Here is a 144,179-nt window from a genome sequence, read left to right as displayed (position 1 = left end):
TCTTTATTTAAATCCCCTATTGTTGATAGATAATTTAAGGAGCTTGTACATATGTTCCCACCTGTCCCATTCATCATGGCTCAGTGGGACCTTAACTTTCCTGATGTGTGCTCCATTCGAACCTCTGCACAGCTGCCACCTATGGCTGCTTACCTTCAAAACAGCCTTGTTAGTGCAATAACGTCTGCCAGGAGGGTGAGCGAATTGCAGGTTCTGTCATCTAAACCTCCTTACCTGACTATCTTCCCTGATAAGTTGGTGCTTCACACTAGGGCCTCTTTCTTACCAAAAGTGGTAACACTATTCTGTATGGGGCATTCAGTCACCATACCCACTTTCTATGCTGCTCCACATCCCTCTAAAGAGGAGGAGCATCTCCACTGTCTAGACCTAAAAAGAGTGTTTCTGTTCTACCTTGACCGCACAAAAGAGTACCGGGTGGACGAGAAGTGGATTATCTTGCAATGAGTCCTCCCTTGTATCAAAATTTGCTATGCCCTGGCCAAAAAACAGCCCCTTGAAGGCTTAAAGGCTCATTCCACCAGAGCGAAAGCTGCCACCATGGCATTGCAATGTGGCGGTCCAGTCCTCAACATTTGCCAGACAGCAACTTGGGCATCCCTGCACACATTTACCAAACACTTCTGCCTGGACAGTCGAGTCCGAAGGGACTGCAATTTTTGGCCGCTCTGTCCTGCAGAACTTGCTAGTCTAACCTTGTCCACTGTCCCTCCTCCGGGGATGGTATTGCGTGGGTATCTATTAAAAGGTAAGGAATCTGCGGCTAGATGTCTCTATCAGATCGACAAGTTACTTACCTTTGGTAACGCCTTATCTGGTAGAGACATAATCTAGCCGCAGATTCCTTACAGGTTTTTAGGGTCAGAGCTGATCTCTTTCACGGCCCTAGTTGTTCTAAACACACCACTGTCAGTGCACTTTATGGGTCCGGGCTCCTGAAAAGTTCCTGAAGTCGGGTCACCAAGGGCTCTGTGGCCAAAACAAACTAAAGGAGAGAGAGAGTGGACATCCCTGCCTTGTGCCCCTACTTCTGTGGATTGGATCAGATAGGCAGATGTTAATGCGTATTCAGGCAGTTGGCCTACTGTAAAGTAGCTTGATAAGGTTTAAGATTTCAAAAGGGAGGCCAATTTTAAGGAGAATTGCAAACAGCAACGGCCATTTAAGAGAACTGAATGCCTTCTCACCATCTAGTAGGTCTGCTGCAATGTTTAATTCTGGTCTAATTTGCAGCATAACTATGAAGAAAGTGCAAAGAGTAATAGATGTAGCCCTGCCTAGGATAAATCTCTATTGCTCAAGTAGTATAAGCCCGGACATCAGGGGAGCCAGCCTGTTCGCCATGACACGTGCCAATATCTTATCTGTAATGAGGAGAGAGTTAACAGTCTGTAGGATTGGCATCGCTGACTATCTTTGTTTGGTTTCAAGAGGGCCATAATGATCGCCTCCCTGGTGGTCAGAGTGAGTTCTCTGCTCTCAATGACTTGCTGATAAAGAGTAGCCAAGTGGGGTGCCAATGGTTGTTTGAACATTTTATAAAATTACGCCATAAGACCATCACCTAGGGATGGCTTACCCGTGGCGGTGGTTTCTGGAAGACCCATGATGGGTATCTTGTTTCTGCGTGATCTGGATTCCAAATCTTCATTTTTTACCATGACCTTCAGGAGGTTGCGTTCAAGTTGCTGCATCCTCTTTGATGATGGGATTTTCATCTTCTAGAGTTGAGATCCTAGATTCTGCTATTGCTTATCCAGCCTGTCTTTCATAAGGTCCATCCTTGTGTTTAGTTAGTCTATTTTAGTATCACTTCACTTAAGACTGGATTGCATATCCAGAAGGATCACCTTTATATCGCCATATCTGGCGGCACAGGAGAGGCCTGTCTGGACCGTGTCCCAGCCTGTTGTCTCTGCTCAGAAGGCAACTTGCCCTTTTCCAAGTCTGATTTTATGGCAAGACCAGAGGCTAACATTATTGCAATCTCCTTTATTGCCACTACTCACAGCAGCCCTTTAAAGAGTAGAGAACTTTAACAAAATTCTAAAACTCAACAAAAGGCCATAATCCTCAGCCTTCTTGCCTCTTTTTATATGCTGCTCGCAGAGATAAGTATTTTCTTTTCAAGCTTTGAAAATGTTTTGATTGAGAGTAAGAATAACTTTGATGGGTGAAGATTTATGTAGCTTTGGGATGAGAAGTACCTATGGAGTGCTTGGAATGCTGCCAATGAGGTAGTTATAGATTGAAGGCGCTATTTTGAAGGCACTTGTGTGTGACGAGATACTGTGGTTTAATATGTTGGATCAGGAAGGATGTTCATTTTATCCAGCATTCAAGTGTTTAAAAACAATATTAACACGACTAGGAAATATTGGGGAAGCGCTTTAAATTACCGCTGTGGTGGAGTCCGTTGGTTGCTTGCAGCTCTGTTTTCATTGTGGCCCGAATGGGCATGTCGTCTGCTGAGGTTTCACAGAAGTGCTCCGATAGATTTCCAGAGTCTCGAGTGGGGAGCGTGAGTATGTTCAAAGTGGGAAACTGCTTACCGGTCTGGTTAATGAATCGGGTTCGCAGATTGCGACCCATGTCCCAAAATAATTTTTGCAGGTTTTTTATTTCCTCGCATGATTATTGCGCTACCACAAAAGAAGTCCTGAATTATGGGGAAACCTCAGTGTGATTCACTCATGGAGAGTGAAGAGGGACTTCAGTTTTGGCACTCATTACATGCACATCGGCCATTTTAGGTTGTTGAGATCGGCACTGTTAATACAACTGAGAGTTTTTAATGGATTGGGAAGGCTTACTGTTATTTAGGGAACAGCTGTTACAGAGATATTTTCTTCAGAGCGAGCAATGAGGAGACTATGAATTTGTTGGACGTGGATACTATTTGGTGTTAATAAATGTTAGCACTAGTTCTGATGTTGGCTTTAGTTGTTAAAGTACAGTTGAGGTTTTATGGTATATTAAAAAGTTTTATTACTGCTTTTGGATGCGGACTCAAGTGTCCACATTGATTTTATTAAATTCTCTTTTTATTAAACAGTGGTGATGGTACAGTGGTCGGCCACAGAGCCACAAAGCAAGAACAAACAGTGGTAAAGGTTCATAAGCATGCTCCCAAAATAAGCCCCATCTCAATACAGCATTAAACAGTGAGCAGGTCAATGTCCAATTCAGCCCTCTGCAGTTCAACTGAAGGAGATACACATCACCTCGTGATGTATTCCATTTAGTCCATTTGTAATCCCATTTCGTGGGGCAACCCCTGTGTTTAAATACATCTTTTTCAGCAATCATCGCGTTATCCATGTCTTTGGCCCATTTTGGGAATTTAGGCAAGTCTCCAGTCCCCCATACTTGCGCTATATTCCTCTTGGCAAGGGCAAAGCCCAGGGAAGCCCATGTGCGCTCAGTTTGAGTCAGATCCGTGGCCTCCCACACATTTAGTAAGCACAGTCGCAGGGAGTGAGTGTTGTTTTTCCCGCTTACCATTGCTAATTTAGAATTAATTTTCACCCAGTATGGCTGGATATTTGGGCACTCCCAGATGATGTGAAAAAAGGTACCCTCTGCTGTGCACCCTCTAAGACCCCCATGATCCAACCGACGAGCCATCTTGACCAGTGTGTTTGCGGACAGGTAGGATCTATGCAGGATTTTAAGCTGAATGAGTCGTAGCCTCATTGGGATGGCCACTTCCTTGGGGAGGAGAGGGCCTCCTTCCAGTCATCATCCTCCATGTATCCAAGGTCTGATTCCCATAGCTGTCGAAGACGTACTAAAGGTTCTGGTATGTTGTTTATCAATTTATGGTAGGTGAGTGAAATCGCTTTATGAGTCAGGGGGTCTGTCAGAAGCTGATCTTCCAGCGGGGAGGCCTCGGTTAAAGCCTCACCGCTAGCAACAACAGTGTTGAGTGCATGGCGGATTTGTAGGTAACGGAATGTCTCGGACCCCGCCAGTTGGTACTCTGTTTGCAGATCTTTGAGTGAAATCATCTTGTTTCGCTTCCACAGATGACCCACTGCGAAAATACCATGTAAGTCCCATTTATCAAAGCCCAGGCATCTACTCAGTGAACCGAGTTGCTCAGATTCCCACAGGGGAGTGAGCAGTGTCAATTTCTTGTGCCACCCCAGTTTTTTAGTCATGTGGTGCCAGAGTACGACTGTGTGGGCCGTGGGGCCTGTGAGGTGTTGTTGTTTGGGATTTGTATGACGTGCATGCTGATATCCCCCCTGGACCAGAACCCATCTGTCGGTGCGGTACGCTGGCTCAGAACCCACTGATTGACCACCACGAGCTGGGCAGTCCAGTAGTATTGTTTCAGGTCAGGCAACGCAATTCCTCTGTCATACCACCCCCTGGTCCGTTTGTGTGTCACAGTGCGCGGATGTTTCACTTCCCATAGGAGAGTCCTAATCTCTCCACACTAATAAAATAGGCGTCCGGGACTCTGTGGGGGGTGTTCTGCAGAACGTACAAAAATCGAGGCAGGGCCAGCATTTTAAACAATGCTGCTCTACCAAGCAAAGTGAGGGGCAGCGACTGCCAATGGAGCACATCCTTGCACAGTCTGGTCAGTGGGGTCTTAAAATTAACGTCATAGAATTGGGCCGGGTGTTTAGTGACATAAATGCCAAGTTAGCGGAATCCCTCAGTAGCCACTATAATATCCGGGGCACGGAACCCCGCTACATGAACAGGACGGACTTTGTCCAATTAATTGTATAACCCAAGTGGGCGCTGAAGATTGCAAAAATATACAGAATCATGTGAACCGAAGCCGATGGAGCTGCCACGTACAACAGGACATCGTCAGTGTAAAGGGAGATTCTGTCTTTGTGTTGATCTGTCCATTTCAGCCCCCTGATCATGGGGTCACCCCTGACCCAGGTCGCCAGAAGCTCCAGCAGTAAGGCAAATATGAGGGGTGACAAGGGATAACCCCCTCTCTAGACAAGCGACTGAATGTATGTTGGTTGATGTCTTCCTGAGCCATTGGGCCTGTGTACAATAGTTTTGACCCATTTTATGAAGAGTAGGCCGAATCCCAGATGTTCGAGGAGGGCAAATAGGTAAGGCCATTCAATAGTATCGAATGCCATTTTTGCGTCCAGTGACAGTAATGCTGCGTCTTCGAGAATAGTGTGAGCTCACCCCATCACTCCATGCAACCTTTGGAGATTAAAAGCCATGTTACGGCCGGGCATGAAACCCGATTGGTCAGGGTGTACAAGCTTACATATGACGGGGATTAAGCGATTGGCCAGTACTTTGGCCAATATTTTAACATCAAGTCTTGGTGCAGGCACCCTGTGTGGAAACTCTCTAAATACATTGCACGAAGAGCTGGCATAATCTTGGAAGCCACTGATTTAAACAGTTCTATTGGGAGTCCATTGGGGCCCATGGCTTTATCCGACTTTATACTGCTTAGGGCAGTCACAAGTTCCTCCTCGGTGAGGTCCCCCTCCAAGGAGTCCCTGTCATCCGGGACGAGGGTGGCGACCAGGATAGTGGCCAGGAGATCTCTTCAGTCTTGTAGGGTGCTACATGTGGTGTAGGAGTATGTGCAGGGGAAGTGGGAGGCAAAGGCCTCGGCAATGTGTTGGGGGTCTGTCACTAGTTCTCCCTCTTCCGTCTCAATAAGGGGTACCCATCTCTGTCTCTGTGCAGTCTCTCGCCTCTCTAGCCATGCAAGCATTTTCCCGGTGGTATCACCTAACTCATATATTTTATGGATAGTTGCTGTTTGTTTCAGCCTAGCCGTCTCCGTCGCTAACTGATGGTAGTCCAGCCTTTTAACACTTAAAGTGTGGGTAAGTTGCTCGTCGTCGCTAATTGCCACCCCGTCCTCCAACTCCTTAATCTCCTGCTCTAGGGTTTCTAATCTTGCCATCCGTTCCTTTTTACGTCCCGCCATCAATGAAAGTGCCTGACCTTTGATTACTGCCCCGAAGGCACCCCATAAGATTTGGTGGGATTGGACTGTATGTGTGTTCTCATTAAAATAGCCATCTACTCCCTTGAGCAGGGAGCTCCTAACCAGTGGGATCTTCAGACTCCATGGATTTATGGATAGGGTGAGGCAGTGATAACCATGGGGCAAAGTAAACTGAGTCAGAACAGGGGAGTGATCTGAGATACCACATGCCAGGAACTTGGATTCAGTATAATAGGAGAGATCCTCAGCGTGTGTGAGCAAATGATCAATTCTGGACTGACTGCCATGCATGTCGGAATGAAATATAAAAGTCCGCACCAAGGAATTAAAATGGCGCCAGAGATCCACCAAGCCGAAAGCCAGGACAAAGTCCATCAAGGGGGAGGTATCATGTGGATCCTGTCTAGGGGGACGCCGGTCATCCTGGCCGTCCCCTGCGAGGTTAAATTCACTGCCCAACACTAGGATGCTGACTGGGAGGTCAAGCAGAAGTTTACCCAGATCAGCCAGTGTGGTTGTTTTAAGTGCCGGGGAAATATAGATCGAGAGTACGTTGAGGGGCTTCCCCTCCCATGTCCCAGCTATCGCAGTAAATCTGCACTGGCTGTCAGTCCAAGTGTTGTTTATTATAAATGGGCAGTGCTTGCGAATAAGAATGCCATTTCCTCTGGAACTAGACGTAAAACCCGCGTGTGCCACCAACCTGTAGCCCCATCGATCAAGTGCCTTGCAGGCGTTACCGATTAGGTGCGTCTCTTGCAGTAAAGCAATGTCTGGGGCCTACCTCTTGGGATATTTGAGCACAACCCCTCTCTTCAATTTGTCCCCCAATCCATTGACATTCCATGTGATAATGCGAAGTGTTCTCTTCACATTACGATCCGACATGATGCATCAAGGCGAATTGGGGCGCTATGCGCCCATATCCAGGGTGTAAATAGCAAATATTGTTGCGTCAATTCCACCAACCCTGAGTGTGTCTGCATGGATGATAAGTCTTGCACCACTTCCATCACAGGAAAACTAATTAAACAAATCCCCCTACCCCCAAAATGCACCACACCCTCCCTGCCTCCCTGCATGATGGGCACTGAACCTCCCGCCACTCCAAACTTGCAGAGTGCCGATCACCCACCCTCAAAATAATCGGGAACGTGATCCAACCCCACTCCCTGGGGCATCAATTAGCTTTAGTGCATTTACCCCAATCATTAGCACATTAAACATTAGACAGAAGCATAACAGACAATGAATAGTAAGAAAACAACGACACCCCACAGCAAGTAGCAGTCACGGCCTAGATCTGTTGGCAATAGCACCAAGAGACCTCAAAGTCCTGATATAAACAGTTCTGCAGTGGGTAGGCTTGTGCCCGCAGAGGTCGAAAAGTTTTGGCCATATCTACTGGAAACCGCCATCTGACACCTTCAATCTGCCTGTGTCTTTTCCGCTGGACCCCTTGTCGTAGCTTCACCGTCCAGTGAGGACCCTGGCTAGCGAGCCAGCCTATTTTTATTACCAGTGTCACAGGTTGCTTTACGGTCCTGCTTGCCGACTGTGCGCCAGCTGTCGAACCAGTCCCATGCATCCTCAGGCCTGGTGAAGAACCATGCTTTCCCTTCAGATACAATGCGCAGTTTTGCCAGAAACAGCATAGCATATTTGAGTTCTTGGTCGCGCAATGCGCGTTTCACCTCCAGGAAGCTACGGCATTGTTTCTGCACTCACAACGTGAAATCTGGGAAGAAGGTGACTTTGCAGTTATCAATGGTGATCGGTGGGGCTGCTCTCGCCGTTTGGAGTATTATGTCCCTGTCTCGGAAGTTAAACACCCTTGCCAGGATCAGCCGAGGCGGAGCACCAGGCTTGGATCTTCCGCCCGGCACCCTGTGTGTCCTTTCAATGGAGAAGTATTTGGATAGACCCTTTGGCTGGGGATGCTGCAGTATTAGGTTTTCAACAAATAGGTCCGCCGCTTGCCCCTCCGCACGTTCCGGCACTCACAGTATTCGGACGTTATTGCGGTGCATTCGCCCTTCGTAGTCGTCGAGTTGCCGATTGAGCACATCTTGATTGACTTGAAGTTCAGCTATGCGACGTTTAAGGAGGTCAGTGTCAGATGTTAAATCCTTAGTTGTGGTTTCAATATTTTCATATTTTGCATGTCTGCCCTGATCAGGGAGACCTCAGAGGCGACGGTGTCAATGCGAGAGGTGCGTACAGGCGTGATGGCTGTTAGGGGTCTGGCGGATTTTAAGTTTGTTTGTGTCTCATCTTGGCCTTTTTGCCACGCATACTTATCCAACTTCGCCTGGAGCGTGACGCGACCACTGCGGCCGCTCGCCATGATGTAGCCGGTGCGTAGGGTGTGCTAGATGAAGGATCGGGCCATCCACATTGATTTTAGTGCATTAGCTATTATGACAGAGTAAGGTTGGAAAGTTTTTGGCAGATTTGGATGACAAAATGGAAAGAAAATGTGATAATTTATTATAAGTAGGTTTTCCTGTTCCCAGTTTCTATTTTTGGCAAATCCTGGTGGTGTTTTTTCAGTGTTTTCCAGTGATTTCAATACCTCAACAAAACAATGCTTTTCAGTGGTTACTCATTTTCGCACCATAAAAAGCAACTACAACCATGTTTTACTGGTGTTTATGGAGCACTTTGCTTTTATAATTGCTTTTTCCATTTTTCTTCAGAAATTGTATACTGCTGTACATTTCAGATTGACGAGGCGTCAAAGCGCTTTTTCGGCGAGTAGCACTCTACTCCGGAACCCATAAAGGATTAGTTTTGAATTAGTATAGTGAAATGTGTAAGTAATTTGGTGGTGGATATTATTCAGTTATTTTGATTGAGAAAGATAGCGGAGGAATAGAATAGGGAAAAAGGCTTGCATTTATATAGTGCTTGTTACCCCCAATGGGTTGTTGAAGCACTTTCTTGGCAAATAGCATGCTAATCCAGAACCCATTAAAGGATTAGTGTTGAATTAGTATAGTGAAATATGAAAGTAATTTGAGTGGTGGATATGTTAGTCAGTTATTATTATTATTAGTAGTAGTAGTAGTAGAAGAAGCAGTCGCGGCTCCTCGTGGGAGTGCTGCGGGGCAGGGTGGGGCAGGGGAGGGGCATGGTGGGGGGTAGTATACTCCGGCATAAGGCCGAACGGAGTTCAGTTAATAAATACATAAATAAAACAAATTTCATTGCGCGCGCTGCAATGCATCGATAGATTGCAGCACGCGCAATGAAATTCGTTTTATTTATTAACTGAACTCTGTTCGGCCTTATGCCGGAGTTTGCTACCCACCCACTCTGCCCCTCCCCTGCCCCACCGTCCCGCAGCAAATGTGGCACATTAAGCTGCATAAGTGGCATTTTTTTGCAGCTTAATGTAGTCAACAATGCCACATAATGTGACCCTCTACTGCCTCATAATACCAGTAGCCTTACTTTTCAATCACATACATGCAATTGTAGATGCGAAAATAGCACTTCGTCAAACCAACAGACGGGACGGCATTAGTTTAAGGCCACACGCACAAAGTGAGGGTGGGGTGGCCCAAGCAAACAAAAAACACCTCTTGCATGAAAAACCTTTGACATTCTCTGACACGCAGAGCAAATACAGTAACATAAGTCAAGGACTCACTGCCACTCTCAGTCACTTCTATTTATACTAGGCAGCGCACATACAACAACCAAACAACAGGCAGGCTTGTGCCTCGTCAGTCCTACAGTGCAATCTGACCCGTGCCTGACATCCCGTGCAAGGTAAGAGGTGTGAAGAAAACCCCTGCCTCCCAGCAAGCGTGTGGCGACAGGCCTGTTCTAAGCTAGTTCTCTGTGTACATATTCTTAGCGTGACTAAATGGTGAACGTGAGCACACTGATGGAAAGGCTGGGGAGGGACGACATTTTTGTTTACGAACTTCATGTCTTCTTTCAGAAAAAAGCTTGCATATACACACGACGGACACTATACTTCATGTGAGTTAGGCTTTCATGTGAAAGTAGACAACTTTCGCCCTGCATTTACCGCCACTGTCCGTGATTAATCGCAAGGTAGCACAATGAAATACAATAACAAAAAATGAACACACTTACCTTGCTGCTGGTCCCGCCGATGGTCTTTTTAAAGACCTTTGAAGTACTCGGGTGCGGCCGCAGTAATACAGGTGGCAGACCACAACAGATCCTCTCCCCACACGTGAGCCAGGCAGGGGGCCTGGTGTTCTGGCCCTTGGGCCATTCACACCTCGGCTCCCCATGTGCCGACCTATCTAGAAGCAGTGTTTTCCCCTGACACCTCCGCGCCAGGCCACCACAGCCAGGCCAATGGGGATGTGGAAACAAGGGATGTCGGGCCTTCAGAGCTGCTTCCTTCTCTGTAATGCTTTGATGGCATCAAGTGGCCAAGTGGTGCAACAACAATGAAAATCCGTGACACTCAGTTTAAACCGGGTCCGCTGATTTTCATTCGGTAGGGTACTGTCGGGCACAGTCGGTTTTAACCGATTTCCGGACAGCCTAATTATAAGCAAGAGGGTTTGCGAATCAGGAAGAAAGATTTTGGTCAGTTGGAGAGGGTCCAGCAGATAAGAGAGGTTTTAAAGTGAGTAGGAAACATCGGCATGAGGAGCCAGATCTAGTTAAGGCAAACAAATGTAAATCTGCTGTGGCAGTCGTTGGGTTTTGTGGACACACAATACAAGGTGGTGTCGAGGGCAGGCAAGGGGACCAGAAAAAGGGTCCAGGAAAGATTTACAAAAAAACAATAACACAATAGGACGTAAGCGATGAGGGCATTGACCCAGTGTGCACAAGTCACAATTAAAACTATTTAGTACAGTTTAATGTTGGCGCTCAACTCCCCGTGGTCCACCGCCTCAGGACACTATTAATGACACAATTAATAAGATTTACAAAAGGAGCGTCAATATCCACGATTATATCAGTCCATAGTTAACATGTATCCAAAGAACAAGCGACAGGCCAGGTTCCGATTATAATATGATGTTCCGTTTAATTCCAGTAATCTCAAAACGCAATATCATCTGTTCAGTTTCAAATGGTCTTGACAGCCTAGGCGTTTCGTCCTATGCTGGACGTCATCAGGGCTGCAAGAAAAAGTACATAAAAGCATTTATCAGTACCTCTGAATTCAAATGATGAAAACTTGAAATAATGAGAGCTTCAATACAATGTTCAATATCTATCCAATTTAAACACATTGTCTGCAATTCATTTCACAATATCCTGCCTATCTCCATTCTATATTCTTGGACCTTAACATCCAACAATCTATTATTCTTTAAAAAAGCAATGTATTGTGTATTTACACCAGTAAATTCAATTTTAGAAATGATATCCCAATCAAAAACATATAAATGTAATTTCACTTATTGCAATATTATGAATAACCCAACATTCGTGTTTGGGATTAAATCTTAAACAATCTTTTCAATTATTTATTCTCATTATACATACGTAAATTTATAATGTAATTGATCCTTTATGTGAAAGAATATCTTCCTATGGTTGTTCTTGACTAATGAGTTTAGATTTCTAAAAGTAAAAAATGCAGGCATTAGTTCTCTGCGTAATGATTCTAGGCAACTTAACCTCATCGCTGCTTATGACGGAGTGGTTCCGTCATGCACGTCGGTCGCGCTGTGCGCATGACGGAACCGCTCAGTCACGGCCCCGCCCGCGCAACGAACCTTCAGCACGGCGCGGTAATCCGCGCCGCGCTGAAGGGGTTAATTATTATCACTCTGATTATTGAAACCTACCTAATAAATTGCACAGTCTATATTCCCTGTGTTCTGTTCCAATAATTCAGTTTTATGTTTCCACACCGCGCATTCAAATCTTCTTATGACATTAATTCTAAAATAAAGAAATTCAATGTCATCACAACCCTATATTAATTTATTGATTCCCAATCCTGTGTACCTTAACATTTAAGTTTATTTACAGTACATACCTTTAGAAATAATCTATTATTCTAGATATGATCTCTTTTTGTTTCTCGATGGTTATTAATTCCGCACAATTATTTATCTGTCAGAAAAAAGAAAAAGAGCGAGTCTCAAAATTCGAACTTGCACTCCTGTTTTAAACGATGTTTAATTTCAAAAGAACGATAAAAAGCTACAATGCGATTAAAAACTCCTGCTCAGTAAGCCACAAGCTAGAGTAAGGTGTCACTAAAGCTGTTGCTCAATTAGCAAGCTAACACTCCGTTTCCGTTTCATGAGTATCGCTAGGGCGATACTCATGTTCTACCTCCCCCACCACACTGTCTCAAGGCCTCAAACCGCTTACCAACAGCTTCCTCGCAGTGCCTGTATCCATGTACAGCCGGTCCGACAAATTCCGCTGTCGTTGGTCTGTTCGCGCTCTGCTCCCTTTAAACATAGTATGAACCAATCCGATTTCCCGGTTCTGCCTGCACCAATCACCAGTCCTTATTCTCTGAACCACACAATTTGCATATCCAGATACCTGTTTCCTATCTGGTCCGGATCGGTTAGGACCGATCAATTTCCTTGTTAGTCCTACCTTTCCGCATGCCATTCACTAGCTTGTCTGCCTTCGTATTTGTAAGCGAGCTAATAACCGGTGTTTTGTAAGCCAATCAAAAGGCTCAAATTCATTCTTTCACCTATCAGAACCCTTTTAATATATGATGACAATGTGATCGTCAACACAATGTTTACCGATATACTGCACAATTTAAACCTATCAACACGCTATAATTATAATTAGCGCTTATGCTCGTATTTATTCAAACTCTCATTTCACGCTAAATCCACTTAGACTTTTCATCTGTTGTTGAAACCTTCACTTTTAACTCTAGGATTTAAATAACACAGTCATTATCAAATATTGCAGAATGTGTACATACATAGTAAGTATTGAAGCTAGTATAGGCTACAGTTATAACATTTGAAAGGACTAACGAGCTGACCAGTAGATGTGTTGAATGTGACAGTTGGTTCGAGATTTGTTGAGAACAGAAGTTTAATTATCGACATATTGGAATAAGCATTGGTGAGTCAGTTAATTGATGATCTGTTACCATAGGTAAAAGCGAATGGATAGTCTGTTATTGGTAGCTTTTTATATGTATATAGCGGGATATGGATTACTGATAATTTCGGTGTATTGAATTTCAATAATCATAGCGAGGATATAGCTATATTGAAATGTTAGTAGGTGTACTTAAGATATGTGAGAATAATTGAATATGGTACGATTGTATCACTTGGAGCTGCTAATAAGCTGACTAGCAAGTGTACAAGAACCGAGAGGGAGCTCTAGGATTTAAATAACACAGTCATCATCGAATATTGTAAATTGTGTACATATATAGTAAGTATTGAAGCTAGTATAGGCTATAGTTACAACATTTGAAAGGACTAACAAGTTGAACAGTAGATATGTTGAATGTGACAATTGGTTGGGGATTTGTTATTGTAAATTAATGAGAATAGAAGTTTCATTATCAACATATTGGAATAAACTTTGGTGAAGACCGTAATTTGTGGAGTGATTTGTAAGCGCAACAGGATAGATGCTGAAAGCGTTAGTTAATTGACGATCTGTTATTATTAGTGAAAGTGAATGGATAGTCTGTTATTGGTAGCTTGTTTTATGTATATAGCGTGATATGGATTACTGATAATTTCGGTATATTGAATTTTAATAATCATAGCGAGAATATAGCTATATTGCATACCTCGGGAGTGACTAATATGCCTTCCAGCGTGTCCGCAGAGTGTGAAATGTTGACTTGAAAGTAAAGGTTTTAACAACATAAAAAGTCTAGGTGGATTTAGCATGGAATGAGAGTTTGAATAAATACGAGTATATGCGCTAATTATGATTATAGCGTATTGATAGGTTTAAATTGTGCAGTATATCGGTAAACATTGTGTTGACGATCACAATGTCATCATATATTAAAAGGGTTCTAATACGTGAAAGAATGAATTTGAGCCTTTTGATTGGCTTACAAAACACTGGTTATTAGCTCGCTTACAAATACGAAGGCGGACAAGCTAGTGAACGGCATGCGGAAAAGTAGGACTAACAAGGAAATTAATTGTTCCTAACCGATCCGGACCAGATAGGAAACAGGTATCTGGATATGCAAATTGCATAGTTCAGAGAATAAGGACTGGTGATTGGTGCAGGCAGAACCGGGAAATCGGATTGGTTCATACTATGTTTAAAGGGAGCAGAGCGCGAACAGACCAACAACAGCGGGATTTATCGGACTGGCTGTACGTGGATACGGGCACTGCGAGGAAGTTGTTGGTAAGCGGTTTGAGGCCTTGAGACAATGTGGTGGGGGAGGTGGAACATGAGTATCTCCCTATCTGGGGTTAAATAAATGGAGTGTTAGCCTACTAATTGATCAACAGGTTTAGTGACACCTTACTCTGGCTTGTGGTTTACTGAGCAGGAGTTTGTAATCGCATAGTAGCTTTTTATCATTTTTTTTAAATTAAACATCGTGTAAAACAGCAGTGCCTGTTCGAATTTTGAGACTCGCTCTCTTTTTCTTTTTTCTGACATAGATAAATAATTTAGCAGAAATAATAACCATCGAGAAACAAAAAGAGATCATATCTAGGATAATAGATCATTTCTAAAAGTATGTACCGTAAATAAACTTAAATGTTAAGGTGCACAGGATTGGGAATCAATGGATTAATATAGGGTTGTGATGACATTGAATTTCTTTATTTTAGAATTAATTTCATAAGAAAATTTAAATGCGCGGTGCGTAAACATAAAACTGAATTATTGGAACAGAACACAGAAAATATAGACTGTGCAATTTATTAGGTAGGTTTCAATAACCAGAGTGATAATAATTAAGTTGCTTAGAATCATTATGCAGAGAACTAATGCCTGCATTTCTTACTTTTAGAAATGTAAACTCATTAGTCAAGAACAACCATAGGAAAATATTTTTCACATAAAGGATCAATTACATTATACATTTAGGTATGTCCCTTACAGTATAATGAGAATAAATAATTGAAAAGATTGTTTAAGATTTAATCCCAAACACGAATGTTGGGTTATTCATAATATTGCAATAAGTGAAATTACATTTATATGTTTTTGATTGGGATATAATTCAAAAATGTAATTTATTGGTGTAAATACACAATACATTGCTTTTATAAAGAATAATAGATTGTTGGATGTTAGGGTCCTGGGACAAAGAATCTAGAAGGGAGATAGGCAAGGTATTGCGAAATGAATTGCAGACAATGTGTTTAAAATGGATAGATACTGAACATTGTATTGAAGCTCTCATTATTTGAAGTTTTCATCATTTGAATTCAGAGGTACTGATGAATGCTTTTATGTACTGTTTCTTGCAGCCCTGATGACGTCCAGCATAGGACGAAATGCGTAGGCTGTCAAGACCATTTGATATTGAACTGATGACTTTGTGTTTTTGAGATTACTGGAATTAAACTGAACATCATATTATAATCGGAACCTGGCCTGTCGCTTGTTCTTTGGATGCATGTCAACTTTGGACTGATATAATTGTGGATATTGACGCTCCTTTTGTAAATCTTATTGTGTCATTCAAAAAAAAAAACAGGCTACGCAAGCATTCAACTGTCCTATGTGATGACTCGTCTGTGTGGAGGTAGAAATAATCTGTTCATCAGGGTTTGACTTTAATGAGGATGTTGGCAACGTAAAGCGGTTGGGGCAACCAGAAGGGGTTAAGATTGTTAATGAGGGGTCTCTGACCGATCCCCTGGGGGATTACAGGTTCGACCCATTGCTCTTGAAGCACCCACTTTCCCATGAGTGGACTCCGGGCACCTCATGTAGCTGAATGTGTGGAGACATAACTGCGTAAGCAAATACCTAAGGATGTCAGACTGAGGATGAGATCGGAGTGCCCTTGGTCAAACTTGTCCAATAAGGTTTCTATGACTCCGGATCTGGATTCTAAAATATTAGGTTTTATTAGTAAAGGGGGACAAGACCCTAGGAAGGGTTTAGACAAGGGTCTAAGAATGTGCCATGATAGGCTATTGGACCTCAAGGGACCACTAACTAAAGCTTTTAATATGGCAGAAGTGTCTTACATTAAATAGAAGCCCCTGGAGTTAAGAGAGTGGGGCCAGAGGGTGGTATGCGTTCTTGGAAATGCGAACACAGCCATGTATGTGGAGAGAAGGAACAGTATTGTTTTAAAAATAGGCCCAAAGTTGGTGGAACTAGCCAATAATGAGACAGGCCAGGGGGAAAATGGAATGCTTTTTGGAGACGCATTTATTAAGGAGATGTTCAAGTATGTTTGGACATTTAGTTCCTTGCAGAAGTCTCAGCGAGAATTTAAAAAGGTCTTTGACCGTCATGTTTTTGGAGGGGCCAGGTGAACAAGAGGTCAGTTCCAATGGCGGCCCGTACATTTTGGAGGGAGGGGGGCAGACGGGACACATTCTCACGCACACATACACTTAACACTTAAAGCAATGTATTCACACACACGCATGAATGCACACAAACACAACCATTCACAACACTCTTTACCAAACATTCATACATACATGCACGCACACAAACACATCCATACACAACACTCTTCACCAAACATTCATACATACACGCACGCACGCACACACACATCCATTCACAACACTCTTCACCAAACATTCATACATACATGCCCGCACCAAACAGTTTGAAAGAAAAACAAACACCTGTAGCCAGCTCTACCTCGGAGGTTCCAGAAGACTTGGGACTGCTACCTTCCTTTATTGGCTGACCTAAGGTCAGCCAATGAGGGAAGGCAGCAGTCCCAACAGCATCACAGAGTGGGATGGGGTCAGTGAGACTGCTGACCCCACCCCACTCTATGATGGTGTCACTGATTGACTCTCAACCCTGGGCGCTTCAGGGCTTAAAACTGAAGCACCCAGGTGCGAGGCAATTAGTGACGCTATCGCTCATCACTGAGGGGAGGGCCTCAGGGACCTTTGCTAAGCTGAGGATGTCATTCCCACAGGAGCTGTGACTTCCTCAGCCCAGCAAAGTTCAGTTCAGGCAGCCAGGAGCCTGCGCTAAATGTGCATGTCTGGCTCCTGGCTGCTTGAACTGGAAGTAACCAGTGTCTGTCAGACTGACCTTTGTGCAGCCTGACAGACACTGTTCATGAGGGGCGAAAGGTGTAGGGAAGTGGCCCCTCAGCCCCAATGGACGGCTGCTCCTGGTCAGTTCCCTGGCCGTGGAAAAGGCATTAGTAGAACTTTGTTTTCTCAGCATTACAGACCCTACCAATATCAGACCTTCTACCAACCGGGAAGCTTTTATCCCCAGAGAGAGAGCAAGTTCTAGAGGAGGCCGTGGTGATCATCTAACACGGGGATCAAGTAAGACAAGACCCTTCTGTTATCCAGTTAAAGTTGGGTGGCAGACTTGCTTAATTTTTTCACAGGTGGACACAGATCACAGGAGATCCATGGGTTCTAGGGTGTTAGGATACCATATAGATTTTGTGGAGGAGCCAGTTCAAAATCGACTTTCTAAAATGTTTCAGTTCAGAGCTCTCAGATTTGGTAATCAAGGAGGTTCAGTAGTGGGTGAGAAAGGGTGTGATTGTGGTAGTGAGGACTCATCAAGTGGGCTTTGTAAGCAATAGTTTTCTGGTAGAAATAAAAGACAAAGTCATGAGGTCTGTGATAAATCTGAGGTATCTGAACAATTAGGTGGAGTACCTTCATTTCAAGATGGAAGGTATGCATATGGTAGGAGATGTCTAACAGATGGGGTATTGGATGACACGGTTAGACTTGAAGGATGCTTATCTGACAGTTCCAATTTGGTGACCGCATCAGAGATTTTTTCAATTCAGGTGGGTAGGAAAGACATGGAATTTGTCTGCCTTCCATTCGGGCTTTCCTCTCCCCCTGTTGTTTTACGAAGTTGCTTCATCCCGTGGCCGCATTTTTACAAGAATTGGGAGTGCGTCTCATAATTTACTTGGACGACACATTAATAATGTATCAAGACAGGTTGAAGGTAGAGGATCACACAAGGATGGCGGTTTTGTTGTTGGAGAAGCTAAACTTTGTAGTCAACAGACAGAAGTCATGTTTAATTCCGAAACCGGAATCTCAATTCTTGGGGTCTTTGGTAGACACAGTACAAGGGCAGTTGAAATTGCCCAGGGAGAAGTTGGAAAGAATAAGGAATGAGATTCGGAAGGTGTTGAATTTGCAAAAGATATCTTTAAGAATGTTAGCGAGAGTGATAGATCTTTTATCTTCTACCTTTCAGTCTTTTTTCCCCATACCTTTAAATTATTGGGCGCTTAAGAGGTTGAAGGCGAGGCATTTGAAAGTGGTTTGAGGGGTTCAGAGCAGGTTGTGCTTACAGAGGAAGCGAAAGGAGGGCTTGTGTGGTGGCTAAGTAATATGGAGACTTGGAATGGGAAGGCTATCTTTGGTTAGAATCCGGGGATAATTATAGAGTTGGATGCAAGTTTTGTAGGTTGGGGAGCATGTTGTACGATTACGACTGAAAGTATATGGTTAGAGGAAGAAAGTAGACTTCATAAAAATTGTCTGGAACTTTTGGTAGGGTCCTTGGCTCTAAGGAGTCTCACAAAGGACAAGGCACAATGTTCAGTACTTCTTAGAATGGACAATGTATCAGAAGTACATTTTTGTGAACAAGATGGGGGATCCGCGATGAAAGAATTTGGCGGATTTAGCAAAGGTCTTCTGGGATTATTGTTTGAGTCAGAATGTTCTAGTGCAGGCAGAACACATTCCGGGGTTGAAGAATGAGTAGGCCGATTGCTGTTCTATGAATTACAGGGATTCCAGATACAGATACAGTTCTGTTTTAGATGTTAGTAAGGTGCTTACTTATTTGGAGGAAATGGAAAGAAATGCAGATTTGTGATTGATGGTTTTGTCTCAAATGTTGGCTATTTTACTGTGTTTACTCTCTTTTAGGAGAGTTCCAGATGTAAAGGCATTGGATGTTAGTAGTAGGATGTTTAGTCCTGAAGGGGTATGTTTTTATATGAGTAAAAGGACCAAGACAAATTCAGAAACTATTTTCTATCCTTATTTTGATGAGCACGAGAAGTTTTGTGGTTCTCTGTGTGAAAGAGTATGAGAGGAGAACATCTCAGTTAAGATCCACAATGGAACGCAATTGCTGATATCTTTTAGGTATCCGCATAAGGCTGTGTGTGCACCTACTCTTGGACATTGGGTGAAAGTAGTGATGGAAAAAATGCAGGAGTAGATGTAAACCTGTTTGGTGCACATTCTGCGAGGGATGTATCTGCTTTGAAAGCTTTTATGCTGGGTGTTGCTTGCCAGGATATATTGAGGTGTGCAGACTGGTCCAATGATGTAACTTTCAGGAGGTTTTATTTTAAATTGGTGGTGCATGCGGCTTCTCGTTTATTAGAGAAGCTTTAAATGTGCAATAATGTTAGCCTCCTGTCTTGCAATAAAAGGTAGATTTTCCCAGTTCTGATGGTCAGAATATCAGGATTTTATTTAAGTCATGTAGGCTAATATTATCCCCCCCGGTAACCAGTCTTGTATTTATTGCTGTTTTTTTCTTGCAGCTCATGCTCAGCAATAGGAAAAAGATGGAAGAAGCATGGAGCTGCTGCAGATGTATTCATCTTGGTTTTGCAGAAATATTTTTGGACTTTGGACTTGTTGATTTTAAATATATAAGAAGTGTAATATGATTGGCAGTAAGCTAAAAAATAAGGAAGAAGGCTGAGGGTTCTGGCCTTCTGTTGAGCTTTGGAATGTTGTTAAAGTTCTATATTTTTTAAAGGGCTACTGTCAGTACTTAGACCTAAAGATAGACAAGAAAGAACTTAGGAAAAGTTGTGCCCTCAGTACTTAGACCTAAAGATAGACAAGAAAGAACTTAGGACATTGGGAATAGAAGCGTCCCGAACCCATGATCAAGAATACCTCTTACGGAAAAGTTCAGTTGCTTTTATGGCCTCAGCATCGAAAAATGATTTACATTCCCCCTATATCGACAGGTTACCTAGCTGCATGTTAAGGCGCGAAGTGTTAAGATTGAGAATTGGGCTAAATCCCTGTTATGCGAACAATGGGGTAAAAATCTTAATGATAAATAGCCATGGAAAATGCACCTGCACCTTAGGCACTACCTGTGATATTTTACATATATTATTAGACTGTTATAAGATTTTAGATATACGAAGAGAGATTTCAGGCCCGATTTTTTAAAAATATGAAATTAAAAATAGGTTGCAAGCTGTAAACCTTTTAGTGGAAATGAAGAACCTAGATTTAGCCTGTGCTATTGGGAAATATATAAACAAAGTGAAAGAGTTTTTTAAATGTAAAGAGCACTGATGAAATTTAGATCTTTTTTAGATTCAGGGAGAATGGGTTATTAATGGATAGAAGTAATTTGTGAGACATACTAGAAGGTCAGTGTGACCCAATAATGGAATAGTTGATTTTTTTAATTTTAAGATGATTTTTTATCTTGCATTTTTATGGTTGTGAATTATAGGTTTAAGAAATGTATTGTATATTGTATGATTCTGACTTGCTTATCTATGGAATGTTATGCTGCTAAGTGTATACTTTTATGGTTGTAAATAACCGAATAAAGTTTCATTTCATTTCATTTCATTTTCAAAATAAAGCTGAACTAACTGTGAGTAGTAGCAATAAAGGAGATTGCAATAATATTAGCCTCTGTGTCGTTATAAAATCCACATTTTCTGACCATCAAAGCTGGGGAAAATCTACATTTGTCCATGCTGGTGGGGAAGTGAAACTCTTCGAGCATAGTAGGTGCGCCTCCAGGATATGCTCCCAGGTGTCACACCAATTGGCTCACCAGTGCATTAGCTCCACTGTCAGGCCACTGGGACACCACTTCTCTCTGGTATCACAGTCCAGGCCAAGGAGTCCTGTAGAGAGCACTAGCATGGGAAGCAAGAATGAAGCAGTCAGAGTGTAGACATAAGACAGCACAGGCCCGGGACAATGCCCCCCCCGCCACCTCCTCCTCATAGCATTCGGCTCAGTATACTCTGGAAGATTTTGGGCTATACGCTGCCTGAAATCTCAGACGGTCTCCAGGCCAGCATGAAGCGGGGGCTGCCGTGGGGATGAAGTGCTTCCAATTGTCCATCACCCTCAGGGTAGTTGCGGCTTCTTCGCCAGCATTGGGGTTTCTGTCAGACAGCCAGTGGAGTAGCTGTAGGCTGACCTTGTTTCTACCCCGCAGCAGGATCGTGGTGGCTGGGTAAATCAATGCGAACCTCAGGCCACACAGTGATCGCTTCTTTGAGGTGTGTGCCAACCGGGGTCACCCTTTAGAGAGTGTCCCGAGCGCAGTATGCAGGGTTTTATTCAGATTGGCGGAGCATGTAAGAGAGAGAGAGCTCTATGCAGCCATCTTGATCTGTGTGTAGCTAAGCTACCATGCGCACAGGTTTTTAGTCAGTAAAACATGACAGGAGATTATTGGCAAAAGGGGAGCAACAGCCATTGGGCTAAAAAGGCTTAACCAACCCCCCCCCCCATGCCCCACAGTCAGCCTCTGTGAGCTGGGTTGGGCTGCCAGGCTGGAGGTCAGCCTCACATGAAGTATTACTACAAGCCTCTTTAATCCCTAGTAGCTTTATTTTTTGTGCATTGCTTTGTGCTCCTCCTGCGCCCGCTCTCGTCTTGGTCAGTCTCTTTGCATGATAACAATGTACAAGGGAGATGAAAGGCAACAAACACCACAGGTGTGCCCTGCACGCTCTGTGTACACCCAAAACCAGACATTTAAGCTCACATCGGATTGTAAAAAGGTAATACATTGAGAACACATAAACAAACTAATGGAGAGCAAATTTGCCTTTGAAAGTAAATAATATATATGACATTAGAACTGAAATGTTAAGAGAAGTTTATTTTCTGTTGCTGTGAAGAGGTTCATATCACAAGTCATGGAAATGAGCTGTATTTAGCTCTAAAATGGGCAATAGGGGGCATGGCCAAGATGGCGGTGAGGTAGGATGCATCTCCGTGTCTCTCCTGCCAGCCGCCCGAGGAAGCACCGGTCCCTGGCCGTCTATAGTCCCGAAATGAGCTACAATTGATGCCTGAACGGAGCGCCTCTCGGGAGTACCCCAGGATTCCCCTGTTGGACGGAGGCAAGTGCTGGAACATATCGCGCATCGCGGCGCGGCTGGACCCTGCGGCCATGTGCGGAGCCGGGGCCTGCTGTGCCTAGCCCCGACGGTCCCGCGAGGATGCACGGCGGAGCACAGAAGGGACCGCGGTGAGTGAAGTTGGCCCGGGTGAGCAGCGCTGCTGTCCCCTTAACGGTGCCGAGGCGGGTGGAGGAGGGGAGCCGTCGCCCGCAGCCTTTCGCACTGCGACCTTCCACAGCACGGTCCGGAGCTATTGGAGGCCACAAGACAGCACCTGCCATCTTGCCCGACGTCCACACCACCAGACAGGGGACCCGGTGGACGCAAGCCGCACCACCGGGGAGCTGCCACAAGGGTGATGTACGCTGGTGCACACCCCTGGAGGGCCTTGGGTCGAGGGAGCCCGACCTGGTCGGCGATAGGCACACGGGAGACTGAGCCTCCACATCGGCGGGCCCCACAACGCGACCCCACAACATCTCCCCAGTGAAGGACACTAGTGAAAGCCGCATTTGTCGATGGCCCCCACGCGGTGCAGCATAATTGGGACATTCCTTATGGCGGCTTGCCTGCTGGCCTTTCCTGCTGCGGTGAAGGGGCGAGCCGTTCCAGCTTGAACTCAGTGATGGGGCTGGGGGTATCCGAGCATGGCTGCCGTTAGAGGCGGTCGCGAGGTTGGGGCCCGGTGTTCCGTGGAGGCAGCCCAGCTAGGTCCAGGTGCAGTTTGTGGCACGCTTAGGGGCCCTTCGCTCGACCCCGGCCCTAGCTTGATACCAGGAGAGCACACTTTGGAGGACTAGGGGCACAGACCGATCGTCGTGCAACGTGCTCTGTGGGCCTGCTGCGCACTGGCGTGGGGAGACTGAGCTCGCACTCCCCCAGCAACCGTGTAGCCTCGAATTGGCGGACCTGCACTAGAGGTGAGGACGTACTCTTCCACGCCGGGTGGTGCCCTGTCACCCATGCTGACAACAGCAAGGGAACCACACGAAGCTTGCCTGACAAGCCTCCCGAGGGACGCAGCTATGCGGAGCTTGCCGCCAGCGTATTAAAGGAGGAGACGCGGGTGACCCTCGTGTCGGAGTGCACTCCTCCCCACAGCATATTGAGGGTCGAGCTTTGGGCTGGGGCCTATACCTACTTGCACATATTCCTGCCCAGTGGAGCCGGCCACCTTTTTGCCGCAATTGAACTAGAGGGATCTCACGGAGCCCGGTCACGCTTGCTACGCAACTGGCAAAGTGCCAAAGAGAGACGCACAGCCTTAACTTTACACCGCTCACCTTGCCTGGCGAGATAGGACCAAGTCCTCCACCCGGGCCAAAAAGGACAAAACACTCAAGGAACTCTTTGCACGTGCCCAGGGCGGAGTGGCAACGGACTCTCCGCTGCCGGGTGACGACACCATGGCACAGATGGGTGCCCCTAAGGAGGAGCCAGTGACACAGGCCGTCCTGGAATCTTTGTTCTCGGTCCTAAGTAATGACCTACAAACAGTGAACAGCGACCTGATTGCAGAACTCAAGGATGTCCTCAAAGAAATGGACTGCATAGGGGAGCGAGTGGCAGCATTGGAGGATAAGAGCGACACACGGGACACCGAAGTGTCCGCCCTACAGCAGGAAGTTATCCGCATACACGATCAACAAGTGGACTTACAAACACATCTTGAAGACATGGAGAATCGCTCACGTCGCAATAACATCAGAATCCGAGGGGTGAGAACCAACTAAGAGGCTGGCGACATCTTCACCTATGTGAGAGAACTCTTTAATCATGTATTGGGTAAACCACTGGACACTAATCTTAAAATTGATAGGGCGCACAGGGTGGGACCTCCCTGCTCTGACACTGCTCCACCGGCAGACATACTAGTCTGCGTTCAAGACTTCTGCACCAAGGAAGAAATTCTTCGTAAGGCCAGAACACTACACCCGATCACATTCAGAGATCAGACCCCGGTTCTCTACTAAGATCTGGCTGCCCTTTCGCTCCAGAAGCGTAAGACCTTCCGGCCTATCACAGCGGCCTTACGCTAACGCAACATTGCGTACTCCTGGGGGCATTCATTCCGCCTCATCTTTTTTTTTGAGTTCAAAATGTTTTATTAGATTTTCCATAAGAATGAACAAATACAGACAATACAGTAAAAATTTATCACAAGCGAAAATACCTATATAAAATAAAACATTTCTAAAAGCAGTTCTAAATACAATAGTTAAAGATGTATATATAATCAATTAGAAGGAGGGGAGATAAACTAAAAAGAAGGGCAGGGAGGGAGCCATGAAAAATTGCATTGTCAACTTATTAGAAAAAGGAGCTACATTCATCATATAAGGCGTTAAATAGAATGATTGTAAAACGGTGAATCAAGTATACATATACAATTATAAAGATAAGTATACATCTATGGGTAACCAAAACGAGTGAAACAAATTAGAATTGTGATTGATCCCTTTCAGGGATAATTGAGCACCTCTTCTTGTAAAAATGACCCATGACCACCAAACATGAACCGATAAAGACGAAATATCCTTCCAGCAAAATGTAATGGACTTTAAAGCAGCTGATATTAGGAATTTAAACAGTTTACCTTCTAATTCAGTTAAGTTATGCGTAAGATCAACAGCTTTACATATTAATATTTTGTAAGAAATAACATCATGAATATGAAATATTTGTTGAATAATATCCCAAACATCAGACCAAAATTTAAAAATTAATGGACATTCAAAAAGCATATGTCGTAGTGAACCAGGGAGTAATTTACAATGCCAACAAATGTCGTCTTGCATCAGCTTAGCACGAAATAAACGCACTGGGGTCCATAAACAATTAAATAAAATATAAGAATTGGTTTGGTAAAGTGAAACAGGCAGCCATCCTGAAATACTATTAAGCCAAACAGTCGTCCATGTATCGTTGGACAAAGAAAGGGAAAGCTCATCATTCCAAAATGTTGAAATAATATTTAGATTGTTTCCTATAGAATTAGATAATTTTTTATATAAAATAGAGACAGTATGTGATGACGTAGAGATAGTTCGAATATATAGTGCTAAATCTGCTTTAACATTAAATGGAATACCATGAGGGAAGGAGTCTAAAATTGAATTACATAACGATTCATATTTAATAAAATCAGATTGAGGTAAATTAAATTTCATTTGTAAAGCTTCAAAAGAAATAAAAACATTGTCAAAATAGATATCTTTAAGATAAAAGATACCAGCTTTAATCCAAGCATTCCAAAAAGTAACATTTCTATTCAATTTAATCACATTACTATGCCACAATGACATATCTTCAGTATGAGTCATAGGGATCAAAAAGATTGAATCCAGGTCATTAAAAATGAGTTTAGTGGATTTAATAATGACCGATTTATGCACATATATTCACCTATTGGACATTGTTAGCAAGGTGGTCAATGGAAAAGGATCCACAAGAGACTGCTCTATATGAAACCATGTAGGTTGGTTCTTTAAAGAGGAAGGAGAAAACCATATGGAACTTTGTTTCAGTATAAATGCTTTGTGATATAGAAAAAAGTCAGGCAAACCAAATCCAGCATTGCATTTAGGTACTTTTAATTTTTTATAACCAATACGAGTTGATTTATTATTCCAGAGAAATTTGGAGAGAAGTCTATCAATGTTTTTATAGAATTGTAAAGGAAATTGAATAGGAATCATAGCAAGTGTATAAAAATTTTTAGGAGCAATAGTCATTTTGATGGAGTCCATTCTACCCCACCAAGAGAGGTGAAGTGAAGACCATTTAGACGTTTTATCTTTGATATAATTCAGAATAAAATTACTATTTAATGTTAATGTTGCTTTTACGGAGGACGCAAATAGAATCCCAAGATATTTTAATTTATCTTTTTGCCACACAATATCAGCCATGGGTAACATATCAGGAGTACAAAAAATTTTTAAAGGGAAGAATTCAGTTTTATTAATATTAAGTTTATAACCAGAGACCATGGAATATTTTGTAATAATTTCTAATAGGGCAGGCATTGAGGATAGAGGTTCACTAATAAATAACAGCACATCATCAGCATAGGCTAAAGCTTTGATATTAATCTCCTTAATCTTAATACCTTTGATATTAACACAATTTCTTATATGAGTAAGGAAAGGTTCAATTCCAATGAGAAATAAAAGTGGAGAGAGGGGACAACCTTGTCTTGTGCCTCTAAAAAGAGAAAACTGACTAGATACTTGACCATTAATAAATAAACGAGCAGTAGGGGCATAATACAGAGCAGAAATCATGCGTATAAACGAAGCACCAAAATTAAATGATAATAAGGTTTGAAATAAAAATTGCCAATGGATTTTGTCGAAAGCTTTCTCTGCATCTAAAGCCAAAATTCCTGCGGGGGAACTTAAAGTGGAACTCTGTTCAATAATGTGTAATAAGGTTCTTGTGTTATTTGTAGAATATCTATTCTTCATAAAACCAGATTGATCAAGATGTATAATAGAATCCAATATAGGGGACAGTCTAGAAGCAAGTATTTTAGCATACAATTTACAATCTTGATTAATTAAGGAAATAGGGCGATAATTTGAAACAAGAGTGGGGTCTTTATCTGGTTTAGGAAGTACAATAATTAAAGCATCAGTAAAGGAACCTGAGATCGTTCCTGAAGAACCAAAAAAAGTAAAAAGTTGAAATAAATAAGGCAAAAGTTGGGACTGGAACTCTTTATAAAACTCAGCTGGGATACCATCTGGGCCAGGGGATTTATTTTTTTTTATGGATTTAATAGCAGCTAAAATTTCCTCAGTAGTAATGGGTAAATCTAGCTTAAGCCTGTCCGAGTGTGAGATTTTGGGCAAATCACATGTATCTAAAAAAGAGTCCAGTATGGAAGGATCATGAGGATCAGGTTTATTATATAAAGTAGAGTAAAAATCTAAAAATTCCTTAACAATATCATTATGAGATATTGCAATGTTACCATTAGGGCCATGAATTGAGGTAATTTGTGTTCTATCTTTTTTTATACGTAAATAATTAGCTAAAAGCTTCCCAGATCTGTTGGCATTAAAACGGAACTTAGCCTTAGAATTAGAAATTTGGATGCCCGCTCTAGTACTAAGGATTGAGTTAAATTCATATCGAAGCTTTTGTAGCTTGACTTTAAATTGAGGATCATTTGATGAAATAAAAAGCCTTTCAAATTTCGCAATTTGTTTTTCCAAACACCTGATACGTGCGTTGAATGTTTTATTTTCATAGGCCATAATTGAAATAGTTACACCCCTAATGTAAGCTTTAAAGGCGTCCCATCTATTGACCATGGAAGTGGAACCTTCAGGATTGAGTAAAAAATAGTCCTGAATAGCATTTAAGATTTTATGCTTATTATGTTCATTAAGAACAATTCCAGTATTCATACGCCATCTAGTTTGGTTTGCAAAAGTTGAAGTTAAATTCAGAACAAAAGAAATCAAGGCATGATCTGAGATATCAATATTACCAATCTTAGGAGTCTTAACAGATTGGACTAATTGTGTGGAGACTAAAAAATAATCAATTCTAGAATGCGAATTATGTGGATTAGAGAAAAATGTAAAACATTTTTCTGTGGGAAAGTGCAAACGCCAAATGTCCACTAACTTGGTGTTATGAATAAATGACTTAAAAGCATGAAAAACCTTAGGAGGGCGAAATTTAGTACTAGATATTCTATTCAATAATGGGTCAGCAATAACATTAAAGTCACCTCCAACAATTAAAGGAACTTTACCCAACTTTAGAACCTCGGTGGTAATATTAGACCAAAAAAGAGGGTCATCCGCAGTAGGACCATAAACATTGAGCAAAAATATGACTGAATCATGAATTTTAATTTTAGCTATAATAAATCTTCCATCTGCATCCGAAATTTTGCTTAAGACTTGGCAATGCAATTTTTTCGCAACAAAAATAGCCACCCCATTTTTTTTACCAATTGCAGGTGATGAAACAATAGTATCTACCCATTTCTTTTTCATATAATTTAAGATGTTGTCATCTATATGAGTCTCTTGAAGAAAACAAATATCTGCCTTACAACTACCTAAATAATCTAAGATTTTTGTACGCTTAACTGGATGACGTAAACCTTTAACATTTAGTGAAACAACTTTAATATTGTGGATATTAGCCATAATGAAGAGAGAAGGAAGAAAAAGTCAAGAAGAGGAGAAAAAGAAAAGAAGGAGAACAATAATGAGAGAAAATAGTAGCTCCAGAACAAGTAAAAGGAGGTGAAAAAATTTAAAAAAGGAGAAAACGACAAACAGGGTACAAAAATATCAAAGATGAGACGCACATACGCTCAACAAGCATGACCTAACCGTTGGAGCCCAATGTAGTAATGGTTCATTAACCTGTCAGAAAACAAAAAGGAAGTTAGCTATAATCAGGTATTAGAGTCATGAGTATCCATGGATTGCTGTGAACGTTGATCCAAAAACTGACGCAAGTCCTCAGGACGTTGAAAAGATTTTGACAGATTGTCTTTCCAGATACGCATTGTTGAAGGGTCAAAAAGACCATATTTGAATCCAAGACTTCGCAGTTGAGGCCGAAGAGTAGAAAATTCCTTGCGGACTGAGACTGTTTCCTTGGCAAAGTCTTGATGAATAAAAATTTTATTCCCATTGACCATTAAGGAAGGAATCTCTCGTGCTGCCTTTCGAATCAAAACCAAATGATGATGTCTGAGGACTTTGAAAATCATTTGACGAGGTTTGGTATGTTGAGGATTGCGATGTGAAGGGATTCTATGGGCCTTGTCAATCTCAAATTTTTCTGGAAATTTAATTTGTAGAAGCCCAGGAATCAAATTTTCCAAATACAACCTACAGTTGCCACTCTCCACATCCTCTGGTAAATTAAAAATGCGTAAATTTTATTGTCTGTTACGATTTTCCATCTCTAGGAGCCGGGTAGACAAAGGAGATATTTTAGCTACAAGAGGAGTGAAAGTCTCAAGCTTAGCCTTATTATCGTGTATTTTAATTGCATTATCAGATATTTTCATTGACATACTCGCCATTTCCTTTCGAACATTTTTAATCTCTGAGGCAATAGCATCTGTGTTAACACGAAGCGCTTGAATTTCCTCCAAAATTAAGGATAATGAAGGTTCTGTTGATTCTACCGCCTTTGATTTAATTGGCGGAGGTGAAACCTGCTGCTTTCTTTTAGGATGAATATTTTTATTATCCATGTTGATTTGGTAGCAAAAGTAGGATAATAATAATAACAATAAAATAAAATTTCAAAATTGCAAAAATAGCAGCAACAACGCAGAAAAAATGAAGGAAAAGAATACTGCAGCAGTAAGAATATCCTTATTAAAGCTGGTGCAGCAGCTATAACAGGCTATGGGAGTGGCTAGGCCCAAGCCAGGCCCTTTCCTGAATGCTTGCTCCGCCCCCTGACAGACAAAGCTGGGAATACCTGAAGGGAGAGCTGGAGGCAGAGGCTGGATACTGGAAAACGCCTCAAACAGCGCCCAAATTCAAGGAAAAGCTCAGCAATCGACAGGTAAGATGCTCAGCACTCAAGCGACCTCATTTGCGGTAAAAACCTGACAGGAATCGTCGTTTTTAATGAAAAACGGGCGAAAAAACGCCGGAGCTCTCTACACGGCGGCCATCTTGTTTCGCGCGCTCGCGCGTCTCCTCCGCCTCATCTTTTGATGTGACGGCAAGCTCTATCAACTCTGTTCCTTGTCAGAACAAGAAGACTACTAGGTATTGACATTCCGGACGACGACGGAGGCAGCGACACTCCGGAACGTGGGTTGGGTGACACACGACCACGATGGAGACAGCAGAGGTGGAGACGCTGCACTAATCTACCGGATCCCGCCGACATCATGAGGGGACAGCAGGCAACCTTGGACGCTTTGCCAGAGGCCCTTACCAAGACACTGACCTCATGAATGGGCCTGGACCACATATCTCTTTATTTACTCTGTACCTCGAGCGGTCAGAGGGGGCTGGGGGGTGCACTCGGCCACACTATCCCCCTGCAGACTCTTATCCTGATCATCCATGGATGATGAACTGATATCGGAACTTCAGATTCCCTTAGGCACCTGTTGTGCCCCCTTTTTTTATGTGAGAGCTCCTTGCTTTCCCTTCATCCTCTTTTCTCTTCCTTTTGGGGTCCTCCTTTCACTGAGTCAAGCTTCTTACATGTGTGAAACAGATCTACTGGGCGCTCCCTGCCACTGCGCTTGACCATCACACTCAGCTCCCAGCTCAGTACGCCTCATAGTACGCCCGGTCCCTTGACCTAGATGCCACCTACCACTCTTGCAGTCCTCACACTTAACGTGAGAGGGCTCAATGACCCTATCAAGTGCCGGGCGATTCTCTCCTACTTACATAGGACGGGTGCCGACATCTGCCTCCTGCAGGAGACACACCTGCTCCCGAAAGACTGTCACAGGCTTAGGTCCTTGGTCTTTCCGACACAACTTTTGTCCTCAAGACCCTCCAAAACCGCAGGGGTGGCTATATTGATCTCCAGGACCTTTAAGGGGAAAGTGATACAGAAGGAGGCCGAAATAAAGGGCAGACTGCTTACCTACCAATTCATGATTGGGGTCACACAATAATCATAGGGTCTATCTATGCACCTAACAACGGCCAGGAACGCTTTTCACATGGTGCCCTCATCGAAGCCACGGCGACTCCAGAGCGCAAGATCTTGCTGCGGGGTGACCTCAATTTAGTTTTCGACAATGAGCTAGACAGATTGGCACAGCGCACAGGCCAGGTAGCCGCTCTTTCGTGCGCAGGGCTCTCCAGACTTCACGACCTAGGCTTAGTGTACCTATGGAGACACCACCATCCCCAGCTCCGGGACTTCTCTTACTATTTTAATGCCCATAAAACCTATGCCCGTTTGGATTATTTCCTAGGCTCTAAGACACTCCGGGACATCACAACGTCCACAGACATCCTAGTCGCAGCATTGTCTGATCACGCTCCAGTAGAAGCTACCATGGAACTTCCACCGACTCAACGGCTGTCACGGCAGTGGAGCCTGCGCGACACCCTCCTCCACTGTGCAGACATAGTCACCCAGATACAGCATACACTTGATGACTACTTACTACACAATGACAACCCTGATACACCCATGTCCACTAGGTGGGAAGCCCTAAAGGCGGTCGTCAGGGGACGAAATAATCGCCATATCCTATGCAGACAATGCAGAGCGCAAGCAAAAGAGAGAGGATCTTACACAGAAAGTGTGTGAATTGGAACAAATGCATCGAAGTACTGGGGCCCCACGTACCTGGCGTCAATTCACCGCGGTTCGGTCGCACCTGGCTGCCATCGATCACGATAAGGCAGAAAACGTGGTGTTGCGCTTGCGCCACTCCTTTTATGTAGGGGTGACAAATGCGGGCGACTGTTAGAACACAAACTCAGGGAGGATCGACAGCGCCAGGGAGTCCAGGAAATTAAGGATCAGATGGGGACAGTGCTCACGGACGATGCAGCTATTGCCGAGGCATTTTGCACTTTTTACGCTCATAATTACGATGAGCAGCACCTGGAGACGGAGGACATAGACGCATATCTGACTCAGGCTCACCTTCCCACATTGAACCCAGAACAGGCGAAACATATAGAGAGGGAGATATGACCAGAAGAAGTCATAGCAGCTATCTCCGACTTGAAACTAGCTAAATTCCCCTTCCCAGATGGCTGTACGGCAGCCGTTGACAAACAATTCTGCTCCACGCTTGCTCCTCTTCTTACTAGGCTTTTTAACTCTTTTGCGTCTCCATGGGCGATCCCTCCATCCATGTTAGAGGCTGCAATTGTAGTTATCCCTAAACCAGGGAAAGAGAAGATGAGCTGCGGGGCCTATAGGCCTATCTCCCTTTTGAACAGCGACCTGAAGCTGTACACCGGGGTTCTGGCAGCATGGCTAGCACCTTACATGCCGGGGATCATTGACCCCTATCAAGCCGGTTTGATCCCTCAAAGGCAGACTAGCGACAATACGAAGAGAGTTATGCACCTCATAGAGAAGGGGTCCCGTATCCCAGGGGATTATATGCTTCTTACTGTAGATGCCGAAAAGGCCTTTGATCGTGTCCACTGGCCCTACCTAGAGCAATCAATGATCCACATTGGTCTGGGGGAAAAGATGAGCACACACATCCTCTATTGTTATCGCTCCCCCTCAGCGACGGTGAGGGTAGACGGGCACACTTCAACCCCATTCCCCATTAGCAGAGGCACGCGGCAGGGGTGCCCTCTGTCGCCCCTGATCTTCGCCCTCTACATGGAACCAATGGCGCAGAGAGTCAGGGACCACCCCCATATCACAGGCATCCGCTTCGACAGAGATACTCGTACCATAAGCCTGGACGCGGATGATTTTCTGGTCACCTTGGTGGATCTGACGACTGCTCTGGGAGCCTTTTTGGGGGAGCTGGACTCCTCTCCTGTCGCCATAGATTCTGGTAGATCTCCAGGACCGGCACCCCCTGCAATGGTCTGACGAGACAGGCCCATACTTGGGAATCCAGCTGTTCCCTACCCTACAAGCCATGAGAACGGTCAACTACTCCAAGTTACATACTCTAATTCGCACGGATCTGCAGCGATGGAACATTACCCAATTTCATGGTTAGGGCGTATAGCGGCTATTAAAATGACGATCCTCCCTAAAATTCTTTACCTCTTACAGATGCTCCCTTTGTAGCCTCCTACCGGCTGGAAGCACCGGGTACAATCGGAGCTTTCTCTCTTCATCTGGCAGGGTTGCAAGCCGAGAATGAAAAGGACTGTTAGATTCCTTCCACCCAACGAAGGGGTCCTCGGGATTCCAGACCTCACTCTCTATTACAAAGTCGCACAGCTATGGCACTTAGTTGAGTGGAGCCGCGCTGAATCAGAGAAGCATTGGATCTTCCAGGATTGCGCTGTGGCGGGCACCTCTCTTATGAAGATCCCCTTCCTTAAGAAACCCCAGCGGCCGCTCAATCTCTATGCCACACAAGTGACACGCACCACTCTTTTGGTCTGGGACCAGACTAGCAGACGCCATGGGTTGACGACCTTCCCCTCCCCTTTCACACCACTCTTCAACAACACTGACTTTAGCCCCGGGATGGGTACGACACCCTTTCCGCTGTGGAGAGCCTCCAGTTGTCGCGCACTAGGCCTTCTATTCGATGCGGAGGGCATCACTCCCTTCCCTCAGCTCCGAGCTTACTATGGCCTTCCTGAATCTGAACGCTTGCATTACTTACAGCTGCAGCATTGGGCCATGCACCCTGACAACAAATACCAGGCGCACAGACATCTCACTATGTACAAAAGATGGCTAATCACACGGTCCTCCGACAAGAAACTGACCTCGGACCTGTACAAAATGCTTATGTCCCGCTACATACACACATATCATGCAGGCCGTGCGCGTGCGTTGGGAGAAAGACACTGGCCGTGATCTCAGTAGCAAAGAGTAGGAGGGAGCCTGCTAACTGATTTGACCTTTGCCACAGGGATTGGTGGGTCACCCATGGAATGAAGCAGTAAATATTTGCTCTAGCAAAGGTTCTCTACTGAGAAGTAAGATCTCTGGCTTGTTGTATTAAGGTTTCGAGAGCTGTGGTCCATCCATTGCTGGACAGTGTCCAAACAATCATTCAAGTTGGGTCTAAGATCTGGTGCCTTTTGGATCAGCAGAACCATGATCTATGTGTCATATGTATATGAAAATTCTTCCCATCCAAATGAGTAGCTAGGGTGTAGAAGAGGTTTAAAGCAGAGATTAAATTGTATCAGGGAAGAGGAGGAGCCTTGCAGCACACCACAGTTCTTAACGTCACATTACAACCTAAAAGGTAGCCAACTTCAACAATTGAGAGAGCCCCATCAGTAAGGATCCAAACCAACTGCAGATCATACTTTTAAAGCACGATTTCAAAGATAACAAGATCACCTCCATATACAGCATTTTCGACCCTCAACTACACCACAGCACTGTTGCATCTCAACTTCCCATCACGGTTGATGAACAAACTCTGACCATGTGGTCTGCCATCACCACCATCAAAATCGCTGGTACCATGCAGACCATTCACTTGGGTCCTCCTTCTGACCCTTGCCCTCACCACTCCTTCACCAAAGAACACCTACTGATCAGCGAAGCACTAACACCCATCTTCAATGCCTCTGTTGACTCAGCCACATTCCTGGACACCTGGAAACATGCCATCATCATGCCCTGCTTAAGAAACCATCCACTTACCCAGGCACGCTTTCAAACTACAGCCCGTTTTTCCTCCTACCATACACGTGAAAGATCTTTGATAAACTAATCAAACGACACCTCACCGACCACCTCAGCAATCACCATTTGATAGTTATCCAACAGGTTATCTTCTTCCAGAACCTTGCACAGTTGTTTATATCCGAGCTTTCCGGACTTTTTTTTTCCAAATCCTGGTAGAATGGATATCGGGATTGAACTGTTTTATGTCCAATGCATTCAAATTGGATTTTTGTCAGTAGTGTGGTGAATGCATCTTGCGAGTATGAGGCCTGAACCGTACCAGAAAGATGTAAAGTAAGTTCAGTGATCTTTACTGCCAGTGCAGGAGCAAGGGCTTGGAGCATAACAGGGGTAAGGGGGGGTTCATCAGGGGAACACAACCTAACAGACGATAAGAGTTGGCCACTTTTTCCTCTGCTGGCAACCTGAAGGTAGACCACTCTTAATGAGGGTCTTCCTGAGCACAGGCTACAGATTTTCTACTACTGCACGATCCTTTCACCATGACACAAAATCCTATTGAAATACACTCATCGTTCCATCAGTAAAACATGTGTAAACATTTCAAAGATTTAAGTTGTAGGTGAGTTATTTTTCATGCACAGTAACAACTATTTTCCCAGTTAATACTACTACTAGTTTATAATTTGCAGCTGCCACTATTCATGGGTACGTTGCATGTTTGAGTATCTATTCTTTGCTCTGGGGGAACCACATATACTCACACATTGAACTCGGTTTCTGTGCTTTTTGTTGTTTTACAGCCAACAACTTTCCAAACGGGAGTAGCATTTAAGACTTTTAGAGGGCCTAAGCAATTCAAAATCAAGAATTTTTAATGTTAACTGGAATTTTGGGTTAACATATAGTAGCACAATGTACACTTTCTGCATTGCCTGGGTTTGAGAGCCTGGTCATAAGGCACCTTGTCCCCGAAAACAAGACCATTATCCTTTGTACTAACATCCCATCCTATGAATACTGTAAATTTATTGTATGCTAATAAATTGTGTATAAATTGAAAATAACTGAAGAAATGTGCCTAAACTTTCCCACGGTCCTTTACTTTTCAAAAACATCTCGGGATAGGCAGAGGGAGCCAAGTTATCCCAAATATCTTGAAAATATGTTTTAAGCCCTATTCAACTACCCTTAATGTGCTTATAAAGCACATCTTGCTAGTCATTGTCCCAGAAGCTGAAGCACAAAATTCTGCATCAAACTGAGCATTAAAATCAAACATTTAACAGTGGAGGCAGACCCTAACAGTAATTGTGACTCCGAATTTAACGATGCCTCTGCCCCCACCCCCTCAAAATATTAGTCCCCCCAGAGTTTGGGTTTAGTTGCGTCCTTGGTTGGCAAGAAGTGTGAACTCACGATGTGTGCACCGTGGAAAGTGCACAGGTGTTCAGACTGGTGCACCCTCGCACATGCGCAAATCGGAATTTCATAGTAAATGCCAACAAGATTTTCACCAAGTTTTTTCCTGCCAAAGGTTTTCGGGCAAACAGCAATGGCTGAGCAATTCGCACAGGTCAATGGCATATGAGAAACCCTGCCTTCCAACACATGTTCTGGAGTTGCTCCGTCATCAGAATTTTTTGGCAACACATCCATACTGCACTGGGGGACGTCACAGGGATCACGTGCATGAACACGTGGGAGGCCAGCGCCATAGGTATCTTCCGCACACACAAACAACACAAGGTGCGGACTCACTTTCTCTCCCTCGCTGTGTTATTGGCCAAACGGTGCATCGCTATGCACTGCCGTTCCCCCACCGGTCCCCCACTGGCGGCTTGGGTGGGAGCTACGCACAAATGGGCGGCAGTGGAGGAGGAAACACTGCGGGAGGAGGAGGTGAGAGGGACCCGCAAGCACCCCATATCAATGGAGTGGGCCATGTTGTTATATCGCTTCAGGCAGTTAACCCCTGGCGAGGACTCTAACGATGACACACCTACACTGCCAACCCTGCAAACGCAGTCTTAACTCCTGACGGCCCAACCCCTTCATATACTGGGGACATGATCACATACAACGCAGCATTATAGCGCATACTGTCACAATTGCCGGTCGAGCCTAAGAGTCGGTTCAATTGCAATTCATTGGGGCGCCACACTCACACGACAGTTCGAGCATTAGTTTGAGAGGCCCGGACGTGAACTTCCATGCCCGTCCCCTAGTTTTTCCCTGTGTTACACCCCAGTTTAAATGACATATTCCCTATCAGAGCCCATGGGGTACACAAATTGTTTTTGTATTTCTATTGTTTCCTTTCCCTGCCAATTCTCCTTCAGTCTTTGCAGATGAGCTGTGATACCGTATACTGTGATATATGGCATAATTGATTGATGGATCTGAATACTGTACGGCATATACAATCTGAAAACGTCAATAAAAATATGTTACAAAAAAAAATATGAGAAACCCTGCCTAACCTAAAAGTTTGCATCTGACGGAATTAGCATCAAAGTTGTATCAAGGTCAGTATTATCCTTGAGAAAAATGTTGGAAGAGACTGAAGAAAATAGCTCATTTGTTGAGAAGGTAGGGCCTCTACATATAGAAACAAATCAAGCATGTGTTGTGATAGTGCACCATTCACGTTTGTAACCAATGGTGCCATATTGTCACTCCCTTTCTGTCATTTAAGGTAGCCAAAAAAGACAAAAATGTAAAAACATTGAGTGCATAAATCAATTTAAATAACTAAGGAAAATTGAAAAATATAATTCATTCAGAAATCATTTGATACGAGTAGACAGTTAAAAAAAGCATGCTGCACATCATCGCCAGAACCCTCCCCTCCCTTGGTCCTCATGCTACAGATGGCTTCACCACGAGAAATTGTTATTATAAAAATATGTCTGGGATTTCTCAGGGCTTTTTATGTCTGAGCTGTTACCATTGCACCTCCCCAACATGCCCGTAAATTATCTCCCCACAGCAGGCGCAAAAACACTAGCTTTGCTTGAACCATAATTGTTCCTACAGAAGGAGGTGTCACATTGAAATTCAAGGCGCTAAAAGTCAAATTGATTTATTTCATTCTGATCAACATTCTGCCAAAAGGAAAACACTATGCACAAGAATCTTTGTTGGGTAGGAAGAGCAGTATGTGCTTCTTTCTTAGGTGAAAATGACTCAACGGTTTTTAACACGCTTTACCAGGCCTTTTCCCCCATAAATGTTGGCAAGTTTGACCTGCCTGAATTTATCAGGCATTAACTGCGAGGGTGTGATTATAATCAATCAACTCGTAATTCCGTTCTTTGTGCAAACAAGTGTTGCTCAGGGAACAAATGTAGCCGTTAACTTAACTCCTAATGAGGGTCATATAACTCCGTCCAGGGCTGGTGTGAGACTTAGGCCGACAGATTAAAGAATTGGGAAAAGAAGGCATGGTGACGCATTTTTGTTTTCTATTTCATTACTTTTGAAGCATTTTCAGCAACCACGATTTTTCATAAGATGTTTAAAGTTAAAGCGGAGCGTCCACCATTTCAAGAAAATTAAAGAAACAGAATAAAAATGGTATGCGGCCGAGTGGCGAGCCGCACATAATAAAAGAAAAGTGCAGCTGCAATTATTGGAGCTGAGGCGTGTCGCGCTGGTTAAATGAATAAATGTAAAACAAAAGCGTTGGGTGAGAGAGGAAGAGATTTAACATAATAGTGCTGAGGCTGTAATTAAAACATACCGAGTAACAACACATGTAAGAGGTGCAGTCCTCATGGGAGGTTACAACAAGAGAAAAGGCGGTACTAAGGAGGAACTACTAAGCCTATTGACCAATGAAAATTCACCATTTACAAAGGACAGAAACAGGAGCCAATTAAAAAGATGGGCGGAGCTTTATGCCCTTATCCTGAATACAGATGCAAAAAGAACAATTGAATACTGCATTTCTTAAAGAGACAGCGCAAGAGCTGCCTAGGCGAGACCTGAAAAGAAGGCATACATTTTTAACAAAAATAAATAAAAAATGGAGTGTGTGAATAGTAAAATGTAATTTTTTCTGGGTCTATGAAAATACTTGCACTGGAGATGGTGTTGAGCACTGGTATACATGACACTTGTCCCTTTGATGCAGGGCTGGTGCAAACATTTTTGTCACCATAGGCGCATTGTCTTTTGATACATCTTGCTATAATAAAAATACTTAGGACCAGGAGTACAAAATGTAGGGATTGTGATTTCCTAAATGTGATTCTTACCGAATCTAAATTAGGAAATCACAATTCACTTAGTAAGAAAACTTACAACTCTGGAATAGGGATTCCTAGTGGGTCAAAAATCGACCAACTTCATGAATATTAATGGAGTAGGTTGTATTTTGCAACCCATTAGGCATAGCAGTCATCACTGGGATGGTGGCCTGCTGGGGACATCGGACCACCATGTCTGTGATTGCTTTTCAATAAAGCAATCTTGTTTTTGAAAGGCAGCCCTGTTTTCCTTAAAAGAAAACAAGATGCATTTCAAAAATTTAATTAAACATTTAAGTTGCATTTTTTAATACTAGGCAGTGGTCTGTGGGCCCAGTGCCTGCTCTTAAAAAATATTGTTTCAAGATTCACAAAGGAAAAGGGTTGCTTTGGGGTCCCTTCACATTTGTGAATGGTTATCACCTCCTCTGAAGTATTGGTAAAATATGAATGTTTAGCAAATGTAATTCGGTTGCAAAACATTCATTCATCCCACTGTGATTCTGTATTTGGAAGGGATGCCCTAAACACGCCCCTTCCAAATACTGAATCTCTAAACAAAAATTGTGATTCTGTAACATGTTACCGAATCACAATATGTGCATATGATAAAACATATTTGCAGTCGAAAAAGGCCTAATTCTCCTAACCCGGCCATTTGCGACCACAAAAATGTTTTTGTGCTTGTGGCCCATGGTATTGCCTGGCTATCTAACTAGCCCTGGAGCTTTGTGGTGCTATGGGTTGGGTTTTTGGCTGTGACCACATGAGAACAAACTGTGCATGTCTGCCACATAAGTTGACAAACTGTACCTCATACCTGCAGCCAAAGGCTTCCAACTTACAATATATTATTTCCTCAGTCCTAGGAAATATCAGTGCTTAATTTGGGCTGGTGGTTGCAGGTGGGGATTTATTTTTAATCATCAGACTTTGACCCAGAGCCATAGAGAGAAAAGCTGCAAAGGGAGGAAGAAGGAGGAAGGGAAAGACAGCAAACAGTGACAAAAGGAGAAACCACAGATTAAAAGTAACCTGCAAGAGTGAGATATTGGAGCACGAATTGTATATTGACAGTGGCGGCTCCTCCACAATGAGGGAGGAGCATTGCCCTACTGCCTGGCGCAGAGCCAGCAAACAAAAAATAAAACAATGCTCTAGCATCGTTTTATTTTTCGTTTGCCGGCTCTGAGCCAGCCTGCACAGGGAGGGGCGGGCATGGGGAGGAGGAGGGCTTGTGCACTCCTTAAGTACGCATATGTGTTTGGGCGGCCGTCTCAGGCCGACCAAAACACACACATGCACTTAGGTTTCTCCAGCCTGGCTGTAGTCAGCAGCCAGGCTGGAGAATTCCCACAGAACTCAATGACCTGAGCGGAGCGTCTTTCCTGCCTGCTCAGGCCAGTCCCTGCGCTGCTCAGCAGCACAGGGTTTGGATGGGAGTCTGTGTCCCAGGGGCTGCTGGGACCAGGAAGAGGCCAGCAGGAGCGACGTGGGCAGGTAAGTTTTATTTTAAAAATTAGTAGTAAGGCGTCCCCCCCACACTTGCGCTACCCCCATCCCCTCAGACCACCCTACCTGCCCACCACCCTTTTTTAGTGGCAGTCGCCACTATATAATGGTGCATGAAAGAGCCATGAGCTGAAATCAAGACTAGACAACCTTAGTATTTGGCAACCCTTAAATTCAGGAGCGGAACTAGTGGGCTTCTGAGGAAACTTTGGCCCCCAGCACCTATTCTTTTACAAATGAATCACTATGGGATACCAACATTTTGTGGAAGCCCATTCCTTATTGTGTGGCACCAATGCAAGGTTCCTTCCTTATTAAAGCCAGCATCACTCGTCCTTTCTTCTCCCTTAGCCCCTCTTTTCCATCTCTCCTTGCCCTTCAGCCCTCCGACCCCACCTCAATCCCAATTTGAGACAGCATTACAGTGGCATAAGAGACAACAGTACAGTGGCGTAGCAAGGGCACCATGCACCCTAATGCAAGCATGGAAATTACATCCCCAATATCCTGGGTTTGTATTTATAAAAACAGTTACCAATTGGGGTGAAGTGAGCCCCTCTCTCCCCTGGGCCCCGGTGCAACGGCACGTGTTGCACTATTGACAGCTACGCCCTTGGCTCTTCAAAGGTCCAACATAACAAAAGTGATCCCTTGCGCATTCTACCTACGCTCAGGGTCGGCTTTAGGGCGGTGCAGCTGGTGCAGCTGCACCTGGCACTGAGCTGGGGCGCTGTGTGTATGAATTAACATATGGGTTTAAAACACCTGCTGCAGAGTTCCTTGTGTGTCTAGCAGTTTTCAGGCAACAATAAAAAATGTCAAGATAACTGGTGATATTTGTTCCTGCTGGAGCGATAGCTGTCGGTTACTGCTTTTCTCACAGAGATCCCTTTGTTACTTGCAGTTCATAAGTAACAATCCTAATATAGCGCCGTGACCTATAAACTGTTATCAAACAGCTGCATACAAAATGTATGGTTCATGGTATAGGTTAGAACGTTATGGCATTTACCCTAGCCTCTAATTATCCTAATGTTGCTTAAAAGGTTCGTTTGGGTTGAAATACATTCCTATTAGTAAAGCCAACCACGACCACAGTGGTAAGTTTTAGATCCTGAATGTGTACTTCTTCAGAATAAACGCTATACTACCCACTAGTATGGATTACATGATTCCTACACCTTGTATTCGTCATTTCCTATAGATTTATTTACACAGATATGATTCATTGTCTCTGTATAATGTGAGTGATGTAAGCGCTCGGACACCTTCCCCTGGTATGAGTAGCTTCACAAACCAAATGAAATGTGGGAGGGTGGTAGTGAAGGAATCTGTGGAGAAGGAGGTTATTTGTGGGGGCAAAAAGACTGTCATGACGGACGCCACCAGCGTGACCAGGCATTGCTGCATTGTAGTGGGGCTCATAGGAGGGTTTCCGAAAAACACGTGCAAAGATAAACGCACTTGAAGGTAGAGAGAGCTCATTTCCTGACATGGAAAAATCGCGCGCTGTCCGTGAATTTTGAAGAATGGGAGCACAGTTTTTCAGCTGCATGCGCGCTCGAAGGGCCCCTCAAGATTTATGAATCTCTCTGCATTTCCTATAGATTTCTTGATTGCACTGTGCGCGCAGTCGATAGCCTGGAAAATGGGATGGCTCCTCGCAGCGTCGCGGCGCTCCTGTTTCAGGCAGTGGAGGTTGTGTTCCAAAATCACCTCCCAGCCTCCTTGGCTATAGGGGCGAGGGGCACAGCTTTACCCTTGCCTCTTCTCAGGTCACGGGTTTTGATGGCGCAGGGAGCGGTTTAGTTTGGTTTCAGAGCCCACTCCACGGCTGGGGCTGCTCCTGGCCTTTATTTACGGCATATTGAGATCTAATTACTCGAGGGCCTTGTTAAATCTGAGCCCTGGAATGCATTGCTGATCACAGCAGTCTGTGCGTCATGCCCCGCGCGCTGCAATCGTGAAGTAATTAGCAGGATCTGTGTACGCTAGTGGGTTAAAAGCCTGCTCTGCACAAATAAATGCCTGCACTGAGCATATTTGTGTGGTATTGGTCTGTCCTCCACCGGGACCGTTTAAGCGCCTCGACTCAACGCCGTGCTCACTCACGCGCGACACAAAAACGCTTTCCACATAGTAAACACAGCACCTCGGATTCAAGCACTCCCCAGTGGCGTAGCGTGCCACCTGTCCAATGGGGTAGAGCAAGCTCTACGCAAATGCGTTTATAATGACAATTTGCGATGCAGTCATACGTCAAAGGATAGACTGGCCAGATCATGAAAACTAAAAACCTGGACATGCCACAAACATGGGCCTGGCACTTATGGTATGGTGACCAACTGGCATGGGTGCAAATTCGGGATGGTAAGTGTAAAAATTCAAGACAAAGGGTCAAAATTCAGGAAAAAAATTCAGGACAGAATGTCAAAATTCAGGACAAAACTTTGGGACAAAAGGTAAGGTTTACAGACACATCAGAGGAAGTTACGCAATAGTATAAAAGTAAAAAGACAACTACTTAAGTACAAGTCAAAATAAGTTTATATTAGGTTGAGACAATGAAACAGTTCCTGGTGTTTCGGTATGCGTGCCTCTCTGAGCAACTGTGCAGGTCTTTTTGTGGTATTTCATATGATAATCTATTTACATGGTTACTGCACTCGGTTGTCCAGTCTGATATTTTGTTTACAACTCGTGGTCCTGGCAGGCATGTTTGGTGAGAGAAGTGGATTCAGAAGATCTGCTCCGATAGAGTTTGTTACTAGCATCATATCTGAGTGCCATTGTGAGATGTAAAGCGGCACGCATAGGTGAAGGGAGGATTGCTGTGATGAACCCACTATAGGGAACACATTATGGGTGTTTCAGCAAGTGGAACATAAAATATGGAATCTGACTTTGCTTATGGGGGCTTCGCAGAGAGTTGCACTAGCAGACGGAAGTCACAAAGGTTCTTTTCCCTTCAGCTTTGTTAAAGAAGGCACCGTCGATACATTATTACATAGTTTTTTTTACTCCTTGCCTATTGCTACAAACAGAATATACACCTCAAGCACAGCTCATGGCCATATGAGGCTCTCTCTAAAGCCTTACACCTAAAACAAAACATACAAACATTTACAATTACTAGTGTAACATTCAAGTAGCAGTTGGGTGTCACTCAAAATGTCATATGCATGATGTATAGATCCCATACATAAGCACACAGCAAATCCAGAATAGCAACACATAGGCAAGGGAGTAGCCAGACCATTTAAATACCCCCCACTTTGAACTAAAGCTCTTATGGCACCAAGAAAGCAAAGTAAGTCATTACAACCCTCTCCAGAAGAGCTCTCTTGTCCAAGGATCTAGCCATTCATCCTTCCATCAACCCCCTGATAGCTACCATTTCAAATTTACATTCTGTCATCTATTAATTCTCTCATCCATCATTCAATATTTCACCATTCATTCTGTCCTTCCATCAGTGTGCCCATCCATATCCAAACCTTTTTAACCATTCACAAACCTATCCATCATCTATCCTTCCATCCATCATTTCACTCATCCATCCCTCCATCCACCCTTTCACTTATCCATCCATCATCCGTCCACCCTTTCACCCAATCCATCCTTTCACTCATCTAGCCACTCTTCTACCCATCCATCTATTCACTCACTCACTCATCCATCCAACCATTTACCCTTGCATCCATCCAGCCATCCTTTCACTTACTCATCCATCCACCCAGTCACTCTTCCATCCACCCAGTCACTCATCCATCCACCCATTCAACTTTTCACTTATCCATCCATCCACCTATCCTTTCTTCCAGCTCTCCGCCCTCCTTTTCACTTATGTATGCATTCTTTCACTCATCCAGCTTTACATTCTTCTTTTCACTCATCCAGGCACCCGTTCACCCATCGATTCTGCCAATCATTCATCCTTGATTTCACTCATCCATCCATTCATCCTCCATTTCTCTCTCCATTCTCCTTTCACGTAGCCACCCATCCTTCTGTCGACCGTCACCCTTCCACCCACTCATACATTAACTCATCCACTGATGAATCATCCATTGACCCTATCACTCATCCATCCTTTCACTCATCCATCTACCCTTTCATCCATCCACCCTTTCACTCATCCATCCATTCATTCACTCTTTCACTTATCAATTCATAAATCCATCCATAATTTCTCTCATCCATTCACCCACCCATCATCCACCCTTTCACTCATTCATCCATCGTTTTACTGACCCATCCACCCTTTCACCCATCTATCTACCCTTCCACCCATACATCCATCTACTTACCCTCATCCATCCTTCCAATCACGCATGCATCCATCCTTTCTCTCATTATCCAGCCATTCATCCTTTCACTCATCCATTCATCCTTTCACTAATCCATCCAGCCATTTACCCATTTCTTCACTTATTCACTCACCCACCTTTTCAAATTAATTATGAGCTGAGCCTTTGTCTGCTGAGTTGCAGACAGAAGAGGCCTATAAAGAACTTCACCCTCGCTGTAGTTCCTAAAGCAAGGAGTGGGGTGGTGGAGGGTTCACTATGCCCCTGCACATAGGCAATGTGAAAACTTGGAAGTTATTAGCCATGCATGATGCACAGTGCAAGGACGTGAGGTGAGTGTGACCAGGGGGGCAACTAGACCTGAACTTCGGGGGGAGGGGGGGCTAACACGAGTAGCCTGGGCTGTTCCTAGCACTGGTCGCACACGGTGCAACAGTTTTATTTGGCGCCCCCTCTCCCATTTCCCCTTTCTCCATGAATTCCCTCACTACCACTCTCCAACAATGCACCTCATCTCTCTATATCACCTTTCTGACAAACATTTCATTTTTGTATAGCAGTACTCATAGTTTCCTCACACTCAGTTCTAATCTGCATGGTACACATTCTTTGTAGCAGGCACATTAACCCTCTGCGCTGTGTGGGTGGCAGGAGTGCCCATGTGAGTGCACGGTGAGCGATGTGACAGTGTGAGAGTAGGGTAAGAGGAGTGACTGTAGGGTGAGTGAGGTTACCATATGAATTTGGATGCAGATGTAAGTGCAGAGTGGGACGAATGAATGCATGGTTACTGATGAAAGGGGAGGTACTGGAACCAGAAAATAAAACTAAGTCTCAGTAACCAGTTAACAAAGGTATGTAAATATGCAAATGGTCTTTAAAGACCTGTGAAAAACACGAGCGTGGCAGAGATAAGACTCCAGACACTGCCCAGCCGAGCCTACAGCAGCTTGAGCTGCAGCAGCCCAGGTTGAGACACAACATGTTGGGGGGGCTAAAGCCCTTTCAGCCCTATGGGCATTGCACACCTGACTGTGACATGGTGTTGTTTCCAGGGTTTTAAGTGGGATGAAAAAACTGTGGGTCTCTCCAAGGGGGGTGTCTGATGTAATTAAGGGCGTGGCTTAAAAACATGAAAGCTAGAAATATGTGCTGAGCATAATGTGCCGCCGACTGGTATTTCGCTGTTTCTATCATTGCATCCAGTAACATTAGACCTACAACAAGCCATGACTATTGGGTTTTGTCAATGGATGTTAGTTGCATAAAATAAATAAAAAAGCAGCAACTATGGCTTCATTGTATATAATATTAAAAATGCTTCAGCTCTGAAATGATGAGACTGTGTAAGAACTATAACCTCTTCTTTTTAACTTCTTTCCCCATCTTCTTTTCATAAACTGGCCCATAGCAGCATGGGCGTTTTTGTACATTTGATTTGTACATTTCCTCTATCTAACCCTAACAGAATACCCTGCCCTAGACCGAGGCAGGAGAAGGCCACCACATGCTGTATTAGCTCAAACTGGCCCATTGTTGTTCTGTATGTGGCAATCAGCCTCATACAGAATGACAATGGGCGGAGTGGGGTTGCTTTTGTGCTCTGGGGATGAGTGCTAGGCGCCCCATCAGGAAGCTGAGGCCTCTCGGGGAAACAGCTCTGCTCCCTGCAAGGCCCAAAATTATGGACAAAAGGCGTCCGTAAAAGGGATCCTCATTGACAACGGTCGTGAGGTCCAAATTACGGATGTTCCATGAAATATATGGGCGGTTGTTCAAACTAGTGGAACTACACTTTTGCAGCAGCTTTGGGGCACAGAATGGCTTAACTGGGAACACTCACTCACATAGATAGCCCAAGATAGTGAGGGGACAATGAATGCAGCTCCGACACAGAGTGTTATTTGTCTTGGTTACTTAAAGGGGCCCTCTAGTGACTGACTGATGTCCCAAAAGGTTTTACAACTCAACCTGACATCATGGAACAAAGGAACTTTCTGGAACTCTTATTGGTGGTAATTGTTGCTGATATATCATTGGGAATGCAAACATGTTTTTCCTTTTTGCTTGATGGCCATTTAAGTTACCTTCTGATATGGGGTGGTTGTGAATCTCCCATTTCGGAGAGCAGAGATAGCACAGATACATCACCTCAGTCCCACGGTGTCTCACTCTCACACCCTTCAAAGAAAAAGAGAACTGACCGGTGTCCCTTTCAATCCTCCATAATAAGTTAGGCTCATTCAGATGTCAGATAACCCGCCAGAGAAACTCTTGTCTTCAGTGGTTATATGTATATGCATGGACCCTCACCCCTGGAAATAGCAGACTCACACAGCTGTTGATATTTTACAATGAAAGGTTATTTATTATGTAAAATAAGTGTATAAAATGTATGTCCCAAAATATTGATAATCATTAAGGTAATCTCAGCAATCATATAGAGTAAGATGAACATTCCAAAAACCCAAAGTATTTTACATAACACAGCCCTACTGTTTGTAATAAATGAGTTAATTCCCTACTTAACAACTATATATATATATCCTTTACCACGTTGCTTGGAAACAGCCACCGCAAACTCCAAATCAGCGGGTGCGTCGTCAGGCGAACCACCAAGCTCGGTCCGCTAAATACGAACAACACTCCTCTCAAAACAAAAGGACACGACGCAATGTCTTTGACAAATCCAGCCAGGGTTTAATTTGTGGCTATGTCGGACGCGTTTCGCCTGAACCTGCAGGCTTGTTCACCAACAAAGTTTTGTCAAACATTTCCACCATTTATGCTGTGCACGTGATATGGTCATGTGAGAACTGCAAAACAAATGTAAATGAAAAAAGACTCGTAGTTTGCTGCCTGTTGCAAACAAATAGAACGAAATCAGGCTAAATATCACACAAATTATACAGTTCATTAAAATGTAGACTACATCGGCAAATCTACAATTACAATTTATATTGTGGCATGACTTTATCAAACACGGTCCTTTTTCTGGGAAAAGCAACATACATCAAGTAACGCTTATACTAGTCAAACCGCCCATGTGGGCATAGAATACCAATTGACCAGTTACTCTAATTCAGCCCCAGTGGGCAAACTGATTGTGTTTTGCTTGTCCTATAACAAAATGCCTCACATATTGTAAAAAATATATAGTGATTTGAATCAACTTATCAACTCCTCATTGACAAAACAAAAAATACATAAAATAATAAATGATAAACTATAATGTTTTAAATTGTTTAAAAACGGAAACTCCAGGAAAGGTAGTTTAAGCTCAATAAAAGGCCTATAAATGTGTGTACAGGTCTTCTTCAATGTTAAGGCCAATTGGTGCTTTACTGTTTAGTTCTACAATATACCGTGATTCCAGTTTTCTTAGATCTTTCTGTCTATCTCCACCCCTCACATTGGGTGGGATCGCATCAATGACAAAGTATGATAAACCCGACACATCACTTCCATGACAAACTGCAAAATGTCGTGCCACCGGGTATGCTCTATCAACATTTTTAATGGCCCTTAGATGTTGAAGTATTCTCTTGTGGACAGGAAGAATTGTACTGCCCACGTACTGAAGTTTGCATGGGCAGCTCAGCACGTACACAGCAAATTCTGTTTTACAATTAAACTGCCCTCTGATATTCTTCTCTATTCTTGAGCAGCCTGTTGTAAACTTCTTTGTGTTGATGCCATGCTGACATGCTTTACACTTCAAACATCTAATGAAACCATCTTGACGTTTTAACCATGATGTTTTGGGGGGCTGCTTCAAAGATTTGGGTGCCATATTACTCACCAACATTTGCTTGAATGATTTAGCTCTTCTAAACGTTATTAAGGGTTTATTTGATACTATTTGACCCAGAATGGGGTCATTACGTATCAAATGCCAATGTTTCAATAAAATACTGCGCACTTGCCCATGTTGTTTATTGAATGAAGTCACCAGTCTACACTCATTGGAATCTTGTAGTTGTTTCTGTTTGCGTTTGCTGGTTTCAGATGGTTGAAATAGAATTTCTTCTCTTGTTTTAGTTTTGACCTTCCGAATTGCACTCTGAATGCACTCATCCCCATATCCTCTAAATTTAAAGCGGGAACGTAAGGTCTGTAATTCTATTTCCCTAATGTTAGCTTCACTACAATTGCGAACTGTTCTTAAACATTCCCCGTAGGGAATGCTTCTAATGAGGTTGCTGGGATGGAAACTTGTCGCATGTAGCAACGTGTTTCCTGCTGTTGGTTTACGGAATATCTGTGTATGCAAGTGACCATCCTTCACATAAGCCGTAAGATCTAAAAAAATCACTTCATTCTTACTCACAGTGCTTGTGAACTTAGGTTTAAGATTGTTAATCTGGAGTTTTTTAACAAAATTATTGGCTGATGTTTCCGTTCCCCTCCAAATGATAAATAAATCATCAATGAATCGACTCCAATGGAGGATGTTATTGTCCCATTCCTCTCGGCACCACCGGCGGACCACCTGCTCCTCCCACCAGCCCATATGCAAATTTGCATAGCTGGGGGCGAAGCAGGTGCCCATCGCAGTGCCGCAGAGTTGGTGGAACAATTCCCCATTGAAGAGAAAAAAATTATTCTTAAGGCAACATTCCACCATAGAGCATAACATTTGACTATGAGCCCATAGAGAAATTGGTCTTGTCCCCAAATAATGTTTGATGGCATTAAGGCCATCTTGGTGTTTTATGCTCGTATAGAGCGTAGTTACATCAATGGTCATTAGCAACATGTCATCTTCCCATGGTACATCATAAATGCTTTTTAGAAAATCGCCTGTATCTTGGATGAATGAAATTTTACCATTGGACATAAAAATGAGTCCACAAACCTAGAAGTGTTTTCCAAACTACTCCCAATGGCCGAGATGATTGGTCTTCCTGGGGGATTATTTAGATCTTTGTGGTCTTTTGGTATAAGATAAAATACTGGAGTCACTGGATTTTTTGTCTCCAAATAACGAAATTCATCATGTGATAACAAGCCTTGATCATACCACTGCTGAAGTTTGGTATTAAACACTAAATTACTGTTTAACATCAAAGCAGGAGGGACTCTTACATAGTTATTTCTGTTATTGAGTTGTTTGTATGCTTCATCTAGATACTTCTGTCTGCCCCATAGAACTATGTTCCCACCTTTATCAGCATTTTGAACAATACAGTCGCTATTTAAAGACAGTTTCTTAATAAGATCCATACAATTTTTCTGTTGCTGTGACCATTTTTTATGTGTAGCCCCTGTGCATTTCTCCAAATTCTTTAAATCATTGATTACCAATTCATGGAATATGTCCACTGAATCCTTCGCAGTAGTGGGAATACATTTTGAGCGAGGCCTAAAACTTGTCAACACACTCTCCCCAATCACCAAACCCTGTTCTAATGCAGTTTCCTCTGCATTCTGTGATGATGCTTCTGCAATATCCGAGTGATCAAATTCCTCTTCATTGCCCATTTGTCGCAATTCCAGTATCAAGTTCATATCATTGACCTGTAGATTTCGTAGGTCTTTCTGTGATATAGTACCTCTTTGGGCTGCAGGTACTTTGTATTTACCAGGATTCATTGCGAAATGTTTTTTTAATTTCTACATTCTGGTGTACTTGAATGTATCAATTCTGATGGACACATAATTAAATTCCGCAGGGGGACAATATGAAAGACCAAGCTGCAGTATTTTTTCTTCTTTGGCTGATAACGGAATCGATGTTAGATTGATGACTGCCGTGGGACTCTCAGATAGAGTTGTATCATTTACTTTCTCTTGTTCTTCCCACTGCCGGTGCCGCTGTCTGGCCCCTTTGCGCCTTTTTTGCCTCTGCCTCTTCCGGGTCCTGCATAACTGGTTGCAGTTCTTGGACGGAGGTTGAACCTCCGTTCTTCTTGTAAAAAACCGAACTCATCCAGTACTGAAGGGATTTGGTTACTTATGGGGCCACTAGGTCCTTTATCTGCGGATGTCTCAATCTCAGAGCTTAATAAACTGCCAAGTTCTGACTGGACTGCCCCTGTCGTTTGCATCCTGGGGTTCATCTTTTCTCTGCGGACATTTTCAAATTTCTTGGCGAATGTATAGCATAAATGGTGGAAATGTTTGACAAAACTTTGTTGATGAACAAGCCTGCAGGTTCAGGCGAAACGCGTCCGACATAGCCACGAATTAAACCCTGGCTGGATTTGTCAAAGACATTGCGTCGTGTCCTTTTGTTTTGAGAGGAGTGTTGTTCATATATATATATATATATATATATATATATATATATATATATATGAAAGCTCCAAAAGTTGCACCGGCAGCCGGGTCACTCGCAGGCGGGTGCTATGATGTGGCGGTGCCCCACAAAAATTGCAGCTCCCAAAACTCTCGTTGATCCCACAGAGTTAAGCACTCAAAGGAGGGGTTTGTATCGATTATTCTTTTATTTCGGCAGAAATCAAATTAACAAGACAGACGCGTTTCGAATCGATCTTCATCAGTGTCTCGTGGCAAGACCGCGCGCCCTACATTTAAATACACATTACGTCATGTATTGCGCGACAGCGTGAAACAGATTCGCCTGACAATCACTGAAACAGAAGATGGCTCAGATCCCGCTTTTAACAATACTTTTGGGGCGGCCATCTTGGAATGATACATTCATTCAGTATGTCCATACAACTCAGGTCTCTTAAATCAGGGAACCATGATACAAACGGTAATTATATGGAACATAATTCATCCAATAATACTGCATTTTTCAATAAATCGGCAGATCGTCATGAAAAAGAATATTCCATTATCATGCGAGAAACAGTATGACGCCATGTATTGGCCATCGCTCCCTATACATTGAAGGAGACAGGGAATGGACAGAAAAAAAGAAGAAAAAGAAAAAGAAACAGGAGAGAAGAGATGGGAAACATGGGAAACATATGCAGGTCAGACAGCGAAAAGAGAGGTGAAAACAATATAACATTAGTAAGCATCACATGTAGGGATTTCAAACTCATTTCACAGTTGGTGTGGATGTAAGATCAAGATATCTCCAAAGGGTGTACTCATCTGCCCAAGTGTACACTCAATTCTTCCCCACTATTGAGACCGTGCGGGGCCTTTGTATGGTTCCCTGATTTAAGAGACCTGAGTTGTATGGACATACTGAATGAATGTATCATTCCAAGATGGCCGCCCCAAAAGTATTGTTAAAAGCGGGATCTGAGCCATCTTCTGTTTCAGTGATTGTCATGCGAATCTGTTTCACGCTGTCGCGCAATACATGACGTAATGTGTATTTAAATGTAGGGCGCGCGGTCTTGCCACGAGACACTGATGAAGATCGATTCGAAACGCGTCTGTCTTGTTAATTTGATTTCTGCCGAAATAAAAGAATAATCGATACAAACCCCTCCTTTGAGTGCTTAACTCTGTGGGATCAACGAGAGTTTTGGGAGCCGCAATATATATATATATATATATATATTCACTTAAAAAACCATACGTTTCACACAAGTTATAGTTAGCTGTACATTTCACTCGTAAAAAACCAATGAAATTCCACGTTATAGTTAGATCAGGTAATTATAACTTGCGCGCCCACAATAAACTGCTGATGACGTCACATATTACATCACTTATGACATGGTCAGTGACATCACTCATGACATCAATGATGACATCTGAAATGACACATTGTGCATTGCGGTCGCGCAAGTTATAGTTACCTGATCTAACTATAACGTGGAATTTCATTGGTTTTGTACGAGTGAAATGTACAGCTAACTATAACTTGTGTGAAACCTATGGTTTTTTAAGTGAATTTGCAAGGTTTTTTAAATGCTAATTCCTAACTATAACGTGTGTGAAACCTATGGTTTTTCCAGTGAATTTGTACGTTTTTTTCAATGCTAAGTTATGTATTTATTTTTAATTTTTGCGCGCACGGTGCGCTTCGCGCATCGTGCGCGCGCTGTGCATTTCGTACCGTGCACGCCTCGCCATTTTTTACAAAATATCAATTGTTTTTTTCTCCCTTGGGGGTCCTTAGATTTATATATTAAATGTGATTGTTAATTCTTTTTTTTTTTTTTTTTTTTTTTACCGTTTGCGTACGGTAAGCTTACCGTACGCGCACTCCGCGATTTTTAAACACCAAGGATTTATTTGGTTTGTAGAAAAGGTGATGGTGCGACCATGTATTATATGGAATAAAGTACTTCCTGTGGTACATTTTAATGATATTGTAAGTCACTTTGGAGTTCCATAACCAAGGAACTGAGCCTTTGGCCTTGTTCCTCTATATGGTCATGGAATTCCTTTTGACTTGCAACAATGTACAGCAGATATATATATATATATATATATATATATATATATCGTCCCAGCTTCTCCCGAAGAGAAATTCCACACGCACTCGCAGGTATTAACTTGCAATTACTTTATTTCTGAATGCACTTCATACACAGCTCAACAGCCCAATGTTGCGATCTGCCCTCAGACTTTGATCATAGAATTTTAGTTTTTTCCAATCACCCTCAGGGTGTTTCTCCATATGTTCAGCCACCGCATAGCTGCGGTCCCTGTTGATTGTTGCTCGCACTGCATACCCGTGATCAAGGTCTGAGGGCAGACCGAAACGTTGGGCTGTTGAGCTGTGTATGAAGTGCATTCAGAAATAAAGTAATTGCAAGTTAATACCTGCGAGTGCGTGTGGAATTTCTCTTCGTGAGAAGCTGGGACGATTTGAAACAGCTGGGCTCTGCCGTATCCACTCTCCGCACCGTCATCAGAGAGCCTGTGTCTGAATTTGGAGCCAAACGAGGAGATATAGATATATATATTTATATATATATATATATATATATTTATTTTACTATGTTAATCAAATCAGTCTCACATGCTAAAACTATAAATATACCAGCTGGCCTCTTGTTTCAGTTGATAAAGGCTGACCGCTGAAACATGTTCTGAACCTAGCTGCCTAATGAAATGTGAGCTTGAAAATAAAAAATTTCAATACTTACGCCTTGAGAGCTGACTCCTTTCTGTATTGGAGAAAGGTATTGTGGATATATATATATATATATATATATATATATATATATATTATCTACTGGCGGTCGCCAGTAGATAGTTATAGTTAGGACCGTGTTTCCATAGGAAATCCGCAACATTCTATTTGGAATAACTTTGGCGCCGGTTGACGAATCCTCGCGAATTTTTCAAAACTAATGGGGCGCTACGCTCCGCTCCTACCCTGAAAGTCTCGGGGGGATTCGTCAAGCGGGGGCTGAGAAAAAAGGGGGGTCCCAAAACGCGTTTTCCCCATGCATTTTCCCATAGGACCTTTAGTCCGAGCTACAGCCCGAACGGCTGAACAGAATTACTTGAAATTGGGCAGAGAGGTAGTCCTCAGGTCAGGGATGTGCCTTTTGCAGGTCTGGTGTAAATCTGTTCAGTAGGTCCTGAGAAAATAGCATTTAAATCAATATATATATCTGTAAGCGCGCTCCGTGCGCTTACGGTAAGCTTACCGTACGCGTACGGTGCCGTGCGCGAGCTCAATTCTGATTGGTGGTTACATGACTGTAAACATTCGAATCGGTCGAAATCAGAAAGTATCGGCCACCATTTTCTGTCTCTCGCACTGAAAAACAAAGGTTGATAACATGAAAAGGGGGCAACGAAGAGAGTTGCAGACCCCCTAGCGTTCGTCAGGGGGTTCACGAAGGACCAAAAAGTATGAAAAATAAATTTAATAATTTTAAAAAAAAATCGCGGAGTGCGCGTACGGTAAGCTTGTTGCGGATTTCCTATGGAAACACGGTCCTAACTATAACTATCTACTGGCGACCGCCAGTAGATAATATATATATATATATATATATATATATATATATATATCCACAATACCTTTCTCCAATACAGAAAGGAGTCAGCTCTCAAGGCGTAAGTATTGAAATTTTTTATTTTCAAGCTCACATTTCATTAGGCAGCTAGGTTCAGAACATGTTTCAGCGGTCAGCCTTTATCAACTGAAACAAGAGGCCAGCTGGTATATTTATAGTTTTAGCATGTGAGACTGATTTGATTAACATAGTAAAATAAATATATATATATATATATATATATATATAAATATATATATCTATATCTCCTCGTTTGGCTCCAAATTCAGACACAGGCGCTCTGATGACGGTGCGGAGAGTGGATACGGCAGAGCCCAGCTGTTTCAAATCGTCCCAGCTTCTCACGAAGAGAAATTCCACACGCACTCGCAGGTATTAACTTGCAATTACTTTATTTCTGAATGCACTTCATACACAGCTCAACAGCCCAACGTTTCGGTCTGCCCTCAGACCTTGATCACGGGTATGCAGTGCGAGCAACAATCAACAGGGACCGCAGCTATGCGGTGGCTGAACATATGGAGAAACACCCTGAGGGTGATGGGAAAAAACTAAAATTCTATGATCAAAGTCTGAGGGCAGATCGCAACATTGGGCTGTTGAGCTGTGTATGAAGTGCATTCAGAAATAAAGTAATTGCAAGTTAATACCTGCGAGTGCGTGTGGAATTTCTCTTCAGGAGAAGCTGGGACGATATATATATATATATATATATATATATATATATATATATATATATATATATCTGCTGTACATTGTTGCAAGTCAAAAGGAATTCCATGACCATATAGAGGAACAAGGCCAAAGGCTCAGTTCCTTGGTTATGGAACTCCAAAGTGACTTACAATATCATTAAAATGTACCACAGGAAGTACTTTATTCCATATAATACATGGTCGCACCATCACCTTTTCTACAAACCAAATAAATCCTTGGTGTTTAGAGAGAGCATGTTTGGAAACATTAAGAATATAAGTAGAATTTCTACTGCAAAATTAAACATAAAAAAACTGTTAGATATTTGTGGCAAAAAGATATTAGAATTGTATTAATATAAGTCAGATTATTAAAAATAAAAAAGGCGCAGTAACTCGGAATGTATAGAAACATGCAGAAAGTATCTAACTTTTAGACAATTACCTGAGTAGTGAAAAAAATAAACATGTAGCCATAAATAAATATCTACTTTCTGCTTACCATTGTACTGCTAGAAAACATGAGCAGAAGAAAAAATACCATGGTTAGTTTTTGTTCTTTCAATAGCTGCTTTAATTATGCTCTGCGACCTGACCTATCTTTCTCCTCAGCTTTTGTCTATGGCAGCAGGCATTGTGACATCAGAACTCAACTGTGATGAGTTATTACAGTTGAGTGACTATGTAATTTCTTTATTACAGGTGGCTAGAGTAAACACAAGTCGCCTGTATTAAGGAAATGAGTCACACTTTGAACAGGTTTTGCATAGAGTGTACACTGTTCTTAGTAGATACCCTTTAATACTCTGTGGTGTATTTCTCATGAGAGTTTCTCTGTCTGCAAACAAACTGCTACAGAGTAAGCTCTCTCCATAGAGTAAACAGTGTCAACTGTGCCAACCTTTCTACTCATATCAACTTCTTTTGTCAATATAGGTTCAGTGACTGTCAATGGTTTTAAAAAGGCAAAGACAGTCCGTAGTAGGGCATTAGTTATGCAGCAGTGCTTCCGTATCTGGAGGAACTTGGTTTTCCCAAAAGAGTTGTACATAGATTGAACACTGTGTGCAGGATAGGTTACCCTTTCATCTGTTGTTCATAATCAACATGAACTCGGCTACCCATGAAGTGCATGGTTTAGGGTCTATGTTGCACATAGCATGAGTTTGCTTTACCTATGTGGGTTGTACGTATGATAGCAGTAATACACTTCAAATTATTCTGGGCTAGTTTACATTTACTTTCATAGCTCTAATGGTATTCCCATTCATAGAGCAATGTGTACAAAAGAAGCTTGGATGATGTCATCAATGATGTCACTTGAGATGTCATCAGTAATGTCATAAATGATGTCATAGGACATCCCATGAGCGATGTCATATATGAGGTCATAAGCAGTGCATGTTGGGGGCGCAAAATATAGCTAGCACTGGTAACAATAACTGCTGAATTTCTGTGGTTTTTTTTGTTCAAAATTTTAATGTTATCACTGAGAAATCCAATTAACTATAACGTTACTTTAACCTTTGTTTTTTTCTGTGACATTCTAAGGTTCTAAAAAAAAAATCTTTTTATCATACCCAATTATAACTTTAATTTAACCTTTGTTTTTTTCAGTGAATTTCTAGGGTTTTTTTAAACTAATTTTTTAAAAGTGTGTGTACGGTAGAATAACTGAATAATATATTCTGAGTTCAGACATTATTCTCGAAGGAAATTGCTTTTGTATTGTAACTTAACAGGAAGGGTGCGCACTTGGCAAAATGTTTCTAAAAAATTATGTTTGAGTATAAAACAGAGTAATACAAAACTATTGTGTTGAGAATGTCTATCTACTCAGTTCTTCTGACTCTGATATTGAGGCATCTTCCAAGTAAGTCTATTAGTATTGTAATGGCATACTTTTCATAGCCTTTGTATGTGTTTTTACATTAAAGTCGTATTTAAAAATCAGAAAGAGAGTAATCAGGTTGTTTTTAATATAGTATAGTGTTAAGTTTCATTATATAAATCTATTTGTAAGTGTGTGGATACTTACCAGAGTTCTATTTTTTGTTTTGATCTATGGTTTAGAGTCATTTTTCATGTGTTCAGTTATTATTCAAAGAAAATCTTTAAAAACAGAGTCATTAAAATGAGGTTGTATTATTCATTTTTTTTATTGAAAAAAAGGGGTTGCCTCCCGTGTGACGCTCGCAGGAGTCGAACCACAATCCCCTGTGTGGACTCCAGGGTGGATGTACTTCCTGATCAGCTCTCTTGACCCTCTTGTGAGATCTCACATTTGGGATTAAGTTAGAACAGTGTTTTCCTGTAATTCGGAACAAAGTAACAGATTACAGAAGTTGATTATATTAGTAAAATTGATTACGATTTGTTTAATTGAAAATATAAAGCAATATGTTTTTGCAGTCTCACAAGACACTTGTGAGAGTCAAACACACAGTCCCCTGAGTAGACTCTGAGTGGCCTGTGCTTCCTGTTCAGTTCTCACGTTCTACCCGCGTGATTGTACATTTGGAATTAGGTTAATAACAGTGGTTTCTTATAATTCTGAACAAATTAAGAGATTAGAGATGTTGGTTAGCTTGGAAACATTGGTTAGAAATTGTTCCATGAAATATATAAAGCAATAATATTTTTTATGATCTCACAAGATGCTCGCGGGTATTTTGCAAGAGGTCCGTGAGAGGACCCACACCCTATGGAAGGATTGTGATTGGTTCATATGGATTCTTTTTTTTTTAGAGGAAAAAGAAACCATCCTTTTTGCTTTATTTCACTATTGGATTTTGGGAGAGTAGATATATATGGCTTGCTCTACTTTCCTGTTTGCTTTCTTCACTAAGATGTCCTCATCAGATTCTGATGAGCAGCTAGGGCTTTTACACCAGCTCAGTCGTCTCTGCCACCCAAAGAATCCTTGGTGTGGCAATTCTTTGAAATGATGCCACAAAAGATTCTGCGAAGTACGTTACCTGTAAACTTTGCAGCAAAATGTTCAGCCAGGGATGCAGAAATAAACAATATAGCATGAGTACCACAGGGATATGGTTACACCTGAGGTTAATGCATCTGCAACGGCTTACATGGGCAGAGTTGGCTCATGCTGCGGAGCTAGACAACTCTACAGGGGATTCAACATTATTTGCTGCAGGAGATACTGTGCCTGCGCAGGTTTTAAGGTCACAAGCGGACAATAACCCTTCTTTTTTTTTTATAAAATGGTTATTTTGCTGCTTGTGTAAGCACATAATTTTTTCATTAGAGACAATCAGGGCTGCCAAGAGAAAGTTGTCCAAGAGCACAAGTGCCCCCCGAGACAGTAGTTTTTACTTATTTTTTTAGCAGTTTTTTGTAAGTTTTCCTCCTTTTTGTTTTGAAGGTGATGCTGTTGGTGTTTAACACTTCAAGTTGTACTCTTTAAAAAAAAAAGTAAATACCCCCTTCAAAATTCCAAATGTTTGAAAACACAATTTTTTATAGTAGTTGAAAACGGTCAACAAAAACGTCTCTTTTCAGAGCTACCCTATAGTTTCATGATCTATGTTTGTACTATGTCTTCCTTTTTTTCCCTTTCTTTAAAGCTTTTGTGAGACTCTCGTGAGAGCCAGCGGGGCAATCTCTTGCGTGCTATCCGAGGGGGCAGTGCTTCCAGGTTTACTCTTGCAAGATCATACATTTAAAAATGAACTTTGCATTTACATTGAATATATCCTGATGTATTATTTATAATTTATATACTCCAGAATAATAACAGTGTGTTTAGTTTAATGAAAGGCAATTCATTATATAAATGTGCAGGAAAAAAACGACTTGTTTTATCTGTATGAGACGAACATTGATACATAACACACATTGATACACATGTATTTACTTTGTCTATTTATTATTATTAGAAAAAGTTCAATCACTACTTTTTTTCACGATCCCGCGAGAGTCTTGCAAGATTCTAAACTTATGTTTTGAGGAAGAATTGACAGTTTCCTTTATTACAATACTTATGCCTTATTGTCCCCAATGGTAGAGTGCGGGGAGAAAGTGGACTCTCAAATGAGAACTTTTCACAGTATAACAACAGTTCACAGTAGGGTATAAGGAGACACTGGGATCTCACTGACTCCTCTCCACAGCCTAACAACTGTGTATAGTACACTATGGGGGGAGACTGGCTTCTACGGTGAGATCTTGCATGAAGGTAAACAGTGTGTAGAGTAGGCTGTAAAGAGATACTGCCTCTCCACTCACACCTTTTCTTAGGTTCATCAGTATGTATAGTAGGGTGGGGAATGTACACACCTCACATGTAATGCCTTCGTATTCCATAGTAAGTATAGCAAGTACTCGCATCTTCACTGAGACCTTTCCCCAGGAAAATAAGCATATATATTAGGTTGTGGGAATGGATTTGACGGTCTCGTCACAGCTCTCCCCAGGATGATAGACATATAACAAAAATGTGTAGAGAAATATTCTTTCCACTAACACTTATTTCCAGAACTACATGGATGTACAGTACAGTGTTGCCAAGGAGTGGCCTCTCTGATGACACCTATCCCCAGATCAACAGGGATATGCAGTGGTGTCTGGAAAGGGAGTGACCTGTCCGCTAATACATCTTGCCAGGGTCAGGGATGTCTGTAGAAGGGTTTGAGAAAAATGTATCCCTCTGCTCATACCACTTCTCATCCTGGGAGGTATGCATTGTAGACTGTGGGGAGGAAGTGCCCTGTTGGCTGACACATCTCTCATGCATGATAAGTCTTCTTAGTACAATGTGGGTAAAGACTGACCCATCTCCTGTGACCTGTGTTTTGGATGATGGGTGTGCAACTTAGACTGTGAAAACAACCATATCTCTCTGGTCACAGCTCTTCCCAGATGACAGATGTGCAAGTAAGGTGTGGGAATGAAATTACTTCTATTCTGAGTGTCTTGCATAACAGCTATAGAGACAATGTTGTTTAAACACACTGCCCTGTCAGCTGAGACATCTCTCCAGAGTAATATATGTACAAAGTAGGCTGTGGGTGCTAGGGTATAGAAATGGAGTATCCTCTATGCTCAGAACTGTGTCTTGGTTGATTGATGTGGATGATTGAATGTGGGCACAAGCTCACCTCACTCTCGGAGCTCTCCCCATTGGGACAATGAGTCTTAGTAGGATATGCAAAGGCACAGACTTCGCTGAAACTTTTTTCCAGAGTCACAAGCATATATAGTAACATGCAAAAGAACTGCCCTCTTCACTATCAAATCTTCACCAGTTGATAGCAGTGCGTAGTAGAATAGGAAGATGTAGTGGCCTCTGTGCCAAAACCTCTCTCTTGTATGAGAGGTCTGTATACTACTGTGAGAGCAAGGACTGATGTATCTAGTGAGACCTCACAGTTGCATGAGACGTCACCATACTTTGGTATTCAAATATTTGCCTTCTCCATTAACAATTCTCTATAGCTTAAAAGATAGGCATAGTACTATATATATATATATATATATATATATATATATATATATATATATATATATTACCAAACCATTCTCCGAACACAGGAGCCCCCGACCATACAGGGCGGCCTTGGAACAATGGGCACGGAGCAGCCCGTCCATTAACAACCAGTTAGATAAGCACAGACGAGGCCCAATACGGGAGTTAGGTCATGTAATCGCAGGCTGAGCAGCGCATGGATTTCTCCTTATCCTTACGCGTTTCGGTGTTTGCCTTGATCACAGGTGGAGATCATAAAATGCATCGTGCAGTCATGCGCGCATTTTAAACTTAAAATCACGTGACAAAAGAATACAGTTCCCAAAGTGCATTGTACGGGTTGTTTAACTCTGTTGCTTGAAATGCAGTTCTTTATCGGTGCAAGCAATGATGTAGTGGGTTTATACACTCACACAGTCAGGTGATTGTTTTTAACAGCATGGTGCTCGTATTCCATGTTGGTCTTTCGACAATGCCTTCCTCCGGCATAATCAGAATGAGGAGTTCTACCCTTCCTGAATCCCTTCCTCAGCCGCTGCATGTTCTCTATCTGTCACGTCGCACTGGAAGGGCACCGGGAGAACACTGACGCAACACACAGGAGCGTGTATTCTGCCCCGGTAGGAACTTCAGCTCCCATGAGCCTCTGCGGTTCCGACGTCGGTGACGTCATCATGCGCACAGAGGCGTTGTGAAGAAAAAGCTTCCAGGGCATCAGCTTGGTGCTGCCTACTGTTGCAGCTGAGCATTTCCCGCGATGAGAGGAGGTCCAGTAAGCGTGCTTCGTGCCCCAACGTTTCCTTGTCCTTTTGGTCGCAGTTTTTGAATGCCCAAACCTGTTGTGGTACATGTTCGGACCTAGCGCTGAGTTGCCGTTTGCTCCGTTGGTTGAACCTTCCTTTCTGGTTCATTGCAGAGCAAAACACTAACAACCTCCATTCCGGAATCACGGAGGGAGTTTTCTTTTTTTGCCATACTGTGTTCACCCCTTCCGGCTTGCGAATTCACTGGCAGGGAACAGTGACTGTCCTTGAGCTAAGGATTTGTGGGTAGCATTCTCTCGTGTTGGAGAGCTGATTCCAGCTCATGCGGAGAGAGCACCCAGCTGCCTTGTTTCTGTCAGACCTAGACTTAGGTACGCAATAGCAGGGAGCATTGCGTTACCATCCTGGTTATCGTTTCTTTCAAATGTATCTCCTTTATGACTGTATCCATGAGTAGTCACGCACATGAGAGTCCTACACATGTGATTTACAGCCCTCAGCAAGGAGGACTATTTATGAGGGTAACGGAGAGGACCTCCGTGTTTGTTTTGGGCGACGAGCAGAGTCCGGCCACTGTCCAAGAAGCATTGTGATTGTGTGCTTGGAATTATTCCTGTCGGCCTTCTCTTATGCAGTGTGGTCAATGGTGTTCTTTCCTTGTGTATTGACAGCAGGGGTACAGAGAGAGCAGGAGGACAGCTCTTCCGCACCCCTGTCTCCGCCTTCACAGCTGACCCATTGGTAGGTCAGGTTGATAACCTTTGAGTTCTCTGATGGATGATGGTAAACATTGATAGGCCATTGATTATCCTGTATTACCTTTAGATCATAGCGGAGCATTACGAAACGTACAATTGTCTAGCAGTCCAGAAGATGCTCCTAGGTGACTTTAATGTTCACTTGGAGGATCCGTTGGATAGTGAGGCTGCCCATCTTATTGATATTGCTAATGGTATGTGCCTCACCCAGCTGGTGTCTGGTAGTACACACTCAGGGGGTCATTTATTGGATGGAATATTCTCCAGTGATAATCATCTACAATGCCTTCCACCAATGCCAATAGTTTGGTCAGACCATAAAGCCATTTTGTTTTCATTTCCGGTACAAAACCCCCAGACAGGGAATCTGATAAACAGGCAGAGGAAAATGGTCTGGCCTTGGAATAAGTTGGAAGGGGGCGTATTTCAATCTGTATTAGTCCAAAATCCACCACCGTCTTTAGAAGATCCAAATGAAGCCGTGGCTCAATTTGAGGACTGGCTGCGAAAGTCAATAGACCAAGCTCTACCAGCCAAGTGCATCTCTCGCCACAGGCCTAGACCTACTGAACCCTGGTACACTGAGCAGCTCAGGACACAAAAGCAAAATGTCGCCATCTGGAAAGAAGGTGGAGATCATCATTCGACACGGAAAATATTTATAGAAAAAGCAAATAATTTCACTACGGCCATACTGACAGCAAAAAACTCATCAAAAGAACTTTTTTTGACAGTAAAACGATTAGCCAAAGGCGCTGAGGCCGCTGAATTGCTAAAAACTCAGGCATTTTGCGACAAGGTGGCTACGTTCTTTCAAGATAAAGTCAAGGCGGTCTACGACTGCTTCGCCAAAACTATAGATCAAGAAATAGCTGTCGTTCCCGAGGTACTATCTAAACCTTGGCTTGCCGGAACCACTTCCAAGATCGACTCTGAATTCAGCGATTCTCCTGAATTATCTACTTTTCCGACGCTTACAAAGGAAGCAATAATTAACCTGTTAAGATCTATTAAATCAGGCGCTCCTTTGGATTTAAGTCCTCCAAAAAGTTTTCATCTTTTTTCTGAGACTTTTGCGTCTCACCTGTTGCCTATTCTTAATCGAATATTTTCCACTGGCATTTTCCCCACCAGCTGGAAGTTGGCCTCTGTGCTCCCCCTTTTAAAGATACCAAATCTGGACAATAATGATCCCAATAATTACCGTCCAATCTCCAGACTGCCGTTACATGCGAGAAAGCAATGAATAGTGTCCTGTCTGAATACATTGAAAGGAATGATTTTTTAGATGACACTCAGTTCGGGTTTCGAAAGCACCACAGCACCGAATTAGCATTGATCACTGCATCGGAAATGATTAAGCAAACGGTCGACGCGGGGGGGGGGGGGGGGAGTGCAGCACTTGTGCTCCTCGACCTCTCGGCCGCGTTTGACACTGTGAACCATCAAACTCTTGGAAGTTCTAAGGAGTATTGGCATCAAAGGGAATGCACTTACCCTACTTAACTCCTTTTTGTCAGACAGGGAACAATTTGTGGCGTTAGATAACCTTAGATCGCCCAATTTTACATTGCCATGTGGGGTGCCACAGGGCTCTTCCCTGAGCCCGACCCTTTTTAACATTTACGTTGCTCCATTGGCAAAGTTGATCAGGTCCTTGGGTTTTTCTGCTGTTTCTTATGCAGACGATACGCAGATTATCGTCTCTGTATCAGGATCCCCCACTGACACCTTGAAACAATTCCACGCCTGCCTTCGTCAGGTTGGGGAATGGATGACCTCTAACTGTTTGAAACTTAACTCTAGCAAGACAGAGGTCCTACTCTTCGGTGCACATACTAACTTTTGGTCACCTGATATTTGGCCCCTGGAATTTGGGCCATTACCAACGCCAATGACCAAGGTTAAGAACCTGGGAGTCATTTTTAACTCCAAACTTTCATTCGAAAATCATGTAAACCAGGTTACCTCCTTTTCTTTTTATACGTTAAAACTCCTACGAAAAATCCTTCCTTTCATTCCGGTTGAGCTTCGTAAATTAGTGGTCTCAGCGCTTGCCCTTTCTAGGGCCGACTATTGCAATGGGCTCTTTATCAACCTCCGGAAAAATGCCTAATGAAACTGCAGGTTGTGCAGAATGCAGCGGCTAGGCTCTTGCTGAATATCCCAAGACACAGATCTGTGTCAAAGACACTCAAGGACCTGCATTGGTTGCCAATAGGCAAACATATTGAGTTTAAGGCTTTGTGTATTGTCTTTAAGGCCACACAGGGTATAGGACCAGGTTTTTAAAAACAGAACTTGATACCCTACATCCCAGCACGCAATCTTCGTTCCTCCTCTGCACATGATCTTATTGTTCCCAGGGTGACATTTGTTTCCTGGGGGGGGGAACAAGCTTTGTGTTGGGTGCAACTAAATTGTGGAATTCTCTTCCTATAAAATTGAAAAAGGAGACACATCTGTTAGCCTTCAGAAAAGCGTTAAAGACCAGGTTGTTTATTCATTAAAGCCCCTGTGAAATCTTCAGTCAAATTTGGTTTCAATGAGTAAGCGCCTTGACACCCTCGGGTGATTGTTTCGCACTCTATAAATCCCCATTTCATTTCATGTACTTTCCTTTCCAGGTACAGTTACCATCCTGTTAGAATAGGAGGTGGGGTCTGGGTAGTGAAAGACGTATCGAACTGTTGTTTTCTCACACCAATCTTGTTCTCGTTACAGGTCTCCCTCCCCGCTGTCCCCTTCCTTCCCTTTCCCACTTGATCACTCCATTGAGTCTGTGTATACACAATCAGACCGTTGGGGTATCGAGAGGTGGACCATAATGAGCAATGTACGATCCTGAGGATTCCAGGCCACGACAGAGTAAGTGGCCCAAGAATTGTAATCCTCCCGGTTGTATGTTGAAGTATGGCTACCTTAGAGGACGTTATAGCAGCATTAAACATAGTGCAGACGGAGTTGGCCGCCTCTAGGGCAGAAATGGCTACCCTCCAAGCTACTGTAGACAGAATGCAGAGAAATCCCTTTAATGCAGGTATACCTCTGGCATCCCACACAGCACCATTGATTGTGGAAATACCAACACCCGTTCCCTTAGCAACTCCCGAAAGGTTCTATGGGGAAAGTAGTAAAGTGCAGGGTTTCCTCACACAGGTGTTACTACACTTTTCATGTAAGGCCAAGGCGTTCACCACCAACCATGTGACGGTAGCATTCTTAATCTCGTATCTGGCAGCCGGATGCGGCTCAATGGGCGGTTCCTCTAGTGAAGAGGGATGACCCCTTGCTATATGATTGGGATTCATTCATTAAAGACTTTGAAAGAACTTTCAACCGCAGATCGGCCACTCTTTCAGCCGATAAAGATCTATTGGAGTTGAGACAAGGAAACCGGGATCTTATCGCCTATCTGAACAACTTCCTTAGATTGGTTACAGAAATCGAATGGCCGGAGGCTAAACAAGCCGCCGTTTTTCATCGAGGATTAAGAGAAGAAATGAAAGACGTGTTGGCCCAAATCGAACCACAACCAGCAACTTCCGAAGACTTGATAAGCTTGGTTCTCAGGCTGTACCACCGCCTCAGTGAACGAAGAGGAGAAAACAAACGGAGCAACAGAGTCCCCTGGCGTGTGGACCAAGCACGGAACACTGAACCTCAGCAAGCAGCCAAGCACGAACCTATGGAAATTGGAGTGGTCCGTTCCACCCTCACCGCTGAAGAGAGAGACTAAAGGCGAAAGAAAGGCCTGTGCATCTACTGTGGGAGGAAAGGCCATTTTATAAAGGAATGTACTTTGAGACCAAAGTTTCCACGTATAGAGCCCAAAAAACTACTGGCCGTTACTTCCGAGATAGCTGCGGAAAACGAAAGAGCTTGAAGAAAGAAGAGAACTCTTCAAGCCCGACCTATATCCCTTCACTGATCGGTGACACCCCGTGCACCAGACAACATTTCTTTGTGGATATATCCATGTTGGTAAGGGATGAGTAGTGCCGAGTACCAGCCCAGCAATGTTAGATTCCAGGGCTACCGGTTGCTCTATGGATCAATAGCAGGCTTTGCTTTTGGGACTCGCGCTGCATGAAAAGGACACACCGGAAGCAGTGTTTGCCGTGGATGGAAGACGTCTGGAAGCCGGTCCTATCCGTTTCCAAACCAATACCCTTGAAGTACTTCACGGTACTGATCATTTGGAAAGACTCGCCTTCAACGTGATACAAGCCCCACAATACAGAGTTATATTGGGGTTACCCTGGCTGAGGCAGCACAATTACCAGGTGGATTGGGTGGAGAAGACCCTGCGGTTTACCTCCGTATTTTGTTCTACACATTGTACCCCACCTACCCACAGCCCGTCCAAAGCATTGGCCGTGCTCCACCACATCGCTACTGCAGCTGAACACATGGTGACGCTGCCTGGTGAATACCCAGAATACGCGGACGTGTTCAATGAAGCTAAGGCAGAGATTCTTCCACCACATAGACAATACGATTGCCAGATAGACTTGGTACCAGGGGCAATCGTACCCACAGGACGGGTATATGCATTAACCGAACCCGAGAATGCTCACCTTCGCGCTTACTTGGATAAGTATCTGGCATTGGGATTCATACGCAACTCCAAGTCTCCTGCGGCTTTCTCTCTGTTCTTTATTCCCAAGGCGAATGGCAAACTGCGTGCCTGCATCGACTTCAGATCATTGAATGCTATCACGGTGAAGAATAGGTATCCACTACCGTAGATCCCTGTGTTACTGGAGCAAGTAAAAAAGGCTGTTATATACACACATCTAGACTTAAAGGGGGCTTACCACTTAGTGCGGCTGCGCAAGGGTGATGAGTGGAAGACGGCCTTCAAGACATGCTGCGACCTATACGAATATCTCGTCATGCCCTTTGGGTTATGCAACGCCCCCGCTGTATTTCAATTCTTTCTCAACAACGTGTTACGGGAATACTTGGATGACTTTGTGGTGGTATATATAGACGATATACTGATTTATTCGTCCAGCGTTGAGATCCATAAGACACATGTGCGCACCATCTTACAGACCCTTCACGACCACCGTCTGTATTGTAAGATCAGCAAGTGCGAGTTCGGAGTCACCACTGTTGAGTTTCATGGTGTTATGCTAACCCCTAGGGAGCAGGAGATGTCAGAAAGGAAGATAACAGCCATGAGGGATATGCCTACACCAGCGAACGTCAGACATCCAGTGTTTCCTCGGGTTCGCCAATTTCTATTGTGGGTTCATCAGCCGTTTCTCATTCATGGCGGCTCCCCTCACACGTCTTTTGCAGAAGAAGGTCCCCTTTCAATGGACCGAGGAGGCACAAAGGGGGTTTGAGGCCTTGAAGGAGGCATTTGTATCTGCCCCGGTATTGATGCATGCAAATCCAGACCATCCTTACATCGAAGAAGCGGATGCGTCGGACTACGCGGTGGGAGCAGTGCTGTCACAACGTCATCCTGATACAGGCCAATTACACCCGGTGGCATTTATGTCACGAAAACTCAACTCGGACGAACGTAATTACACGATAGCTGAGAAGGAACTCCTCGCTATCAAAGATGCATTCCAGGAGTGGAGACACTTCCTCATGGGAGCCAAACACGTTTTCACCGTGTTTATGGATCACCGCAACCTCCAGTTCATGACTGCAGCCAGACATCTCTCTCCCAGTCAGTTGCGCCAAACCATTTCCTAACCTTCGGAAGAGCTTGTGGAGAAAGCCATTATTGATCCGCAGAAGGTTATATGCACCACAGTGACGGAGCCCTTCCTCAATAGCATCGCTCGTAACTTCCACACCAATATATGGAAGGCTTGGCTGGTAAAGAACCAGGATTGGAAGATGAAAGAAGGTCTTCCGGTTCGAGGGAAACAACTGTTATTACTGATCCCTTCGCTAAGGAAGCAACGCTTCACCTGGTGTCATACCCTACCTAGCGCAGGACATAACGGCATGGAGAAGACCACGGAGAGAGTGCTGCATCAATTTTGGTGGCCCACCGTTAAAGATATTCGCTCATGGGTTGAGAAGTGTGCAGTTTGTAGTCAAATGAAAACCTCGCATACTCGGCAAGCAGGACTTCTGCAACCCCTACCAACCCCAGATCAACCGTGGGAAAATATATCCCTGGACTTTGTAGTAGGGATGCCTTCGGACAAAGGACACAGTAATACTGGTAGTGGTGGACTACCTTACCAAGATGGCCACTTTCATCGCTTGCAAAACCATACCCACATCAGGACAGCTAGCCCAGTTGTTTCTGGTACACGTAGTGAGGCTACATGGGCTACCACAAGTAGTGGTTTCAGACCGTGTTTCTCAAGTTACTGCTAAATTCTGGAAGGTGTGGTGTGCAGCCCTTAAGATAAAACCTAACCTGCCTACGAGTTTCCACCCCCAGACAGATGGCCAAACCGAGAGGGTGAACCAAACCCTAAAACAATACCTGAGATGTTATGTGGATAATACCACAGAGGCATGGGTAGACAGTTTATGGTTGGCAGAAATAGCCTATAACAGCTCCACACACAGCTCTACGAAACACTCTCCTTTTTCTGCACTTATGGGTTCCACCCTAAATTCATCCCCTTTCTGCATCCATTCAGGTCTGATAACATACCTGAGGTACAGGAGAGGATATCCCACATCCAGAACACATTAAAAGAAATACAGAATAGGCTGAGAGAGGCAAAAACCCACTACAAGGCCTGTGTCGACAAACGCAGGCGCCCTGGGCCCGTCTACAAGCTAGGAGAATACGTATGGCTGTCCACCAGGAACATCAGGTTCAAACGGCATAGCATCTTCAATCCCAAATACATCGGCCCGTATAAGATCATTAAACTCATAAACCCCGTAGTGGTAAAATTGGCCTTGCCCTCCTCTTTGAGAATCCATCCGGCATTCCACGTCTCGCTGCTAAAACCCTCTTGTTCAGCAGCTAAGAGAGGTACACCTCTGGTGTTGGTGAACGAAGAGTTGGAGCATGAAGTGAGGGGTTTCCTAGATTCCAAGATATAACATACCAGATTTTGATACCCGATAGCTTGGAAGGGATATGGGAACGAGAAACTCCTGGGAGCACGCTATAGGGGTCCACGCGCCTCGTTATGTTAAACTGTTCCACAAATGCTTCCCTGGGAAGCTATGTCTCTGTCAGTGTTCTTCAGGAGAAGGATGTACTGTCACATCACACTGGAAGGGCACCGGTAGAACACTGACGCGATGCACAGGAGCGCATATTTTGCCCCGGTAGGAACAACAGCTTCCACAAGCCTCCGCGGTTCCGACGTCGTTGACGTCATCACGCGCACAGAGGCGTTGGGAAGAAAAAGCTTCCGGGGCATCAGCTTGGTGCCGCTTACTGTTGCAGCTGAGCATTTCCCGCGACGAGAGGAGGTCCGGTAAGGGTGCTTCGTGCACCAACGTTTCCTTGTCCTTTTGGTCGCAGCTTTCGTATACTCAAACCTGTTGTCGCACATGTTCGGACCTAGCGCTGAGTTGCCATTTGCTCCGTTGGTTGAACCTTCCTTTCCGGTTCATTGCAGAGCAAGCCACTAACAGCCTCCATTCCGGAATCACGAAGGGAGTGTTCTTTTTTTTTGCCATACTTTTTTCACCCCTTCTGGCTTGCGAAATCACTGGCAGGGAACAGTGACTGTCCTTGAGCTATGGATTTGTGGGTAGCATTCTCTTGCGTTGGAGAGCTGATTCCAGCTCATGCGGAGAGAACACCCAGCTACCTTGTTCCTGTCAGACCTAGACTTGGGTACGCAATAGCAGGGAGCATTGCGTTACCATCCTGGTTATCATTTCTTTCAAATGTATCTCCTTTATGACTGTATCCATGAGTAGTCACGCACCTGAGAGTCCTACACAGGTGATTTACAGCCCTCAGCAAGGAGGACTATTTATGAGGGTAACGGAGAGGTCCTCTGTGTTTGTTTTGGGCGACGAGCAGAGTCCGGCCACCGTCCAAGAAGCATTGTGATTGTGTGCTTGGAATTATTCCTGTTTGCCTTCTCTTATGCACTGTGGTCAATTGTGTTCTTTCCTTGTGTATCGACAACAGGGGTACAGAGAGAGAGCAGGAGGACAGGTCTTCCGCACCCCTGTCTCCGCCTTCACAGCTGACCCATTGGTAGGTCAGGTTGATAAACTTTGAGTTCTCTGATGGATGATGGTAAACATTGATAGGCCATTGATTATCCTGTATTACCTTTAGATCATAGCGGAGCACTACGACACGCACGATTGTCTAGCAGTCCAAAAGATGTATTTTTCTTTACAGGTACAGTTATCATCCTGTTAGAATAGGAGGTTGGGTCAGGGTAGTGAAAGACGTATCGAACTGTTGTTTTCTCACACCAATCTTGTTCTTGTTACAGGTCTCCCTCTCCGCTGTCCGCTTCCTTCCCTTCCCCCACTTGATCACTCCATTGAGTCTGTGTATACGCAATCAGACCATGGGGGTATCGAGAGGTGGACCATAACGAGCAACGTAGGATCCTGAGGATTCCAGGCCATGACACTATGTTAGCATTCCCTACATTAGGTCTGTAGCGGCGAGTGGTCTGTAGCGGCGAGTGGGTCATGCGCCAGATTCAAATCACCTAACCATTCTCTGAACACAGGAACCCCCGACCCTACAGGGCGCCCTCGGAACAATGGGCACGGAGCAGCACATCCATTAACAACCAGTTAATAAGCACAGACGAGGCCCAATACCGGAGTTAGGTCATTTAATCGCAGGCTTAGCAGCGCATAGATTTCTCCTTATCGTTACGCGTTTCGGCGTTTGCCTTGATCACAGGTAGAGATCATAAAATGCATCGTGCAGTCATGCGCGCATTTTAACTTAAAATCACGTGACAGTCACATAAAGAATACAGTTCCCAAAATGCATTGTACGGGTTGTTTAACTCTGTTGCATGAAATACAGTTCTTTATCCGTACAAGCAATGATGTAGTGGGTTTATACACTCACACAGTCAGGTGATTGTTTTTAACAGCATGATGCTCGTATTCCATGTTGGCCTTTCGACAATGCCTTCCTCCGCTACGATCAGAATGAGGAGTTCTCCCCTTCCTGAATTCCTTCCTCAGCCGCTGCATGTTTGCTATGTTAGCATTCCCTACATTAGGTCTGTAGCGGCGAGTGGGTCATGCTCCGGATTCAAATCACCAAACCATTCTCCGAACACAGGAGCCCCCAACCCTACAGGGTGCACAGCAGCACTTCTGCACTCCCTGAAGATGGAACTACCAGTTTTTGATCAGCGTTGGAAATTTACAATAATATTCAAATCTATAACAAATATTACTGAAACAAATCAGTAGTAACTTAATTTTTTTATTACAGAAAACAATTAACATTAGAAAACTACATCTACATTAACAAACTATATAAACAATTATAGAACAAATAAAACCACCAGCTTTACTAATTTATAATCTCTTTGTCACATTATCATGAGCAGCCTGTTGTACCTGCACCACCTCAGCCTGGCAACAAGTCTTTGGTATGGCAGTTTTTTAAATTGAGGCCAGCTAGCAAAAAAGTCTCAGCAAAGTTTCTCACAGTTTTTCAAAAAGGAGTTCACAAAGGCTAGCTCAGGCAGAGTTAGCTCATGCTGCTGAACTGCAGAGCTTTTCAAGTGCTTTCACATCTTTTCAAACAGGATACATTGTGCCTGCTCAGACACTCACTGCTGAAGAAGACAATAATCCTGTTTGCTCATGTAAGCAGAAAATGATTTCCTCAGAGACATGGAGACCTTCACAGCACACTCTTGTGCAAGATCACAAATGTCTCCCTATGCAATACAAACATTTTCGCTTCTCCAATAAATAGTTTGTTTCCTCACATTCCACCGAGAAAGTATTTCATGTTTTTTTTAAAGTAAACAAGACTTCTTTTTCTCCTCCATATATTTTCTCACGTGGTAGTTTTCTTGTTCACAACTTCTGTTTTCCATTTTCCTCCTACAAGAAAAGAAAATAAACAAAATATTTTAAAGTTACATATTAGACAATAAATCATAAGTCATTTTCACTAAAATCTGTAAAGTTTTCTGCATCTTTCACCCATAATCGCATATCTACATCTAATGTACCACAAATATATTATTTCTTTCTCAAGACATTTTCACACTCTCACCCAGTGAATTTTCTTTTCACAAATAAATTATAATATGCCATCAATCCTGACTTCATGCAAGTTTATAATGTAACACCGTCCTCGTGAGACTCTTTTGTTAGCACTGAGCATGGTCACCACTCAAACATCTCATAGGTCAAAAATATATGTACTGTGAGGTTCATAAAACACTAGGGCTTGTATTAGCATTACACATTCTTTTTTTGTTTTTAGAAGCACTGCCTCCTTTCCTCACCAGTACATACAGTTGGAGCACTCAATTTTTCAACACAATCTGCAAAGCTTGCTCACATCTCTCTACATTTTAATGTGTGTCTCTCAAAAGCTATATCAACACATGTACACTGCAGCAAACAGCTTTTCACTCTTCAAACATGGTGTAGATTAAGTTTACCAATGTTAGTGCACTCACTGACCCTTCTCCACAAACTTCATAAAATATACTATTAAATACCTGAACCTGGAGCACTTTGTTAAATGTAGCTGAAAACACCAGACTCTTTCACTTCCAATTTTTTAAAAGAACTTCTTCATTGTAGTACAGTAATACAGTAGAAACAGTGTGTTATAAATAAACCCATAGGGACAAATCGACATCTCAGGCATGACATACAGTATTATTCCAATGAAATAAAAGGACCAATGTAAGCGATTTGTTACAGCAGCAATCATTACCTGTTACCACTCCTCCCCTGTGTATCGACTCCTTACAATTCCAATTTAAGTCACATCTGCTGAGTACAAGTCAAAGAGACTTTCTTCTCATACCCTCACAGGGGCTGTGTGAAAACCTCACTCACTTCTGCCACAACAAGATCGTACACATATACAGAAACCTTGAACCCCAATCCATACCTATGGTCTTCCTCGACAGATACGCCACCACTGTAACCGACACGAACCACACACTGACCACCTGGAACATCCTCACCACCTCCACCATGAACTCCATCCACTTGGGAGCTCCCAGAGACCCATGCCCGCCCCACATCTTCAACCATGGAAACGAAAGGATCGGCCACAAACTCACCACCCTATTCATCACCTCTATCACTACCGCAACATTTCCCAATGCCTGGAAACACACTAAAGTCAGACCACTACTCAAATAACCCTCTGCCAACCCCAGTGAACTCAAAAACTACTGGCCAATCTCCCTGCTCCCATTCCCAGCAAAGGTACTGGACAAGATCATCAACAATCATCTCATGACACCCCTGGAGCTGAACAAGCTACTCTACACCTCCCAAAATGGCTTCTGCAGCAATCACAGCACTGAAACTGCCCTGAACGCAGCCACCGATGACATCCAAACCATCTTTGACCAAGGAGAAACAGCAGCTTTGATCCTCCTTGACCTCTCAGCAGCCTTTGACACTGTATCCCACCATACGTTGATCAAAAGACTACACCACACGGTGGCCTCTCCGCATTGCCTCCGTTGCCTGAATGCAGAGGGGACGCTGCTACACACGATATGGGACTGCCCTGGGTTAACTAGGTTCTGGCGGGGGGTCTTGACCTGTCTGTCAGAGGTGCTGGGTTGGGATCTCCCACAGTCCCCCAAACTGGTGCTCTTGCATGTGATGGAGGATATAGGGGGCAATGTCTATAAGTGCCATCTGATGCTCCTGGGTTTTACTCTAGCCAAGCGAGATATAGCGAGGGCGTGGAAGGCGACAGTCGCACCTTCACTATCTGTCTGGAAGACCGGTCTCGATTTTTGTATGGTACTGGAGGCCCCCATCTAAGTGGCACGGGGCTGCCCCCGTAAACATTAAAAAATATGGAAGCGCTGGGTGGACTACAGGGGACTGGACTTAGAGCCCATATTGGAGGAATAGTTGGGTGGGTGGTGGACCATCTCCCTCTAGCTTTAAAGAGGCATGGCACACTGGAGTACCAGGCACAGCCGGGTCTGGGGGGTATGGGTCATGGACGGAACAGAATAGTAGTCGTGCATAGATCTGCTGCTTTGACTGGATGGACAGTGCGATGGGTGGGGGAGTGGGGTGGGGGGTGGTGTTATGTTTTTTTAAGGGAGGGGACTGCTTTGGTTCTGCATGTCTCTTTTGTAGTCTGTATACGATACTTCATGAGAAAAATGTCAAAGCTGGTATGTTGTCTTTTGATATGGTTGAAGTCTCTGGGTCACAGAGCTTCGCTGGATGTGTCTTTGACGAATACAATTTGTTTACAAAAAAAAAAAGACTACACCACATTGGCATCCAAGGGGACGCTCACAGATAGATCACCTCCTTCCTCACTGGAAGAACCCAGATGATCCACCTCCCACCTTTCACCTCTGAACCAAAGGAGATCACCTCCGGTGTCCTTCAGGGCTCATTCCACAGCCCCATGCTCTTCAACGCATATATGAACCTGCTGGCCAACATCGTCAGATCCCACGGTCTCAACATCATTTCCTACGCAGATGACACCCAACTAATCCTCATATTCATCGACGATCCCACCACCACCAGAACCAACTTCCATAGATGCATGACAAACGTCGCCGACTGGATGAAGAAAAATTGCCTGCAGCTGTACACAGACAAGACGGCAGTACTGATCTTTGGCAACACCAGCAACACATGGAACAACTCCTGCTGGCCATCAGACCTAGGACCCGCACCCACTCCCTCCGACCATGCTAGAAACCTCAGAATCCTCATTGACAAAAGCTCACCATGAAATCACAGATGAACGCCGTCTACTGCACCTGCTTCCTCACTCTGCACATGCTACGCGAGTTCATCAAGTGGCTACCCCTACACACGAGACACATCGTGATATAGGCCCTCATCACCATCTGACTGGACTACAGCAACACCCTCTATGTAGGAATCGCCGCACACCTCCTACAGATACTTCAACCATACAGAACGGCGCAGCCAGACTCATCCTCTGCCTTCCCCGACAAACCCACATCATACCCCACCTCAGGCAACTCCACTGGCTCCCCTTACAGAAGAGATGACCATGCAAGCTGCTGACTCACGTACATAAGGCTCTAGACAAGACCCTGCATACATTAACCACCGCCTGAACTTCTACCAACCGCTGAGAAGACTACGCTCTGCCTCCCTTTCACTCACTCATACTCCCTGCATCTACCGAAGCAGAAGTGGACTCACTCCTTCTCCCACATCACAGAAAAGACCTGGAACAGCCTCCCCACGCACCACCTCCGGACCATCACCTCACTTCTGGTATTCCGAATGGCCCTCAAGTCCCGGATGTTCAAATAAGCTTCCGGGACTTATAAGCGCCTGGATACCCTATCTAGTGATTATCCGTGCTTTATAAACCCTAATTGATTGATTCTCCTCCAAAGCACTAACGACAATCTGAGCTATCTCTGGTTCTGCATCCAATCACATCACATCATTTCTTCAGCCATGTAATAAGAATCTTAACTATTGGTTGAACTTTGCCCTTTTTCCTACTTTTCTCCATACGATCTCGCAAGACACTCATGGGATCCTAAAACACCTCATAGTAGGCCCAGTAATTTTCCATGCGGGTCTCACAAGAGGCTCCCGGGATTGCACGAGCCTCATGTGGCAAGCCCCACTCCCTGAAGCTTGCACTCTACTCACACAAGACTGTCGCAGGATTGAAACACAATTGTAGAGAAATAGTAGTATATGGGAAGCACTAGTCTCTCCACTAAAAACCCTCTGTTGGATAATGGGTGTGCATATTGAGGAGCGACTACCATCTGCTTTCAAAACTCTGTGTCAAATAACTAAGCATAGTAAAGCATGTACAGGGACTGGCCTCTCCATTGAGATTCCTCTCTTGCATAGCGGGTGTGTAAGAAAGTGCCCGCTTTTTGCATGGTTGCCCCCACTTTTTGCCAAACTGTTGATGTATGTTGACTGAGTTTGCCCTGGGTTCCTGCCAACCAGATACCCAAGACCCATGTTCTTTCCCTAAAACTGCATTGATACAAAACCCAATTGGCACTCTTTGGCCACATGTAAGTCCCTTGTAACTGGTACCATAGATACAAAGGGCACTGTGGCCAGGGAAGGCCTCTAAGGGTTGAAGCACTTATTATGCCACCCTTAAAGGCCCTGTACCTTTACACACACACACACACACACACACACACACACACACACACACACACACACACACACACTGCCATTGCAGACTGCGTGTTTTGGTGCAGAACAAAGTGGAGAGTCAACATGGCACACATCCCTGTGTTAATTATTGCAAGTGTAATGATGCACTTGAACCCCCTTCCGCACAGCTGTGAGAATTTCTTTAAAATTTCAAAGTTTAACCACTGTTTAACTGTGTACCAACAATACATCATACATCTTATTTTTACTGTCATTTTACGCGTATTACACTCCGCTACTGTGACATGTTTTGTATGGCAAAAATAAGTTTCAATGACAATTACATGATAATGATAACATATATACGTTGATTCACAAACTATACATTAAAAGTGACTCTCACAAAATGTTCCCAATGCATTTCGGGATATACATATCCCTTTTTCAGGGGCGCTGTAATATAAATATAGAGAAACACAAACTGTTCATTGAACAGGGAGAAACACAGATGTTTGATGCATCGTGTATACAATCCACACGAGAATTCCAGTATGTCTCTAAAGTTTATGGTTACTAGTCACCTTATTACTGTGGGTATTTATATTTAACATGCATTACACAACAGGACTCCAATACACACCAATGACCCGCTGGCAAATAAGTGCTCCTGCATCAATAACCACTCTATAAAAACCTCGCAGTTTGTACGTCTTGCACCATGAATGAATGGTGATAGTGAAACCCTTGCTCCGCTGAATGCTAATGTGCAGAAAGTTAAACTCTGCAAACCAAATATAAGAACTTACTGAGAGAGATTTTAATCCTCTCGAATGCATAATATAAATGCCAGACTGGCTGTGGTCGTCGGAGTGATCTAGGGAAACAAAAGTGCTATTAGGCAAATCCTAGTTTCAAGCAAGACGTCCTCTCTATGTAAATCATCCCGGTAATCAGAATACCTGGGTTTTGTTGTCTGCCCAAACTTCTATGCTAAAATGTTTATGAACGCCGTAAACTTAGGTAGTTACCATCTGTGCTGTAAAGCAAGAAATAAATAAGTCAGAGTTAGAATGCCGAACAGCAAAACACACAATATGATGGACGGAATGTTGCACATTGGCAAAACATTCACCCCCAGTCACAGATCTGGGTTTAATCCATCGTTATTTTGCTCACCACGCCACCCCAGTTCAGACATGGCCATATGCAAATCAGTCTTGAGAGTCAGAAAGCCAGCAATCCAAAAGTTACGAGCATGACCCATGGAAATAAACCAAACCTTCACCTGTTCAGAAAGAAGATCCCTTCAAGGTATTCCGCGTATGTTAAACAAAGTGTCGACTGACGCGAGTGCAACTCCAATATAAAATACTGCAGTGTACCAGAAACTGACGAAGGGCTCCCATTCTAACCGAACGTGTTTACTCCAATAACCTCATGGCCATCTTGGAACAAGTATACGCACTAGAACTTCCCACACTATGAAATCTGTCTCTTAATCATGATAAAAATAATGAGTGACTAACAATATCATAAAAAGAGATGAACATGAAAATCCCCTATCATCCTGACTGACTTCAAAGGAGGCTCTTCAAGCGTCGCCCGAAGATAACCCCAACTATAGTTGCTAGTACGAAGGTTGACGGATGCCATGCCTACAACCCACTGCCCTGGCATATGTAAGCCACCCTTCTAGCTGGGTCCACTATACCAGTGGTGAGGATACAGGCGCATGAGCTCTGTACCCCTACTGCGTCTAAGCCAATTCTTAGACATTGTAAGTGCAGTGATGCCATTTAGAGTATATAGTAGTGGGAGTTTGTCATTACGAACTCCACAGCACCATAATGGCTTTACTGAAAACTGGGAAGTTTGGTATAAAACTTCTCAGCACATTAAACCTACACTGCTGCCAGTGTGGGATATAATGAAAAAATGCACTCAGAGGACATCTTGAGATGCCCCCTGAAAAACGACCTAACTCTAGTGTCCTGGCTGAGCGGCTGTTTGCCAGCTGCCTGAAACAATGCATATCCTGGGACGAGGTGCCAAAGCTCCTCCCCCTGGATGGCAGGGTCCACGAAGGGTAATCTTCAAAGGCTTGCTGCCTTTGTGAGCTACCCCAGCCATTTGCTGCTTCCGGAAACTGGCCCCCACCAGTTCTGACCCCACTTTGGGTGGGGGAATAGGCGAGAAAACCAAGTGAGGAAGGGAGGTGTGCCCACCTTTGCCAACTCCACCCCTCAGGTGGGGGAGGCGAGGTGAAGCACAACTCTCAGTCCCCGTCATCTTGCAGATGGGGGGACCCAGCCAACCAGAGAGAGGTATATGCCCCCCTCCCACTGGAGGGTGGCATAATAGGGAGTGTACCCACCCCAAGTAAGGGGCCCATTGGTCCTGACCTTTATCTACCTGTAATGCTCCTGAATTTAGTATTTAGGGGCAACCCTGAACCTTGCCTCCTCAGACAAGAACCAACCAGAAAAAGAAGGACTGAAGAAGCCACGCTGAACTGAGAAGAGGAGGACGTCCACTGGCTTGGCCCCAGCCCTCTATGCCTGTCCCCACCTCGAGCCTGCTCCCTTCTCGAACCTGCTCCAGCGAAGTCCCGGTGTGTCCTGCAGCCAGCAGCCCCCAAGAACCCAGAGGACCTGCCCTGCCTTCCCAAACCAAGACTTTATCTCCTGTGAGCACTGGATTTGTTCAACAACAGACTCTGGCTCCCACCAAATCCTCGAGTCTGTACCACTTTGCACTGAACTCCCACGGCCCGAGTAGGCCAGCACCACGAGGAGGTCTCCCTGGCGATCCTGGCCTAAGATCTGGTGATCTCTGACCTGTCTCGAATCTCCATACGACGCCTACAGCCCCTTTCTGGAGGATCCCCCAGACTGCGACAGGAGCTGGTAAGTCAACCTGACGCCTAAAGACCACCCCTACACCCGAAGTCCCATGGCCTTGGGTGGCCCACCCTACAGTGTCCCAGCATCACCAATCATCCCAACCTACCTCTCCAACCAGTGGTCACCTTCAGAAGATCTTCGTCCCCGAGCCTGCAGTGTTTGTTGCAACCGGAGAACCCTCATGGAAACCAACAGGGCACCCAACGTCAAAACAGCACCCTGCACCAAGCCTCCCCTGTGCCACTGCAGGTGCTCATTGTGTGCTAACTCGGTATCCCCCTTTGCCCTGAGCCTAGCACCAGGAGCTTTGCTCCCACAACCTTGTGGCCTGCTCGTGAGCAGCTACCAACCGGAGGCCCCCTCCCCCATTGGATAACATTGGGCCTCAGCACTCTGCACCCGGCCGTCCTAGTGCCACTGAGGGTGCTTTGAGAGTGCATCCTTGACCCTGGGAGAACTCTGGTTCTAACCCCAGAAATCTAACTCCCACAACAAAGTACTTACCTGTAAACCGATAACTCAATTTTTCTCCCTTAGGATTGCATTAACTACTTTTCTTGAAAAACTTTAAGTGTGGAGTTGCTTTGTACGGAATTTAAAGAAAACTGAAAATCTATAAAAACTGCTTTACTTACCTTTTCTCTAGGAAATGTCCCAATGTGGTATCTAGGCATATCACACTGAGTAGAAAAATAAATCTACAAAATAATCTGTAAAGTAATTAAAATTAATCTAACAGTAATTTTAACTTTATTCAAAGTATTTTAAAACCTGTAACAAAGTAATTTTCATTCAGCTTGCTTGTATTGTTCAACTTGCCTTGAAAAGTACCATTTACACTTATCTGTGCAAGGCTTGCTTGGTTCTAGAAAATAAATATAACTAAATAATATTTTTTATACAAACAAATTGGTCTGAGTTCAATCTTTGAGTGTTCGACATCATTTCTTGCCTGAGTGTGTACAATAAATGCTTAGCACTACCCTCCGATAAAGCCTTACTGCTCGCCCACACTACTACAAATAGAGAGTAAGGTATTATCTACTTTTACCTCTGCCTACCTTTGGGGTTACACTGGCCTCTGTGCACACTATACCTTACTTTGGTATAGTATATACAGAGCTAGCTTGCATAGCGGGTGTACATAGTAGGATGTGCTGTGGGACAGGGCTCTTCTTTCAGATCACTCTCTCAGATAATGGGTGTGCATAGTAGAAAGAGGGGAGGGACTGGCCTCTCCTTTTAGTCCTATTTCTCAGATGATGGGAATGCATAGTAGTGTGTGGAGAAGGACAGCCCTCTTGTTAGAGTGGTGGTTTCTGCCTGGCTTTGGCGTTTGCCCTAGCCAACCAGAAATGGGATTTCTGGATGGATAGGGCAAACGCCTATGCCAGGCAGAAACCATCTCTCTAGTCAGGGCAAGGGAGTTACACACTGAAGATAACCCCTGCTCATCCCCTATGTAGCTTGGCACGAGCAGTCAGGCTTATCCTAGAGGCAATGTGTAAAGCGTTTGCGCAACACACTCACACAGCAGCGACACACTAGGCACACCACAATAGAAACTCCACACAAGGTTATATAAAAGAATAGCCTTTGTATTATCATAAACACATTAGAACCTAATCACACAATATACACTGTGCCAACTGGCACTAGGCAGTACTTTACAGGGGATTATATACAAGACAGGGCCAAGCGGGCCACTGTGAGAACCATTAGGATAGGTAAGTAATAACAATCACAACCAGTAACTACTGGTAATCATTACAGGTAGCATAAACACATTATGCATAAAACACATTCGGTATAAACCATCATAGGCATATATCCTACCTTAGCAGTGCACTTCAGTGGCACTTAGCATAAACACATTATGCATCACAAGCATATAGCCTAAACCACATTGTGCAGAAATCCCCTTAAGGCACAAATCATGAGCATTTCCTAATATAGTACCGGTGCCCTACAGTAACATTGGGAAGGTTCACACCACACTTGTGCAGCAGGCAACTTCTAGCAACTGGCTAGGTGTCCCTACATCAGGGCACCACATACAACAGCCCCAGGAGTCCGAAATCACCAGGCCACCATTCTGGGCCAAAGGCGCTCCGCGCCTGTCCTGGGGAGTACGACACCGTTAGGGTGCTCCGCATCAAAATGCAGCGGGGGCCTCCGTCGAGGTTTTACCCCATTTCTGCCTTGCAAAAATAGCTCCGGTGCCCAGCACAACCAGCATGGCGGGGAGTCGACTTCACCCTCCCCGTCTCACCAACAATGGCTCCGGTGCGTGGAATTAGTCCAGGCAGCTGCCCACTACCACTCAGGGCAGCTGCTATTGCGGGGTAATGGGGCCACACTACCCCCCACCTCTCACATGGCCTCTCACCTAATGTGGTCCCCTCCCTGTGGCGGGACTTCCTCCATGCCTCCAGCAGCGCCGGCAAACACGCTGGCATCTCCTCCTCTTTATGGGGAGCACCGCCCCCAGTCAGGCAAACGCCGCCTGGCTCCCTGTGTCTGGCCAGAGGCTCTGTCTCCACTCAGGTGTGCTCCTGAGACCTCGACTGGTCCGGTCTCCTTCTTCGAGGCACACGAACGCGGGGTAGGCTCCCGTTTGCTTCCTTTCACTCGTGGGGAGTTCCACTCACAAACAGGGTCCTTTGCATGGCTTCCGGTTGTAGGCACGTCCGGCCCTTTAGTGCTTGCTCCCAGTGCGGTGATCTCCCGCCCACAACCAGGCTTCGCCTGCCTGACTTCCGGCCTCTGCGCTCAGTCAGAGCCTTCTTCTCTGGAGAGTTAGTATACATTCTTATGTCACCGCACCTCTTCTCCACTCGTCGCTGCCTCTGTTGGGGTTCCTGTTGCCCCAGCAACTGGTAGAGTCCTGCTGAGAGCCTTGGCTGTGGATCTTGGCACTTTGAAAACTGAAGCGCTTCACCACGCGCTTTACAAAGAGAGTGCCACTTTGCACGCACCTCCTTGAGCCAACGCTAGGAACAAGCTGCCTCAGGCCTCTCAGTAAAGCGCTCCACACCTTGAAAATAAAGCGTTCTACACACGCTTGGTTTATAGATGAAAAGAGTAGTATAACAGCGCTCCCCTCGCGCTGTCACCTATCTTATAGGGCAAGCCAGAAAGTCATGGGGGACCACAGGGGCACACCAGCAAAGTGCCCCCAGGAGGCCAGCACAAGGATTCCCTCAGGCAGAGTGATAGTCCTCCCCTAGTCCTTGGGAGGCAGCAGGTCCATGACAGTTTCTCCTGGTCCCACTCAGTCCTTCAGCAGTCTACCGGCTGCAGGCTTCAAGCAAGCATACAACAGCACCTCTCATGGGGTCACAGCCCCAATACTTATACCACCAATGTCTTTGTTCTCCACCTGGTCCAGGGCTCTGCGCCCGGTCCAAACCAGTTCTGGAGGCACTCGCACCTTTTTTCTAAGGGTGCACCACCACCCCTTTTGTCAGTGTAGGCCCTGGTCCCAGACACACCACAGGGGGCAGAGCCAGCATTGTGGAAGGCAGGCACAGTCCCATTCAGTCCCTGGGGCTACTCCTCCCACCACTCCCAATGAAGATTGGCCTATTCAGCCTAGTGCTGAGTCACCCAACCCCTGTCACTCCAGAGCCAGGCATGCAATACACATCAGGCAGGCAAAAAGACACACAGCACACAGAAATGCCCACATCTGAAAGTGGCATTTCTAAAATAGTGATAGTAAATCTGCGAACACCATTGCGCAGCATTTATTACCACTATTCCAAACATACCAAACTTGACCACTCTACTCCTCTCAGATCAGGAATTACCACTGAAGCATATATCATGGAATCCCCAATGCATTCCTATGAGAGGGCAGCCTCACAGTAGTGAGATACCAAAATGGCTGTTTGTCACTACCAGGACATGCCACACAGTTAAGGCACATGTCCTAACTTTTACGTACAATGCACCCTGCCCATAGGGCTAGCTAGCGCCTACTTTAGGGGTGACTGATATGTAGTAAGAGAGGAGTCACAGACATGGCACTCACTTTATGTGCCATGTCACAGCAGCAGTAAACTGCGCACCAGACCCTGCAGAGGCCTGAGACAGGTTTGAAAGGCAACTTTGGTGGTAGGCGCAATCAGTGCTGCAAGCCCACCAGTAGCATTCAATTTACTGACCCTGGGTATCTGGGATACCGCTTTACAAGAGACTGGCAGGTAAATTAAATTAGCCAAACAGGTGTAGACCAATCTTACAACGTTTTACCATAGAGAGCACATGCACTTTACACTGGACAGCAGTGATAAAGTGCCCAGAGTCCTAAAACCAGCAATACCAGGTCAGAAAAAATATCAGGAGGAAGGCAAAAGTTCAGGGATGACCCTGCAAAAAGGGCCACATCCAACACCTCTCCTTTCTCCCAGATGATGGGTGTGAGTAGTATGGTGTGGTGAGGGACTGGCCTCTCCTTTCAGACCTCTCTCTCAGATGACAAGTAGGATGTCATGAGTGATGTCACTGACTATGTCATGAGTGATGTAATATATGACGTCATCAGCAGTGCATTGCGGGCGCGCGAGTTATAGTTAGCTGAACTAACTATAACGGGGGAATTTCAATGGTTTTGTACGAGTGAAATGTCCAGCTAACTATAACGCCCCTGAAACCTATGGTTTTTTCAGTGAATTTCTAAGGTTTTTTAAATGCTAATCCTAACTATAGCGTACCTGAAACCTATGGTTATTTCAGTGAATTTCAAAGGTTTTTTAAATGCTAATTTCTAACTATGTCTACACAGATAGGACATGTGAAGAAAGAAGAAAAAACGCACAGAAAGAAAAAAAAGAAATGCAGAAAGAAGCAACAGAAGTCCTCAAAGACGAAGAAAAGTGCAGGAAGAAGGATAACATGCAGAAAGAACAAACAGAAGAGCAGAAAGAAGCCTTGTTGCAAAATCATCCTGTACCCTCAACTTTTTCAGACGGATACTGGTGGTAACTGAGTCTGACTAACCAGTCCTAGAGCCAGTGCTATGTTAAAAGACACTTAGAATACAGTGAAAACACCTACATACACTAGGGAACAGTATGTGTTGGGGTCCCCCTGTGATTAGCATGACCTCCTTTGTAAGCCCCTAGTATATAATAGGGCAGGGGGATTAAAACTACCTCGTAAAATGCACCACAGGGTGTGTTTTCACACGTCACCTCATGCCCCGTCCCCTCCCTTCCCCACTGTGTAAACACGCCCTGTGGCCGTTTTAAGTTGGGAGATTAAGTCCCCTTGAATCCTGAGGATCCCTAGAGTCCAACTAGCCCACTAGGTACCTCCAGTAAGCGCCACAGAGCTGCGTTCCAGAGAGATGTAAAAAGGGGCACGGCCTAGACCACTTCTCTGCAACGCAGCAGCGCTTACTGGAAGCACCTGGTGGGCTAGTTAGCCCCAGGGGCCCTCAGGATTGAAGGGGAATTATTTCCCCAACTTAAAACGTGCCATAGGGCGTGTTTGCACACGTCACCTCAGGCCCCGTCCCCTCCCTTCCCCACTGTGTAAACACGCCCTGTGGCCGTTTTAAGTTGGGAGATTAAGTCCCCTTAAATCCTGAGGGTCCCTAGGGGCAAAATAGCCCACTAGGTACGTCCAGTAAGCGCCATTGCAGAGAGGTGTAAAAAGGGGCACGGCCTGCACCACCTCTCAGCAACGCAGCGCAGTGGCGCTTACTGGAAGCCCCTGGTGGGCTAGTTGGCCCCCAGGGACCCTCCGGATTGAAAGGGAATTATTTCCCTAACTTAAAACGCGCCACAGGGCGTGTTTGCACACATCACCTCAGGTCCCGTCCCCGCCCTTCCCCACTGTGTAAACGCACCCTGTGGCCGTTCTAAGTTGAGAGATTAAGTCCCCTTGAATCCTAAGGGTCCCTAGGGTCAAACTAGCCCACTAGGTACCTCCAGTAAGCGCCACAGAGCTGCGTTGCAGAGAGGTGTAAAAAGGGGCGTGGCCTCAGAACACCTGTCTGCAACGCAGCTCCCTGGCGCATACTGGCGATACCTGTAGGGGTAGTTGGCCCTCAGGGACCCTCAGTGTTGAAGGGCAATTAATTCCCCAACTTACAACTCGCCAGGGGCGCGTTTGCAGAGTGCTGCAAGTAGGGGGTGTGGCCTCCGGCGCGATGCCGGTCTTTTATTTATTTATTTTAAGAAGGGGGGCTATGTGGCCCCCCTTCTTTTTCTAATTTATTGGCCCTGGGGACCCCATTCCCCAGGACCTAATTTCTTTTTTTTTTTTTTTTTATTTGGAAGGGGGCCGCGTAACCCCCCTCCCGAGGCCTTATTCGGCCCCGGGGACCCCAACCCCCGTGGCATGGCCTTTTATTTATTTTTTATTCTTTAGGAGGGGGGCTGCATTACCCCCCTCCTCAGGCCACTTATGGCCCCGGGGACCCCATTCCCCGGGACCGGCCTTTGTTTTTTTTTTATATATTTATAGAAACACCTAGGACATGCTGGACAAACCGTACGTACCTATCACCATGACGATTTGCGTGATATTCATTAAAAGGCGACTATGCATACAATGAATCCACGTGGAATGTATTTACACCGCTAGTGAAGCTCTGACGTGTCTGACGCCCTACCGTGCCTAATACCGGCGCCCCCGCCGGTGGGTACTCTCCAAGTAGACACCCTTGTCGTTTATTTATACAAACATGGGTAGCTATTGACAGGCACATTTAATACACACGCACACCAAGCCATTCAAAGGGGATTCAACAAAAATTCGACCAAAACTATGCAAGAAACCCCCCTCACGGTTAATAAAACACACATCCACCGCCGGATGTGTAATACTTTTTATTTTACTCTCTGGAAAGGAGACGAACCTCACTTGAGAGTCACAGCGCGCTCCTTGCTGAGCCCCATGCTGTGTTACACCCACCAGTGCCCGCCGAGTGCCACACACCTCTGTGTTGTATTCCACCAGCTAGTGCGTATGCTATGACACTCTCTAGCCCATGTGCACAGTAACACCACCCTGTGAATATGTCATGCCACACTTGCCTTCGCACGGGTTATATTGCCCCATCTAACGTGCCTTCCTCGATGCCTATGTTATAACGCACAGCGCTATGCCATACATATTACAATCTAAGATCCATATCTTTGTCACAGTGCATATGCAACGTTACACTCCCCAGCACATATTTTATATTACAACTTTAGAGACTAGTTAGGTTACACAACACTGCCCTGCGCATATTACACTCCAAGGTGCATATCGCATAGCACGCGCTAGTGCCTGTGCTATATCACGCTCTCCAATGAATCTGTCATTGCGCACAATGTATTGCATATTATATTTCACGCCCCGGTTCATCTTATATCACACTTTTTGTTGCATAGTTTATACCATACACTATATCTAGTTTTCATTTTCAATCGTGCTCTCAGGACTATATTCTATATAACACTGCGTTCACCTACCCTTTTCACGGGCATTACATTTTGCGATGGGGGGTGGTGGGTCAAGGGGTGTTTCTACCAAGTGAGCCCGGAGTCACAGTCACAAACGTCCTCTTCTTCCTGAATAAAAGTGAGATTATGCTGCATACTTGTTCATATTTTAAGTAGTTCGCACAGACACATTCTAAAAACAATAAAGTTCCTAATACCCGCCTTCTCCGAACAGTTAGCTTGCTGCCCCATCCACCTCCTCCCTATCCTCTGTTGTCGGAATCCATGGACTAGCCTCCTCCCTCCTGCCATGCATGGTCTAATGTGCTGCCACTGCCCTCCATTTAGCATGATGTACCAGTCCACTCCTCCTGCCCTCCATTGCCCAATTCTATGCCCCATCATTGACCTCTTGCTTAGCCCCTGTGCTTAGCTTGCTGCCCCTATTCTCCTTCTCCCTGCCCTCCGATGTCTTTGTGCATGCCCCTGCTCCATCCTTTTTGCCCACCATGTTCCATGGACCTGCCACTCCTATCTACTCTGAGTGTTCTGTTGAGCTGCCACTCCCCTCCCACCTGCCTAGCATTGTCAGATGACTGTAACCTGTCCCTGCCACCTCCACCCTGCCTGTCCACATTCCATGCCCCTATCCCCTTCCTCCTGTCCTCCATGGTCCATTTTACTGCCACACCCTTCTGCCCTCCCTGGTATGTTGTGCTGCAACTGCTCCTCCTGCCTGCCCCACGTGGTCTGTTGTGAAGTCCCTTCCCCTGAACTCTCTTGTCTGTGCCCAGGTCCTGACCCTCCCTTCTATCCTCCATGGTCATTTGTGCATGCCCCTGCACCCTCCTTCTTGCCCATCATAGCCATTGTGCTGCCACTAACCCTCCCGCTTGCCATGCATGGTCTTCTGTGCTGCCACGGCCCCTCCCACCTTCCCTGTGTGGTCAGCTAGCTGCCCATGACCCCCTCCCACCTTCCCTCCATGGTCTGTGTGTATGCCATCATAGTCTCACTGTTGCTCTCCATGGTGTGTCTTGCTTCTAGTGCCCATCCTGCCTGACCTCCATGGTCATCTTGCTGCTCCTGCCCTGCCCCCTTGCCCCCAGTTTCCATGTGCAGACCCCTATTCCCTCCCTCCTGGCTTGTCTGTTCCATTGTAATGCCCCTGATCCGTCCCTCCTGCCCTTTATGAAAAGTTATGCTGCAGCTTTCTCTCCTGTCTGTCCATTATGGTCAGCTAGCTACCATTTCCTCTTTCCCCTCTGTTCTCTGTTGTCCATGTGCATGGTCCTGTCCCCTCCCTATTGCTTTCTATGGATTGTTGTGCTGCACTCCCGTCCCGCCTGCCCTGTGTGGTGTATTGTGCTGCTGAAAACCCTGATGCCTGCCCTGTAGGGTCAGTTTGGTGCACCTCTCCATGTCCCTCCTGTCCTCTGTTATCCGAGTCCATGTCCCTACCCCAATTCCTCCTGCCTTCCATGATCCAATGTACCATACTTACGAACATTTTGAACTTGGTAAGAGGGAGATTTTGAAACAAAACTGGGGTATTGATTTTCCCCTTTGAGTTGCATTGAAAAAGAGGAGATTGTAGACAGGCGATAGATCAAATAAAGCCCATTTGAGCTTATAAACATTGGACGTTTCCTGGCTGAATCGGGTCTTTTGGCATGCATGGTTGTACTACCACTGCCTCTTCCTTCTGCCCACAATGGTCTATTATATTGCCACAGCCTCTCTTGCCAGTCCTGTATTGTTGGTTTGTTGCTCCTGCCCCCCTTTCCACTGCCCTCCATAGTCTGTGTGCTGCCACTGCTCTTCCTGCCTGCCCAGTGTGGTCAAATTGTTGCCTCTGCACCCTCCTACCTGCCTTCAATTTTCAGAGTCCGTGCCCCTGGCCTCTGCCTCTCAATAGTATCCTAATGAACAACTAGATTGCTAACATTCTATGTTTATTACAAAAGAGTGGAACGCCTGAAGTCATCTTGTTGTAATCAAAACTGTAATACCTAGAGCATTTCCTTTAGAAATTACATATATGAGAGGGTCTTATTTGCATCTAAATTATGGTTAGTGCTCTAAAAAACTAAAATGAGGACATATTTTCTGAGTTTTCAAATAGCGACAAAGCACTTTTAAATGATTTGTTATCTTTATGTTTTTTATCCAGTTGACCACTTGATTAAATGTTGCACGTAGGGGAGAGGATGTGGTGTTACTTCCAGAGCTGCAGACTTTGCAACTGGGGAACCAGGTTGGAGTTTCTGCTTCAGCTCGACATTCTGTGATTGTGGTCAAATCACTTAATCTCCCCATGTCTACAACCAAAATGAATTTGTTCTTGTGTGATGTAACCAATGCTCATGTAAAGCACTCCAATACCTGCACACTTCTGTCATTGGGCTACATGTGGGCTACATCTGGGTGATATTTGTGCTGCATTTGGGCTCTTTTGTCTCTGGTGGCCATCTTGGGAGATTTATTTGTTATGAAGTTTCCTAATTTCCTCATTTACTGCAGTCTCCTCAGTAGGAAATGCTTTCAGTTTTTTACTTTGATTCCATCAAGAAGGTATTCAGATATGTCACGCATTTGCCATAAATTCTGAATGTTAGCACTCTAGTTGCTCATTAGATCACTGTAGAAAAGCTACTGCTCAACACGGAAGTCTGCTGCTGGTATTAAAAGTGCATGTTTGAGTCTGCATGTCAGAATTTTTTAATGAAATAGAAGAGGATTTGAGAAGTCACTCAAACTGTGCCCTAATTTTTCTTTCTTCAGCACTAATCATAATTTCTATGGCAAAATGAACATCCTCATTGTGTTCCTTTTTAAATTAAATGTTTTAAGTGTTACCAGTTTATTCCAATCAAGATGGCTTCAGGCGTGCCATACTTTTTGTCATAAGTAGGACTGTTAGCGCTCTAGTTGTACTTAAGAACACTCTGGGACATGCTGTCATTGGGCTATACTTGGGCTACATCTGGGTGATATTTGTGCTACATTTGGGTTCTTTTGTCTCTGGTGGCCATCTTGGGAGACTTATTTGTTATGAAGCTTCGTAATTTCCTCATTTACTGCAGTCTTCTCAGTAGGAAAAACTTTCAGTTTTTTAATTTGGTTCCATCAAGAAGGCATTCAGATGTGTCACACATTTGCCATACATTCAGAATGTTAGCACTCTAGTTGCTCATTAGATCTTTGTAGTAAAGCTACTGCTCACCAGGGAAGTCTGCTGCTGGTATTCAAAGTGCATGTTTCAGTCTGCATGTCAGGATTTTTTAATGAAATAGAAGAGGATTTGAGAAGTCACTCAAAATGTGCCCTAATTTTTCTTTCTGCAGCACTAATCATACTTTCTATGGCAAAATGAACCCCCTCATTTTGTTCCTTTTTAAATTAAATGTTTTAAGAGTTACCACTTTATTCCAATCAAGATGACTTCAGGTGTGCAATACGTTTGTCATAAGTAGGACTGTTAGCGCTCTAGTTGTTCTTTAGAACACTCTGGGAAGCTGCAGTAGAACACAAAAGAATCAACTGACAGTCTCTGCCCTTGTTGGATGTACATGTTTTACTGAGAATGTCAGACTTCATTCTCACATGACTGAAAAAGATAATGTGAATTTACAGAAAATATGCTCTCAGTTTAGCTTATAGTTCACCTTCCAAACCTCTGTGGGAAAAGCATGAGAAAATAGTTTTCTCTCAAACATGATTCGTGATATCCCAGCAGAAGGTTTTTTCACATGGTAAAATCACCTTAGAACACACCACAATTCCTAAAATGAGTATGATACCAAAAACAAATGATTTATAATGTAAATAAAGTCTTAAAACCTTCTATTAACTGCAATGCTTTTTAATGAGGTGCTATCATGTATATTGGTCCCAAGATGGCTGCCAACACTTCCTGGATGAAGTGCTGACAGCCAATCAGATCTCACGATGAGATGTGTGGTTAGGCTCCGCCCAGATATATATGTGATTTTACTTTTGATTTTCTCAGGAACTACTGAACGGATTTACACCATTTAACCAAAAGGCACGACTCTGAACCAAGGGCTACAATTTTGCCAATTTTGGTGTAATTCCGTTCAGCAGTTCGGGCTGTAGCTGCGATTAAAGGTTCCTATGGAAAATTGCATGGGGAAAACACGTTTTCGGACCCCCCTTTTTTCTCAGCCCCCGCTTAACGAATCACCCCGAGACTTTCAGGATAGGAGCGGACCGGAGCGCCCCACCTGTTTTGAAAATTTCGCGAAGATTCGTCGACTGCCGACAAAGTTATTCCAAATAGAATGTTGTGGATTTCCTAAGGATAATAGGTCCTAACTATAACTACCTACTAGCAACCACCAGTAGGTAATATATATACACTTAATTTGAGGATGGTTCCTGCCACTACATGGCCCCCCCCTTCACACAGAATTGCAGCCCTCATTGAGAATTTTTATCTTCCCTGTCAACGCACTTGCCAAGATATTGCATTCTTGGAGTTCTGGTCTCACATTTGATCACAGCTGCCGAAAGTTGAACAGGGTCAGCTGCTCTCCCACCAATGGGAGCACCGTACCAATAAATGAAGGAGGGAGTTGGTACCAACCAGTTGCAACGGCGTCTGAGGAAGGCTGTTCAGGCCGAAATGCATAACGCTGCGCAATTTGTGAATAAAGGACTCCCGAAAGAATCCCCGCTGTGTCCATGGGTCATTCCGCAACGAGTGTTCTTTTTTGTGATATTTTCCGCATAAGCCAGAAACGCGGTACAAGGACCCGTCCTGTCAAGAGTCCCGGATGTTACTGGCATTGAACTTTGTGTTTACCAAGGGATTGGTGATTACCGGGACCGCCACGAGAACGGACCAAGTCTGAGGCTGCTGTCAGGTGGCAGACTGTGACTGCACTGGAGAGAGGGTTCACTGCAGCGCTCTCTAAGGCCAGGCTTGTATTGAACTTGTGGCTGGGGCGTTGGGGACTCGAGGGAGCCCCAACACTATAATTTGAGGATGGTTCCTGCCACTACATGGCCCCCCCCTTCACACGGAATTGCAGCGCTCATTGAAAATTTTCATCTTCCCTGTCAACGCACTTGCCAAGATATTTCATTCTGGGAGTTGTGGTCTCACATTTGATCACAGCTGCCGAAAGTTGAACAGGGTCAGCTGCTCTCCCACCAATGGGAGCACCGTACCAATAAATGAAGGAGGGAGTTGGTACCAACCAGTTGCAACGGCGTCTGAGGAAGGCTGTTCAGGCCGAAATGCATAACACTGCGCAATTTGTGAATAAAGGACTCCCAAAAGAATGCCCGCTGTGTCCTTGGGTCATTCCGCAACGAGTGATCTTTTATGTGCTATATATATATATATTTATTAATCTCCAATGGAGAAAAAATATCCCACTCCCAGGAGTTCAGTAAAAGCAGTTCTTTATTACAGACACCAACTTCATTGAAGCTTAGTAGCAGAGCCCCATGATGCATTTCGACTTCTGTCTTCCTCGGATGGTAATTGCTCACAGCTGTTGCACACATTGTGCTTTAGTGTCTATTTGCAGAGCATTCTGGTAATTATAGTTTTCACTCAGTGCGTTTCAAAAATGCTCCTTTAATGATGATTGAAATTATTAAATTGCTTACACCTAGGCTCTTCCTCCCTCTCGTGTCCTGGGCCGCATCGGTGCTTTGCAACCAAAGGTAATGGCCTCATCTGTGTGATGAAGCTGTCCTTTTAAAACGAAGTCTCGCTGGGAGGAAAACAAAAGTCTGCTCTCTCCTGGCGGGTTCATTAGGTCTCGGGACCATCCGGTCTGCCGAAGGCAGAACCGGAAGTCGAGAGATTTAATGTTTTGGAGAAGAGGGGCTTGAACCCGCTCCTCTTCTCCCCTGTTCTCCATTGGCTGGCCTCTTCAATGCTGGCCAGCCATTGGAGAAGAGGTCCCGTCACTCCGATCATGCCCCGTCCTTTTCGGATCGGGGGGCGTGTTTTTTGCAGAAAGTCTAATTATCTCCTCCAGCCAATGGCTGGAGGAGATAACAGCAAAACACGCCCCCGAATCCGAAAAGGACGCTGCGTTTCTCCGAGGCATTTCTGCTCTGCCTCGGAGAAAGGCGGTGGTGTGCCTTTTGCTCTGCCTTGTTCAACGGTGAACTCTTCAAAAGCTGTTTACGAGAATTTCTTCTCTGAAACTCCCAACGGTGGTATCATGAAACATAGCCTTGCTGACTCAAATCTTCTTAATTTTCTTTACTCTGTCTCTCCGACTTTATTTTTACTCTTTCTGTAGTTCCTCTATTTCTAAATATTCGCCAAATACTTTTTTCGCCTCATTTCCTTACCACGCTAATATTTACTTTCTTTTCCTATTTTTGTCTTGATATCCTGGTCTCATACGTTTTCTGTTACGCTTATCCGCCAACCCGTCCCACGAATGGTAAAGCTAACGTTAAATGCAGTAGAAACAATAGGACCCAGATGGCACACATGAAATAACAAGCCAATCGTTGTCCTCGCTGCCCAAACTGTGCAGCCTAATGGCTACGCATCAGTGACGCAAGGTAGAGGCCGGGTGGCTCTCTTAGGCGGAAGTCTAATCGGCTAAGCCGAGGCGCATGGAAGGAGGGTTGAGGGAGCGACAGGAAGTTCCTAGCTGTTGACGGTGTATACGGGCCGGGTGGCTCTTGTCGGCGGAAGTCTCCTCACCAATACCGGTCTCATTTGCTCGGGGTTATAGGGGTCTTTTGGTCCCCTCGGGCCATAACGTCGCTTTCTTAGGCGATAAAGCAAAAGTCACCCATTGAGGATTGAAGAGGCCATCAACAGGCGGGAGGCGAACCAGGTACATCCTCCACCCGAATTATCTGACTAGAACGGAGAACTCTCAGAGGTCTCCATCATGTACACACGCGGGAAGCACCCTAACCCTCGCTCTCCGAGAGACCCTGAGACATGTCCAATGTTACCGATTTTTCCTGATTACAGTTAAGGCGTACTTTTCGGTGTTAGTGAATTACTTGGCGTCGATCATTGATAACGGTTTCACACCGGGCGACGCAACAGCAGACTGCGGTCCCGCCTCTTTATTCCCTGTGCTTTTCTGTTGAGTGATCGCCCCTGTTACTTTTAACTCGGAGCAAGTGTGTGACTGTGACATGTGTGGCGGGTTATGGTGACTTCAACATAGAAGGTATATCGCCGTAACGGTAATTCCAGTAGTGGTAGTTTGCAGGTGTAAATATCTAGGTTTAAGAGCGCGACTACCTCAATCCGGGCCAGTGACGGAAGCTTAACTGGATAGCGGAAACAAACCAGACAAAACTATTGCCTTTGCCAGTTCTTGTTAGCAGTATCACCTATACAACTAGCACTGATTTTGTAATGAGTGATTTTGGGTTGGATGTTTCAATTCTGAAAACAGACTCTTACATATTACTGAGGCCTCTGGTCACTCAGTTCTCCCCTTCACTCTACTTTCTTATGCAACCCTCACAGTGTTGGACACCTTTGCCCTGTTTTCTCTCCAAATCATTCTCAATGTTTCCAGCTGCATATCTTGCGTCCTCTTTCCTCTTCAGCTGAGTCTTTTCACAGTCTTCTTCTGCACATACTTCATTCATCACCTCAACTTTATCCCCATACACATAATCACACACTCCCCTATAAGCCCTCTATTTTCATCATTTTAGCACTTAGCAGTGAAGCACTTTAACACAACTTCTTGTAGAATCCCAATTGTCACAAATGTAGCCATCACACTTTGTGCTCTGCAGAGAGACCACTGATTGCATTTGCAGTCTAAAAACCTTCCTGACCTACTGGCAGACACTGTGAAAAATATGCATTCCATTCAGAATTGGGTTTGGAGCTGTCTGATGTGGCCGCTATGAATCCCAACAACCTGAACTCACCCACAGAACTAGATGTGACTCATTTCACGGTAAATGCTAGACAAAGGTCATATTGCATGAAATGGAGGGAGGACTGAGGTACACAAATCTATATGTGGAAATGAGTATTATGGGACAGAATGAAAATAGGTGAGATAGGACGTCAGATACTTTCCCTGATTGCATTGTGTTCACGTAATATTACTGTCTGACAATTATTTTTAAACTGTTGACATGATCTTTTATTTCCATCGATGTTCTCCTGAGAACTTTCCTCCAATCACTGGGCCCAGAATAGATAGAAACTCTTCAATGGGATCTTTGGCCAACCTCCCTTACAGTTTGCTTTCCTGGTCTGTCCCATCTGCCCCTCTCTTGCATTGTTACTTACCTGCCCCATTACCCCGTTGTCACTTGCCTGCCCCTTTCGCACATTGTTGCTTTCCTGCCCCGTCCCACCTCCTGTGTTGTTGCTTTCCTGCCCATTCCCTGTTGTTGCTTGCCTACCCCTTCCTGTGTTGTTGCTTTACTACACCCCTCCCACACAGGTACCTTTGTACCATGGTGCAAGGGTGCCTGCGTTGAGGGGATGATTATTTTTGTGCAGGAAGGAAACCTGCACAAAAATAGGTCTCGCATTTGAGAGAGATTAAGCTATCGACATTGTAAATAACAATGCCGTTTCTCTAAATGTTTTAAAAACATAAACAAAAATAATGTAATGAGCAATGCCAATAGCTCTAACTTTACCAATGCCGAGACCATTGTTTTTAAAGCACCTGCCAAGTAGGAGCAGACATGCCTTTCCTGCATGTGCTGTTGCAGGCAGGGAAACTACTGTGTCCCTGGGTTGGGCTCTCCGGGACACAGTAATGGAGCTGGTCCTGGGGGATGGGGTCTCCCTTGGGACTTTACGGGTCAGGGAGGAGAGCTGCGCAGCATCTCTCTCCTTTAGTTTTAGATTGTCATGGGGAATGGGATCCCCTGGCCTTTAGAAGCTCAGGGAGGGGGGGGGGGGGGGGGGGGGTCATGCGAGTCCCCTCCCCTTTCACATGATGACAGACCTGGGAGATGGGTTCCCCGGGGCCTTCCAGAGGCTCAGGGTGGGGAGCCACGCACCTCTCTCCCCTAAATTACATTTTCTGCCACCCCCCCACGCGCCTTGACCCATCCTGGGGACTCAGGGGGGTATTTGGTATTTATTTCAGTAGCACCGATCCCGTGCTTTTCTTTTTTATTCTACCACAGATTTGCAGATCTCTAGAGAATTTGTGGCAAACTTTTTAAAAATGTTTTTGGCCCCAGGCGGGGTCCCTAAGTCCTAAGATAGCTGCCACCACATCGTTGTTGATTTGACGGCAAGCAGTCAGATCTCATATTGAGACCTGTCCGCCCGTGGATCCTCCGCAGTGTGAATCGTAACTACATACATGTTGTGCAATTGTAATGTGATGGAAATGTTCTGTAAGGCAAGAAAATGGCATTTAGATTACTACTTAGTGCTTCAGACCATTTTGCTTCATGGTGTTATTCTTCAGTGGCTATGGAGGGCTCAAAGTTTCATTCTTCAGATGTCCTTAGGAAGATAATTCTCAGATCAGAAGTGCTCACTTTTTTCATCCGTTTAGTGCTTTTTTGCTGAGGGTTATAGCCTAACTCATTTTTTCCTGCCTCGACTTACCCACTCGTCGAACACCGTCTTCGGTCTTTTGAACCCATCTTTAGGTCTCGCCTGACCCAGCGCATGCGCTGGTCTGGCGAGACTTATTGAGAGGGCTCCAAAAAGTGCTACCAGGCCAGCCTAGAGCTACAGTGCATGTGCGCGGGCGCGCGCGCTGCGTTTTACCGCAATTACTTTCACTTTCGCGGCCGCAAGGCCACTTTTATGTTGAGCACGATCACTTTCGCGGCCGCAAGGCGGCTTGGCATAGCCAATAGGTCTCGATTTTGGGACCTTATAAGTATTTAGTTACGCAACTGTTGCATGGCTAAACACTTATAAGGTCCCAAAGGCGAGACCTATTGGCTATGCCAATGCTTGTTTTCTTTATCATCTGTACAAAAACTAATGCAATTGTACCCACTATTATTAGGCTTGGAGACAATCCTGTGAAAAAATGTGAAAATATATAGCCTAGTGTATGCAAAGCTGACCCTAACAATTCGGTTAATAAACCTAACATACTCCTTCCTGCTGTTTCAATATGTTATTATACCTGTTGTATTAGATACATGAAACATAGGGGCAGATGTTGGAACACATTTACTGGTCGCAAACACTGCAGTTCGGTGAATCGCAGGGTTTACAAAAAGTGTCTTTTTCTAATGTACTAAGCACATGTAGTGGTTCGGCAACAGGTTACCGAATGGCTAAACGGGTTTAGGAAAGCATACTTAATTGGTATTTGGAAGGGGTGCTCCTTCCAAATACAAATCCGTATGGTATGTATTAATATTTTGCGACTGAAATCTGCTTGCAAACAATATTTTACTGACCATGAAAGGTAGTAGTAACCCATTCACAAATGGGAAGATGTTCACAAGGGACTCCCTTCCCATTGGTAAATGTAAACAAAATAATTTCTTCAACACTTGTAACTTTTTTTTTAAATGCAGCATTGTGTCCTTTAGAGAAAATAAAAATAAATTGCTATATTTATAAGCAATCACAGGTATGGTGGTCTGCTAGTGGTTCCCAATTTGTGACCTGCCTCCTTAATATGCATGAGGTAGGTTGGATTCTGACCCATTATGGTTCCCATTTTCAAGAACCGGTTAGTACATATGTTGGGTATTAAAAATCTTTACTGGGTGCAAACATGCTGGTCACAAATTGTCACCAGTATTTCGCGGCCAGTAAATACTTCATATGGCCCATTGTTACTAAACCTTCATCAAATGAACATGTATATTTTGTTTGAATAAATTGGGCTATTCTGTGTGCACTATGTTTAATTTGAGGTTACAGTACTCACTGATTTAAACACTAAATATTGTTTTAGCAACAAGATTATTATTGAAAATTTATGAAGATTTGCACACAAGAATGTTAGTATCAGGCCAACAGAGTGTGGAAAATTCTTCCATTTGTTTCTCGAGGAACGCTGTTCAGCAACTTCTTGTTTTTTACTAGGTAGACTGTCCAACATTAAGTTACTAAGTCATTTAAAGGAATAGTCTCTATTAGGATGGAAAAGTCCCCTGCACAGTTACAGACGTGCATCCCTGCCCTGAGTGCCCAACTGTACTGATGTCTGGATCCCTAATGGTGATTTTTGTTATCAGACATAGGCAAACATGGATCATGTGTGTGCATCATGACATAGCTTGTCTCACGGATTGGAGTCTTGTTGGACCGAAAGGGGTGCTGCTGTGTGCTTAGCTCACCCTTGGCCTACATCGGTTTGGTGTGAAGTGCTGCAAAGAACAAAGGTGGTGTATCTGCACTAAGTGTATGTGTGTCTGGAAAGGGTTCAAAGCAACAATAATGCAGTCCTGAGCAGTGCATGCATGTGTTGGATGGTCATGTGCCTATGGGTGGTACAGTACCCGAAGGATTTAGTTCTGTGCTATGCATGCAGGACAAATGCATGTGCTGGATGTATGTGTGCCTATAAGGGATACAATACGCAAAGGATATAGTGTTGTGCGGTGCATGCATGTTAAATACATATGCTGCATGTATGTGGACCTGTGAGTGGTACAATACACGGAGGGTCCTGGGTTTAATTTTGGGAGACCCAGGCATGCATGGTGAAACACGCAGAGGAGGTAGGAAGATCCCCCAGACAGATATGTATATTGCTGCATTTCGGTAAGCTGTAAAGAGTGCTTTTTGATTCAGTGAGAGATCACAGGGACATGGCCTGGGCACATCTCATGAAATATATGGGGCTGATAACAGAATCCTCAAAAGTAGGGCTGCAGGTCTCTGGGCTAACCTTCGAATGCACATAACACTGTGGCTGACATCCAGTGGTGAACTCTAGTTACTTCCATGGCTTGTGATGTGGGTCTGTTAGCTTAGGAGACACTCCTGATGTGGCAGACTGCTTTTCAAGAGGAAGAGAAAGCAAATAAGTGGACACTTCAAAAGAAGCAGAACCCCAACAATAAATTTCAGACTCAGACCCTAAATCATGTTTTGTGTCCGAAAGGCTTCTGCCTGTGATCAGGACTGAGGGCCAAGGCCTGCTAGGCTCCCTGCTGGGTGAGGGGACATTACCCAGGTAATCAAAGAACACCAAAAATGCCTGCCTGCTTGCCAAGACTAGTGTGCTCTGTGAGGGAAAGGAGAACGCTGGAGGAAGCTAAGTCTAGTGGGGAACCCTATCGAGTGGACTCCCCATACAAAGTGTGAGGAACTGACTGCTGCACCGATCAGGTTGTTGCCATGTGCAGGACAGAGTTGGCATTTCCTGTATGCCAGAAGAGGGCCTCTGTAAATTAAGCCATGCAACGCCGATCAAGCCAGAGCACATGCATAGTTACCCACTTATCCCAGGAGGGGCCGCTGTGGAAAAGACTGCATTTGGTAAGGGCCATAGCCCTGTGCAGTATTGAGGCAGTGATCCATTATGCCAGGAGGGGCCGCCATGTAGAATCTCACCGTGCTGACCGGGCAGGAGCCTATCAACAGTGAGTTGCGGTGACCCTGTATGTCAGAGGGGGAGCACCAAGGACTGAGACTTGTTCCATCCCTCCAACTGAGAAGTGAGGATGTTGTGGGAGCACCTGCACACCATTACCCAAGAAAAAGACACAAGACCGGATCGTCGTAGCCACCCCAGGTCAAGAGCCAAACATTTACACCCTCAGGAGGAGCCACAGAAAGCTTTTGGTCACTTCAGAAGCGTGACACAGAGTGAGAGACTCTGCACCTGCTGATTGCAGCTGCCTGGGCCACGTGAGGTTGACTTACCTGAAATTAGGTGCAACCGCGGACAGGACACACACAGGAACGCCAAACGCTTCACATCTGCCAGGGCGGATAAGTGTGGCTTCAGGCCTACACTAGAGCTCCCACCTCAGGGGAGGACTGTGTAATTGTTTGTGGAAGTCATATTTTAACTTTGTGTGGAAAGTGTTAGAAAATAAAATACTTCGCTTTTTTTATAAAAGTGAGTATTTGGTTGGGCAATGTTTTATTGCTACTGAAGCACGCATTTTGAGTTGTGAGTCTGTGTTCACTATGCTGTATCCACCTTCCCTGCGAGGGAGCCTTGAACTGCTCGGATCATGCAACCCTTAGAGTCAAATGCAGAAGGGATACTTAGCCCAGTTGCTCAGTATCCATAGTAGGCCGGGCCCTGGGACATCAGGAGTAAACGGCCTAAACCCCCATAGTTGGGCCCAGTAGCCCCTGCGTGCCCCGTGGCCCTCCAAACATTTTTTTTACTGTCTCACACTGATAATTCTGCACATGAGTGAGACATATTGTAACAAGGTTTCTTCTGACTCACTTTCAAATTGTTGAGGTGGTGCAGTTGGTTATATCTCATTATCAACTGTTCTTTCAGCAATTACCATCTTTTGATCTGCACTTTGGACTGATTGCTGTTCAATTCTTTGAGGGGAATCTGACCGGGAGAAATTCTGCATCAGAGTTGTCAGTTGCAGTTAGCAGACGCTTCAGAGGTTGCAGTAGTGTGCTGTATAGGATGGGCCACATGATACCGTTTCACTCTGTCCACTGACACTAGGTTCGTCCTCTTTCTCCTGTGCAACTGAAGTCTCCTTATTCCTGTCATCCCCAACACCAGCACAGGATCTCAGCCAGTTGGACTGAACTCTTCCTTCAGTCCCAATCCCTCTACCACAAGCTCACCAACCTTCGATAGCCAGCCAGGGACTGAATCCAGTATTGGATTTGTAGTCGGACTTGGACTTTCCTGTGCAAGCTGCAAATTCTGCAACAAAGTAATGCATAATTGATCCTGCAGTTCCTTCCACTCTGGAAGGTCCAGTACATACATTTTGATTCAGAACAGGATAGTACACGTTTTGGTATATTATTTATTTCTCTTTGTGCATGAAGCAGGTTCTGAAACCATAGATCACCTTTGCCTAACACCTTCGTAGTCAAGTCTTGTTTAAACATGGCATTAGCTCTCTCTGCAACCTTATTGAACCGGGCCTAAAGGGATGTGAGAACTGAAGTCTTAGTAAGTGCCTACGCTATTGCTTTAGAGGTAAAAGCTGGCTCTTGACCAGAATTAAATACCTGCACTCCATCTAATGCTGCTAAGCCTTACAAGTCTTTTATGATTGTTCAAGCTACACCATGGTGAGGCCATATACAGTTGATTGTGCACAGGTCTACCACTGCTAGCATATATGTATACCTGTCTACAGACTGAAACAGACCAACTTGGTCCAGGTACACGTTTTGAAACAGAGCCGCTGATTTCCCCAATGGAGTTTATGGGGATCTCACACTGGTAGAATTTTTTTGGGATACATTTTACATTATAGTACATATTTTAGTCTGTTTTGGCATTAATGGCCACCAGTAATGCTCCTATAAGATGTGTAGAGTAGCAGACACCCCCACATGCTCACTGCCTATTCCTTCTTGAGTGGATTTTATTAAGTCTAATTGGTTAGACTCATTTGATATGTAGTTTTCTCCTATTTAAGGTAGTCTAGGAAATAATTGTACTTCTAGAGGAAGCCAGGAGGCGGAGCTTTTTTACTCTATGCTGATTGGGCTGCTGAGGAAAACTCTGGATCAATTCTGGTTTTCCCACAGGTCATCGCTGCTACTCTGCAAACCTGCACTGTTGGTTTTGTAGCCTGATCTGTAGCACAATTGCCTTTAGAGTGAACGTCCTCACTCTGGTGAGCCATTTTGTGCTGGTCTTCCACTAATGGAAGTTGCCGCTGCAGGACAGCTCTCCGAGACCAAAGCTGCTTAGCTTTTATTGTCTTTCCCTGTGAGTCTTTGTAACATCGGCCTCCCAATGTTTCAAGTCAACATTGTAACACTGCACACAAAAGATGAATTGCATATGATTACGCTAGGAACTGATTTGTCAGTTTTCTGAAAGGCTCAGAGGAATGCACTTGTGTGTATTTAATGTACAATCGTATTAAAATTGCATGTCATTACTGGCCAGACTCGCCGCCCATTGCACATGAGTTTCAGATGCGTGGTTTAGAGGCGGTTTCCAAGGTTGGAATTGGTGTTACTTTCTTTCCTTGGGCTGTGGGTCGCTCCTTGATAATTGCAGTATGAATTATTTTCTCTATAGGAGGAAATTCCTCTCCACCGAAGTATACAGGTGTGATTTATGTGTAATAGGTATGGTTTGTCTTTCTTTGTATACACTTAGGTGCCGATTCGGATCCTGTAAAACCCGGGTACGAATGGTCGTACGGAGCGTATTCTCTGTCCGACTCTTACCCGGGAAAACCACCTTACAAATCCGCAAGTACGATTCGTACAGAAATGCCATTTCCGTACGTGTCGTACAAAACACCGACTGGCTAAAAAATACCCACAATTCCGATCCGGGACATCGCGTACGTGACGTCCGGACGGAGTCAGGCAGCGTTTTACGGACCAGCAAGTACGATTCGTGCCTACGTCACTCCGCACGTAGCATTTTTTACGGGAGCCAAAAACTGCCGGGAAATTGAGCACGACGCGAACAAGGAGCACCGGTACGCGACGGACAGCCATGGACCCCATCCTACATGTCATCCCGGTCCTCCTAGCCTACGACCTGGTGCACCGAAACCGACGCAGACGCTGCAGAAGGTCAGAACAACACCCAGGGGCAAAGGGGTGGGGGGGGGCGAGGGGCAGGAAACATAACCCCCCCCCCAAGTTAAAACATATATATCCTGCATATATATCCTGCACATAACTTACCCCCATGGTCTGGTCACTTCGGGGGCGTGTCCACCAATCCCACGTACCGCCACAACGGAAGTGGGCGTGGACGCGTACCCGTCACCACTACAATGGTGGTACGGCCCGTACCCACGCTCTGGGAGGCGTGGATACGGGCCGTACCACCATTGTAGTGGTGATGGAGGTGTACGCGCCGTACCCACGCTGTGGGGGCGTGGGTACGGGCCGTACCACCATTGTAGTGGTGATGAAGGGGTACGCGCCGTACCCACGCCCTCACAGCATGGGTACGGCGCGTACCCCTCCATCACCACTACAATGGTGGTAACGGCCGTACCCACGCTCTGGGGGCTTGGGTACGGGCCGTACCACCAGTGGAGTGGTGATGGAGGGGTACATGCCGTACCCACGCTGTGGGGGCGTGGGTACGGTCCGTACCACCATTGTAGTGGTGATGGAGGGGAACGCGCCGTACCCATGCTGTGAGGGCGTGGGTACAGAGCGTTCCCCTCCATCACCACCCCAATGGTGGTACGGCCCGTACCCATGCCCCCACAGCGTGGGTACGGTGCGTACACCCTATAAATGCGGGGTTAGGGTCCGTCCCACCTGTACCCCGACGGCACCAGTACAGAATGGATACAAGGCGTACACACGCCACGAATGTTGGCATAGGGCCTGTTGTAGCATATAAGCAGTATATTGGTGTGTGTGTATGCACAGGACAGCAGTGTACTGCACCAAGGGGGCGGGTGGGCTGGTTTGGGTGCAGAGGACTCCCAGCAGTGGACAAAGACATGGGGGAGGGTGCATATCACTCCCAGCAGTGCCCAGACATATGAGGGGTGGGTGCAGAGGCATCCCAGCAGTGCCCAGACATATGAGGGGTGGGTGCAGAGGGCTCCCGGCAGTGCCCAGACATATGAGGGGTGGGCGCATATCACTCCCAGCAGTGCCCAGACATATGAGGGGTGGGTGCAGAGGACTCCCAGCAGTGCCCAGACATATGAGGGGTGGGTGCAGAGGCCTCCCAGCAGTGCCCAGACATATGAGGGGTGGGTGCAGAGGACTCCCAGCAGTGCCCAGACATATGAGGGGTGGGTGCAGAGGACTCCCAGCAGTGCCCAGACATATGAGGGGTGGGTGCAGAGGCATCCCAGCAGTGCCCAGACATATGAGGGGTGGGTGCATATCACTCCCAGCAGTGCCCAGACATATGAGGGGTGGGTGCAGAGGACTCCCAGCAGTGCCCAGACATATGAGGGGTGGGTGCATATCACTCCCAGCAGTGCCCAGACATATGAGGGGTGGGTGCAGAGGCCTCCCAGCAGTGCCCAGACATATGAGGGGTGGGTGCAGAGGCATCCCAGCAGTGCCCAGACATATGAGGGGTGGGTGCAGAGGCCTCCCAGCAGTGCCCAGACATATGAGGGGTCTGTGCAGAGGACTCCCAGCAGTGCCCAGACATATGAGGGGTGGGTGCAGAGGCCTCCCAGCAGTGCCCAGACATATGAGGGGTGGGTGCATGTCACTCCCAGCAGTGCCCAGACATATGACGGGTGGGTGCAGAGGCCTCCCAGCAGTGCCCAGACATATGAGGGGTGGGTGCATATCACTCCCAGCAGTGCCCAGACATATGAGGGGTGGGTGCAGAGGCATCCCAGCAGTGCCCAGACATATGAGGGGTGGGTGCAGAGGCCTCCCAGCAGTGCCCAGACATATGAGGGGTGGGTGCAGAGGACTCCCAGCAGTGCCCAGACATATGAGGGGTGGGTGCATATCACTCCCAGCAGTGCCCAGACATATGCGGGGTGGGTGCATATCACTCCCAGCAGTGCCCAGACATATGAGGGGTGGGTGCATATCACTCCCAGCAGTGCCCAGACATATGAGGGGTGGGTGCATATCACTCCCAGCAGTGCCCAGACATATGAGGGGTGGGTGCAGAGGACTCCCAGCAGTGCCCAGACATATGAGGGGTGGGTGCATATCACTCCCAGCAGTGCCCAGACATATGAGGGGTGGGTGCAGAGGCCTCCCAGCAGTGCCCAGACATATGAGGGGTGGGTGCAGAGGCATCCCAGCAGTGCCCAGACATATGAGGGGTGGGTGCAGAGGCCTCCCAGCAGTGCCCAGACATATGAGGGGTCTGTGCAGAGGACTCCCAGCAGTGCCCAGACATATGAGGGGTGGGTGCAGAGGCCTCCCAGCAGTGCCCAGACATATGAGGGGTGGGTGCATGTCACCCAGCAGTGCCCAGACATATGACGGGTGGGTGCAGAGGCCTCCCAGCAGTGCCCAGACATATGAGGGGTGGGTGCATATCACTCCCAGCAGTGCCCAGACATATGAGGGGTGGGTGCAGAGGCATCCCAGCAGTGCCCAGACATATGAGGGGTGGGTGCAGAGGCCTCCCAGCAGTGCCCAGACATATGAGGGGTGGGTGCACAGGACTCCCAGCAGTGCCCAGACATATGAGGGGTGGGTGCATATCACTCCCAGCAGTGCCCAGACATATGAGGGGTGGGTGCAGAGGACTCCCAGCAGTGCCCAGACATATGAGGGGTGGGTGCATATCACTCCCAGCAGTGCCCAGACATATGCGGGGTGGGTGCAGAGGCCTCCCAGCAGTGCCCAGACATATGAGGGGTGGGTGCAGAGGACTCCCAGCAGTGCCCAGACATATGAGGGTTGGGTGCATCATCCTCAGACCACAACTCCATGGGTCCATGAACGCATCCCCAATGTGCGACTATGTTGAGAGTGCCATATCAACACATCACTGACAGCAGTGTCCCACTCCCATGAGGATGGATGTCATTCCCCCACTGCATGACACACCACATGTGGGTGCGATGACAAATGACACATGCATACCCACCCCTTGCGGAGGCTGCACAATACACACACTGAGATCATGTCACAAGACTGTATAGTCATGTGAAACCCACTAAACTAAGAGAGCCAAAGGGAACACACACTGTCACGCACATTCCAGGACTGATAGGAATGTACAGGTGCTGGCACAGCCACCAAGTTGTTGTCTCCCATGGAAGGAATAGGGTGGACCACCCACAGATACAATGCCCACAATTGTCAGTCATGTGACCAAATACCCTGCAGAACAAGTACCATATGTGTGCTAGGCTGGGAGTACACACATGCATAGTGCGGAAAAGGGACCATATCCCCATGGAGGCATGGCAACATACTCTATACACAAGTACAGTGACTACCAAGGATGGCACAGACGATGCAGCCGGACACATTGCTGAGCAGGCATGGACATAGTTGAAGGGATCCATCAGCCACCAAGGGAATGTAGACACAGGTCAGCACAACAATGGTGCAACTCCCTGCAGGGAAGATGTCAGGTGCCACAGAGGAAGGAACACTCCTTGGGACAATGTCTCAAAACACAAAGAGCATACACGACCAAAGAATCATTGCAGAGACCTTGTGATGCCACGCAGATACCAGGGTCCACCCCATGAGCAGCAGACTACTACATTTCCCAGATACCCAACACATGATCACCACCCCAACTCATGGTGCATCAGCACCAACATCAATACCTGAAAAGCAATTGTGTGCAAAGTAAAACAAAATGCTTTATTCAGCATGAAAACAAAAAGTAGAAAAGGACACTATTTACAAAGGCCATAGGCCAGTCCAGACTAAAAAAAAATGGGGGGGGGGACACATGGCCATGCGTCTCCCCTAGCTTGCCTGCACATCAGAAACTGGGGTGGGGGCATCATGTGGGGAAGGACCAGGTACCGCAGGGACAGGAGGGGGTAGGGCAGGTGTTGGGGGTGCAGGGACGGACGACTCCACCACAGGGGGTGGGGCAGCGCCAAAGGTGGAGGTCAGTACTGTGCTGCACACGTCCGCAAGATCTTGCAGCGTCTCCCCTGCACCCGAAGGAACCACAGGCCCCAAGGAGGAGGGGGGGGGGTCAGAGGGATGGGTTGCAGCGCTACTGGGGGAGGTGGTGGACAGGGGGGGACTCTACTCCCCTACACGTGGAGTGCCTTGCCCGTTTGTGCACAGGTGAAACAGTGGGGCTGAGGCCCAGCACAGCCAAGTAGGTCTCCTTCTCAGACTGTGGGGCAGGGGAGCCGAGGGGAGTGACATCGGAGGGACTGGGGAGTGAGGCATGTGGACTCCTACTGTGGCTGCATGTCCGCCTGTGTGCCCTAGACCCAGTGGGTGTGCCTTCTTCCCCCTGAGTGTGCATGACAGGAGGTGTGCGCTTGCCCTTCCCTGTTGGTGTGCTGCCTGTGTCTGGTGTGGTGCCTGCCTGGGACGGTGTGTGCGTGCTTGGGACAGGAATGGGAGTGGGAAGTGTGGATGGCGCAAGGGTAGGTGGGGGACGGAGCGCTACAGGAGACTCACTGCTGCCATCAGTGACGAGTCCATGGACCTCAGCAACATCCGTTGGTCAGAAATCGCTGATGACATGCCCTCCATGTACGACACCATCTGTGTCAGCAGTCTGGTGTGGCCATGGAGGACAGTCAGGATCGATGTCTGCCCAACCTGCAACTGCCGCTGAATGTCCACAGACTCGGCAGTGAGGGCAGCAAGGGAGACAGGGGCAGGGGGTGCGGTGCCTGGCACAAAGGAGACACGTTGTTGCCCTACACGGACAGAAGGGACCCGAGCAAATGGGAGGGCGGTGATGGGAATGAAGGGGGCGGTGACAGTTGCAGTGCTGCTGCCAGCTTTTGGAGCAGCCTCCGCCCCCTCAGGGAGTTCAGCCTCGGACCCGTCTGCGTCGTAGTCGGTGGTGGTACTACCCAGGTCCTCCGCCGCACTCCCCTCGCCCTCCGTGCCACTTGATGCTGCCGACTCGCCAGGTGTGGTGGCACTGGTGCTGGATCCCTCCTCCACGTCCGTGCAGGTGTCTCCCTCGGTGTCCCCCGATGATGCTGTGGGCAAGGTGAAGAGACAGGAAATAATCAGTCACCTGTGTACATCTGACACATGAGTCCAAACTAAATAGGTCACAGTGCATATCATGAAAAGCATCATGAGGAACATCTAGAATACCCAGCACATATGTAAGCCCTGCACTCCCCAGTTGGTTCACCCAACATGCCCCCTGAAATAATGAAAATCAGGCCACCACAGCAAATAACTGGAAATCCAATTATACAGAGAAGCTAGTGTCTGTGAACAGTGGAGCACAGGCAGACCATGACGGCATGCCACCTCCTGATCACTGTGAACGAAATAGTATTGGTGCACCCAATGCCAAATAACAGACGCCAATGCTGAAGGGGTCCCCACACTCATAGACCTGTGAGTACTGTAGAAAAGCAAATGTAATACTATCTGATCCATTGGGAAGCACAAAACTTTACACAATTTACATATTTGGAATGTGTGAATGTCCCACCTGTGGAACAGAACACACATGTGCATGAATATCAGAAGTCACACAAGGAGGTGCACACAAAACTACATTTACACAGTCATAGTATGAGCTGCCCGCATAATGGCAAGAAGCCAATGTTAAGAAGAAATGTGGTATCAGGAAGTACACATACATGGCACCACGGTGGTCGTGATGACTTGACACCGGTAAGTTGCCTTCAGCAACAACCAAGGACTAACCCAAATGCTAACACACTGTGGGAACATGGATATGTATAAATCTTAAACAACTTTTGGCCTGAAATGTGCCCATGTTCAAATTGTGCCAGCTTGTACCACAAAAGTGTAAAAGTGGTACTTGTGCACTCCCTTGGGAGACCTCTGTCATGCAGGCACATCATTGTCCTTCACAAAAATCAAAGTGAAGCATATAAACTATTGGGACATGTTGACAAGTGTAGTGAGTGCCAGGGCACATGCCGTCTTGAATAACAACTTAAAATATGCCACCTGTCACATGGCCATCCGTACCATGATGACACAGTTGGCAACACATCTGACACACTACCTGTCATGTGGAGTGGCACACATGTCCAGACACAGGACAATGCATTAGCAAATGGCCCTGAAATTGTGTTGGAATAAGGAGCACCTGCACTGAGGAGACACCCTGATGTGAATGAAGAATGTCCACACAGATGTCAGCACACACAGACCAAACCACATAGCATCTGGAGCACACACCGTGCCAATAATGGATGTGCAGGAAACTTGTTTTTGAAGTTGTGACACATGCTGCAAAGCACAAACATGACACCCTGCACAACATGCCTGGGTCACTGCACGTTGAGTGCCAGTCCAGACAATCATCACACACTGGTCAGACCTGGCAAGGAGACATAAGGTATGGACATGTAGTCCTTGCCCGCAAAAACAACCCATACCTGAGACAATGTGATTGAGACAGCTCAAAAAGTGACACCTCTCAATCTGGGTTTACTAAAAAGTGCATCAGGAAATCCTAAATGTACTCCACATCACCTCGTGAGGCTGCCAACACATATTTGTGACACAGAACCTCAACAGATTGTTGGACATAGACACACAGTCACTGGCCAGTGTGAGGATGCAGAAGCAAAATGGGGTCAGCCTGTACAATGGGCACATGTAGCACACTTTAGATAAATACAAATGAGGCCAGGGAACAATGCCACAGAGGCAAAACTATGCTGAACGCATTGAGAATGGGCACAGTGTTGGATGACACACATGATACCGAGGCAAGGGTGTCTTAGGGTACTGAAGTGGGCACACTGCTCCATGGGCCTGGAATTATCTGACTGTAACATGAGCTACCGTCCCGGCACTATGCATATCTCCCACTCATGCACATCATGTCTGAGGCAACAACATCGGTCATGCATGCTGCAAGTCTGTTCATTTGAACACTCACACTCCTATGTTGAGACTCAGCATCAGTGCCAACTGATATGGACCCCCAAATGACTGAACAGGACAGGGCACAGGCAAGGTAACAACACATGTCTCCAACCCCACCCCCACATGATGCAGACAGCAATGTGCACTTGGATCAACCGCCAGCCTAGATGAGCATGTGCAATAGTGATTACACACAGACCAGGGAACACATGTCAAGGAGGGGAAAGGAGGAAGAACAGCAGCGGATGACTTTGGGGAACAGGAAATGCAATGCACATATTAACCCTGCCAGTGTATCGATGCGACTGGGCACTTCCCAAAGCTGGTGACACACAACAAACACACATGTACCTACCCCCTTGCTGCTGCTGCATCGCCTGTAACCGCCTATCCATGTCAGGGAAGACCACCGCCAGGACATGCTTCATTTGGTGGGTCAGGCGCCGGCGCCCGCAGTTCTTGCCTTCTGGTGAGTCCCCCAGCAGGAACCGGGCGATCCTCCTGGTCCAGCACCGGATGTCCTGCTAGCGTTTCCTCACCTGTGCCAGGCGCCGACTGCGACCCTCCACAGATCTCCCATCCCTGACGGCCCGCTTCCATATCTCCCCCTTCTCGTATGCGGTTACCTGGGAGGATGACAAAGTGAGACAACATCACTACACCTGCTCCATGTCACAGAGACACACATTTGAACATCTTTGATATGTTGAACAGGGCATAGTATGCTGCCAACGAATAGCACCTTTGTCATAGGGACATTAGGCTCAGTGGAAGCCCCAATGCACTACATGGCATTGAAAGTACACAGGTGGCATGAGGGGTGCGACACACTCCCTGATCATGGCACACACTGGACATCACAAGCAACACAAAGCTGATGGCCAGCACCTCCAAGCAGTCACATGCCCCAGGCCACTGACCCAACAACAGCAGACTACACAGACACACACAGGCACAGATCATTCACCTGCCAGTGGCAACAGCCGATACAAACCTCACTCTGCACATGTGCCACTTGCCTGGGGGGTGTCACAGGCGTGGGGCTAGCCAAGCAAGTCAGACACACAGCACGGCTTACTTCTCACATCAGATGGGTCGAGCTGTTGCCTCCTCCATGCAGCTGTGGTGCAACACTCCACATAGACACTCACCCACATGACAAGGAACATTCACACACATCAATGTCCAGATCATTTGGACACTCTCACCACAGCTCCACTCAATTCACACACATCTGTGGGTACAGTCACCTGTCACACATGGGGAACACTGAATCACCTCAGGACTATAGAACAAGAAGGGCCAAGAGGATTAGCTATGCTGAATGTGCCATGCAGCATGCAGTGAATGTTACAGTAAGCACAATGCAAGTGAGGAGTGCACACATGAACCACATCATGCTCTGCATGACAGACATGAGCCATCCCCCCCCCCCCTGGGACCCACTCTAAACAACATTTCATGTCTGTCACACCTGGACACAATGCCAGAAGTGTCAGTCACAAAAAGAAGGGGCACAGTCAAAGGTAGCGGAGTCAGCACTCACCTGCACCCCTGGTCTACCATACAGGCTGGGGAACTGTGGGAGGATGACGTCCAGCAACGCCTCATTCTCCTCCTGGGTGAATGGCTGGGCCCTCTCCACAGACCGTGACATGGTGCCAGAGGAATCACAAGCAGCAGCAGTGGTGTCGAATCAAAGGTTGTGCAGGCAAGTGCCCTCTCATGGGTTCTGCCTGACTTATATCTGCCTTGCTGGCCTATTTCACTAACTGGAGTGCAGAGTGATTGGTCAGACTCCTTTGCATCCGACGTTTCCTCCAATCCCTTTAAACATACACCAGTGACAGCATTAGCATTTTTTCGAATTTGCAGCATCATGTCAAGTCAACAACCACTTTGCAACAATGTATATTGTGGCCAACTGCTTTTTCCAGGCCACATGATGGAAAAATTTGAACTTCAAACTGGGTATCCATGACAACAAGCATGCATGTAGGCCCTAATACTTGTCCCTTATGTGTCCCCATTGTAAATTTCAAATCCCCACACAGGTACGGTGCGTTTCACACGTACCCCTAGGGCACCACTACTCTAGTGCTACGGGCCGTACACGCGTGTGTAGGGCCCGTAGCACTATGGTGGTGTTGCCGTACGCGTACGCCATAGTGCTACGGGCCGTACCCGCGTGTGTAGGGCCCGGAGCACTATGGTAGTGTTGCCGTAGGCGTACGCCATAGTGCTACGGGCCGTACCCGCGTGTGTACGGCCCGTAGCACTATGGCGTACGCCTACGCCAACACTACCATAGTGCTACGGGCCGTACCCGCGTGTGTACGGCCCATAGCACTATGGTAGTGTTGCCGTAGGCGTACGCCATAGTGCTACAGGCAGTACCCGCGTGTGTAGGGCCCGTAGCACTATGGCAGTGTTGCCGTAGGCGTACGCCATAGTGCTACAGGCCGTACCCGCGTGTGTAGGGCCCGTAGCTCTATGGCAGTGTTGCCGTAGGCGTACGCCATAGTGCTATGTGCCGTACCCGCGTGTGTAGGGCCCGTAGCACTATGGCAGTGTTATTCATGTAGAGTACATGACCATGCATGCGGATGACTATGTGTTTCCTGACTTCTTGTGCGTCTCTCATCCCCAGGTATTTGAGCATGCTGTCTGCACGTGGCATCGTTGTGCTCCTGCTATTCCTCATGAGTAATGCAACGTGTGCTGAATCAGCGTTACATGCACGGACATGGTGAGAAGTCTCCTTTGGGTAAGGATTGCAGCAAGGCTTTTTGGGTGTGGTAGTTGTTTGTAATGTGTGGGCACTGCTCCTGTGCAGGTATTGTTACTATGCATACATGTCGACTCACCATGGGGCACATAACATGTAGCATGACTCACATGAATTGATAGTCACACTTCGTGACAGTCATCTGTTATGGGATTGTGGATTTTGATGACGGCATCTATGTGTGTACAACTTCCCTCGGAAACATACGGGAGGCTACGGGTGGACATATTGCGGGACATCCCCATGAGAGGCTCAATGGGGAATTGCAGCCTCTCCGTGTGCAGCAGGGGATGTTTGGCTCACCCCCTTCACTTGTGTGCCACTCCCATGGATTGACAGCATCTGTGGTGCGAAGGGGGTGTCCAGTGTAGGTCCGACATGTTAATGCAAAAGACCATGTGAGTCTGTTAATATTGATGCATTTCCATAGGTGTGAGCCTGAGTAATAAAGGTGTTCCTCAGCCTCCAAGGTGCCTCATCTCTGTCAATGCAGGTCTCTTGCCACTGTGCATGCGCCATCTCTGGCATGGTTGTCAAGGATTGTGCATATGAGTCTATGTGTAGATTAGCAACCTGCATGCTGTTCTACATGTATTTGATTCTCTATTGGGCATGACGTCCATGGCTGTGTATGTGTTTTGGTGTGTTGGTCCCCACAACGGGCCGTCAACACCTTCTGGGGTGTGTTTCCTGTGCGCAGCTTGGCCTTCAGTTTCATGATCCGGTGTCAGTCATCTTTGGGGATTGTGCATCCTTTGTCTCTGGGTGTGCCATTGAAAACCGGTCACTCCTTCCTTGACATACACCTGTTGCAGTAGTCCTTTCTGACATCCTAGTCTTTGTGTGGAAATTGTGGCATAGTTCCCAGGACATGCAGCCTGCTGTTGCAGCCACTGCAGCAAGGGCACACGAAGTTTCCTGATTTGGCAACACACACACATCAAAGATGCTCCTCCCTTCCTCCATTAACCCATTCATTTGGCTGTCATCAGCTTGTCTGTGCCACAGTTGCGGCCACGCCGTCCCAAAGGCTGGACCGTCTGCACATGCAACATGCACATTGCACGAGCCTCATGTCCTTGCATGAACCATATCCCACTACAGTCTGATGTTGCAGCCACCTCCAAGCAATGTCCATCCACACATCTACCGCCAGCTCTCAGGCATACACTAAGCGCACACACAACACCTTTGCATGATGAGTGTGCAACTCCGACTGCCTACACAGTGCTGCCACGTCTTTCAGGCCCTGTCACACCCACCAGGTCAGGTCCCTCCTACTCCCCACCGGCTCTGTACCCCGGCAAGGACATGGGAGTGGGACTCAAGGCTTCTGCATGTAGTGTGCTGTCGTTGTGAGGCACATGGCACATGTATCATCTGTCAGCGTGTCAAACTACAATGTGTCCAGGACCCCCCTCTCTACCATCACATGCGCACACAACCTCATCATCAACTCATATGCCATTGACAGCCAGGTGCTCCTCACCCTCACCAAGGGCGCAGACATTGCCCGTTCCAATATTCTAGATGGCATGAGATCCATTGATGAATGGCAGAACAGCAGCCACCTGAGGCTGGACTTGTACAGGACTGAGGTCAACATCTGAGGATTGTCCCCTTACAGCTGGGTCAACTGCTTGTGTCCCACCCGCAGAAGCCCCACACAAGCACCCAGTGTCCATGCACACAAGATGGTGTGCATCATGGATTGCTTGCTCACATTTGCCATGGTAATCACCAGCATCTGTGCCTCAGACTGCAACACCCTCTGCATTATGCACATGATCTCCAGATAGATCCACTCCAAGGAAAGACGGACCATCCCCCAGGTCCACGACAACATCCGTGTCAAATACTGCCCTGCCCTCTACGGGGCAGCCACATCCAAACTCCCAGGACACTTGTCCACATCCAGGCTGCATCTGCACACCTCAGCTGCAACATCCCGCGCCCCAGCCACATCACCGTCCAGCAGAGATAGCTGCAATGGATCACTGTGTGCTGCAGGATGACCTTCAGACTCCCAACCCACACTCAGGAGCCAGGCCATAACCCCAACCCAACACCAACCTTGTACCACTGTCATCCAAGACCCCGTAGTGCCATCTCCGTGCATCCAACCTTGACCTGGCCACCATTCTTCAGATCCACCATACTCCAGCATGCAGGACAGAGATCTCCCACCTGGGAACACATACCTGGGACTCCCTCCCCGGGAACCTCCGAATGAGGCATGACCTCTACGCCTTAATGGTACTCTTCCAAATAGGTCTGTCGGCACAGTATTGCATGCACCCCCTCAGCAGCTTGAGGCCATCACAGGTGAGTATTGTGCTCCATGTCTGCATTGAATGATACATTGTGACCCATGTGTGTCCTGTACCAGACTCTGATCCCAGGGTATGGATGTGTGGAGTTAGTTCAACACTCAGGCATAGTTTGACATTTACACACACATATGTTGGGGAATAATGCCAAATGACAGCAACATCTCATGACAAAATAAAGTATTTATTTTTGGGGGGGGTAAGTCTTTTGGTGGATGAAGTAAGGTGCTCTACCGGGTGCATAGAATCCAAAGTTCACAGGGGGAGATGGCATCCTTGTCAGTTGGAGTCATCAGAGTCCAGACCACAGTGTTGGTCATCATTGGTCAGGCTGTGACCAGCAAGTCCATGTGGCAGAGAATGTCATTGGGTGAGGTGGTGCTGTTGCGCCAGAGGGCCAGGTGCCAGGCCAGGTGACCTGGGAGATGTGGATGGTCCGCTGACTCTCACGGTCTTTTCCGTGGACGACCCACCTTCCTCCGGGGACCCTCAGATGCAGGCCTTGACGATGTCTGTGATGCTCCGTCGGACGAATCCTCCTCCTCCTCCTCCCTCCCTGTGGCTGGTGCTGGTCTTCGCCTGGTGTCACAGGGAGGGTTGCCCATGTTGTTGGCAATCCGACGGAGTGAACGGCTCATGTCCGTTTGCACCGCCAGGAGCTCAGCCAGTCTTGCCTCCATCCGTCCTTGGTGTTGTTGTTGACTGGCATGTTGCTCGGCCTGCAGGTTCTTCATCTCGTCGAGGGTCCCCTTCATCTCTGCGAGGCTCGACACTACCTGGCTGATGCCCCTGGTGTCACGCCGGTATGTGTCCAGGATGTGGCGTATGTGTGACATGCCGGTTCCCTCAGCTAGCTGGTCAGGTTCGCGCCTCCGCCTGCCTCCACTCCCACCACCGCTACCCACACGAGCCTGGCCTGCCGTTGTGGGCACATCGGGTCTACGGGACCCCTGAGGGATGGCATTATCGGGGTTGTCTGCCTCCTCCTAGGTGCCCGGAGAACCTTGTCCCTCCTGGTCAGACTGGCTGTGTTGTTCAGTGCGAGCAGGGCTCCTGGGTGTCTCCTGGGATGTGGCGGGAATGGGGGTGGTGGTTGGCACAGATGTACCTGACGCAGGTGCTGCAGAGGCTTGGACACCAGAGGGGCCAGGTTGGTCGGGGTCATCCACGGAGTGGTGAGAGTCGTCGCTGCCGGTGGGATCATCTTCACGCTGAGCCTGGGACTGTGATTGTTCCCCCCCATTGTTGGGGGGAGGTCGATGACGTTGCCCTGTGTGTGAGAGAGAGACAATGTTAATGCTGTTTCATGCCACATCCATGTTTCATACATATTCAAGTTGTCACAGATCCTCCAGGTAGTTGGATGTGCCTAGCATTCCTCTCAATGTCCACTTGGGGATGGGTATGTTGCGGGGGACAGTTTGGTATGTTCTCCTGAGTGTTTGACCAGTAGAATTTTGGCTCGGATGCTTATTTGGCGATGGATTGGTCTTGTTGTGTCACATGTCCATTGTGAGAGTGGGTAAATCCGTTGCCTGCCCCGGGGGTGTGTGCTTGTGTGAGGGGGGGTGTGTGACCGGGCCTGCTGTTGGGTGTAGTGTGATTTGTCATTGGGTCTCCCAGGTGATGTGTCTGTCCCCTCATGGTGCATGCTGGCATGACAGTGAGTTTGAGTGCCTGTGCTAGATATCTGAGCTTGTGTAGTTGGGGTTTGAGTGTACAGTGGTCACAGAAGGGCCTTGTGCTGCATACAGCAGGGCCAAGTGTCAGCTACCTTGTCAGTACTTTGCCAGTCCCTGTGCATTGGGCATGGTGCATGGGTATGTACCTAGGCCATATGGGCTGAGGGCATTGGTGTCTGCTTCGGAGTTGCACAATGTGTTGTGTGAGCCCCACCCTCCCAGCATCTCGGACATCCAGTCTTGGGTTTGTGGTTGGTGTGGCCTGGGACATGGCATTGCCTTTATTTGTGAATGGGGCATGGAGACGTTAGTGGCATGAGCGTGGTTTTAGAGTGTGGTTGTGTGCGGTGAGGGCTTGGGGGAAGTTGCGTGCATTTGGTGTATTTGTGGTGTGGATGGCATTCCCCCCATGTTATGTGAGTTGTTTGTGTACTCACCAGGCTCTGCGACTCCTTCGACTCCGTGTACTCCCACCGGCGGAAGCATGGCCATCACCTTCTCCTCCCAGGGATGGTAATGTACGGGTCTGCGGGGCAGCCCGCCTCCAGTGATGTTACTCTGGGTGTATTCCTCGTTCATCTTCCTCTTGACTGCCCTGCGCAGATCGTACCACCTGGCTTGGCATTCATGCCTGGTCCTTCGGATGGGCGCAACAGCATTCACCTTATCGACGATCCTCTGCCACAGGCTTGTTTTTTGGGCTATGCCAGTCTGTCTGACCAATGTTCCAAACAGCTGTGGCTCGACTCTGATGACTTCGTTGACGAGGAGGTCCAGCTCCGCCCTTGTGAACTTTGGATTCTTGTCTGTGGGCATGGTGTGGGGTGTGGGTGTGGATGGTTGTGGGTGTGTGGGTGTGAATGTGACGGTGTGTGTGTGAATGTGAAGAGGGGGTGTTTGTGAAGGAGGTTGTGTGAAGGTGTGTAAGTTAAGGTGTAGTTAAGGTGTAAGTAAGGTGCAGTTGTTTGTCTGTGGGGTCTGGCAGCAGTGAGTCTGTTGCAAAGGCTCATGGGTTGTGTGTGTGGGCCCTTTTTATTGTTCCATTTGTGGGTGTGGGTGGGTTTGAATTTGTGGTGGGTGTGTTATAAGAGGTGGTTGTGATTTAGGGCCTCTGTTTGCCTGTTTGGATGTGCCAGGTCAGTCATAGAGATGTATTTTGTCATGTTGACGTGTTTTGTGGTGTTGTGCGAGTTGAATTGACCCTCCTTGTCCTGGTTCTGTACGAGTCTTTTTCGCGTAGGTAAGGTCCGTACATACGCGATGCTGGGTGAGGGTGCTGGGGTATGGTGTTGGGGTACGGTGCGTACAGGTACGGGGCTGGGGTATGAGCCTGGGGTGCATCGCATACAGGTGGGGGGCTGTGCTAAGGTGTGGGGGTACGGTGCGTACAGGTGCGGGGCTGTGCTACGGTGTTGGGATACGGTAGGTACGGGGCTGGGAGACGGTGTTGGGGTACGGTGCGTACAGGCGCGGGGCTGTGCTACGGTGTTGGGGTACGGTGCGTACAGGTGCGGGGATGTGCTAGGGTGTTGGGGTACGGTGCGTACTGGTGCGGGGATGTGCTACAGTGTTGGGGTATGGTGCGTACAGGTGCGGGGCTGTGCTACGGTGTTGGGGTACGGTGCGTACAGGTGCGGGGCTGTGCTACGGTGTTGGGGTACGGTGCGTACAGCTGCGGGGATGTGCTAGGGTGTTGGGGTATGGTGCGTACAGGTGCCGGGCTGAGCTACGGTGTTGGGGTATGGTGCGTACAGGTACGGGGCTGGGCTACAGTGTTGGTGTATGGTACGTACAGGTACGGAGCTGGGAGACGGGCCTGGGGTGCGGTGCGTACAGGTGGGGGGCTGGGGTACGGTCCTGGGGTATGGGGCGTACAGGTGCGGGGCTGGGAGACGGGCCTGGTGTGTGGCACGTACGGGTGCAGGGCTGTGCTACGGTGTTGGGGTACGGTGCGGAGGGGGGGTACGGTGCTGACATACAGGGGTACGGTGCTGACATGTGCGGGGTGAGGGGGGCTGTACGACTCCTATCCGGGCACAAGTTTACCCGTGTACATGTAGGCTACAGCGTTCGCTCCGTACGGGGCCTTTTACATGCGGTTGTGTATTCGGATGGGCGGTACGGATCGTACTTGCGCGCTCGGACTTCTGTTTTACGATTTGCACGTAAAAATGTCCGGCTCCCTGTCGGACACTTTTCTCGACGCTATTCGGACGTAAAAATTTACGGCTCCCTCTTGGACCATTTTCCCGACGTAATTCGTATGTATTTTTCACGTGCGAATCGTACTTCGCAGTTTGTATGGTACTTGTACGATTCGTACGTAAACAAATACGGATACGAGTCGGACGGTATATTTTTTTAACGGATCGGAATCGGCACCTATATCTGTATCCAAATTGAATAGCAACTATTCTGGCCACCAAGTTAAATGTGTTAACTTCCATTTGTAAATGTGCTGTTCTAAGCAGGTCTGCTGTTTCCAAGTGTTTTTGTAAGTTCCAACTTCCAATCCTTTCTGTAAAGTGTAGGTATGATCACCTGATACAAGGATGGCTCTGACTTTGGCAGCCATGCTGTGAACCCATTTGGGGGGGTTAGAGCTTCAGAGAAATGGGGAAGTGAAGGTGTTTCTCACACTCTCAGCATAATGTAGCAATTATATTCAGGCGAAATTGAAGAATGTCATTAATGCTTGTATTTCCATAAGGGAGTTGGGAGGTTTAAGCATCCCACATTTTTCTAAGAACCCAGGTGTGAGTTGTTTTCCTTCACTAAATTGTTCATATCCTAGAAAAATTACATTCAAAAAGCATTTTGGACTTCTTGAAATTCAGCTTATAGCCTGCTTCAGGTAGCACTGTAACTATGCTGTCCAAGTTTTGTAAATATTCTTCCAAATCATCACCCGTTATGTATATTTCATCGACGTAAGAAATCAGCCTTATGTCACACTCCAGTAATTCAATTATTCCTACAGAGAATACTCCAGAGCTATTGTATACCCCTGTGGGAGTGGCGTAAAACCAAATTGGATTCTACATACGTAAAGGAAGTCAAAGAATACGATTCCAGTGCTATATGTTGTTACATCTAATGTGGTTTCGTTTTTTTTGCACGTTCGCTGCATTATAAATCAAATATGAGGTGCATTCTATACTGTATATGTTTTGCAACATAAATAAAAAATGTAATAGTCCAATATGATTCTCAAGTTATAAAACCGGGTAAACAGGAGTGTTCCTTGTTGAAAGGCATGGGGGCTACTATTCCCTGATGCTGTCATTCACCTAAAATTCACCTAAGATGTTTGTGGCCTTGGGCTTTATGGGATATTGTTTTTGAAACTGTGATTAATCTCTCAAACGAATTAGATGTGGTGTTGCACTTTTGTCAAACCTGCTTTATTGTTATATATTGCGCGAGCCAGCCGTATCGCCAAAATTGCTGCATGCTATGCCCTAAGTGGCTTGGGTGTGTCAGAGAAAAAGCTCCCATTATGACTTCCTCCCCTAATGGATCCTCAAGTTTAATTTTTGCAGGTCAATTGTCTTCTGCAACTAGTAAGTCATAGGAATCAGTCAAGTGAGTCCAGAAATTAATTGAGATTATTCATTCAATATCTCCTTCAAACTGTATTTAGCCTTAATAAATTAAATCGGGTTCATTTAGATTCCCATCAATCGTTTCTATTTGTACACAGTCACAAGTCTTCTGCGCTAGCAGGTAGAGCTCGAGATTCTAAGGGACTATAGATATTTCCGCGTCGCTGCCTAGCACACTCGCCTCACAGGTTCTGTTCCTCAATAGAATTCTTTTTCTGTGCAGCACCTTGTTTTCTTGCTGCAACTACCCTTTTCATCTGAAAAGGTGGTTTCAAGGGTCCTGGCTCTCGACAGACTCCTCTCTTCCAGGACCATGGGCACCTCTGCTTGATTCCACCTTCTTATCTCCACTACCCTGTGAGTATTAAGAATAAAGCTCATCAGAGGATTGATATTCTTTTGGAGGTCTTATTCCTGTCCTGTCTGTCAGGTTATATCTCTCTGTTCTTTCTCTTGATGATAAAGTTGTGGCTTCTTGTAAAATTCCCCCCTTCCGGAACTCAGTACTCTCATCTCGTGATTGTTGCAGTTCCAACTTCTTTTCTTTTGGAAGAGTCTCAGTCTCCACCCTAGCAATTAAGTGGGGTCTTTGTGAGCTCATCCCTCCCTAAAGTATCTCTCCTATTGGAGACATAGACTTTTTGGCAGCTCCACCTCTTTCTGATCTTGTGGAGTAGGAGTCTATCTTTGGTGAACAGTTAATGGTGCAGCATTGCTTTTAATATTACTAAGTAATATCTCGGCTACTGTGTCTGTTGCCTTAAGGCTTCCTCCATAAATCTACCGCCATTGAAACTCATATTATTCTTGTATTTGTTGCAATACTTCCACCAATACCGCAGTTGAAGGACTGCCATTTATAGTTAGGTATATGGTAGTAAAACACACTTCCCCATGACTGGCGCTGTTGCACATTCAGTTTTGTGGACTACAATGATGAAATATCACTTCAACTTGATAGGTTTTTCTTGCAAGTCAAAATCATATTTCATTCCATTTGGTCAGTCAATACCCCAATACATCACTTTCTTCCTGGGGATTAATAGCTGTAGCTTGTGCCGGTGTATGTGTTTGCACAGCACCTTATGTTTCAGAAGCTTAATGTTGTAGTGCGTACTGTCTCAACTATATATACCTATAATCTCAGTGAGCATCTTTCTACGTTCTACTACAAGGAGGAGGTCTCGTTCTGGATGCAGTGCCTCTTTCTGTGGTTTGAATGGGCCCTTTTTATCTATGATAATTGCTAAATATTTATATTCCTACACTGACTCTGGTTGCTGGCAGGCGATGTGCCAACTTAATGCGTTTCGTTTTGTGCTATTCATTGCCATTGTTTCTGTTTTGTCGAAGTATATGTTTAAGCCATTTTCTGTCGAATATGCCTGGATGGCGTAGAGGAGGGGTCTGCAGGCCGATCGGGATGCGACTTATTAGCACCATGTCGTCTGCATAAAGGAGGTTTGAAAGAGCTAATCCACCCAGCTTCTGGGTGTGAGAGTTGCAACAGTCCAGTTTTGTCAGCTAAGAAGAGATTGAACGGGGTAGGGGCGAGGACGCAGCCCTGTTTCAGGCCCTTGGTGGTTGGAATACGTCTTGAAAGATACGTCCCTGCCCCTAACTTAACCTGTACCCATGTGTCTGTATGTAACATGCCGACTAGCCAGTTTCCTCCATAATGTGCCTTAATCAATATGATAAAAAGTGTCGCGAAAATCTATGAAGCAGCTGTATAGTGGTAGCTTGGCTCTTTTGGACTCATCTATTAATAGGGAAAGAGCCATTATATTGGTTATAGTTCCCATATGTTTTCAGAAGGTGGTTTGGTTTAGCGGGATGACATGTATAGCCGAGGCGCAAGGTGTTAGTTCCTCTAGAATGGTGCCTGCAAAGTATTTGGCCTCATTGTCGATAAGCGACACAAGCCGATAGTTTTTTGCACTGCTCTTATCACAGTATTTATGAATCGGTGAAATTATGGATCCACTCCATTAGGCTAGTATTATGGCATCCACTGATATCTGCTGAAATATCAGCTCCAATTCTTCTGACCAGTAGCTGGTGTCCTGTTTTAAAAGTGCAATATATAGAATAGGATAAACATTAGGAAAACACAAAGCATTTTACATTACACATCCCTGCTGTTTGTAACAAATTAGTCTAATCCCTACCTAACACCTATTTATATTTATATATTTTATCAACCTTATGATTATTGCATTGGCTGATGAGTTAGTAAACTCATTAGCTGTTTTACGACAAGCCATGTATATAATGCTCCGACATCTCCCCTAAAGCAAATAGTCTGTGTGTCTGTCCTGTCCATATTCTTAGGTCTCTTTACCGCCTTCTCCTCAATTATTCCCAATTATTCCTCAACTATTATAATTTCAACTTTGTTCCCTGTGAGGCTGGATAGCATTGCAATGTTAATCTCCACAGTCACACACAGCTTTCTGGATAATATAATAGAAGAGTCCTCTCTGCTGCATTTCTCTTTTGCTAGTGCAACTAATGTCAACCCACTCCCAAAATAATGTGGCTATCTTGCACACTATGTTAGCTAGAATTACCAAAGTATTAGTTTTCCAGGCTGTACACCTTGAACATACACGCTCTGAAGAGTTAGGGTATCTCGTGTTTACTATACAATTAGGCCTGATTTGAATCTAACATGTAGATATTGGTGTGCAGACAAAATATTGAGTTGGAATTATCGAAGTACAGGAATATCGAGTTCTAAATATCATCAGTAGGAAATATCGACAGCAAGAATATCGTGGTCAAGAATATCGAACTTAAGGTAAGTCAATAATATTGTTGGCAAAAATATAGTTGTTTAAAATATTTAATTAGTGTTATGTATTTTAGTATATATTTTAAACGTATGTGATGTATTATTTTGTATAAGTATTGTTTATGTTTTTTTAATATATGAGTTATATTTATAGTAGTTATTAATTTTATTTTAATATAATTTTGCATTTTTTAGTTCTGTAGTGGGTTTATAGGTGGAATAGGGTGGCAAGTAATTTAGTTATAATAAATCAATGATTATTTTTATTTATTAATATGTATTTAATTTAGATTTTATAGTATTAATTGTAGGAAGTAATTTATTTGTAAATAATTATTAATTGGTTAATTAATATTAATTACTTGGTAATTAATTATGGAATTTGTGTAATTAATTTTAGGTGCGGGTTGTAGTGTTTATAGGGTTAAAGAGTGGGGAGTAATTTATGTATAATAAATAAATAATCAGTTGTTAGTAATATTAATTAATTAATTGAAAATTAAATATGGAAATGTTGTAATTTTAGGTGTGGGTTGTGGAGTTTATAGGGGTAAAGGGAGGGAAGTAATTTTTGTCTAATTAATAATTAGTTGCTCATTAATAATAATTAATTGATATTTAATTAGGGTAATTGTTTATATTTTGTGTGTGTGGCTTTTACTTTTATAGGGGTAAAGCGTGGGGAGTAAAATAATTGTATTTACTTTATAATTAGTTGTTAAATACTATTAGTTTTGTAATTTAAAATAAGTTTTATTTGTGCAATTGTTTAATTTTAGCTGTGGGTTGTAAAGATTATAGGGATAAAGTGTGGGAAGTTAATGGATTTTTATGAGTTTTAATTTGTTTTTTAATTAATAATAATATTTCATTAATTGTTAATTATGTTAATCATGGAATTAAATTTTTTTATTTTATGGGTTGTGAATTGTGTGGTGTTATAGGGTAGGAAATAAAAAAAGTAATTTTTATTTTTTTATTTTTTTGTTTCTAAATAATTTCTAATTATAAATATTTATTTGTTTGAAAATATTTTTTTATGTTATTAAATATCATTTTTGTAGGTATGTGTTATATGTATTTAACATTAATATATGTTTTTTTAAATGTCAGATTAAATATATTTGTATTTTAATTTGCAACATACTTATATATTTTTCATTCATTTTGTTTTTTAAATATTTTTGTTGTTCTTAATAGTTTGTTTGGTTTTAATTTGGAACTGACTGGAGTGAGAAAATTAATTCTTACGTGTCCGCAATCCAACACTTTCCCTACTGTTGCACTCACTGGAGTGGGTATAGTAGTTTTTACCCCTCCGCTATCCAACACTTTCCCTACTGTTACACCTTTTGGAGTAGGAATAGTAATGTTTACCCATCCACTATCCAACACTTTCCCTACTGTTGCACTCACTGGAGTGGGAAATTGAAGTTTAAAGATTTTTAAATAGTTTAATGTTTTAATTTATAATAGACTTTTTTTTATTAGAGTTTATGTTATTGGTATATATATATATTTATATATATATATATATATATCTATATCCACAAATGTCCAGTGAAATACTCAGTTGAAATAAGAAAAAAAACGGTGCCGTGGCCTCTATCAACAAACATGTTTATTTGCAACACAAAGTCCTGACGCGTCTCGGAGTTGCGTCACTCCTTTCTCACGGGCCCGGTGTTTTTCTTATTTCAACAGAGTATTTCACTGGACATTCGTGGATAATTTGAGGGGTGGCCACCCTGCCGTGGTGCCCGCCATTATTGTGGTTTGATATATATATCTATGCCTCGTGATGCAATTGACATATATCATGATCGCATCACAGAAGAGTTAAAGAAATTACAACGTAGAACCAAGGCAAAACATATTCCACCCAATGAATAAATGAAACAATATACTGTGTTAATGAATAAGTTAAAAAAAAACAATACCATTGTCATTAACAAATCAGATAAAGGGAGGAATGTTGTGCTATGGGACAAGAAAGACTACATTAAAGAGGCATATCGACATCTTAATGATGGAGCATGTTATAGTAAAATAAATATGGCACAAGTGAGAGCAATACAGAAAACCTACAAAGACGAACTGAGTGTTTAGAGAAAAGAAGGCCTCATTTCACGAGATGAGTTAATATGTTTCTAAATAAGGAATTCCCAGTTTTACCGAATATATATTATATACCGAAGGTGCATAAAAATGAATTACCTATTCTAGGAAGACCCATTGTTTCATCGATTTAAAAAAAAAAAAATTTTTTTATAACAAACTTTATAACATTTTCCCATTAGAAGGAGCAATGAATTACATATTGCATTAATCACATTAAGTACATATATGGCAGTGGATACATCACAAGCATCTTGCGCCAACCTGTAAGTAGAGTAGCACAGTTGTCCATACATTCTTAACATGTAACAGGTCGGCCTGAAAGGCCACCAATCACGCATATTGCAATGCACTAAGTAACCATCCTTCAAGACACTTTACCCACGGGGAGCGATGCCCACCCAATATCCCCACAACTCCCCATCCCACCCAGAACCCACCCACCATAACCAACCCATGCCACATAAATTCGGTCTGAGGGCTGCAGGGCATTCCCCGGGGGGGGAGGGAAGGGAAGGAGACCACACCCTAAGCGTGCGGCAGGGGAAGGGAGGAGGCAGAACAGTGCAGCAAGAGGGGAGAACTAGATGAATGAGAATAAGTGGAATAAGGAGGGGAGGAGTAAACCACCACCCACCGGGAAGTGGCTTCCATCGTTTGGGATACTTCATCTCTCATTGCCAGGGGACAGGTTCCATCAAACACCAATCTTATCCGCTGCCAGGTACCACGGCACGTACAGGGGAACTCTGGGGATGGGTCCCTGCAGCCTCCTCCCCCATTTCACGTTTAAACAGCTCAGTCAAGCGTGCCCATTCAAGGTAGATAGGACGCTTGCGCCGCCCCTGACTCTCCTCACGGTGCAGGGCCTCTCGCTCCGCCACCAACCAGCGTAATACCTCCTCTCCCCAGGCCTCTATACGCGGTGGGGCACGAGACTTCCAACGCTGTGTTATCAGGCGCTTTGCTAGCATTAAAGTCAGATTGGCAAAACGACGCAACAGTTTCGCTTTAAGGGGGAGCGGCAAAAGCCCCAATAAACAAGCCTCTGCTGTGTCCCAGGAGGGGCGCTCGGTGATTTAAATAAAACTTGCGTTATCCTACTCCAGTATCCCCGCAGCGCCGGACAAAGCCACAGCATATGCATCAGGTCGGCATCTGGTGCCGAGCAACGAGGACAGGCCGATACCGCCGTGTTGTACAGCTTACTTAGTGTATGGGGCGTAAGGTAAGCCCTGTGGAGGACAAACAATTGGATAGTCTTCAACCTACAATTGCGGGACACTTTCTTAGGGTATTCCAGTATATAGGTCCACTCTTTATCACTAAATGCCAGGGACAAATCTGCTTCCCACCGCAACCTAGGAGGAGCCAAGGAAATCTGTGTGTGTTCTCGGAGGCCACGGTAAAGCCAACGAACCAGGAAACGTCCATGGCCCATTATGTGGAGGGAGCGCAAGAGGTGAAATGTTGAGGGTTCTACAGGTGTCACCTGCCACTGTGCCCGAATATACCGCGAGATCGTCGCATGGAGCAGAAACTGGGTATCGGGTACCGCGTTCACCCGCACAAAGTCCACGTGGGGCATCAAACTGACTTGCTGAAAAAAGGCTCCTATTGTCTCCACCCCCTGTTGCGCCCAATTCCGTAATCGACCGACATTCAGAATTCCCTGCCTCGTGGGGAGGCCACACAGCGGTATATTGGGAGAATATGGATGTTGGATTTTAGCATACTTACATGCCCTTGTCCAATAATGAAGCGCTATCTTCTGTAGGGCCGGGGGGTCCGATGGTTTAGGCGCACCCGGGCACAACAACGACTGCAAGGTACCGCGCGCTAGTTGGGTCGGGGTATAGCCTATTTCAAACAGGTTTTTCCCGGCCAGCCAGTAGGCCATCCACTGCAGCTGACCAGCAATACAATATGCCAAGAAGTCGGGCGCTCCCATACCGCCGGCGCCACTCGGGATCCGTAGCTTAGCTAATGCCATCCTATGCCTCCCTGGACCCCAGATCAGCGAGATCAGCAGGGTATCCAACTCTCGAAAGATCCAAGCGGGATATACCATCGGGATGTTGACGAAATGGTAAAGCAGGCGAGGTAGCATCACCATCTTAGATATCGCCAACCGTCCCGCGATGGTAAGAGGTAATGTATTCCAAAATATAATTTGGGAACGTATGGAAGAGATTGTGCGTACCAGGTAGCATTCTATGACATCCGGCATGGACCGATAGATATTAATCCCCAAGTACTTAAAAGTGACTGGTGCCACCCTGAAGGACAAAGGCCCAAAACGTAGCTCCGGAGCCGTGAGCGTGCCACTGAAGGAATAGGCTATAGATTTGGAAGCATTAAGGTGCAACCCGGAAACCTGACTTTCAAGTGGACCTGGCGAAATCTACTGCAACTTCAACAAAAAGTACTCATGGAGGTATCCACAGGAAAGGATCAACTACAAAAAAGAAACATGTATGTTCCTCACAGGACAACCAAGACGGATACAAGGAAGGACCAAGCTTCTCAAAGAAAAGAAGACATCATGAAACAAGTAAGCATGAAGCACTACGCCTTTAAGCCCCACCAGTGTCCTCACCACCGGACAGCCCTAGCCCTGGCGTTTAGTGCTTTAATGAATTACACTGACGTTGGGGATTACGCAATTTACCCGTGTGGCATTCTCACTTAAGCCGCCTATTTTGTGTGTCTCTGTACACTTTATCAGTTCACTCTCAACAAAATGAAATCTTGATTTGCGGCACATATTGGAGTCTTTTTGCAGATTTGGTGCCAATCTTCACAGAACGTAATGTTCAATCTTACTTCACTTGCATCGCGAGTACTTAATGTGGCGATGTACCTTGGGGACAATTCTACGTTTTTTAAATTGATGGTGGTGAATTTTCCAAATAACATTTTCCTCAGAAATATGTTACCTCATCGGTATTCCACACGTTAATACCGTTATTTCAGTTGGTCTCCTGCGCATGCCCAAGAGGTAGTATTTGAAGATACTTTATTCCAAGAAGATAGCATGTAGTAAGGTACAGGACATCATGTAGTTATGAAGTAGATCAGAGCCCCACCAGGGGCTGCCTGTCAGCTGCTCAGCCCATGACCAACTGTCGCTCAGTCTCTCTCAGTCCCAACATTCCGAGGCATCATCAGACTCCAACATTCTAATGAGTCAGAGCACAGGCACTGGCAGAGCAGGGCTGATAAAACACCTTACATTATAACATACAGGATACTACATATCCCCTTTCGTTCTAACAGAAGCATTAAACCAATAAGTGAATACAAATAGCGAGAGAGAACTAAAGAAGAGAAACAAGGAAGAACAGCAGAGGAACAGAAACAACATCAAGGAAAGTAGTAAGCAAAGCAGCGCGAAGAGACAGGTGGAAGAAAACGAGGAGGAAGAAGAAGAAGAGGAAGGGAAGAGTTAAGCGAAGCCCGACAGAGATAACCCAGACTCATAGACATAGAAAAGGTGAGAGGAAAAAACAATTAACCAGAAGATGGAAACAACCAGGGGGAGAAGGACACAGACGCACCAAAGACTAACCCCCGAACGCACCCACATCACTACTATCTTGTGCACATCGGAGCGCAAAGGTGGCAGAATCTACAATTCAAATATTGTTTTCACCTCATGCATTGCGCTGCCCTCTACCCTCACCTATAATGTTCTTGTGCCTGGAGATGCATTTCTGCTGAAAACTCTGAGGGAAAACATTTGGTGATTTCTTCTCTTTGGACACTGTTCATGTCGTTCGCTGTAATGGATAGGCAACAACTTCATGTGAGGACTAAAAGAAAAAGAGGTATGTGAGGTGCTAATTTTCGCTACAATCTCACTAAAGAAAATGTTGATGGTGTCTTCACTTCCATATCATTAAAAAGTTCCATCATTCATAACTCCCTCTTCCCTGTGTCTGTGTGGAGGCTGGTGTCCGTTTTCCATCGTGCCTTGTTCTTTCTTCCCTTCCTGCCTGCCTGGCCAGTGGGTGCGTTCGGGGGTTAGTCTTTGGTGCGTCTGTGTCCTTCTCCCCCTGGTTGTTTCCATCTTCTGGTTAATTGTTTTTTCCTCTCACCTTTTCTATGTCTATGAGTCTGGGTTATCTCTGTCGGGCTTCGCTTAACTCTTCCCTTCCTCTTCTTCTTCTTCCTCCTCGTTTTCTTCCACCTGTCTCTTCGTGCTGCTTTGCTTACTACTTTCCTTGATGTTGTTTCTGTTCCTCTGCTGTTCTTCCTTGTTATCTCTTCTTTAGTTCTCTCTCGCTATTTGTATTCACTTATTGGTTTAATGCTTCTGTTTGAACGAAAGGGGATATGTAGTATCCTGCATGTTATAATGTAAGGTGTTTTATCAGCCCTGCTCTGCCAGTGCCTGTGCTCTGACTCATTAGAATGTTGGAGTCTGATGATGCCTCGGAATGTTGGGACAGAGAGAGACTGAGCGACAGTTGGTCATGGGCTGAGCAGCTGACAGGCAGCTCCTGGTGGGGCTCTGGTCTACTTCATAACTACATGATGTCCTATACCTTACTACATGTTATCCTCATGGAATAAAGCGTCTTGAAATACTACCTCTTGTGTGGACCTTCATCACGACGCTACCGACCTAAGTGGTAGGCGAAATGCCATTGGCATATTTTTTCTACATGTATCGAACTATTGTGGGTGTCACAGTACTACGGTGACACGCACACCTTGAACTTTAATTCTGTCACAGGTCAATGAAGACCTTTGCACATTTATTTGGGACATTTTGAAAAAGTTATTGAATGTTTTTTTCACATATGTTCTTCCTACAATCTGCGACTTTTGCTCTCTGTACCTCATTGCTTCAGTTTGCATTCAGGTACTGTGGGTACGTACATGACTTATGGCATTCGTGGTCCCAGCTACATGTTTTACGTGAGTCAATAGATATTTCCCTACATAGGGGTGGGAATGGGTTGCCCACATACATTTGGGATGGTTCGATTTGCATGTTCACATTATTTTTACCCTACATAGGGATGGGAATGGGTACTAGCCCCATTTGCCCATATACTCTTACCTGGGAATGGGTACTAGCCCCATTTCCCTACATAATTTTGCCTACATAGGTAAATTACGGTTTTCACCCTTACACAGGGCACGTGTTATGGGTTACAGTCCCATCTTACATTTACATAGTACCCTTACACAGGACACAATTTTATGGGTCTTTTACCCATTTACATTTACTTAGTCTCCCTACATAGGGCGTCTTATGGGTCACAGTCCCATCTTACATTTACGTAGTACCCTTACACAAGGCACAATTTTATGGGTCTTTTACCCATGTACATTTACACAGTCTCCCTTCATAGGGCGTCATATGGGTTACAGTCCCATTTACAGTGCTCCTCACATTCCTGCACAGGAGTAGAGGGCGGTCATGGGTTTTAGTCCCAGTGACGGAAATTGTCTTTTTACATTCTGTAATTTTGATGGTTTGTACAACGCAAAGTCCCATCTTACATTTACATAGTACCCTTACACAGGGCACAATTTTATGGGTCTTTTACCCATTTACATTTACTTAGTCTCCCTACATAGGGTGTCTTATGGGTCACATTCCCATCTTACATTTACGTAGTACCCTTACACAGGGCAACATTTTATGGGTCTTTTACCCATTTACATTTACACAGTCTCCCTCCAAAGGGCGTCATATGGGTTCAATCTCACTAAAGAAAATGTTGATGGTGTTTTCACTTCCATATCATTAAGGAGTTCCATCATTCACCTTTCTGGTGAGACAGACTTTAAATTAGCACCTCACATACCTCTTTTTCTTTTAGTCCTCACTTGAAGTTGTTGCCTATCCATTACAGCGAACGACATGAACAGTGTCCAAAGAGAAGAAATCACCAAATGTTTTCCCTCAGAGTTTTCGGCAGAAATGCATTTCCAGGCACAAGAACATTATAGGTGAGGGTAGAGGGCAGCGCAATGCATGAGGTGAAAACAATATTTGAATTGTAGATTCTGCCACCTTTACGCTCCGATGTGCACAAGATAACACAATGCTGGAATCAGGTCTTTATTCCATGAGGATAACATGTAGTAAGGTATAGGACATCATGTAGTTATGAAGTAGACCAGAGCCCCACCAGGAGCTGCCTGTCAGCTGCTCAGCCCATGACCAACTCGCTCAGTCTCTCTCTGTCCCAACATTCCGAGGCATCATCAGACTCCAACATTCTAATGAGTCAGAGCACAGGCACTGGCAGAGCAGGGCTGATAAAACACCTTACATTATAACATGCAGGATACTACATATCCCCTTTCGTTCTAACAGAAGCATTAAACCAATAAGTGAATACAAATAGCGAGAGAGAACTAAAGAAGAGATAACAAGGAAGAACAGCAGAGGAACAGAAACAACATCAAGGAAAGTAGTAAGCAAAGCAGCGCGAAGAGACAGGTGGAAGAAAACGAGGAGGAAGAAGAAGAAGAGGAAGGGAAGAGTTAAGCGAAGCCCGACAGAGATAACCCAGACTCATAGACATAGAAAAGGTGAGAGGAAAAAACAATTAACCAGAAGATGGAAACAACCAGGGGGAGAAGGACACAGACGCACCAAAGACTAACCCCCGAACGCACCCACTGGCCAGGCAGGCAGGAAGGGAAGAAAGAACAAGGCACGATGGAAAACGGACACCAGCCTCCACACAGACACAGGGAAGAGGGAGTTACGGATTTCCTCCTAAACAGGGAAGGAAAAGAACGAAAGTGCGAACAAGGGAAGGCTGGAGACAAAAGACGACAACAATGAGTATAGATCCAGAAACCAAGGATGGCAATAAGAATGACACCACAAGGAAAACTGGACGAATAAGAAAACGGAGAAGAGGCAAAGTAGATACATACAGTATAACTATTACTTCCCCCCCATTTCCAATAACCCATAACAATACAATGTGAATGTAAATTTTGCGTTATACAAAACATCAAAATTACAGAATGTAAAAAGACAATTTCCGTCACTGGGACTAAAACCCATGACCGCCCTCTACTCCTGTGCAGGAATGTGAGGAGCACTGTAAATGGGACTGTAACCCATATGACGCCCTATGAAGGGAGACTGTGTAAATGTACATGGGTAAAAGACCCATAAAATTGTGCCTTGTGTAAGGGTACTACGTAAATGTAAGATGGGACTGTGACCCATAAGACGCCCTATGTAGGGAGACTAAGTAAATGTAAATGGGTAAAAGACCCATAAAATTGTGTCCTGTGTAAGGGTACTATGTAAATGTAAGATGGGACTGTAACCCATAACACGTGCCCTGTGTAAGGGTGAAAACCGTAATTTACCTATGTAGGCAAAATTATGTAGGGAAATGGGGCTAGAACCCATTCCCAGGTAAGAGTATATGGGCAAATGGGGCTAGTACCCATTCCCATCCCTATGTAGGGTAAAAATAATGTGAACATGCAAATCGAACCATCCCAAATGTATGTGGGCAAATGGGGCGAAACCCATTCCCACCCCTATGTAGGGAAATATCTATTGACTCACGTAAAACATGTAGCTGGGACCACGAATGCCATAAGTCATGTACGTACCCACAGTACCTGAATGCAAACTGAAGCAATGAGGTACAGAGAGCAAAAGTCGCAGATTGTAGGAAGAACATATGTGAAAAAAACATTCAATAACTTTTTCAAAATGTCCCAAATAAATGTGCAAAGGTCTTCATTGACCTGTGACAGAATTAAAGTTCAAGGTGTGCGTGTCACCGTAGTACTGTGACACCCACAATAGTTCGATACATGTAGAAAAAATATGCCAATGGCATTTCGCCTACCACTTAGGTCGGTAGCGTCGTACGCTTCCCAAGCACCGCTGAGTAATAAACTCTCCTTTTCTGCCATAAAGCAGACAAGACCCGATGGTGGCAATACTTGTAGATGAAAGAAATTTCGCAGTATAGCGCCGACTGTTTACATTTCCATTAGCAGAGTTGTTTGAAGTCCTGAAGATCTCCTGGAAATGGCGGCACGCACGGCACGTCATGCCGGATGGCTACTGGCGCACAAATTCGCCAAATATTCACTGAGAGAAATGCGTCACAGTTGGAGCTCGAGATGCGCTGGAAGGCGGTTAAAGTGGCGTTCGACTTCGCGCTTCTATTTGAGGTAAATTAAACGCGTGAGTAGACTAGCACAGTGCTATGCTTAAAACTAATAGAGACTCCGTGACAGAGGTGAAAAAGAAACAAATAAGGAAAAGTCTTTCTCACCAGAAAGGTGAATGATGGAACTCCTTAATGATATGGAAGTGAAGACACCATCAACATTTTCTTTAGTGAGATTGTAGCGAAAATTAGCACCTCACAAACCTCTTTTTCTTTTAGTCCTCACATGAAGTTGTTGCCTATCCATTACAGCGAACGACATGAACAGTGTCCAAAGAGAAGAAATCACCAAATGTTTTCCCTCAGAGTTTTCAGCAGAAATGCATCTCCAGGCACAAGAACATTATAGGTGAGGGTAGAGGGCAGCGCAATGCATGAGGTGAAAACAATATTTGAATTGTAGATTCTGCCACCTTTGCGCTCCGATGTGCACAAGATAACACAATGCTGGAATCAGGTGCAGAGGATCCCACAACGTAATGGATTAAAAAGGCATAAAGCTTATTAGCCACATCTTACCACAGTTGTAAATCAAAATGAAGCATACAGGTGTCTACAAAATGAAGTAAGGCGCGTGGTAGTGTAGCAGACTGAGATGGTAAAGCCAACGTCCAAGATGAATTGAGATGATAAGCACAGCATGCCTGGGCTAGGGCTGGCCGATGGTGAGGCCACTGGTGGGGCTGAAAGGCGAAGTGCTTCATCTTTCCTTGTTTCTTGATGTCTTCTCTTCTTTTCTTTGTAGTAGTTGTATCTTCCTTGTAGTCATCTTTGTAGTTTTGTGTACTACACGTCTGTTTCTTGTAAGTAGAAATTACCATCTTGTGGATGCCTCCTCTTCTGAAAATTGTGGTTGTTGCCACTGTAGATTCTTTTATTTGCGCCATAGCCAGGTTAGCTTGTAAGTCAGGTACCTGTGGTTTGCTTGAAGCTGTAGGTTCTTCGTCACCTCGTCGCCACAAAATGTAGTGATGAAGGTCCACACAAGAGGTAGTATTTCAAGACGCTTTATTCCATGAGGATAACATGTAGTAAGGTATAGGACATCATGTAGTTATGAAGTAGACCAGAGCCCCACCAGGAGCTGCCTGTCAGCTGCTCAGCCCATGACCAACTCGCTCAGTCTCTCTCTGTCCCAACATTCCGAGGCATCATCAGACTCCAACATTCTAATGAGTCAGAGCACAGGCACTGGCAGAGCAGGGCTGATAAAACACCTTACATTATAACATGCAGGATACTACAGACTGGTGCCACCCTGAAGGACAAAGGCCCAAAACGTAGCTCCAGAGCCGTGAGCGTGCCACTGAAGGAATAGGCTATAGATTTGGAAGCATTAAGGTGCAACCCGGAAACCTCCCCAAAGTGAAGAAAAATATCCGCAACTTCCCTCATGTCGGCCTGGAGATCACAAAAGTACAGCAGCATGTCGTCTGCGTAAAGCGAGACTGAGTGCAGAACACCCTCCATCTGAATGCCATGGGGGACCATGGCCCGCCTAAGGTTCTGGGCCAGAGGCTCAAGCACAAAAACAAATAATATAGGCGATAATGGGCAACCCTGGCGCGTACCCCGAAAGATAGGGTAGGCCGAGGAGATAATTGAACCTGTCTTCGCCCTGGCCGTGGGGGTGGTGTAGAGCAGCTGAATCCAGGCACATAGTTCTGGGGGAACGGCCATTTTAGCCAACACTTCCAGCATATAAGACCAACTTAGAGTGTCGAAGGGCTGCGATATGTCCAAGGATAGACACCCTGCCCTCGGTGGTCGGAGCCCAGAGGCATGTAAGAGGGCGTGAAAGCGCCGAAGATTCAGCGATGTACTCCGCCGTGGGACAAAGCTTCATTGGTCTGTATGGATCAACCACGAAAGAAGTGGGAGAAGGCGGTTAGCAAGGAGTTTACTAAGAATTTTATATTCCGTATTAAGGATCGACAGAGGCCGATAGGATGACATATCTAGAGGATCTTTATCCGGCTTTAAGAGGGATGTGACGATCGCCTCCCGAGTGGTAGGGGGCAACCTCCCCTCTGCGAGTGATGTCATATAGAGTTGAAGTAGTTTGGGGATTAAGAGAGGTGAGAAAGTGGAGTAAAATTCAATGGGTAGCCCGTCGGACTAATAGCTACTCTGATCTCGGCAGGGGTAATCGGCGACTTTAAGTCATGAATCTCTGCTGCAGACAGCACTGGTAAATTCGCCTGCGCCAGAAACTCAGTCCGCGCAGCAGTACCAACCAATGGGGGGTGAGAACGATCTAGCTCAACATCAAAGACAGCATTCAAATCTCCACCAAGCAACCATGGACAATCACTCCAATCAGACAAGGCTAAGGAGACCCGGGAGAGGAATTGTACATGATCTACATTAGGGGCGTACAAAGAGCCCAGCACTACGGGCGAGCCATCTAATAGGCCCTGCAACAACACATATCTCCCCAGATCATCGATCTGGCTCTCTAACAAAGAAAAGGGGACTCCTGCCCAGAGCCATATTGCAGCCCCTCTAGAAAAGGCGGAGTATGCAGTGGCATAGAATTGACCTCTCCAACGTTTTTGCAATTTAAGGGACTCGGAATGGACCAGGTGAGTTTCTTTAAAACATACTATTTGAGCCTTACGGCGATGCAACTGGGCCACTACACGGAGCCCATGCCCCTCACATTCCAGTAGATGAGGTCATACGACCTGGGGACAGTCATCGTACCAGGAGAAAATCACCCGCCCCCCCGGCCCCCCCACCCGCTGGCCCCACCTTCATCCCCCCTTCTCTCAGACCGTGTGGCAAACCTGTAAACAAAAACCTTGTTACCCAATACAAGGTCCAACGCCCCAACCGCGTCCGACCAAACTGTAAACGAATCATAACTGCAGAACCAGAACTAGTGCTATCGCCTATTGGGGGAAAAGGTTAACGTCACACTGAGTTATCAGTAGCGTGTACAAATCGTGGAAGTGCCCAAGACAGGGCAGGCCTGGGAACTACACATACATAACCGGATTGTGCAATACGGGCCAATGGCACACTGAGGAAGCTAAATGCATAGGAGATGCCTCAGACAAGCAGTGAGGGGGTGTTCACTCCTAAAGCTCGCCTCCGAAGACCAAACCCCGCAATAAAGAGAGGAAGCCAGAATGTCAGTCCGGGAGGCATTCTAGGGGGTCTTTGCTTAGGTGAGTGGAATCCGACGGGAATAGCGCCACGCTCCCATCCGTGTCAGAAGCAGAGGAATTTCCTAAGGACGGACTAGTGCTGATCGGTGGCCGGGTGGAGCGAAGGGAGGAGGCCGAGCACAGTGCCTCACGTTGACCCTCTCGGATTTGTTGCTGCGGCGGAACGCTGGAGGTCGTGCTCTGCGTTAGCATAGACTTTTTGCGCTGTCGTGGGGGTCTCTGCGATTGCGGCAGTGAAGAATCCAGCCGCCTAGCCGGGAGGACCTCCGGGAAGTTTCTGTCCAGCCAGTTCCATGCACTGTCCGGCGTGTCGAAGAAGATGGACCGCTGTTGATGGACCACCTTCAGTTTGGCCGGGAAGAGTAGCGCCAAGGGGAGGCCCGCAGCTCGGATCCATGCCTTCACCTCCATGAAGGAGAAACGCTTTTGCTGGACTGCCTGCATATAGTCCGGGAAGATAAGGACGGTGGCGTTGTCCACGAGTAGTGGACCACTGTCACGGGCAGCCTGTAGCAGATGATCGCGGTCCCTATAATTGAGGATACGTGCTAAAATAGGGCGGGGGTTGGCTCCCGGAGGAGGTCGTCTCGCAGGAACGCGATGCGCCCTTTCCACAGTAAAGTGGGGGGAGAGACCAGTAGGGGTCACCACCGTTCGCAGCCAATTTTCGATGTGGGTCGTGGGGTTCGGGCCCTCCACACCCTCCGGGTATCCCACTATCCGGAGGTTGTTCATTGTTTCATCGATTAACAGTACCTTTGAGAATACATCTAAATATGTTGACTTTTACCTCCAAAATTGTGTTACCAGTTTACCAACATACATTTAAGACACTACCGACTTCTTGTTTCAATTTAATAATCTAGAGTGGTCAGATGAGTACCTTTTCCTTACCATGGATATTACCGCTTTGTATACAAGCATTGCCCATCCAGATGGATTAAGAGCTGTAGAACATTTTTTGGGCAAGAGACCAATTGAAATGTACTGCCATAATCAAATGTTAATCAAAATGATCCATTGGTGTTCATACAACAATGTGTTTATGTTCGATAATGCAGTATTTCAACAACTAAGAGGAGTGGCTATGGGGGTATGTTTCTCCCCCAGCTATGCATGTCTTCATGTGGGCTGGTGGGAGGAACATGTCCTCAGGTCACAACATGCCTCACTATGGTCTATGCATGTTGTCAAATATTGGCAGTATATTGATGATATTTTTGTTGTATTGCATGGAACAAAATATCAGGCCAGCAGATTTGTAGAAACAATCAATGACAATAGTCTCAATTTACATTTCACTGCCAACATAGATGCGACATTTGCCAATTTTCTTGATATCACACTACAAGTGGCACAGGGTAGAATAGAAACTTGCCTATATAGGAAGCCCACATCGGGCAACACTGTGTTACATGTGGGTAGCTTTCACCCACAGCACACGATATCGAGCATTCCATATGGGGAGTTTCTTCGCATACATAGGGCATGCAGTACACCAGAAGCCTGGCAATATCACCAAATGGAGGCCAACAAAAGACTAGAAGCCAGGGGGTACGAATCTACGAAATTGGATGTGGCCATGAGGAAGGCAAATGTCAAGGATCGAGCAGCCTTACTCGACCCTAATAGGCATGCAGGAACAGTAAGTACAGTTCCGGGTGAAATGCAGGGCAATGAGAATATAGAATTGAGACTTATCACAGGCTACAGTAGACAGGCCAAGAATATAAAGACCATTATTAACAAGGAATTGCGTATTGTCCTGACCGACCAAACTTTGGAAAGGGTCCTCCCAACAACCCCTATGGTCACTTTTAGAAGAGCACATGAAATGCGCAACGACCTAATGAGGAATAGCCCAGAAACAAATAAAACAGAAAATTGGCTGTCCCCTAGAAAGGGCTTCTTCGGGTGCAGTTCATGCAGGGCCTGTAAGTTCGGCATCAATACTTCTACATACTTGACACCCTTCTCAGATAGACCTATCGCACTGAGAGCACATTACTCTTGCAGAACCGGTCATGCAGTTTATGTGTTAAAATGTAGCTGTATTGTTTAACTCTTTTGCTGATCAGGGGGCGATCCCGAGTGATTTCTTAGAGGCCTCTATAGCAGACATTCCCAAACCTGGGAATGATAGTTCACACTGTGGAGCTTACCGCCCAATATCCCTCCTTAAAATAGATTTTAAATTATACACAGGGATACTTGCCGCCCGTCTTAGCCCCCATATACCCGGCCTCATTGACCCGGACCAAGCGGGCTACATCCCTGAACACCAAACATCGGATAATACTAAACGGATTTTACATCTTATCGAGAAGGCTACCCGGATTCCGGGGGAATTCATGATGCTGGCCATCGATGCCGAAAAGGCGTTTGATCGCGTGCACTGCCCTATTTGGAGCAGGTGTTAGAAAGGGTAGGGATAGGAGAACGGTTCCGCACGTATGTCCTTAACTGTTATAAGTTCCCCATAGCTATGGTCCAAGTGAACGGCTATACATCCTCCCGATTTCATATTGAACGGGGCACGAGACAGGGGTGTCCGCTGTCCCCCCTTCTCTTTGCCCTCTACATGGAGCCTTTACCTCAGAGGATGCGGCAGAACCCGGAGATCACGGGGATAACATTTGGGGGCTTTGTTCACAAGATTAGCCTATACGCAGACGACGTGTTAATATCGCTAGACAACCAGACGACCGCTCTTCCGGACTGCTGGGTGGAATTGGATGCTTTCGCTCGAGCTGCCGGGTTCAAGGTGAATGCAGAAAAATCCTTAACTCTGGACCTATCGTTGTCATGTCCCACCCGGGAATATCTGCAAACCCTGCTCCCCATCCGTTTGGCGACCAACACGATTCCATACCTAGGGATTCAGCTGGCCCCATCTCTTCCTGAGGTGGTTCATACTAACTATGCACTGCTGCGCGGAAGAATCCGACGAGAGCTCGACCGGTGGAAGCACAACCCCCTCTCCAGGTTAGGCAGGGTTGCAGCGGTCAAGATGACCATTCTCCCACAGATCCTCTATCTTTTTCACACTATACCTCTCCGACCGCCTGCCGGGTGGATTCGAAAGAGGCAAACCGATTTTATCTGGAATGGTCGGAAACTGCGTATGCGTCGAGCACTAGTGTCGTTGGCGCCGGAAGATGGAGGGCTTGGAGTTCCTGAGCTTGGACTCTACTTTCAGGCAGCTCAACTGCGGTACCTGGTGGAGTGGAGCAGATAGGAATCGGAGAGGCACTGGTTGTTTCAGGACCAGGCGGTGGCGGCGCGGCCCTTGCAGGAAATCCCCTTCTTGCGTAAGCTCCACAGGCCCCCTAATCTATATGCCTCATATATTAGTCAAGTCCCCGTGGAAGTGTGGGATGCCACTAACCTCACCCATGAGCTCACATCCTTCCCGTCTCCGCTTACCCCGTTGATTGGCAATCATGATTTCACCCCTGGGATGGAAGACGCCGCCTTCGCAGGCTGGAGGGCGGCTGGCTGTCGGTTTCTGTATCATGTCTATGGGGCAGAGGGGGTACATTTGTTCACTCGGCTGCGGCGGAGTTCGGGCTGCCGAAGACTGAGAGGCTAAGGTATCTGCAGGTGAGGCACTGGGCGCTTCAGCCACGGGTTTGTTCTGGGGCACACAGACGCTTCTCCCCCTATGAAAAATGGCTCATTACACGCACGTCGGACAAAAATCTCATCTCTGATCTATATAAGCAGTTGCAGCTTAAATACAAGCACTCACACAATCCTAGTAGGGAGCGATGGGAGAGGGAGTTGGGTAGAACACTCAGCCACAAAGAATGGGAGGGCATTTATTATAGGGCCCGGCATTCTGCATACCACATGGGGCTTATGGAGACACTTACGAAGATTGTGACATACTGGTACTATACTCCAGAACGCTTACATGCCATGGATCGATCTCGAGAGGCGACGTGCTGGAGGGGCTGTGGCCAGGTGGGAAGCCTAGTCCATTTGCTATGGGAATGTACACACATTCAACCCTATTGGAACCAGGTGCTGGATGAAGTGGACAAACACTTTGAGACTGAGATACCGCGCTTTCCAGCCTATGTACTACTGGGTCTTCCCAACCCTCTGACTTACCCATTGCGATCTCGCAGGGGCAGACAGATGGCCATCGCGTTAGGGACAGCTACACAAAATATACTTACACACTGGTGCACCTCCCACATCCCGACTTCCACAGGCTGGTTGCACCGTTTGTGGTATGTTCTAGGTATGGAGAAATTATCACTGACTATGGCGGGGGAGGGGGACAAATATGGCGAGTTGTGGCAGCCCTTTCTATCGCTATTGGCTGCTGAATTTAGAGAAGTCACATGCCCCCGATATCTCCGGCTGTTGCGCATCACAGAGGTGCGGGGGGAGGATTGTCGAAAGGGGCAATACGTGTTCGGCAAGGCTTTGAGAAAGGACGTGGAGCAGGGGGAGGGGCGGGGATAGGGGAAGGGGCTTTTGGGGTTTTTCGTTTTCCTTTTTTACTTTATTGCTTCTCCTTGTCAAGGTTATTATAGGTAGTTATAGTTAAGACCTATTTTCCATAGGAAAAGCATTTTTTGTTTTCCCAATAACTTTGGCGTTGTTTGATGAATCATCAAGAAAGTTTCAAAACTAGTGGGGCGCTCCGGTCAGCTCCTGTCTTAAAAGTTTCGGTGTGATTTGCCAAGCGGGGGCCGAGAAAAAAGGGGGGTCCCAAAAAGTGTTTTCTCCATGTTATTTTCCATAGGAAACTTGAGACACAGCTACAGCCCGAACTGCTGAACGGAATTACTCCAAATTTGGCAAAAAGGTAGCCCTTGGTTCAGAAAGAGTCCTTTTTGTTAAATGGTGTAAATCCGTTCAGTAGTTCCTGAGAAATTCAAAAAAATAGAGGTCGGAAAATCAATTTCCCATAGGAAACTTTAGCCAAGGCTACAGCCCGAACTGCTGAACGGAATTACACCAAATTTGGCAAAAACTTAGTGCTTGGTTGAGAAAGCGTCTTTTTTTAAATATTGTAAATCCGTTCAGTAGTTGCTGAGAAATTAAAAAAGAAAAGTTTAGATATCTAGGGACGCGGTGGATTCGCGACCCCTCCCGACCACGAGCTTCACTGTGATTGGCTACCAACACTCCAAACCAAGAAGTGTTGGTAGCCATCTTGTGACTCGGTAGAACCGAGTCACAAGAAAACAGTAAAACAGCGTTGAAAAACACGAAAAGGGGGCAGGGTAGAAACACCCTGACCCCCCAGGCCTGCTCAGGGGGTCCCACAAGGACCCACAGGGCCAAAAAAAGCATTTTTTAAAATAATTTCGGTGGAAGTCGCGTTGGGGTCGCGAATCCCGCCGAAATTATTTTAAAAAACGAAGCGCGGGCTCCCGCTCTTCGTTTTCTATAAGACCCCGGGTGGGCCAGGCCCCGGGGGCATTGTCCTAATTTAAATTTTGTCATTTCAGGGGCCCGCAGCCCCGGGGACCGCCACCTCCCTGGGGCTGTTTATAAGATACGGGAGGGACCGCCACCCCGGGGCTTGTTTAATTTGTGGGAGCCTCCAAGGGCCCCCCAAGCCCAGGGACCGCCACCCCCCGGGGCTTTTCTCAAATATTCGCGGGGGCACATGGCCACCACCGCAGCCCCGGGGATCGCTACCCCTTCGGGGCTTCTTTTTTAAATAAAAAATAAACCTGTGTGGGGGACCGCCACCTCCCCTCCGTTACGGACCCCCAAACCCCGGGGACCACCACCTCCCTGGGGCTTTCTAATTGAAGGGAGGGGGGCCGCTCGCCCCCCCGCCGCTACCCCCCTGGTCCTAGGATGCTTGTTTCCAGTCCAGGGAGGACCTGGCTTGGCAGTTCGGGCTGGACTGTTCCAATGAGGCACAGGGTCAAGACTGATTTGCATTTGGCTGGGTTCAAACTGGAATGGCATGGTGAGCAAAAAAACGATGGATTTAGGCCCAGATCTCTGTACTGGGGTGAATGTATGACATTGTTCTTCATTCTGTCCATCAACTGTTGTTTTTGCATTTGTCACCCCGAGTGATACGGGTATGCTCAGACGTGAGTCCCGTGCTCTCCATGCCACTTGAATCAAGCTATCCTGGCTGAAGAGGAGTGAAACACCGAAACCGGTCCTAGGATGCTTGTTTCCAGTCCAGGGAGGACCTGGCTTGGCAGTTCGGGCTGGACTGTTCCCATGAGGCACAGGGTCAAGACTGATTTGCATATGGCTGGGTTGAAACTGGAATATATCCACAAAATGAACAGGGGGGGCGTAAGGGCGCTTTATGAAAAAGGTCCAGCTATGTGTGCCCTCAGAAAGTACAACAAAAATAACAGAGCTGTTCCTGTAAGTAAAAAGGCAAAGGAAAGGAAAAGGGAAGGAATGTGTTCACAGACAATTAAAATATTGGATAATGAGGCCCTCACACAAACTAAAGGGTATCGTAATTCACGTTCCCCCTTCGAATGTATTGCATCATCATCGGGCTGCTCCTGCGTCGAGTCGGCTGGTGCAATACCCGACGGGCTCTTTTTTAAGGAGCACTTTTATGGAGATCTTTTTAATCCAATAAAGCCGGTGGTTGCATGGGTGTGTGGGGCTCTAAAGTGATGTAGATGAAATGCGTTGATTGTTAAAAATAGGGGTCGAAGTACTTACTCAACCGATTTATTAGGAAGTCTTCTCCCCTAATTAAAAAATTCTGAGGTTAAGTGTTATTAACTTAGGGTTATCGACTAGGTTATATACACTGCCTCAGTCAGGTCGACATGTTTCTCGCTCCATTAGAGAAGTACTCTGGCGATTCCTCAGGACCAAAAAGATGTTTTCTATCTACATCTAGAATTCAACATAAAATCTAAATAAACAGTGAGCATTCTCAGTCACAAATGTAGTGTTACCTGCAGCTCGGTCTACCCTAACAATTCATAAGGATAGTCCACTGCAGTTCCTGGTAGATAAACGCAAGGAGTTCCTCGCGTTTGACACGTGTCTCGTACACACCTACCCCGTTCTACCAGGACTGGCCGCCCAGTCCTGGTAGAACGGGGTAGGTGTGTACGAGACACGGACTCGGCGTGTCAAACGGGGGGAACGTGAATTACGATACCCTTTAGTTTGTGTGAGGGCCTCATTATCCAATATTTTAATTGTCCGTGAACACATTCCTTCCCTTTTCCTTTCCTTTGCCTTTTTACTTACAGGAACAGCTCTGTTATTTTTGTTGAAACTGGAATGGCATGGTGAGCAAAAAAACGATGGATTTAGGCCTAGATCTCTGTACTGGGGTGAATGTATGACAGTGTTCTGCATTCTGTCCATCAACTGTTGTTTTTGCATTTGCTACCCCTCTTGCAGTGTCCCGGGGTGCCCACTCCCGGGACTCTGCTGTTTGCAATGACAGGGCGAGATCCGTGCGGCTCCTGCCCTGTCATTGCAAACTCTGGTTTGAATTTTGAAAGCGAGAGCAGTTTTACTGCTCTCACTTCCAAAATCCAAAGCAGATTGCTTTTCCACACGGGGAGCTGCATGTCAGCAGCTCCCCGTGTGGAAAAGCAATGCCGGCTCCCGCAGGAGGCGGGGAGCCGGTGGAACCATGGGGGCATTGGGGCTCCCCCCACGGTCCCCAACGGAGGGACCAGGCCCCGGGGAATGGGATCCCCGGGGCTAGCAGTGGCCCAGGAGGGGAGCCACGCTGCCCCCTCCCAAAAACATTAATAAAAGAAATTTCAGAGAGTAAAGGCCAGCCCCGGAGGATGGGGTCCCCGGGGCCAATAGAGGCCTCAGGAGGGTGGCCACGCAGCCCCCCTCCTTAAAGAAAAAAATATATGTGGCCCTGGGGGATGGGGGCCGAAATTGGCAACGGGAGGGGGGCCCATGCGGCCCCCTTCCCATTTAGATTTTTAAAAAGGGGTCAGGTCCTGGGTTATGGCGTCCCCAGGGCCAGAAAAATGGAAAAGAAGGGGGGCCACACACCCCACCTTTCAAAAAAATGTTTTTTTTTTAAAAGGCCAGCATCGTGCCGGAGGCCCCGCCCTCTCCCAACATCACTCTGTAAACGCACCCTGTGGCGCACTTAATGTGGGGAATTAATTCCCCTTCAATACTGGGGGTCCCTGG

This window comes from Triturus cristatus, chromosome 4_2, assembly GCF_964204655.1.
Source record: "Triturus cristatus chromosome 4_2, aTriCri1.1, whole genome shotgun sequence".
Lineage (NCBI taxonomy): Eukaryota > Metazoa > Chordata > Amphibia > Caudata > Salamandridae > Triturus > Triturus cristatus.
This window is presented reverse-complemented; position numbering follows the sequence as displayed.